Below are 144,179 nucleotides of genomic sequence, written 5' to 3'. Positions count from 1 at the left end.
GTGCTCTGTAGACTGGACAACATGTGCAAAGCACAAACACAACACACTGGCTAGACAGGCTCTCTGTGCTGCAACCTCCATGAGAGGGTGAACCATGACAATGTCATGTCATGGTCCTTTTGGGAGCTGCATTTTTCCCTGCAGTGCACAGCCCACTGAGACAAAGAAAACAACGAAATATAATCCTCATGAGTCCCTGAGGCAATATAGGGAAATAAATAAGTCTTGTTTTTCAGAAATTTCATTTTTCAACACCAAGAAACAAAAATTTCTGCAGAAAGGAGAGGCTTTTTAATGAAAAATCACATTTCATCCACAATCCAACTTTTTGTCAACAGAGTTCATATGAAAAATCTGTCTGCCTGATGAATTTGAGGCCCATTTTCTTAAGAGGCCAGATCCAGTCATGGCATAAATCATCACAGTCCTATTGAGCTCATCACTGTGTTTACACCAGCTCTGGCCTCACACTGATTTTAACTGAAAAGACACAAACATTAGCTTTAATTGTCTGTGATACAAGAGAGATCTCTGCTGCTGAAGCACAGCTCTTTAGCCATACGTTATTTCATAGGAGTTAAAAAAAAGAGTAAAAGGACTAAAATGCCAGCTTAAGATGAGTATTTCCTAATTTTATCAACAAACTTCTGAAATCTCAAAGTGTTGCTTTTCAGGTGCTTTCAAGGGACAAGAAAAAGAAAGAACAAATTAAAAGGAAATACTAAAACCACCTCAGAGACTGCAGCCTGAGGCTGTAATTCTGCTTTCAAGAAGAGACATTAAAAAGAAACCTCAGAAAAGCCTTGAAATATCAGGTAAAAGAGTATAAAAGTCATTCATGCTGCGTTTGATGTGGTGCCCTGACGTGGATCTTGGACTCGGTTTTATCAGCTGCAGTTGAACTGAGATGAAGGAGATGACTCACCTCCTCCCCATCTCAGGCTGCAGACCACGAGCACAGGGCAGCCACAGCCCATGGCTGATCTGCTGCCCATGGGGGAGAGCCTGGTGAGAGCCTCTGGCTTGTGCAGTTTTGCAGCTCTCGTAGAGTGCCCATAAACATATGTATCTTTAGAAAACTATCATGTGTTTTCAACTTCCTGAAGAATTCTTGTAAAATATAACTGAACCACATTACCCTTTGTCCTGTGCTTTTATTCCACTAATGGACAAATTGGGAGGAGGCTGAGAACAAATGTGCTATTAATTACCCAGATGGCTTTTTAATAGAACCTTGGATGATTGCACAGCCACTAAACATTGTCCAGAAATTTCTTAATAATGCTGGTGAACGAAGCATTCCTTGGGAGAGAATAAAGATGCCATTGAGTGGGAGGCTAAGTTATGTCAGGTTAGTTTAGGAGATAGCAGACAAAGGGTGTGTATTGTATGGAAGGAATGACAGGCTGTATCCTAGCTGTCCGGCTCCTCCAGCAATGACAGATTTTCTAATTCACTGCAGATTCTCATAAAAGTGGGTGGCCAGTTCTGGTGAACCAAACAGTGCACCTATTGATAGTGGGTGGGAGAGACGTAATTTCGAATTAACCTGGGTTGATTTAATACAGCAGAGAGTCTTAGTATCAGCATAAAATTAGGATTAATACATTAAATGTTAGGTCAGAATGTTAAATCCCATTGTTGAAAGACCTACATGCAGTCAGGCAAGGCTCAAAATGAGGATTTCAGTCAATCAAGGCTACAAGCTGGAGAGTGCCATGCTTCCACAGCAGGAATGATGCATGTAGGAATCAGAAACTGAAGATACTTTCCTGTTTCTCTGCAAACAGTAACTTTAAAAATTCACATTTTTAATGTATCTATGTCCATATTAGTCTTCCCTTCACCTGCCATCATAGATAAGAAAATAACCATCTCAGGCTTGTCCCAGCATTCAGGGAATGATCTCACATTAAAAAAAAGCAGTTCATCATGTTTACTGTCCATTTCTGCATTCACTTTCACAGAAGATTTTTGATACACAAAAAGCTATATAGAAAATTATTCTATCCATTATCATTATAGTTCCTCCTGCAATAGGATTTGAATTCGGGAGGAAGAGAACTGGTCTGGCTTGGAGTTTTTCCTGCCAGTAACATATTCAAACAAGCAAACAAATAGACCTAAACAAACAAAACAAAACCCAACAAAATCCCAACCTAAAAGTTGAGTAAATTGTGATAACTGCAATGAGGAACACATAGCATTAAACAAACCAGAGTTGGTACTGGGAAACAAAATACAGTACGTGAATTATCTGGAATTGAGAATAAAACAGAAGCCAGTGAGATCACATATAAGAAAAGCACTTTATAAAAACAGATAATCTGTGAGCATTTAGCAATGTTTGCTTTTTCACTTCAAAAATTAGCATTAGTGGGAGCTCCATCCATGGATATTTTACAAAGGCATGATAAGTCAGAGAAATTTCTTTTAGCAGCATTCCCACTCTTTCAGACCAGCTGACAGTCCCTGAGGTCTCAGCACTTTTCAGGGACCACCAAGGGAAGGTTAGAGACCAACAACTGCAAATCCAGCATGCTGAAGTCAATTTACTGTTGCGAAAGGTTGCATTCTCTGAGCTAGTCAAGGTCCTGCAACGGCTTTCCCACCTGAACATTTGACAGCTTGGGTTGCCTCTGCCTTGACTACACCACCCTCTGCTTACCCCTGTTAATTTTGTAGTCTCCTGTGCTTATGTTTGTGGGCAATGATTGTGTCATTTCATTCTAAGGAAGAAAGTTTTTTATTCACATAATTTCGTTGTGGGAAACTGGCAGTGAAAAGTTTGCTAATCCAGGTAGGGACAATGGACAGGGTTTTATAAGGCCATCCTATGCACAAATCATTAAAATAATGATTAAATAATTAGTTTAATGATTTGTTAAAATAATTGGCCCATAAGTAGGGTCAAAATTGTGGTTTAATTTTCACATATTTTAGCCTTTACAAATGCTTTTCTCAGTATTTTAATTTATTTGTCTTTAAGTCTTTTTGCCTCATTTTGGTATGTCACTTTCAGCACCATGAAATTAACCCAGTTCTTAGGCAGGTTTAATAGTGTAAGTTCAGGTGTCACTTGTAAAAATAGACTTTTTTTTTCTTTCTTTCTCCCCCTTTTTTCTTTTATCATGTAGTGAGTCCATCCAGTATAGCCTTTACAGGTCAGGAGAAAAATCTCCGAAATTTTATAACCATAGCAGAAAAGTTATTATTTCTTTTGCATTTAAGAGCTGATGTATCCCCACGTGCTTGCTTTATTTTCAAAGGTTTGTAAGCTTCAGTCTCAGATTTTAGCAGTGCCACTGCAGATGTCTGAAACAAACAAAACTCACCCACTGAAACTAAAGATAATTCTAATACCAATGATCCTCATTTCTCTAGAGTACATCAAGTGCAGGCTATGCTTTTACTTAAGGAACTCTCATTGAATAAAAATATTTAATGCACTTTTCTTTGTTATGTTTTTGCTCATCCTGGTTCATTATGCTATTACAAAAAATATTGCAACACACCTTTGCTTTCCATTGAGTTACAGACTTTTTGCGTCTTTTTCACTCACCACAAAAACTGCTTTCATGTCAAAATGCACTGTGCTATCCTGGTCCAATATGAACAGCATTTTCCTATCCATCTGCAATAGGCCAATCTCTGGGCATGGAAGGTGCTAACCTTCTCTCAAGGAGACACATAGCACAGTTCAATGAAGAATCTCAGACTTAATGAAAAATGAGTCTCTAAGGAATGCACTTATGCAGGTTCCCAGGTGAGTTCTCAAAATCAGTAAACCCCCATTTGTTTATGGGGAAAATGACAAAATTCAGCAATTTTACATAGATTAGACATCTAAGCTAAAATTACCATAATACTGAGGAACTGGACAGGGAAATCAAGTGCATCATGGCTAATTCCAGTCAAATCCCATCTTTTTAAGCAAGCTGTAGGATCACCCTTAAACTTTTGCAAATAGATCCAATATCATTATTAGCTGACCCACCAGTGGGGATTTTGCAGTAATCTCTACAACTTCAACAAAGCCAGATGCAAAGGCTGTGCTTGTCAAATGCTTTACCTGACAGTCACAGAGGTCTTTCCATGGGCATCTGCACTGCCCTCCCTGAGAGGATGTGTCAAGATCAGAACTTGTGGTAAAGAGTCTCAACTCTGCTGGATTTTATAGGTTAAACTCAGATTCCCTTCAAGGTTTTGCCATCAGTATTTCCATTTAATTCCAATATACTAGTGGGATAAATAGAGAACAGTCAGTCCACACTGCACTCTCATTAGAGAAACAGGAAGGTCTTTGGTTTTTAACCTCTCTAAAGACTGCAACAAGCAGTCTATCAAATGGTGAATGTTTCCTTCAGTATTTAGAGACTATTTAAGATTTAGGCAATTTTACAGATTTTTTCCATAAGTCTCTTAGTGAGTCCAAAATAGACATTATGAAAGTTTCTTCCATTAGAAAAAAAAAAAGATAGGAAAGAAAACAAGAATTGATAAGCATGAAATAGTTTCCAGAGAACTATTATATATATACTGTAACTATTATATATATATACTGTTCTCAGGCCTTAAGCATTAGCTTTGAGTACAACTACCTCTTGAAAAAGGCACTATCACAGAAATGGCAACTTAACTACAATGAAGCATCAAGGAAAATATCTGCAGAGTGTGAGTTTGTCTTGAAAAGAAAACATTGCTACTAATGTACAAAACAAAATGTGATACATGGGATCAAGACAGAAGTTGCCTTAGTTCTAAATATCCTGGCAGTGTAACAAGCTAAGCTTGCTGTCTGCCAAGAAATACCTGGCCAATACAGTCTAATATCCTTTCTTGTTTTCTTTTGGACATATTTTTGTAATTGCTTGTCCTCAGGTACAAAGATGCTTACAGGAAGTCATTAATCTTTCATTAGACTATTCTACCATTTCTTAATTCAGAACAATAAAAGCTTGGAAAGGCATGCATTCTCATGTCACTGTCTACTTCAAGGGAAAGGAAGTTTTAATGGAAGATAAATCTGATCAAATGATAGCAAGAGATAACGAAATAACTGTGTTTAAAAGAGTAGTGTAACAGAGCAAAAGAAAAAGCTCTTGAACTTCACTCTTTTTTCCTCTGGTACAAGACCAGATGGGCTTCGCAAGATATTACAGCTGAAAAAAATGTGATTAGCCCAGGATTTCTCATTCTCCTCTTCCTCATACCCCCTCCCCCAGCTCATCTCAAACACACCACCCCACCCCCTTTTCCTCCAGATAGAGGAGAAAAAACATTTTTTGTTTGCCATCTGAAGCAGGTGTGGTTGAGCTAAATGCAGAGAAGATGTCCAGCTGGAGGGACCCATCAGCCAGCTGCCCAGTGCAGGCTGCTTAGATAAATACCACCTGTTTCTAAAGAGCAGGGGGAGAGAGGGGAAGAAAGGCAAAACAAACCTAATGGTTGCAGAGATGAAACCTGCTGATCCTCTGGTTATTGTGTAGGTACTTTTGTAGCTGGTTAGCTCCTAAACTCAACATGGGATTCACAGAAATGAGCATATGCAACGTGTTTAATTTGAGTCTGGGCTACGATGAGACAGTTTCAGAAAATCAGGGGAAATAATTTAACTCATGCTCATAGCACATGTGCAGAATGACAAACACCATCCAGGAGGAACAGAAGAGGATCCACAAAATGCAGTTTCACAGGTGCTTTCCAAATCAGGACCCTGTTGGAGGAAAACTTAGCTAATAATATTAAAATCATAAGAGTACTGAGATTATTTATATTCCTCTTGTGCTAAAAATGTAGATTCTGCTTCTCTATGCATCAGTAATAAAGTACAAAAAGTTACCATCCCTAGAAATAACAGCCTGCTTTTCTAAGTCAGTCTGTACAAAATGTCCTGTTCTTTTATTTAGACCATCTTACAGATGCAGTAATCTCTTGAGTATTATTTGATCTGAAAGCAATTATTAAGCAGTGATTACAACACATCTGTACTGCTTATGGCCATATATGATTCATTTGACTATGATAGACTGTTTCCTAACACTGTGAGACATTTCTCTTTCTGCTCAAATAGCCCTGAGGCAGACAACTTTTTTTTTTCTTAGCAGCAGTGAAGCCCTGTGAATGTTCACAATCACGAGATTGTGCTCACAAAGCTAGTTTGAATAGGACTGGAGAGGAATAATTACCCTTTTGAAATGCCTTTGTCCCCTTTGTTACCAATATTGTAGATGAAATTAGCCCTAACTTAGGAGAGCAGCATGGTCCTGTGCTCAGCATTAACCTGAGCCTGAAAACGTGAACCCTCTTCCACGCCTGCTGCTCTGCATGGCCTGCGTGACCTTCAGTAATTCATTTGCTCTTTTTCTGCCTCAGTTCCCCAAGTATGAAATAGATATCCAGCTACAGCAAAGGGAACTTCATTCATATAGTCTGGATCTCGTCTTAGAAAACTGACAGAAAATAAATGAGAACAAATACAAAGTCCAAGGGTTTGAAGGTTCAAAAGGAAAGTATAGATTTTGCAGGACCGTGGTTTCAACTGCACTTCCGCAACTATTTGTGATACAGAGGTTTCATTGAAATGGTTGACAGTTTTTTTATTTTTATTGTTTAGATAGTAAAGGTTTTGTGTGTAAAAACAGCTACATATCTAGGGTGCAATTTATTTAAAGTAAACGTCTTTATTTAGTAAATTTTGCAACAGCCAAGTTTTGGAAAATTTTTACACTCTTTCAAGTATTACCTTCTGTGGAGAGTTAAAATCCATCTCCAGCTTTGCCTAAGTAAGACGCAAATGTTCTGCATCTGTGCAAGATCTTTTTGGGCACATTCCTGGGATGTGTCCCCCATAGTTTTTCTGTGCTCAGTCAACATCAGAAAATTATGGAATGAGAGGTGCCAGAGAAGAGTGAGCAGTTCTTGTAATGGGATGTCATGCATCAAAAAAACTATTACAGCATTTCAAATGAGTGCCCTAACATTTGCATAAGCAAGAGTGAATAATAGAAGCAGTAATTAGTGCTGAAATGTCATTTTCACAGCAAAGAAGGTAACCAAGGATGTTCCCAGGGCTCTGTTCAAAGACAAATGTCACTCCTAGACAGGAGTCACAAATGGTTTGCCCACGTCTTTCCCCTTCTTAGACAGGATATTATAGAATGGGAAAAGATTCAGGAAAAAGCAACAAAGATACTCAGAGGCAGAGGAGAGTGCCCAGGCAGGAATCAGTAAGGGCTTTTCTGCCTGGAAAAGGCGTCTGAAGCAGACTGTGATCAAGGTCTGCAAAACAAAGAGTGGCATGGCACAGATACAGATCAGCTGCTCCTTGTCTCTTCCTAACCACAGTCTAAAAGGCATCAAACTAAATTAGTAGGTGGCAGGTTTAAACCCAACAAAAGGTATATAGATGTACACACCCAACAAATAGCTAATATTTGGAAGTTCCTCCTACCACATGTAGTGAAAGGTAAGAGCTTACTAAGGATTTAAGTGAAGACTTTGGATCCCAGGGTCTCTCGAAAAAATCTCACAAAATATTTGCAAGTTTCTTGGTTTTCTTTTCCCTTTTTTCTAGGTTTTATGTAATTACATTAAATTATGCTTTAGCTATTAGCTGCTCTGCTGAGCCATGCCAGTTTGCCTTTTCTTCTATCTCAAAAACTGAGTTAATGGGGAAGATCTTGATTCTGCTAATTATTATTAATAATAATTATAATTATAGTGAATGGCAGGTAATTTCTGAATATAAAAGACCTATAAATTTCTTTCTGCATTGCAAATACCTTTACCTGCTAAACTGTCCATGTCAACTTTTTATAAAAATGAGCTATTCCTTTCCCCTGTCACTGTAAGAAAATATTCTGTAGGACACATTTGAAAGGGACACTATTAATGTTTTCATTTTTCTGTGAGGAGAGTCATCCATGTCCCATTATTCATTTTGTGTGTGTGTGTGTGTGTGTGTGTGTGTGTGTGTGTGTGTGTGTGTGTGTAGGCAGTAAAAATACAGCTCTTACTCTCCTAACTCCCTTTATAGTCCTTGACTTAGCCACTAATTTTGACTTTATGAAAGCTAGTGACCAAGATTCTAATCTAATTCTTAGCATCAAAATAAATAATGCACTTCCACTTGGATAGTGCATTTTCCTTTCTGCTTTACCTGTGGCATGGGATAAAGGGAATTCTTTATACACTAACAGTGGCTTCATCTTTCTGAATTGTAAAAAAAATATTTCTAGAACTATGGCCCAATAGTCTGAGGCCTTCTTGCATGTCACTTTATCTATGTAATCTGACCATGTACTTCAGTTAATGTCTGTCCCATTTCTGTGACCCACTTACTTTACTAATGTTTGTAAAATAATGACTTTAGGTAACAATCAGCAGCAGTTGCATATAAATGACTTAAAAAAAAAAGAAAGAAAAGAAAACCCTATAGAAGTTTACTATTGGCTTATTTTCTTCCTAAGGGCCAAGGGCTAGATGTTGTGATATCATATATGCTGAAGGAATTTGTTTTGTATTTGAGGGATCTTTAAATGACATCTTTTGTATTGCCATTTCAAATATATGTTTTGTTTTAATACACACAAAAAATAAATAGATCAAAAATGCACAAAAAAGGTTATTTTATTTTACTAGAAAACACAGAAATGTAAAATATCTGCTATACTACTACACTGCTTTCTAATTGCTGTTACCCTGATGTTTTTGTTGTTTTCATTCACTTTTCCGTGTGGTATCCTTGGTTCCTCTTAACCATGTGTGCCCAAAACAAAAAACTCTGAACACGATTCACTCTCTTCACCATCTCCACTGTAGTCCAGTTGTTGTCTTTCAAAGAGCTCTGGGTTTGCCCAGTATCTTATGGGTTAAACAGAAATTTAAAAAATGGTGAAATCGTGTAAATTTTTTTATTACTCTTCTTGTTATTGTTATTTATTATTGTTGTTGTTGGCGGTTTTTTGTTACTTAAGTCATAATGATAGATTCAAATTCATTGTCTTAAGTTAAGTTGGTCTGTGATATTATTTTTACACATGCCAGAGAATCTTATCAAGTACTTGCTTACTCAGACATAGTGGCTGATTTCACACCGTGGCATGTGCCAACTTCTGCTTTTGAAGTGTACATATGTATGTATCACATATCAGATTTAAACCTTTCCAGTTCAGAGACAGCTTATGACACAAGTAAAATGGATTGGTTTTTTTTTTTGGTTTTTTTTTTTTTTTGTTCCTTCAGTAGTGGAGAAAGTCCAACAGAAGGCTACAAAAGTGATGAAGGGGCTGGAGCATGTCTCCTATGAGGAGACAGAGAGCTGGGACTGTTCATCCTGGAGAAGAGAAAGGTTCAGGGAATCTCTCTGATATATTTAAAAATCTGAAAGGAAGGTGCCAAGAGGACTCTTTCCAGTCCAACAGAGGCAATGGGCACAAATGAAAACCACTCAGGAAACACATTTTAAGAGTGAGGATGACCAAGCACTGGCACAGGTTTCCCAAGGAGGTTGCCCAAGGAGGTTGTGGAGTCTCCATTCTTAGAAATATTCCAGAGCCTTGTGGGCACAGTGCTGGGCAGCTGGCTCTAAGTGGCCCTGATTGAGCAGCAGGTGGGACCAGGTGGCCTCCAGAGGCCCCTTTCCACATCAGCCATTCTGTGATTCTGTAAAGGTTGCCAGAAGTACAGACATTTGCAAAGATTTTCATCAATTCTTGGAATTTTTTTTAATTTTGTTCAGGTAAATCACTTCCTAAAATGAAGCAGTAGCTAATTATAAACAGATAGAAGCCTGTGACAGATAGCAACACCATGTAGCAGAAAAAATGTCAATTATTAGAAATTCCATTATGTTATTTGCTTCAATGCTTCTCAAGAAAATAATGCGACGCTTATGATCCATACAATGAGAAGTTCTTTGTGCTTGGTTTATGCCTTTTCATTGCTGACTTCAAGCAAAAGCTGTGTTATTAACTGGCATGTCAGCCCCTACATTTGGTACATGGCACACAGCTGGACTATTTGTTCTGAATGTTCTTTGTGAATTTAGCCTGTTTTCTTAGAAAACCATTTCTGAATTGACACTGGCTTTCCCTGAAGATGTCTTCCTGGTTTCTGAATGGATGATGAAAAAAGCCTCAGCCTAGCAAGAGATGAAGTTCAGTCAAATATAATTGAGACCCCTAAACCCAGTCTTCTCACCAGCCCTCTACCAGAACCAGATTTTTGGTGAGAACTCCTGGGCAAATGAGCCATAATTCCGGGCTGATAATTCTGCACTATAATCACTGAAAAAAATCTGTGCATGCATCCAGTAGCTTGATCCTAGCAGCTTGCTTCCATCTGATATGGAAATTTTGGCTATATTACAAGAGGGGGCAGATGGCAGCGTGGCCAGACATACCTGGTGCAGTTTGAATTTCACTAGTTTTGGTAAGCTGGAAGCCAAGCCCAAGAAAATTGTGCTGCTCTGAGATTTATGGGCTCCCCTTAAGGATCTGAACTGCTACATCTTTATTTCCGTTGGTGCTGGATTGGTTTGGTCAAAAGTGGTTGATCAGACAATTCTCTATTCTACACATCTGACCACAAAGTGTTCACAGTTTCTTTACAAATGCCGTGGTAAGCAGAAGAGATAACTCTAATTCGTGGGGGGCCTAGTTGAGGCCTGTTACTGTATTTAAGTGGTCAGGTCTGATTGAATGGCTTGCAGTCAGTACCTGATTTCTGCAGAGAAGAAGCAATAAGTTCTTGTTTAAGCCAATATGTCCTTTTTAAATCACCGTAGCAATTGAAATCTTTCACCAGGGAGAAAACAGGCAACAAATTGTCCCATTTTTTTCCAGGTTCTTATGGTAAAGTGAGTTGCCTGATCTTTAGCAGAGATGTTGCTGGAGTATATCACGGTGTGGAAAGGTGAAATGTGTCTAGCACAAGGCAGGGTAATCCATTCCAGACTCATGTGTAATGCAGGGGAAACAGGTGCAAACAATTGAGCTCGCTGTCAGTAAGCCACAGTGATCGCTTTTGATATCTTAATCGTTAGTTGATCCATGTGCAACATTGGCAACATCACTGTCATAGCTGACTGCCTTCTGCACATCTGTAAACCTTTTCTGGGTGCTTCTTGATGTGTGCGTGAGTGCATGAAGTCCTGACATCATGAGAAACTAAATTGGGCATGATTGCTGCCATTTCCGTTTTCCTGCTAGAAAACCAGAGTTGACAAATGTCAATAACTGCTAATAGCTCACTACTGTTTGTCAGATGCCACACAGGACAGGTGTGGAGAGAAAGCAGTGTGTTTCTCTGAGCACCACTCAGCAACCAAGCCATTTGTGAGACTGCTATCTAATTGCTTTTGCAGATAAAGGAGTTGCTGTTTCTTCACTTCATGACCCCCTGGTAAACATTCAGCATTAAACATGTTCCCACTGTATCTATTGACCTCCAGCAAACCATGCTGCAGATTTCCTTACAGGTAATAACAATAGTTTGAAAATAAGTTTATCCCATAGAATAGCTTTAGGTGTAATGCTATCAGCCAACAAATTAGCCACTTCCTCTCTATTTTCCTGCAGAAAACATTAACACAATTATATATACCTAATTTATGATCTTCCCACAAAACATGACACTGAAACTACTGACACAGGCTGCTGTGGTGGGAGCTCCTGTTTCTACCTCTGTGGGGTTATGCTAGCTTGAGGACAGAAGGTTTTTACAGAGTTCAATAAGATCTGTGTATTCTGCCTATTTTAAACTTCATTTTAATTTTGAAACAATAAAAGGAGCTTTGTATCTCTACACAGGGGCTTTTAATCTCTTGTTTGTGTTCACAGCAGGTTTTCACATGAAAATTGTGTTGCCTCAGAAGGAAGATTTGTTCATGCAAAAATATAATCAAAGCTTTATATTTTTCGTATATTTCATCAAGAATTATTTTGGATCCCTATTCTACATTATGAGAGTGAATATTTTGTCTGGCTATGAGATATATTTCTGTCACCATTCAGCCAATTAATTCTTAAATTATGTTGAAGCATTTCTTGAGAATAATACCATTTCAGGTCTGACATGCAATCTTTTATTTCATATTATTATATGACTTCAACATGTTTAGCTGAGCTTCTCCTACATTCACTGCATATTTCTTCTGACACACTTATTAACTCCTCCAAGAAACCAGACTAAAGTTACTTGAAGCAATTGATTTTCCCCACTGTTTGATCCTCTATGACTCACTGATTTATCTGAGGTAGGTAATCCCAGGCACCTATCTTCTAAAAAATACCATAGTGAAGGCTTCCATGAAGTTTTGGTATTTTCATAAAATGTCTAGAGAGTTTCTGTATCCTGGACAGTATAACAAGGATATGGGGAATATGGTTGGTACATTAGATCAGACTCAAAAAACAATTCCTTCTCTATCTATTCACCAGCAAAAGAAGCAGATGGGCAGATAAAATCTACAATCATTTTCCCCTGTCATCAAAAGTAATCAGAAAATACAGAGAAATGGTCCAGTCCAATTCCTTGTTAATACTGTCAAAATCAAAAAAGGACTCATTTCACATTGCCAGGCCTCTGCTCATCTCAATACCCACTGCATCCTCATTTCAAAGGTGTCAAACAAGTTGGTTCTGTTTAGAGGATATTTAATTCCAGTTATTTCAGAAGCAATGTACAGTGATAAGGAACATGTTTGCTTCACATAGGAATTAATAACAGAACAAACTTAATTCTAATAATGTTGAAGATGAGAAAGAGCCTGTGTGTGTTGGTGCCTCACCTTCTCTGTCCATGTGATACCACAGCAAAGAATGACAAAAAATTCCTATGACTATACATAACCTATCTATTGGTTATACATAACCTACCTAATCCATACTGTTGCATCAGTTTTGGGGAGAAGCAGCCAGACTTTATGGAGGAATATCCAATACAGTTGTGGTGTTCTTGTAGAGTTTGAAATCAGAGCTGAATATGATTATAAGCCATTATTTAGTCTGCCCTCCTTCTCCTGCTCTAAAGAGGATCACCTAAACAGGGCTTGAGACATGTTTCCTAGATTGTCCTAAAACCTTCCCATAAGGAAGATGTTTCCCATTTCTTTTCCTGACAGAGACTGATTAGGAAGAAATACACCTTATGATAGCACTCACATTCAAATAGAAGGTTAATTATAGCCCCTCATTAGACTATATCTCTTCCTGACTTACAAATCCAGATGGGATACATTTGAGTTTTAGATTTGATAACCCTTATAATTTTAGGTTGCAAGAGGTGAGTATTTAAATTTCCACATATGTTATAAGACACTTGTTTTTATATATATTAATATGTCAACATAACATATATATCCATTTAATATACATATGGTTACAGGTATGTATAATCAAATTAATTTACATGTGACCAGTAGGATCCAATGCCTTTCTAAAAGTCACTCGCCCTGTAAATACCTACAGTTAGTTCTTCTACTTCTTCCATCTTACCTTAAATAGATAACTTATTAGGACTGAGGAGATATGTAATGTTTATGATTGATAAGTGCCTAGCTCCTTTTATATGCCAAAAACAAGCAAATTATATCTCTGGGATAAGGAGTTGCAGCGCCTTCTTTCATCCAGCTTTCACTAGCAACAAAAGTGGGAATGTTATAGGAGAGAGCAGCTGCACCCACATTAATTCCCACAATGATCAGATAATCTCAATAACAAATTAAATTTACTACTTTCCTTCAAAAATATGCACTTCCATTTCTAGTTCTTTCCTACTTTCTATCTGGGAATTTTTGAGACATCCTCTGTCTTGACTAGGAATCTGCAAAGTGACCTCTGTGGTCCCAGGAAGCTCACAGCTTACAGTTGGAATGAAAAGCCTTAACTCTGGTTTTGTTTAACAAGTTTTCAAAGGCACAAAGCTCGACACACTCTCTCTTTGCAAGTTATATGTTTTTATGTACTGCTATTTTTTCCCATTGGAAAGATTTAACTCCTAGTGGTAACCCTTTGGAGCACCTGGCTCAGGAGAGTAAAAGAAAGGAAAGCTTGATTTATAGAGGATGCCAGTGATTTTCATTTCGCTGTGAAACTTGGCTCTGTCCATCTGATGCCTTTTAAAGCACAACCATGTGTGAAAAATAATGAACCTTTATAACTTCCTTTACCTTTTAAAACAAAAAGGTAATGTATTTCTTTCAAAAGCTGATTGCTGTTCTTAGTGTTATATTTCCTTTCAAAATATATTGCTGTATACAGTATGGATCATTTAGATTGGATGTTGATAGGTAATTCAGTAGTACATCCTTCGTGGTTCTATAATATCATAATTAAACACTAAAGCATTATAAAAACATATCTGGACAGCATGATTGACCTTTGAAAGAAAGGCCTTGTAAGACCAGAAAGGACTTATGTAATTATATGCAAAATTACAACCATATAGTAAAGGCCAGCTGTTCACAGTGACATAATGCCACGTGTGTATTCCACCTATCCGGTCACATCCGTCCTCCCCAAACCGTGCTGCAGTTTGCACCTAATCACATCTGCACTTTACATTACCCACAGTCCCCCAGCCTGAGTCTGCCAGTAGCCCACTGGCTCTCACCAGATTCAGGAGGAGCCCCAAGGTAGCAGAGCTGAGGCACCCCCAGCACAACAGGGAGTTTCTCCCTGTAGACGCCTTAATAATGGATATTAATGAGTTTCTCCCAAGGATGTGGCCAGGGAAGTGCTCCTGGAGCCTGTGCTCTCTGCCAGCCCAGGGCCTGCTGGGGCAGGGCAGGAGAGAATTTGCATCCTGCAGACAGACAGGTGCAAAGTTATGTTTGCTCATATTTTGGCTGAAAATGTGTGGCAGAGCATATGAAGAAACTGCCAGCATAATGCTTGTGACCATTAAGAGCCTGGTACAGAGGGAGCCAGCACAGGCTGCACTGCTCTACTCTACTGCTGTGAAGGGGCTGAGAGCATCGCAGGCTTGAGGACCACAGTCAGATCAACAAATCAGACAAATAAGTTTTTGGTTTGGCAGCCAGCTTTATCAGATAAAACCAGTAATTCAAACTTACAGAGTAACATTTTTTGGCACGTTCAGCTACATGTACCCGTAATGAGACATAATGTCAATATCAGAAGTTGAGATGGAAAGATACAAATGATAGATCAGATGTCTTCAACATAGATTAAAATGCTTAGTCTGGAAAAGAGGCAATCAAGGCAATAAAATCACAGTCTCCAAAATCTTGTGTGATATGACATTGAATGGAAAGCAAATGTTCACTGCTATACACAATAGTAAAATTCTGTGGCATCAATTAAAAATATCCAAAATTATACTCAAAATTAATAAAAGAAGCTTAGCCCTAACTCTAGTAAATCCCTAGAACATTATGGATGCTGAGAGGTTACACAGGCTTAAGCACTGACTGTACAACTCAGGGTAAAAAGCTCCATTGAGGGCTATGAGAAAACCAGATAGTTTGTCTGAGTAAGACCCTGAGCTGCAAACAGGCAGTGAAATATCTACTTGCCCTATTATCCTATATCTCTGTAAGCATCTGCCATTTGATGCTACTGAAAACAGAATAGTGGCATAAATTAGCCTCTGATCTCCTTGATACCTATATATTGATATACATTCTTAATTGCGCTGCAGGGAAAATGGGGCAGACAAAGCAGTTTAGCAGTTAGGTGGCATTTCCACCATTCTACAGTGATATCTGACATGTACTCAGAACAACAGATTTTTCAACACAACCAAATGTGGAGAAATTACTTCCCAATTCTCTTTCAGTCAAATCCAATCCTTTGGCTAACTTCTTGATCACAACCTCAGCATTTGGCCTATTAATTTAAAGAACTTCCTCTCTATCAGCTTGCTCAACCAGGATCACCACAACTCTCCAGAAACTCCTGTGTAGACAGAAAATGCCAAATACTTCAAAATTAAGTATGCTCCACCATCGAACCAATAGAAAGGGTACTCTTGAAAATTATCTGCAGTCCAGGTTACCATAGCCAGCTAGGCTTCATAGCAAGGCACATGAGCAATAAAAAATCATCCGAAACCTGCAAAAAGGTTGTCCTTGACTGCTATAGCCAGACTAGCCTTTGCATTTGTAACTCACATCGAGGAGACTCTGGAAAGAATTAATTACTCTGGAAGAAGCTGGATAAATCATGTTTTAAATTATTTTTGTGGGCAGGGAGTCCTTTAGTCTATTAAAAAATGGCTTGCAAACTGACCCTGTATTCTATTTATGTATTAACTGAATAGTTTAATGCACTTCAGCTTTTTGTGAGTTGTTCCAAAACAGTCTGTCAATAGTTACATGAGTCATAGGTCACTGTCTCTGAGAGCCGATTGGATGATTGTAGATTTTAATAAGAAGACAAAATGTGAAAAATAGCACCCAGAGAATAAAGCACTTGAAAAAGCACAGGAGTCTGTGCCAAAAGATTAATCAATTATGGTGAACTGCTTTAGTTTTGAGAGTTTTTATAGCCTTTCGTGCCATCTGAGCACTCAAAACACCTGGGTGACATGACCTGCAAATAACAGTTAACTGGATTCACCACTTCAGCTTGGACTGTTTCATACTCTACAGACTCATCTATTTTATGGGATTTGGGTCAAAACATAAAGCGTGTTTCTTACAAAACAAATTTTTCATTTGCTCTAAACTGTTAAAGGCAGACAGTAAATGCATGGCCTTGACCGCAGTTGATTCAAGCTGTTTATTCTTGCTTCTCATTCAATGAAGAGCAGCTGCACAAGCAGACTAAGTTAAGAAACACAGCAGTCCTGTTGCAGAACCGCACTCCTGCATCTGCTGCCATGCCTCGGATTTCCCTCTGACGAGCCCCAGAGGTACTCACACACCATACAACAGGTGACTGGCTCAGGAATCTCCCTCCCAGGGCCTGCTTTATGAAATCAGTGCAAACCAAACTACTCCTTTTCATCCCAGCAGGGACAAAATAGCTCTTCAGGGGCCTCATCTCCTTTGCATTACCACATTGAGCTTGTTGTTGCCATACTTTCCCCATCTTTGCCAGCTTTGGTGCTTCCTGCCCTTGATACAGGATACAGTTTTGCAATTTTAAAAGGGATTGAACTTGGAGCAATTGTGATGTCAGTGCAAGCAGTGAACTCCCTAGCCCATCTGCAAGCCCTGCCATGGGTTGCCCTCAGGACCACAGCCTCCCCAAACACACACACTTGCCACAGCTTGCTCCCAGGACTCCCACAAGCCATGTGCCCACCCTGGATGTTTGCAGCCCATGGTGCCCAAGTCATTCTTCCTGTCAGCCCCTTTGTCTCTTTTCCTTCAGCATCCTACCTTAACTGCTTTCTGTCCTAGTCCCAGGCCTTCAGCTTGCAGGTGGTTGTTATGAGCCTTTTCCTCTTGTACACGATGAGCACACTTTTCCAAGAGGTCTTACTCATCTTGCAGAAGGCTGCCATCACTCAGTAGTTATTCAGGTTGACAACTATAATGGGGACATCTATGTTACACATAGATATTTATCTAATCACCAAAGTCAGATGAGATGAAATCCCTCTGAGCCTCTAAACTCTGGAGAAAAACTGTGTTTCCTGAAGGCCAAAGCATGCACAGAGGATATACAGCCTCAGGGCTCAGGGCTTTGTTCAGCATGACCAAAGCAATCCTTCATAAATCATTATCTTAAAAGCAGCAGCAATGGGTTTTAAATCCTCGTTCAAATGCTAAACATTCAGTTCCTTGGCTTAAATACTTGGTTCTTTGGCTTCTAAGCCATTAAAAAGCCTCTCTTTTAATGTTTCCTTCACAATTTTTGAGGACCTATAAATTTGTTGGGGTTCAGTTTAAATTTAAAGTAACTGGATTCTCATGAAACTCTCCCTGGGACTTTTAAGGAAAACACCAAACATCGCAACAGCAATCAGTCTTGAGAAGCAGTTGCTCTACCTTTCAGAGGCATTTAACTCTCACATAAATCATGGCATTTGAACTGATTCTTTGACTCACTATTAGTGATTCCAGAACAAAAACCAGAAATGTAGTTGAAATTTAGGCCAAATCCACCACAGACTGAAGGAAATTGCTGTGAGATCACTTGCACCACAGTGAGGATCCCTGGGGCAGGCAGTGGGAAGGATGCTTGTAAGTGCAGTTAGAAACCATGTCAGTTATACTGACTGTCAAATTTATCACTTTATTTATAACCATGCCTAGACTAAATAGAGTTTTTGTCTTTTAAGTCGATTTTTAGTACCTGTGTTGTCAGGAGTTGAATTTGAACACAGGGAAAGAAAATTGTCAGCACTTTCTGAAATGAGACTATTTTTGTAAAAAAAGCATGGGTAAACAACTTCATTGACTGTTCAGACCATTCATCTTGCATAAAATCATAGAATACTAGAATCATAGAATAATAGAATCATAGAATGATTTGGGTTGGAAGGGACTTTAAATATTATCTAGTTCCAAACCCACTGCCATGGGCAGGACACCTTTCTCTAGACCAGGCTGCCCACAGTTCATTCCTCCTGGCCTTGAAGGGATGTGGCATCAATAAATTTTCTGGAAAATTTGTTCCAATGCCCCACCACCATGCCAGTAAAGAATTTTTTCCTAATTTCTAAGCTAAACCTACTCTCTTTTAGTCTGAATGCATTCCCCCTTGTCTTGTCACTACATGCTCTTGTAAAATGTCCCTCTACATATTTTCTTTCAGGCTCACTTTAGATACTAGAAGGCCACAATTAGGTCACACTTCAGCTGTCTTTTCCAGGCTGAAAAATCCAATTCTCTCAGCCCTTCCTCATGGAAGAGAGGATCCATCCCTGTAATAATTTTGGTGGCCCCGTCCTTTGGACTCCAACGGATCAATGTCCTTCCTCTGCTGGGAACCCCAAAACAGACCACAACAAGATCCTGGGCTTTTGCCTGATTCTTGCCAGTGTACGTAAAACCCTTGGGACTAACCTCACCTTTTGATGTGGAAAAGAAAACAAACACTGAGGAGGACTCTTCTCCAATCTTTTCACACTGTTCCATTCCATTTCACCATTCCATTTCACACCGAAGGACTTCTTTTTCTTTATTTTACATTATCTGGGATGTGTGTGAGACAGATAATGCTGTGTGATTTTTGTGTTCATTGCTTTCAGAATATTGAGTGAGTCTCTGAAACATGGCAGAGAAGTGGTTTTAACTTTTAAAGGGCCTTTTATTTACAGCCATTAAGTAACACAGTGTCTGAAGGAAAGAGCAGACCACCTAGCCCCTCAAACAGTTGATATTTAATTAGACAGCAGTTGTCCACATCCATTAGATTGAGGGAAAATTCGGATTTTCATTTGTCCTGAAAGCATCTGATTGTTGCAAGAGCTGAAAGTAGGGGCTGACCTGACTTCCTGCTCTTCAGATCAAGAGTTACCAAGAGGTCAAAAAGACAAAACTTCGGAGCGAATTGTTTGAAGGAATCTGTAGCTGCTCCTTGGAGCAGTTTGCCAGTGGTTTTGCATTGGCACAGAAAGATAAGGAAGCTACAGCTACCACCAGTGCAGATGCAGTACTCAGGTGAGTAGGCATAGCAGGCATGGCCAAGGATGATATCACAGGGAAGTTATACTACTCAGAGGATTCCTAGATCAAATATATCACAGATCAGTGCTCCTTGGGATGGATGGGACACAGAGAAAAAGAGCTGAGGGTTGTGTTTAACGTCGCTTTGGGCAACCAGAATGGCTTTACAAGCACTTGCAATCACATCACTGTCTACTTCAACTTTGCTCTACATTTAAGTACAAGAAATGTGTGACTGAGTTTAGTAATCTTTGTAGGAATGCTTGGAAATTTCCAAATTTTCTCCTTAAATCTATTTTCCTATTGTACCTTTGTGCTCACTTTTGCTTCGATTTTTGTTTTATTTTTTGAGTCAACAGATCATATCCCGGGAGGTAGATTGCATAATTGTGAAATCATGGAGACCAGAGAAACAATCCCATAAGTACTCCCCAGGGCATAACCAACATGGAAATGCAAAAAAATATTCTCCCAAGGCTGGTGCCTCCCAGACAGTTATACTCTTTAATGTTCTGTCAGCTTCTGTTTTGTACATAAACCATAAGACACATGGCTCTTTGCATCATTATTTTGCAGTTGCTTTTATTGCTCCATAGAAAAGCAGGTTGGAAGTAAAAACTTTCACAGTTGCTGGAAACATGATGGTTGACCTGCCTTTCTTAGGTTCATAATTTTTCTTTATTCTGTAACTGGCCTTCAACCTGTTCAAAATTATAAAGAAGTAAAAACTTCTCTGCCATGATGCAGGGAGAGCAGCAACAACTTGAACAGTGCCAAGGAGTTGGGTAATCTTTTGTTTTCATAGGGATTTCACTTTTTTTGTAGTGTGGGCCAAACACAGGCATGGAAAAGTGGAAGTGGGGGTGGCACCTGCCCAAAGAGATGGCTATACCTCACCTAGGTCTCTTCCTCCCCCTCAAGACATTCTATTTATTATAAGATTTTCCACATACACAACAGAAAATAGTGGAATGACTCTGTTGGCACTTCTTCATCCTAAGCCTCTTGGTGGTAAACATGCAGGGGGCAGTGAGAAGGCTCAGGTGATGTAGGTCAAGTCAGCAGGTGAGCCATTAGAAATAAGTCTACAGGTAAGGAGTTATTAGAAACAAGTTTATAGGTAAGGAGAGCCTCTCCAGGCCCAAACAATGCTGAGACCTGCCGGCCTTCTTCACTGCAGCATCCTTCTGCTGTGCCTTGGGCTGGGGAGGGGCATGAGGGTCAGTGCAGCAGGTGGCAGCCACCTCAGCAGGAGGCTGAGAATTGTGAGAATTGTGAGAATTGTGAGAATTGTGAGAATTACCCTGGCTGCTGTGTAAAAATCCCTGAGACATAAACTCCATTTTTCCAGGAGCAAAGCACCTTTCCAAAAGGAAAAAAAAAAAACCTGTTTGCATAATTTTTGACAAGCTAATTTTTAAAAATATTTCTACAAAGCATGATTTATTTCTTTTACTCCAGCTTTGGACTGGAATTGCACTTTTAGTTCATGTTTCTCTATGCTTCTAATGGCTTTTGGCCATGTACTCCACAGCTGAAGTTGTAATGGTGACTATAAATACTTTCACTTACAGAGAATAATTTGGCTTCTCATGCCAGAAGCCAGAGCCTGCCCCTGAGGTACCTTTGCTAAGGTAAAACCCCTGCTCCCTTCCCACCCTGGGCTGTTTGATTTCAAAACCTTCCCAAACACAAGGAGGGGGAGTTCTTTGATACATCACATCTATTTGCCACAGCGATCTGTCTTGTGACAAAGTAAACACAAGAAGATGTCAAAATGTCCTGCTTTCTCTGGTTAACATTATTCACAGTAGATATAGTGTTTATGTGAGGGGGTGAAGAGACTTTAAAGCAAAAGGTAAAGTATAATCAAGGAAGGTTGGAAGGTTATTTAGATATATATCAGTTTTAGGCTTTTGATATAACATCATGATGTCAGCTTGGGTTAAACCCTTAAGATTGGGACTGGATATAAGAGGGATAGTCCATCACGGAGAATGGGGTTTCCAGAGATCTCTAAGGTTAATCTAAATTATCCTGGAGATTAGCCCTGAGACAGCGAATGGTTCCACAAACATCACCACTGCTGTCCCAGGAAGCCATGTGATACCTTCAAACCTCAGTTAGCATTTTCAAGGAGACTAATCCTGAGCTCACTAGTGAGGAGAGGACATAATTTTATAGTTGAGGCTGTCACTCTCTCTTGGGGTGAGTTATGGGGCTGGGCTGGCAGTGGAACAGGAGCATACAAGTTACAGGTCAAGCTCTTCAAAGCCTGTCAGCTCAAGCAAATCCACTCTGCAAATTTAAAGCTCTTCATCCTGAAGCATCAAGCAATTTATTCTGTTTTAAAAGAGAAATAAGCTGTGACCCTGTTTCTTATATTTCTAGCTACTATCTTTGACTTATTATAGTCATCATTCAACTACTTTGTGAGAGGTATGTAGCATCAGTAACATGGAAAAGTTCCCAGAAAGCTTTTGAGTACTTACTCTGCATGTTAAAGATGCTAAACTACCTGCTCTTTTGACACCAGAAAATGCAGATTGCTATCTGCAGAGATCTGCTACACTGATTTAATTCCAGGAGGCTTTCTTAAAATTAACTCCACATGCAGCTGCTGAACATAGGTACCCAAATAATGACAGTGTCATGACTATAAGTGACATCTGTGTATGCCATTGCCCCCCTGGCATGTGCCTACAGTCCACCTGATACATATGGTTTTCTTAGCACAATATAAACATGGAGTTTTCACTTTTCATCCCTAACTTACTTTATAAATTACATAAGGAAAACCTGCATAGACTTCAGACTCCAGTTGTGCAAATATTTGCTTCAGTGCAATTTTAAGCGAACATGGTGGATTCCCATTGTTAAAAGTAGATTTAAATGGACACAAATAGGCTTGTAATAAATTAGGAAAACTTGGAGTATGTAGGAAGTGAAATGATATGGACAACATGAAATCATGCCATGACTACAGCAAGATTTTAATTAAACATTCAAATAATAACAGACTACCAGGTACATACAAAATCATGTTTCACTGATTATGAGCACTATCATGGTAAGAAAAATAACAGAGAGTAAGAATTGAAATAAAAATTATGTGTAGTTATGAAAGAATTATGGAAATATGGACTGATGCAGATGCTCTGATTATTTTTACTTAATTGTACAATTCGTTACAATTAATTACAATTAATTATGATTAATTACAATTAATTACAATTTAGTTAAATGTACTTTTAAGTGATGGAAGAGGAGTAAGCAATGCATTAAAATTAAGGTAATTTTAAATATAAAAACATTTAAAACTGCTCTGAAGCCAGTGGGAGTTTGTTTCACATGCCTAGAAAACTAGAGGCACATGTAACAGCTTTATGTTTCATTTAACTTTCTTGTTCAAAACTGAAATTATGTGGGAATCAAGGAGTAGGGAAGCCTGTTTCTGACTGAAGCACCTATGAGGATGTGCTGTCTTAACACTGTCCCCTCTAAAATATTTTTTCCTACAAGAACACTTCACACTATTTGTATTCTGAGTCTAGGAAAGAAGGGAGGTGACAGCCATGACCATTCAGGTGGGCTCACATTTGCACCTCTTTGTCCTTATTACCAACCAATTCTAATTGTCAGCTGAAGTACCCAAAGTTTTGAAACATTCAGACTTCATTTCCTTTTTCAGTTGAGAACTGAAATTGTCAAATACCACAAAAAAGACAGTTGGTCACATTTTCAGCTCAGTTTTCCAGATTCAAAAAACGTGGACAAGTTGGACAATCTTCAAGTAAACACACAGTCAAAGCCAGAGGTAGATCCAAACCAAACCAAGAGCCTGGATCTTAAAGCTCCTGTGTTTCATGGATGCTTGGGTCCAGGTCCAAAAATCTCAGTGGGCCCCATTGTGCACAAAGGGATGAACCAAACCCATGCCCAAATCACCTTTCTTTTCTTCTTCCTCCTCAAGCTGTGAAGGTGTTTGGCTCTGAAACCAAGCACTGAGCATCATTTCTCATGTTGCTCTCCAGCTGGGTGGATGTTAACAGTTGAAGGCAAACACAGATCCTTTGAGGCTCAGCCAGTGAAAAACCAAAGGTTTGAATAAATACTGTAAATACTGTTGACTTAGCCATGATCTCATGAGACAGCAGATCTGTGTCTGCTCCAAACGCCAAAATATTTCAGATGGCAATATGAGCTACTTTATTTTTATCAGTGAATAGAGTGGCAGTAAGAGGTTCAGCACTTATAGGCTTAGTTTTTCAGAAGTAACCAGTAATTTGGGGTTCTCAGTATGAAACAGCATATGCTTGATTTTTTCAGAAAATGCTGAATATTTTAATTCTGAAAATTGGAATGTCTTAGAATCACCAGTTTGGTTTTTGTTTGGGTTTTGGGGTGTTTTTTGGGGGTTTTTTGTTTGCTTTTTTTTTTTTTTTGCTTTTAAGTGTCAAGTCACAATTTCCAGAAATATTAAAATATTGCTGCAGCAGACATGATTTCTCTAAAAAATAGACAGTCTTCTGCTTTCTCACATCCCTGGAGTGAGTATTTTTGTAAGAGATATCTACACCTTGCTTGAAAAACTCTTTGTTGATCAGTATTGTTAGGTTCATTCTGACGGGTAAGCATTGGCACCAGCTGCTAAATATTAATAAAAATAATAATATTAATAATAATATTAATAAAAAATATTCTGCTTCATAGGATCCCAGACTTGTTTGAATCAGAAGGGACCTTAAACATCACCCCGTTCAAACCCTCTGCCGTGAGCAGGGATACTCTCCAGTAGACCAGGTTGCCCAGAGTCCATCGAACTCTGCAAGGGATGTGGCATCAGAGAATTCCCCGGACAGCTCGCTCCCGTGCCTCCCCACGCTCGGAGGGAATTCTCCTCCATCTCCGGTTTTATCCCGCCCGGGCTCCCCGGGAAGGGCCCGAAAAGGCCCCGGGAAGGCCCCGGGAAGGGGGCGGGACGGCGGCGGTTCCGCGGGGAGGCAGCGCCACCTGCCGGCCGCGCCGCCGGCTCTGAGGGGCCGCGCCGGGCCCGCGCTGTCCCCGGCCTGCCCTGGGCACAGGGCGGCACCGAGGGCACGGTGGCGCTCTGTCTGTCATTCCTGCTGCAGCCCCCCCGGCGCTTGTTCAGGGCACGGTGGCGCTCTGTCTGTCATTCCTGCTGCAGCCCCCCGGCGCTTGTTCAGGGCACGGTGGCGCTCTGTCTGTCATTCCTGCTGCAGCCCCCCGGCGCTTGTTCAGGGCACGGTGGCGCTCTGTCTGTCATTCCTGCTGCAGCCCCCCGGCGCTTGTTCAGGGCACGGTGGCGCTCTGTCTGTCATTCCTGCTGCAGCCCCCCCCGGCGCTTGTTCGGGGCCAACAAAGCCAGGGCAGGCTCTGGACTCCGGGAGCAAACGTGTGGGGACACATCGGCTGGGCCAGGAGAGGAGCTAAGATAGCGCTGCCTTATGAACTGAGGGTGCCACTGACCAACAGGGTTTAATTTACAGATTGTAACCACAGAATGAGGTCAATACCTGCGTTTGTAGGCTTTTGTTAATTATATGTTCTGCATAAAGTACTGAGGAGATCTTTAACTTCAGTCTTGGTTCATTTACAATTTTCATTTTGTTAGTTTATGCTCCTCTTGTTTCACTGCTACAAGCAGTTAGAATGTCCTTTCTTATCAGTACTCCAAGAGGCCAGACAGCACCTTCTGAAATACAGAATAACAAAAAAAAAAATTAGTGATTATTACCCAAAGAAGAAAGAAAATATAAAAAGATTCCCTATTTCTTCTGACATTATTCTCCAGCAAAAAGAATGCAGTGAGAAAGGCTTTCTGGTGTTGAACTGGTGATCAACTAATTTGGATTTCAGCATATAAGAATCATAAGCATTTTGGGTTAAAAGGGACCATAGAGATCATTGAGTTCCAAACCCCATGCCTTGGGCAGGGACACCTTCCACTAACAAGTTGCCCAGGGCCCCATCCAACCCAGTCTTGAACACTTCCAGGGATGGGGCATCCACACCTTCTCTGGGCAACCTGTTCCAGTGCCTCACCACCCCCCCAGTAAAGAATTTTTTCTAACATCTAATTTAAACCTGACCTCTTCCAGTTTGAAGCCATTCACCACTTGTCCTCTCACTACATGCTCTTGTAAATAGTCTCTCTATATTGTAGACAATACTTAGTGATGTTTAGAGCTAATGATCACTGTATATTCATCAGAAAGCAATGTTGGGTCTCAACCACATATCTGTCTGCAGTGGAGCCCTGTTGTTGTCTGTATCCATGTCATTCCTTTGGCAGCAGTGAACTACATCTTTCTTCTGAAGGTGCTATTTCAAGTGTGGGAACAAACTTGAATGCAGGGACTGACTCGGTCCTTGATGTTACATGTGAAGATTTTATAGATCTCAGTTAATCAATTAACAAAGAATCAGATATTTTTGACAGTTAACCATTGCAGCCTTCTCTCAGAATGCCTGCCTGAAGTAAAATCCTTCAGAAGAAAAAGATAAGTGAATCTAGATAAGATTTTTAAATTATTTTTACCCTTTAGTTTTGGGAGTTTTTTTGGCTCCATGTTCTTAGCCATAATTATCTGTGCTGGTTATAAACACATATGATCACCTATCCATGGACTAACCCAATCAGGAAATACTTTGTGGATTCCTTTCAGCCCCAGAAACGTACAGTATCATACCTGAAATAAATTCTGTGCAAAAAGCTTGGTTAAAAAGTTAGTTAGGGCTTTAAATACAATCTGGATTTAGCATAAAATCTAAAATTGTTTTGTTTTCTCCGGTCTTTCCACTTATTGCAGGTCTCATGGACTCTCCAGAGGAAAAGCATTCACTGGGATCTACTCTGCTACATCACAGAGGGATGAGAAAAATTATTAACATGCTCATTTGTGTTTTCACTTGAGAGGATGGAACATAGCATTAATCTTTTTTGGTACTTCATATGTTGCTGATATTGCACTGTCAGTCTATATTAAATAAGTCAGGGACAGTTTAAAGAGAGATTAATATTTTTATTGTTTGACTGGTTGATAGAATTGTCAAGTGCACCAGAGCACTGGCAGGTGACCAGACTTTCCTTTTGTTCCTTTGCTGAAGAATAGCTTTGGGACACTGATAACAGAGAATTTCAGCAATAAAGTGATATTTGTCATATTTTTCAGGTGACAAAAATTTCAGAGAAGTCCTTCTCCTTTCTTTCTTGCAGCACTTCATCACTTCTCCAGTAAATTTCTCTGCTCCCTCGGACTCCTTCCAGCCAATTTAAGCCACCACCATCACAAAAGCCTTTTTCTGTGTGGCAGCATGAGCCATGACAGCAGGTGCAGTGTCTGGGATATAATTATTCCTATTGGGCATGTTCCTCTTACCTCCTCCTTGCTGTCTCTGCTGGACAACCTCAGATGCTGGTGTAAGGCAGAAAGCTGAATTATCCTCAGTCTATTCAGTCCCAGTTTCTCTCCCCAGCCCAACTCATCCTGCTAAGGAATAACAGTGCTGTGGCAGTGATCCCAAGCATTCCCTCACAGCTCTGCACAGGGCACCTTCCAAGCCACTGTCATAAATCTGGGGTCCTGCCAGAGGGATTGCCATTTGCTGCATGTGGAAGGTTAGAAAGATGCATAACATTTTGTAAAGCAGAAGCCTAGGAAGGAATTTGAAGGAAAAGAATGTGGGCAAGGGATCAGGAATTGCTATTTGAGATATTTTACAACTTGAAAACAAAGGAGCTTAGATAATAACCAGTGACAAGCTGAATGCCCTTTCTAAATGACAAGGATACTGTAAGTCCCCACTACTAATACTGTCCTTTCAACTCTGTTCCCCTCCACTCCATGTATGCACATATACATACCTCATATAAGATCATATACATACACATAAAATCTCACCTGATTTCAACTATGGCCTCTGTTAAGAAGGATATTTCAACAAAAACGCTGAAGACCTGGTGCTCTGTATTTTTGAAAGAGTAAAATCTCCAAAACACCGTGTTACTCCAGGGCATGTCACTTTGCCCTGGAGTAATGTTATGAACTTGATAGCCCATCCAGAAATGAGACTGCAGTGAAATGAGGTGATGCTTTGTTTATGTGAAAGAATATTTGTACTAGAGACCAAATTTTTATATGTATATAATCAGTCCTAATAGATCACTATCAAACTAAAGTAAACCTCTTAAATGCTCAATTTGTGTGTGTGTAAATGAAGCTCTGCAGAAAGGCCTCAGGGTAGAATGAAGTTTATGAGATTGTAAATGATCTCTATAAAACTGTTTGGAAATGAAACAAAGAGTTGTTTATCACTTGTTGTACACAAACCATCATCCCTAGCAAGCATCCTGGGACACCATACATTTGTGATTTTTCAGTTCAGAAGATGAAAATATGCAATTCCTGTGTTTCAATACAAACAGACCCTTTTCTAGCAAATAGTTTGATTTTGAAATGTACTGGAATGGAGTATCCTGAAAATGTAAAAAACAGTGGATTAAGTTTAGTTTGTGTCAGGAAGTAAAATGTTGGTGAAAAAAATCCATATTGTGTTTTAACACTCCTCACTTGTGCCCCCTTTTTTTATGATATAAGGTTTCATGGAGATCAGAAATCACCAGGACTATTTTGCTGTGCCTTAAGATTTCTAGCCTTGACTCTGCTGTAGTTACCTGAACTAAAATATTATATATTTATTACTCCTTGTCCTTCTGTATGTATGTAATTGCTTTATAGAAAATTTATATCATAAATTAACTCTCTGAAGACCAAAGATTCATTTTAGAATCATAGTAGGTGTGTGCTATGGTCACAGTTGCCGCTGGGGTTTTTGTACAGAGTAAATCATACAATACTTAATAAAAGTAATTGTACTGGACCTTTATTTGTGGTCTTGAGGAGCAGTGTGCCAACTCTTCCAGGCATTCATCCTCCTTTTTGTGACCCATTTTTTAACCCTAGGAAATTGCTTTTTACCTACTTCATATTCAGAAGATGAGCCTCCCTAGAGCGCCTCTATTACAGCAGGATCTGTTGATGAAAACTATCATAATAAGCCAATTTGGTGATTTGTTTTTAGAGTTTGCACCTGTTGAATTGTAGGCAAAAATTCAGTTAAGATTCAAAATAGAAAAAGAAGCATGGCACAGATGTTGGTTGTTGGGGTTGGAACAAAGTATACTGATCTTTACGGTCCAGAAATCTAACCCCAGCCTAGATAAAGTACTCTTTAGTCTCCTGTTTAATTTTCACAGATCTGTTTTTATAAGAGTCATGATCTATGGAAAGATCTTTAAAATATAAGTATGCATCTATCCATATTAAAACACATGTAGGTCCGTACAACTAGGAAGAGCTTGAATCAGAGGTTACAATGGTTGAAAATTCCTATTTTTTTTTCTCCTCAATGAACATAGCACAGCTTATGGAGGGGAAATATTAATTTATCTATATTTACTACAAGGGTATCGACCAAAAATGTTCAACCAGTTTTAAATTCAGGAACTTTCTTCAAAGAAATGCAGATTTAACAGCAACTGTTCAGCAAAAGTCTTTGTAGAGGGCTGTCCCAAAGTCAGAGTTTAAAGCCTCATTTATTAACATTGCCAGTGCTCAGGACTTCCCCTTCTGCCCCAACCAAAGTCTCAGGACTTTGCACCTGGGACTTCTCCCACAAGTGCACAGTAAGTGCCTGGATCCAGAAGCAAATTGGTTTATGGCAAGATCTTGCAGGCAGGAACAATGTCCTGATAGTTTCTTGTGCATACAGTCTAAAATGTTTCCTCTGTACAAAAATGCAGACAAACTGAACATGAAGCAAGAGACTTGTTGCAGGACAAATTTAGATTCCCATATATCCTAAAAATGATAATTTTTTTCACATTGGTGAACAACTGAAAACCCTTCATTACAAGCTGAATTCATTTTTCTTTTAAAAAATTAAAAGCTTTTCAGCTGGGTTGATAAATTAGGTTGATAAATTTCATGTCTGAAAAATGCATATTCTGGCTTAGGAAAGTAGGTTTTTTTCCTTTCAATAGCTGGCATGTTCTGACAAGCAAACAGCTTAAGCTAACATTTAATTAGGTAAACAGAACATTAGTGTTGGAGCAAGAGAGGCTGGTCAAGCATTCCTGACTCAAGACAACCTCTTAGACACTGACCAGAAATTAAAAAAATATTCTAAATGTGGATAAATGCAATATGAGATGTTACAGATGCAATATTATTTATTGTTCTATTTGAAGTTTGGTAACAATTGTAAAATGTGTGTGTGTACATATGTACTTAAAATGAACATTTAATGAAATCAGGATACAAATGTTGCTGCTGATCTCCATATATATATAAATATATATAATGGGACAAGCCAAAGCACAGTCCTCAGGTTTTCCAGACCTGGATCAAGATCCAAATGCTGTGGCTCGTGCCCACCCCTACTTCTTTTCAAGGAACTCATTCATCAGTGGTGTGGACATTTCCCTGGACTTTATTTTAGCTGCCAGAGATTTTTTGGCATTTTGTAATAAGACTAATTGCAGTGCATGTGAGCCCCAAGGAATGAAGACACTTCTCTGATTTAAAATTAGTAGCTGTGTCTGCCAAAGTGACATGCAGAAATATTCTGGAGGGCAGATAGAAAACTCAGAGTTTTCTTGGAAACTCTCAGAGAGAAAACTGAGAGTTTCCAAGGCCACACAACAGAGTCCTGACTTTTTCAACGTAGTAAATACTGTCTTCCAAAACACTTGCCTTCTTTTTATTCCTATGGGGTGCTGCAGTAAAACGAATTAGAGTGAGCAATTCTTGGATGTAGCCACTTGATTTCCTAGGATTCTGATGAGCTTTCATCTCTCTCTCACTGAACAGCACGTCTTTTCTTCATTGTTTTGAATATTGGCTCCTTGGCTAATAAAATTTACAAGTGATTTTTGAAAACAAACAATACTATATTTTTCCTTTTTTCCAACTCATGAAATAAATATTCCATCAAAGAGACTTTTATGTTTCACAGTGGCAGTTCTCAAATGACCAGCATGGTATCATGTTCAAAACAGGGCACGGTCCATTTTTACAGTAGATTTACTCAATCACAGTTACTAATCGGATTAGTACTGCTTTTATGTCTGACAAATTTTTAAAAGTTGGGGGTCATTAAAGCCCTTGCACATATAGAGAGCCTGTGGTGCTTGGCTGTGTTTTTCCAGTTAACTATTTCTGCTTTGAAAAAAATCAAACTTGTTTTTTTTATGCATATAGAAGCTAGGTTACTCTTTTAGACTGCAATGCCACTGAGCATTTAAATCTATTGCTCAACTTAGCAAAGTACATGCTTATGTATGAAGTTGAGAAAGAACATCAGTTTGAAAGGTAGAAGAGGCTGAGTGCTAGGGAGGGACTCACCCCACCATGCTACTACCCAAAAGAAAACTTTTCCTTGTGCTTTGCTCTTCCAACTCAACCACACACAAGAATGAACCCTTACCATCTGAATTGCAGCTTTTGATATTACTTCGTCACAGTTCCTGTCAAAAACTCTAATAAAAAATATTAAGGCTAGAATTTGCTGTCATGAGCTTGAAAGTGAATTCTCTAAGAAGTTAAGAAGAAACTACATGTACCATCAAAGGGCTAACTTGGCCACCAAATGACTAGGTTTTGCTCAAGAGGCTGAACTCCAGTGACGTCAGAGGGCTATTCCAGTTCTTGCACAAGGAATAATACAAGCCTTGTTTGGGTGCTAGGTGTGCATCTCCCACTCACTCCAGCTAGTCCTACATGTTGCATAGGAAAACAGCTGCAAAACTTTTACTCATAAAACTATAGGAAAGTCTAATATCCTCTATCAGACAGCTGGCATAAAGCTCGAGTAGGATTAGACCTGTGTCAAAAAAGGAAGCAGAGAAAGCAGACAAAACCAGGTAGAAAATGAAGCCATTTCTTCTAGAAATTCCTCCCTGGAGCTCAAGACAGGAGCAGAGAGCATGCAATACCCTTTCCAATAGTGCAGCATTAAAATTTTTGTAGTAGTTCTGACTGGCTCATTTCTGTGCAGGCAGAAATGGAATGCAAAATTGGTAAAACACATACTAAATATTCCAGGTGTCAGACAGGCACCAACAGCAATGAACAGTGCCTGTCTTTACTTGGAAGTCAAATCAATTTCAGTTTTAAAGACTACCAAAAGGCTACCACAGGAGCTGATATCTGCAAATACTTCCATTGCTGCCTCCCCCAAATGCCTGCAAACAAGCACCTTTCATACAGTTATTTGAATAACTTAGCAAGACTTCAGGGTACAACCAAAGATTAGATTTCTTAATGGAATTTTTTTCTTAAATAAAATAAGGTATTTAATTTTTTTAACATTAATCAATTATGACAGAATTTTTCTAGTAGAAAGAGATGCACTAGAATAGAAAATAACTAAAACAAAAAATAAATGAAATATAGTCTATGTTTACACATGCTCTCTATAAATATTAACATCATGAGAAAGTGAATTAGTTAGCATCAGCCAAGTCAGGAAATGATCAAATTAAGTTTACACACCATAGCTTAGACTCTGTCCCCTGGGTACATGTATTGCTGTGAGATCTTTGATATGATATCATATTTCATTTTCCAAAGCATGAAGTGCAGTAGCATGCATTTTTTTAAAAAATATAGAATTCTCATATCAAATATGTATGCAATGGTGCCTTGCTCCCTGTATGTCAACTGTTCTTTTTAAGGGAAAAACAAAATAAAAATAAAAACCTAAAAGCTGATATCTCCTTTGCAAGATTGCAAAGCTCTGTTTATCTGTGGAGTAACAACAGCATATAAATATAAATCTAGTTTGCTATTCACTAACTGAGCTATTAGGTAATCTATGGAAGAGATTACTAATGTAATTTTGTGTCCCTTTTATGGTCGTGTTTCATGTCTTCTCAGTGGAAAGCAGGAGAAGAATTTTTTCATTTGTTCTATCCCAAATTGTTAATTCCTCAAGAGTTCAGAGCTGAGCACCAGATGATACCTACAGAGGTTCTACAACTATTATTAATTCCTCAGCACTTCATAAATTAGTACAAATAAACTATACAGGGCAACACACTGACAGAGTTATACCTTCACAAGAATAATAATATCTATTAACATGAGGTTGCTACTATGCAGACACTGCAAAATACTGTATAAATGTTGAACAATATATGTCATAAGGTCATATCATAAGGCTTTTCAGCATAATTAAGGCTCAAAGACATTTTGCCATTTATAAGCAAAGGTAATGATTGAATTTACAGATAATCCCAATTAGAAAAAAAATACTAACTTCTGGCAGTGCCACAACAGGTCTTTCAAAGGCTACTATTGAGCAAGTTGCCAAACACATGAACAATACCTCCTGGATAAGTAAGTTTGTTTTAAAGGAAAAGTCACAAAATATTAAATTGATCTCTGTTGTGTTTTGTTGGTACAAGCTCTTCCACATCTTAAATCCTCTTTAAGGCCTCCTGTGAGAATACCAGCACCATTACATGCTGTGATTAAAGGGCAACTTGATCCAAATAAATAATAATTCCTTAAACCAGGGTATGTTGAGAAATACTAATTGTAATCCTGAAGACTCAGGAGCTTTTATTTAGGGGCACAAGGAGTAGGTTTCAGACAGAAAGTCACCAGAATTTAACTGTCTACTTTGAGCCAAGGTCATCTTAAACTTTCAGAGAAATTAGTGGAGACCTAGTCAATACAGTCAATGAAGACAGGAGAGAATTTCACTTTATTTTAAAATAAATAATCAAAAGTGGCATTCACTCTCCTAAAGACAGATGTTGAGAGCTGTTTGAGATGCTCTAGGATACTTGGGACAGACCCAAAGGACACTGGGCCCAAGACCTACAGAAAATCTTTGCCCTTCAAGAGCAGCAAATGGTAGCCAGGTGAAATATCCTGGAGCATCAAAAATGTCAGTAGACATACATGATTAGGCAAGGAAATCCCATCTGTACTGGACAATGAGTTGAAGAGCTCCCTGTGGAGTTATAATTTTGTGGACTAGACAGCTAGTGTGCATATGCTAGTGTACTGGTAAATTTAGGTAGACACTTAAATCCCATGCATTGTGTCATTTCCATAGCTCCTAGCTAAAAGATGGGTGTCCACATACTTCTGACTGCCTTAGCAAACTCACTGAGAGCAGAGAAGAATATCGTCTTAGGAAAAGTTATTTGCCAAACACTGAACAATGAGGATCCTCAGAGAAGAAAAACACTGAAAGCATTAACTTAAGCATTTCATGTGTTTAAACTCTTGGCATGTTACTAGTCACACTGACCCAGTTTATTTATTCTTCTCAAGCAAAAGTAAACAAAAGAAATCCCTGGGTCTATGACAAGAAGACACTTACAGTATTCATCCATTTCCAGAAACATGTGGGGTAAAAGTATTGCCAGTAAAAATTTACTATGAAAATGGTCAAACAATTTGGGCATAAAGAATTACCCTTGGAAGACTTCACTTCTGATTCATCTGTTAGGTTGTCTCTAGCTCAGAGCAGCAAGCCCTACAGTAGCACAACACTTCTCCATCAGCAGGTCAGGAGGAAAGACATATTTCATGCACACATCACTGACCCAGATCTCTGGCCAAAAGGGAGTGATATTGATGTACTCTGGAACAGGTTTATCTGACTCTTAATCAGAAAGGCATTAGCCTGACACAAGGGTCAAAGTAGGGACTATAAAATGCACTCATATAGGAGGGATGTCCGTGATTTCCAGAAAAGGCTTGGAAAAAGAGAGTCTGTGGCATTTCCTCTAATTATTTTTATTACCATGTTGGACTTCAAAACAGCAGCTCAGGAAAAGAAACAGTGAGGTAAAGTCTTGACCCAACTGAAATCAATTGGAATTTTATTACTGACCTCAAAACTTGAGGTCAGGAGGACAGGACAAAACTTGACCCTTTTTTAAGTTTAAAAGAGTGCCTGCTTGTTTTGAGCATATAAATATTATAAGATGAGCAGGGATTAGTCAGTGAGACTAGGAAATCTCCCTCTGACTTCCTGTACAAAGCAGAGATTGTCAAACCAAACACATTGGCTTAGCTCGCTCCTGCTGGATGTTTTCCTAGGCTCTGTCAGGGCCCGGTCTGCACAACCTGGCTTCCATTGCCCTGAGCAGCCCCACCTGGGACACACACACACACACCCCTTCTGCCCATGGCCTCAGGAGCCCATTTCAGTTTGGCTGTGTGTTTTTCTGAATAGACACCAGGTCTGTGTCGTAGGAATCTTTCTCTCCAACTCTATTTCTAAGTGGAGCTCCTGCATGGACATCAGACCTGGGCAATAGCCTAGGTTTTGCTCCTGACTGTTGTCGCTGGCTGGACTTTGGCCCTAAATCATCATTCCAGCTTGTCAGAGACTCTCAGTTGAAACCCAGAAGCACGATCCTGTTCATGGCCTGTTTTCTAAGGAGAGCAAGAGTATGCATCATTTTTCATCTGCTGCTCTCTTTAATTTCTGTCTCCCTAGTAAGATACCAAGAAAGTTAGATTCCGTGATTGGAACTGAAACATTCAAATTGCTGTGTTTCCCATTTGGTTTATGTTTTGTCATTTTCACACTGGTGGGTGGTTACTCATCTGTCTTTAATGTAGTTAATGGATGTACCCTTAATGGATGCTTATTAAAATGTGGATCTCTGAATATGCAGTTTCCTGTCACTCTGCAATACTGACAAAATTCCAAAGATTCTGAGGAACTGCCTGAATGGCAGATGCCAGGGGTTAATAATCAGTGTCACAACATCTAGTTGAAGGCCTGTCACTATTGGTGTGCTCCAAAGTTAAATACTGGGCCCAGTATTGTTTCACTTATTCATCAATGACTTGGATGAAGGGGCAGATACCTCCTCAGCAAGTTACCTGACCACACAAAGCTGGGAGGAGTGGCCAACACCCCAGAGAGCTGTGCAGCCCTTCAGAAGGACCTGGATAGGGTGGAGAGATGGGCAAAGAACCATCTGAAATTCGACAACAGCAAATGCAGCACCCTGAACCCAGGGAATAGCAACCTGGGAATAACACCCTGCACCAGCACAGGCTGATCTGCTGGGAAGCAGCTCTGCAGAGAAGAACCTGGGGGTCCTGGTGAAAAACAAGCTGGTGTGCTGGCAGACAGCCAGCTGTCCAAGAGTCAGCAGTGAGTGTACCTTTTTGGCCAAAAAGGCCAACAGAATCGTGCTGTATGTTAGGAAGAGCATTCCCAGCAGATGGAGGGAGAAGATTCTGCTCCTCTACTCAGCCCTGGTGAGGGCTGTGTGAGGAGTGCTGTTTCCAGTTCTGGGCTTCCCAGTACTAGAGGGACATGGAGCTCCTGGAGCTGGTCCCATGAAGGGCTACAAAGATGATGAAGGGACTGGAGCATCTCTCTTATGAAGGATGCTGCAAGGGATGGGCCTGTTCAGTCTCAAGAAGAGAAGACTGAGAGGGAACTTCGTCAATATACACGAGTGTCTGAAGGGGAGGTGTCGAGAAGCTGGATCCAGGCTCTTCTTGGTGGTGCCAAGCAATAGGACAAGAGGTAATGGAAAGGAATTGATACATAGGAAGTTCACTGCAACAGATTACCCAGAGTGGTTGTGGAGTCTCCCTCACTGGAGATACTCAAGAAACACCTGGACAATCCCATATCTTGTGTTGTAGGATGACCCTGCTTGAGCAGGGAGGAAGGTTGGACCAGACAACCAACTGTGGTCCCTTCCAGTATTATGCATTCTGTGATTCTGTAGTGAATTTGAGTTGCCTCATTATGTGGAATACTCACTACCAGTGCTAGAGCTTCACCTTCAGGTCCTGTTACTGCATGTTCAGTCCTTGCAGTGGACTGCAGGTAAGCATCTTTTAGACTTGTGGTGAAGAGTTGGGACAAGCCTGTGATAAAAATGTGCCTACATTTAATAGCCCTCAAATAATTTTTGTTCTCTAGGTTTTTGTTTGTTTGTCCCCTACCCCTCATCCCCGCCCCTACAGTGGCTGAGTAAACCCACATAATCTCTTAACATCTGCTATATCTGTGGCAAGAGCTTTCACTGCATATGTGTATTTCCTTTTGTTTTAGAAGTGGCACATCTCTTTAATGTGATGCTCCATTCTTATATGACTACAGGTAAGTAAATAGTGAACGATTAGTTCCTTTTCTTTTCTAATTTTGTAGACCTGTATTATACCACCTTTAGTTCCCTCTAGTTGGAAGAATTTTGATACAACTTTTTCTTTTCTGTGAAAGTTGTGAAATAGCTTTGATCATCCTTGTCTGTCTATAGAATCTTTTGTAATCATTCTTTTCCTGAGATGGGGAAATAAGAACTGCATTTAGTATTTGAGGTCAGCGCATTGTGAAATTGTAGAATGGTATGTTACTGCTGCAAAAACAAGGCCTTCACAAAAGCGTTGAAAAACAAAATTTTATCTCAGTTTGGAGTTCAACTGCAGCTTTTCCAGCTCAAAGAGAGGTCAGGCCTACTTAAATTATTATCCCATTCAATCAAACATCTGTTCAACCCTTGATCTGTTAGACCAAGTCTTGGGTAATAGGGGATTGAAAGATTTCTCTAATAATCCAGAGACTGCTGAATAATCCTAGGATAATTATAATTCTTCAGGTAAATCCAAACCCTCAACCCCTGTTTATGTAGCTAACCTTCACTGCTTAGCTGCAGATGTGTTTAAGCCCATGAGTTAAATACCTCACTAGAACTTCTCTGGTAGTTTGCAAGGTCCACTGAAGTTCTTGTCTAGGGGAACTGAAACAAGTTAACTAAAATAAGAAAGCTAATAATTCCTTATTCCACACACTAACTGACATAAATGACACTGATGCCACCTTTTCCACAAGGCAACTTTTCTTTAAAAATTTAATGTCTAAATTTCTGCTACCTGACCTTTTTTGGCAGACACCACTTAAAAGAGCAGCCTGACTTGATAGGACAGGGTGGGTTGAAAACATGCCATTACCTGTGGTGTAAATTTCTGTGGATAAAAAGAGAAATTCTACTGCTGGCACTGTTAACCTCCCATTTTTGTAAGCCAAGAGAACAAGAAAACTCTGACAGTTAGAGGGGGAGTAGACAAAGAATGGAGTCATACAAAAAGATGATTAAAAAAAAAATTAGTGTCCGAAATTATTTTTGTCCCTGTGTTACGTTCCTTTCTTTATTAAACACTTAGAGAATTAAATCTCAGAAATGGAGAATAAACCTAAGTTCTGACATTATTACCGTGCAAGGAAATCACTATACCAATGCCCTGATGCCTATTTGAAAAACTATGAAGTCTTTTTTAGCAATTCTGCTAAGAATGTGTTTCTAATGTAAACTGTTTTCAGATGAAAATAGTGCCTAGATAAAGACAATCAACTGCATGATTAATGCTGAACTGCTGGTTAATAGTTTATGCATGAGGGAGATTAGTTGGCAGGCAACACACCAAGGATGTCAAGGAAGGATTAGGAGAATGAAAAGCAGCCCCCACACTTTCGGTGGCTTATACAATACTGCCCCTCCCAGCACAGCAACAACCATCTGTTTTCATTACATAGATATGAATATTTTGTGTTGCTTGTGTGCTATTTTTGTCAGTGTCATGCTTGCTCCGTTTGTTACACCAGAAGACAACATTGGCCCAGGTACTCTTTTTGCAGTCAACTACATTGCCTAGAGTACAAAAGGTAAAACACTTAGGACAAAATAAATGCAGGTTGTACAGACATATATAAACCAGGCTATAGGAACACAGAGTTAAGTCAGAAAGAAGAGAGGTCAGTGGCTCTGGAGTCCTGGACTAGCTGACCAAAACCAGATCAGTTTTGGATCAGTGAAACACTGTGGGAATACTTTGGCTGAAACCCAGAGGCCTTTATTCACTCTTAGACAGCACCACATCCACAGTAAAACTCCCTGGGTCCAAGGTGCCCACTAAGCAGCTCATCCATATAGTACACTAATGCCTCCCTTCAGAGGGCTTTAGAGGTGGTTCCCAGGTTCCTGCCCTTGCAGCATGGTCATTCTGCAGCTCCTGTGGACACCAGCAAACATGGAAGCTGTGACTATTCAACCTCACTCTGTGAGAATTTAGGGGAATAGCAGTATCAGGAAAAGTTGTGTGAGAGAGCAGCAACATGTGGGCTGAGATTTCTCACAAACCATTTAAATGAGGAAGACTACATCAGGCTTTTCTATTAACACTTAGGTGTTGAAAGCCTTGTAAAAGCTATAGGTCTTTCTGGCAATTGGGTTCCTTTTATGTTTCTCAGTTTTACCTGGAAATGCTAAATACTGTGGCCTGCTCAAGAGTAACAGTGCTACTTCAGGATCTGGAAGATTTTCTTGGTGTCTTTGTTTTTTCAGGTTCTCACAGCCCAAAAATTCCAAGCCAGGAACAGTGCTGAATGCTGTAACTGTAACATGACTGCATTTAGGGAATTTTCACAACCACCCAGGTGCCTCCAGGTTTCCCTGCTTCAGCAGGAGGGTTGGACTGTATGATTTTCAGAGATCCAACCTCAGCTGTTCCATGATTGTGACAGAGCTGAATAGAAAGAAAAGAAGTAATAAGTAAGTAACAAAATTATGTCAGGGCAGAAGTGCAGCAGTGGCTTTGGCATCGGCACCAGAGGATTGAGAAATCAGATAAAAACATTAAGGGGTAGGAAAAGACCTGGAAAAATGAACATGAGTGCACAGAAGCAGCAAAGTGGATGAAATGGGAGATAAACAGACAACTGACATAGTCTTTCTCTCTTTCTCCTACACCTCAGTTCCACTCAGGTGATACATAAAATCCCATTGCCATATTGTCCTACCTATGCATAGATTGCCTGTTCCTCAATGAAAAGCAGCAGGAGAGATAACTCCTGAAAAGCACCAGGTGAGCCTTCACAGAAAATGAAGGAGTGAGAGGGACAAGGTACAGACAAGTCTTATCTGAAACTATTTCTTAATGGCTTGGAATGTTTTACATTTTGACTTCTCGGGCTGTGCTATGACTACACAGAGGATTAAGTGATGGTGAATTGCACTTGCTGAAAACTTGCTTCTGGAGCTCAGTAGGCAGTAGGAGAATCCAGTCTTCTAAAATTCAGGAAACAGGGTTTATTGATTTTTTTTTTTTTTGTATGGCACTATATTAAATGGATCAATTTATTCCCCAGGCAACACTCATCAATTTTCCGAGATTACCTGCAGCAAACTGTATCAGACTACAAAGTCTCTCCAATCTACTGCTGAGAAAGCCCTGTTTTAAAACAAAAATTCAGATGGAGGTCCTAAATCGTGTAGAATTCTTGGCTTTGTGTATGGCTGTCTGACACATACATAAGACACCACCAACACAATATTGTTGGGACTTTTCTAAGCAGCAGATTTTTCATAGCTTTGACACTCACCCATTTGAAAATTGTATTGATACACAAAAGCTGGAAGACCTAGTATTTTAGTGGGATTCAGTTGCTTTCTTCCCAAGTGGTTGAGCTGAGTGCCTTCCTCAAAGCATGAGGGCCACCAACCTTGCATGTGTACTTTGGTGACTGCTGAGCCTCAGAGGTCCAGCCCACTTTGGTGAGGGAAAAACAATTATTGCCCATAACAAGGCCTGCAAGTTATTAGTTTCTATTCTCCATGAACAATCCCTCATTGTCAAGAAAAACCCAAACCAAAAAAAAAAAAAAACTTGTAGATTTGGGTTTTGTTTTTCTTTCTGATTGAGGAAGGCCACACCCAGCTGCTTTAATTACACTTCTAAATGCATACATGTAAACATTATTCTTCTGGCTGAGAGAACATAAGTGAGAAAAGTCTTTTTAGGGTTTCATTTCTCTCTTAAAAGAAAGAAATAAATTAGCTACTGATAGCTATTGTTGTCAATGTCTGATTATAATTATAGATGTCAAATCACTAATAATAATTTTATATTCATTTCTTCTATATAATAATAGTCATTCTTGTTTGAAACCACCATGCTTATTTCTTTTATGAAAATCCTCTCTTTAACACATCACAGTAGAAATGGACATTGAACTTGAAATATAACTTTGCTTATATTATGCTTTCTTAAAATGCTCTTGATTACTCTAAAATTAGGCCATATTGTGTGTCCTAGCCTCTTTTCCTTGTGTTTATGTAACTGCCATTCAGCTCTGCAAACTATGAGTTAAGACCATGTAGTAAAAGTCACGGTAGAGAACTCAGGGAGAACTCACCAAGAGTAAATTGCTTCCTCTTTTCTTCTCAGGTGAGAAAATAGGGTCATATCAGCAATTTGCAGCAAAGCAATACCTAAGACATAATATTATACAAAAGGTCGTAACTTGGGAACCAAGTGAACAAAGTTTTACCTAACTAAACTTCACCCTGTCAACATTCTTGCTATAGTCAATGGGAAAGGGCACCTGAAAAGGAACATTTACCACATCCTAAACAGGTGGCAGGGCAGACAGGACACCAGTACCTTGGGTGTGACTTTTTTCTCCATTGATTGTAGAGAACCCTATAAACCTAACATACAATTTGATTTATTAAGTTTGAGGTAAATAACAACCTACAAGTAACCTACAATACCACTCAGATAACTCTGCCACACACTAGTGCATGTGGCAAAGCAGCACAGAACTATGTGAGGTACAGTTTTCTGCTTTGGAGAGGTGACAAAAGCAACTACAGGTGACTACGACCATTTCTCCAAAATCTAAGTTTACGAATGTCTATAGCCCAGCAAAATATAGCCCAAAACAGATGGAAGAGATCTGTAGTATGTAATCTTTCCATGTCATTGTACCTTTTCCATTTTTCAGAGTCCAAATTACAAAAATACTCTCTTCTCACTCTGCTTTTTCATCCAATTAAACAGTATGAAAAAGACCCTGTGGCTTACAAAACAGTCAACAGCATGCAGTCTCCATCATGGCAGTGCTGGGTATCTCCACACAGCATAACTTCAACTGTACAAATGCATTTCTTCTCTCAGTTAAATAATTCAATGTTCACTAATGATGCACATCTTCATGTCAGATGTAGGTTTTTGAAAACCCAAATATAAGCACAGAAGAATTATAAAAAGCTAATGGTATTTTTCTGAAGTGCCTCAAACTTTTATGTGAACACCCAAACAAATTTAGTTGAATAAATACTTGCCATTGAAGAGGAGATGTTTTCTATTCCTGAAAACAAATCTCTGAAGGAAGCTAGGCCTTAAAGAAGGCAGGAGCTGAACTTGGTCTTACATTTGAAACCAAATGCCCAAAGAGTGAAGAACAGATAAGACAATGCTTCTGCACAGAAATATTTGTTCTACAGTGCACTGAACATGAGTCATTAAAAGTCAAGACATTGTAAAATATTAAAACTTTATTTATGATACAAAAATACAAACTTTATTTACAAAACAAAAATAGGATTATAGCCTGTGGACACAAGAAATAACCAATTGGATACATTCAGCAGTAGCTAGACTACTGCATAACAATTTTGACCCTGAACTTTCTCTCTGTACCTTTTTGCAAGTGACCCACAAATGTGTAGCTTTGTCATTTACTTTCGCATAGCAGCCAGGAAGCATCCAGTAACATTTAGCACTTTATTTTCAGCAGTTTACCTACTGCCCACAGACCAAAATATTTAACCGTGTCTTTTCTAGGCTCCCATTAAGAAATACCTGTGCTAAATCAGGGAGCCTTAAGATCACTTGTCAGTGCTGAGAAGACAAAGCTGAGAAGACAAAGCTTTTTGTTGCATTCCAGTTGAAACAGAGATACTCTTTTAAGCATTGTCATCCTCTTCACCTTGACAAAATGGCACAAGTAGTAATGATAATGGTAATGATATTGACATATTTGTACTGAGATTAGCAAAAGAGTTTGCACTTGAGCATGCACTTGGAAATCTTCCTATTCTTTCTCATTCTGTTCTGTTATTAACATCTGTGTTCACTGTCACAAATAAAAAGTATGATAAAAATATGGAAACTGAAATACAGTCATAGGAAGGCTAGTGCAGTTTGTATTTTCAACAGGTGTTAGCAAGCTACATTAATTTTGAACCAACACTCCTATCCTATCACACCAAGGTCTACATTTTACTATGCCAATAAACATAAGACTTGCATAGTGGGAGCCTTCAGTGACTTGTATTTTTTATGTGTTAGCCAACTGGAGGTAAAAGAAGAGCAATTTTTGTTGAAGGTGGACTCCAAAGGGTTAGCTGCACTCCATTCAAATATCAATTGTACAGCCGATAGTCTAGTTTTTGCTATTTTTTGCTGTTATTCTACTAAAATTCTGTAAAATTAAACTACAGTGCAAAGGAAATAGAGAAGAGTGCAAAGAGGTAGAACAGGAAAATTCTTTGGTTGGAATGAATGATAAGTACACATAATACCTCAGGTTCAGGCGAGATATGTTGTTTAACATCTCAAAGCTTACAATTTTTTTGGAAGAATCTACACATGGTGAAACCTGTGGGCAGAGTGTAGGTAAGCCTAAAGAACTTTGAGCTGTGTGCATGCTTCTAGACTGTATAATATAAATAAGATATGTTAGTTTTGAAACAGGCTTTGAGATGTAAGACTCAATGGTAGAAAAAAGAGATGGTACTTTCATGTGTAAATATACAAATCTTAATGTTTGGGCTTGAGGCTTTTAGTGAGAAATACATGCAATACCAGTACCAAGCAAGAGGTGGAACTCAGCTCTTCAAAGGGTTAAAGTGAACTTCAGTCTTCCACCATCACCCTCTGGTACTGTATCTTCATAAATTTCCCCCGTTTATGGAGTGTTTTTGATGGCAGGCAATTCTTTGTTGAAAGTTAAGTGCTCTTTTATATGAATAAATAAAGAAGGCTTTGGTTTGAATGAATACATTATTTTGACAAATGTTTATTGGAAACCCAATTATGGCTTAATAAATCAGTGCTATCTGTGGTACATCAGGTGAGCTCACCCATGCCATCAAATGGCACGTTGAATATTAGTAGGATAATTAAAACAATTCTGTTGGATGTTGTTCTTTTTACCCAGGTCTGACAGTAGTCAAAACAGAAAGAAATTGTTTATTAATTTTATTTAACTTATTAAAATACTTTTTGTAAGATGTAATGGGCATACTTAACACAAAAAAAAGGAGAAAAAAACCCATTTGTTTTCAATTTGCTGTTAGATTAAAATGACAAGGTCAAGCGCAATGCATGAACTGAGTGGCAGCTGAATTTTAAGGGTAGTTGGGAAGCAGAAAGGATATATATGAAGTCTATTGTTTGAACTTTACACCCAGGTGAAGTGGAGCTTTGTTTGTTTTGTCTGAAGTGGTCACTGGTGATATGAAATGTGTCTGGAGTCAATTCATGTGCTTCCTTATCCTCCCTCCTACAATGATTCTGAGTTAGAACAATCAGATGAATGAGAAGCCATTTTCATAGCTGTGAAAATGAAGGGAATCAAGTGAAAATCTTAAACTCAAGGTCAAGAAGAAAGGGAGGAGTTTAAAGTTAATTTTTTTTTATTCTCATAATATTCCCCTCTAGATAAAAATTCACTGGAAGCAAACCACTAGGAATTCCCATCTCTTGAGGTCCCCTGACTGATGACAAAAAAAATGGAGATGTATTCATGGAAGGACACTGAAGATCTTTAAGATTTATGAAAAGAATCTAAATGATTTCCCAAAGGACCATTTCCAGGCTTAGGATATGGCTAAATTTATATCAACTAGGATTTACAAGCCTAAAATAAAGATTGAAACTGAAGTAATTGGGTTTGGTGTGCATTTGAATTAGAATTATATAAATAGCCACCTAGATGTCTTTCTTACCAACTCAACTTCAGTGTAATATTCTTCTTAAGGACACAGAAGAGGGAGTGAGAAGACATAAGGAGAACAACAGAAGGCAGCACTATGTTCAGCTTTTCTCCCCTGAGAGAAAATGAGTGTTAGAAGCTGGCCAAAGAGATGGCAATGAAAGACTTCTCTTTGGAATTTGACAGTTCATTGAAAGGAGAAAAAAAAAATCACCAAGACAAATTATTTTGTTACACCAGAAATTAATTTTCCTCAGGAGCAACTCACGCTCCAGATTTTGGGCAGTAGGCAGAGAACTTGGAGGCCTCAGGGGTGAATTGCCCACACTAGGACTTCTTAGGATCTCATATTTCCCCAGAGATCTGCTTCTCAGATCATGTATAAAGTTTGAGGTTATCTTCTAAAAAATAGCTAGGCAACATTTCATCATTTTCTGCAAGATAGAGATAATATTCTCTATTTTCCACCGTCCCTTAGCCTAGTCCCTTCTCAGGATTTTAGATTGAGAAACAGTAAAAGTGTGGAAAGCCATATAGGGATTGTCTTCACTATTTAGGATTCTATTTTTTCCATAGCAAAATAAGAATACATTCAGCCTAAAAGCAGGCATGCACTTTGCTGCCGAGGACACTATCACCAGTAATAAATATTCTGCAATAAAGATAGAACTTAGGACAATCATGGTGCATGAAAGCCTTGGACTTTTTCTCCTTACCTAAGAAGATGTTCCAGGGCTAGAAAATCTGGATATCTCTCTTCCAAAGTAAAAGTGAAGGTACTGGGTTTTATACCAATTATAGTAAAACTCAATTAGTATTGCTTTGTCTAATGGATTATGCTTTTCTGTCTACATTTTGTTACCCCTAAGCAGGAATGAGGGATTTTAGAAGTAAGCTCTTCCTCACTACACCAATTTCTCATGTGCAGCCTCGGAAAGACAGACTGTTCAGTCCAAGCTATGCACATAGAAATTAATTTCCTTGAACAGGATCAAGGAGATGTACATGGTTGGCCTGGTAAAGAAAAGTGTGGACATTGAACAGGAAAGAAACATGAAACTTTCCCTGAGCTCTGGTAAGGCTGAAAGAGTAACAAGAAAAAAGCAGTCTGCAGTCTATGAACTTAACAAAAAAGACACAGGACATAGCTCTAAAGAACCCTAATTATCAACCAAAGCTTCAGCCCTTTGCCCAGGGTTTCACAGAAGTTTGTTGTCAATAAAGAATATTAACAGATTTGATTCCTGGCAAAGTTTATCAGTTTTTCTTATCTCTAGCCTCTTTTCTCAAACCTAGTTCCCATCCTTTGCCTGTGGCCAATCTAACTGCAAATGTGACTTAATGGAAGGAGAAAGGAGGGAAGAAAAAGAACCCCAGGTTTTCATAATACAGATTAAAAACACAACAGCTCTGAAATACTCCCCCTTGGCTTTTATTTCTGAACAAACTGTGGCTATCAACCTTATTTCATTGTTGTTGATTTAGCATTTGAACAGAGCTGAAATGTCTGGTTTCATTCTGCCTCAGCCAAAAATTCTTGATGGACAAGGTAGCTTTATCTTTTGCCAGCCCCTCCGAGTGCAAGTCATCAGAATAGTTGCTGCTCTTTTTTCCAGTGATAGACAGAAGATGCTGCACCACTGCCTACTCTGCATAGCCTCATATTTTAGTGGAAATCAGCATTTAAAGTGTTACATCTTAGAGCCCAAAGGAGAAGAAAGTTTCATGGAAGATGGCTCTTCATTTTCATGCAAGGCTCCTGTTGCCATCCATAAATCACTCAGGCTGCTATTATAACCCAGAACAAGCTGGCATCACCCCTAAATACAGAAGATTGTGTGAAAGATTACCAGAACAAAAACAACAAAGAAGTCATTAGAACACCTAGATGATAAAATGCTTGAAAACATCTCCCCAAATTTCCTTGTGGCAAGACAATGATTGAGCCATAAATCAAAGCTATTCTTCTTCAGGGAGAAGGCAGTACAGTGTGCTAACATGAAGGACTGCAGCTCTTACAGTAATGGGGAGAAGCAGAAGACTGATCACTGCCCTCAGTTATTTTAAATGCACTCTTCTTTCCTTCCAGCAAGAAGAAAAAAAAAAAAAGAAAAGAAAAAGAGCCTTGTTTTTAACAGAATCAACATAAGTTAATAGAATACGGGTTTAATGCTATATTTCATTTAATTAACTCTTAGTTTTTCCTATGTTACATTTGCATTGCTAAAAAACTGTGAATTGTGTTGGATGAATAGATTAAATCATTTCTTTGACAAACTAACTTTCACCAGCACGTGTTCATGTTACAGAGTCTTTGTATTGTGGAAAACAAATAGTTATTCAAAGTCACTATGTACTCCTCAGTGATGATACATATGTAACAATGACAGAGAAACACACTGTCCAGCAAGAATTTGCTATTAAGGACACAAAAATAACCAAACCAAAAAAAACCAACCAACCAACCAACCAAACAAACAAAAAACTAAAAACAAACCTGTAATTTTCATTGCATTAAGAAATTCTGAAATCTACCAGTTTTCACTCTAACTTTTTGCCCTGCCACTCCATCCATTTCATCTGAATATGCCTGTGGTGTGCAATAAGAAGTGGGATGAAAATGGCTGTAATAAACAACAAGAAAAATAATACCTAACACCAGACACAAAATAGTTAATATGCTTACAATTGTAAAACATATTTCTTTGATAATGGAAGGTTTCCAGAACATGTATACAAACAAAATACATAGAGTCACTACAGTGTGAGTAGCATAATAAATATAAAGGCAAACTTTTGTTCTTCTCCCCTTTATGTTAAAAAATGAAAAAATTAGGATGATTCCAACTACAGTTCTGTACAGATATTCCATCTTCTTAGACTTGCAAAATGTTGTATGCTGTTTCAAAGTCCAAGTGAAGCCACAGATCCAAAGAAATATCAGCAAAATTACTGAAATTCTGACACTGAGTAGAGTAATCAATGAAATACTGAGTATCCAAGAAGTGATGGTAAGCAATTTATAGAAGAGATACACGAACTTGGAAAGCACATGAAATTCATCTTTGTCAGGCAGAGATTTTCGTAGTGATATCTGATAATCAACCATTGATAAGGAGATACCACAAAAAGACATCATAATGGCAGCATCTAAACAAAACACAAGGAAAAATGTTACATCAGAGAAAAAGGTACACTATTTTACACTATGATTGCTGGATGAAGTTTTAGAAAATGTCATGCTTTCCTAACACTATCTTTAACCCAGTTTTATATTTACTCTCTGCTCAAAAGCAAGTCACCCTAATTTTAAGGCTCACTTTAGTTACTTAAATCTAGGTATCTGATGCTGTTTGGTACACTTATGTTATCCTGCCCAGCCCCTGGTCCTTAATGGCCTTGTCTAAGTTGCATGTCATATCTGCCATCTCCATACACAGTGACTTAGAAATTCCCAAAGTATTGCAAATAGACCCTAACAATTTAAGTTTCAGCAACCAATATATGTGAGTCTGCTGTGTCTAAAATGTAGAAATCTATAACTAAGACTTGATCCTTCACATGTTCATATCCAAGATGAGATTTGCCTGATCTTTTTCCATGAGTAAATTTTGACTCCATGGACTTTGAAGGATCACTAGACATTAATGCAAGTATCCCATTTGATTAGATCAGTTCCAACCCTGAAAAAGTCAATGTCCTGCCAATAATTCTGCTAGTCTTAGAGCTGGAAATGGTACAGCTGCTGTCTTGCTTCTGAGAGCTGAACCAGTATCTCTTCACCATGTTGCCTTCTACAATACTGACATATCCTCAGATTTAATTTTGACTCTGTCCCTCACCTGTAACATGGGTAATGGTAGTGACAGCTTGCAGGGCTGCTTTAATTACATTACTGACTTTCAAATGCCTAGGTAGCAGTTTTAAAAGAATCTGTAATTAAAATCACACGTATCAAACTGCTCTGCAAATTACATGCTAATTGCATTTAAGAGCTTATTTTCAAGAGATGCATCATTATGGTTTTATTAGATATTATGACTTTTATATTTATGATGCATAGTATTTATATATGACTTTTCATTTTTATAGTGAAATCTTCCTTCTCATTGATTCAGCAGAATAGACCATCTACTAGACAGAAATTCTAACTAAATGCAGAGTAATAATACAGTGGAATACATGTTTTCCAAGGTATGTTAAAAATGTTATCCAGTCATGAGTTATATTTTTAGGTAAGATACTCAACTTGTAACAGAAGTAAAAAGACAGACTTACATTGATAGAAATGAGTTTTGCCATGTTCCATGAGAATGTAAATCTGAAGAAAAAGTTGTGGTGTGGTCTCAAGAAAAGCCTTGAACACCCTGAGCATGTTAATATCAGTCACTGCATCAATAGCTTGTTTTTGAATGAAGTTGGAAGGGTCTGTTTCTGATGCACCTCTGCTACTTGTTTGTTTAAATGCAGCTTGACAGCCATATTTCAAAGCAAACCAATACCTATTTTAAAAAGGACACTTGATTAGACAGCACTTTTTAGAAGACCAACTCAACAAAATTTTACAGCCTGACAGCTTTTTCCATCTTCTACTCAGATAAAATTTTGTCTGATATCTGTCTGGTCTCAGGGATATCAGAGAATCATTTAAGCCCAGCAATATCATGCAATAAGAAAACTAATAAAACAGAATGAGACTTTTCTAAATAAAGAATACAAGTTCAATTTTGTTAGGTTCTTATTTCTTTAAATTACTGCCTTTCTGAAAATTCACTTGGCATCTCTCCTCAGTCTCTCTTTGAGATACTCATTCACTTTCTTTATATTCTTTGCAGGGTATTAATGAATATCCAGCTGTGAACTTCCACATCTATGTAAGTAGAATATAGATCCAAAGCCCCAAGGATAATACCTGATGAATTGCAAACATAAAACAGACTTTTAAGAAAATCTACTACATGGTTACTTTCTAAATAACCAGGAAGACTTCTATTTCAGTAAACACTGAAATCAAGTTTTACCTTTTTTTTTTTTTTATCTTTGTGTCATAGTCATAGTTTTATATAGGTAACAGTAACAGGCAGATACACTGCCTGTTGATACACTATCAAATGAGATATTTATTACATACATGATGATGTAGGATAGAGAAATCTAGTCTTGCTATGACAGCAGAGGTCCTGAGATATGGAGAGATAGGATACAGTGTAGAAAAGCACATGCCTAGGATGATAAGGGATGGCTTGAAAAAAGGGATAAGAATGAAAAAATATGTGTGTAACAATTTTAACTGTATCATTATTATTATCATTATTACTATTATTATTACAGAAGATTTTTTATGTACAGAAGAATTCTTTCTTTTTCTGTAATAAATAGATCTAGACTATTAATGATTCTTGGAATCAACTGTTAGAATTCCATTTATACTAAGTTCTTGGCTTTATAGGTATATAAATCTATGTGTTTGTCCATAAACAGGATTTTTATCATAGCAGCCTTCAGACATCACTTCCAAGCCTATTTCTGTCTATTTAGTTCCCAGATGTTTTCAGCTTCTAAGATTCTTCTCCAATGAACTCATTTTGACTATAACCAGCAGGCAAGGACAGCCTAAGGAGTCCCTTTTGAAGAAAACTCACTGTTATTCAGACAATTTTTCTAGCCTTGCAAAGACTACTAGAGTCTTTCCTCATCAAAAGAGAAGCTTATTCAGTAAATAAATTATGACAGCTGCATCGTTCATTTGGATCTATTTTCTTGAGAAACTAAGCAGAACACCACAGGCCAACACCTGCTTATCTTAGACAGTTATACAAGACCGCTAATACACAAGCTGAGGAAGGCAAGGTCCTGTGCCTTAACTTGCCTCCTACTTACATCCCCTAAGACAGCATCTGAGATAACTTAAGGATTCCTGCTGAAGTGCAGCTTTCTAATTCCCTGGCCATCCACAGGATCGCACACACCACGAGCCTGATGAAAGCCGTGCCTTGCATTTACCGTACACAGAGAACAGAGGGCAGCAGATCACCAGCCAGCCAGATCTCACAGGATCGTCTCCTCGCAATGTAACACTGGAGCCCAGGACTCGTCTCCTTACTAAGGGAGCTAGAAAGAATCCCTGGCTCTTTCAGAGGTTAAAAGTTTGACACCTTTATCACCTTTAAAGACCAAATCCTTTGACCACAGGGAAGGCAGTGTAGGGCCCTCTTCCACAACCACAAGCAAGACAGCCAGGATTGTCAGTTCCTGGGTTAAGGGCATGCTAGAGGATTCATGACTTATTCCCTGGTATGTTAAGGTATATTGACCATACAAGTGAGAATTGCAACAATAGGAGTAGGTGTGGAACAGCTTTGTTACTACTCAAGAGCCTTTCCTTTTCTCCTTGCAGAGATTCATAGACTGCACTCCTGCCACTCAGTCCATGAGCTGGCTCTGGATCCATTATTTACTCCCAAAGGAAACTAATTTTTATTTTCATGGTTTTGTGTATTTACCTTACTGTTCCCTGAATAATCACTCATAAGCAAAGAACTGAACTGTTTTGCAAGGCATCTAAAGCTTTTTTTCTGTTTATAAAACAATTAGTATTCTAAAACATCTGGTTCTTGCATCTGAGATGCAAAAGGAAGGTTGGCAATGTTTTCAAGAAAAAACAATTGGGTAGACTGCTAGTCTACTGCTGCTAGTTGTCCATGGACTCACCCACCAGAGCAGCAGGAAGTGGAAACCAGCTGCACAAATTTTGAGCTGCAAAGCTCATAGCCAAGATGGCAGGTGATGTGCAAGGCAAGAAATATCCTAAAAGGAATATTTCAGCTGGATGCATACCTGAAATCACTTGTCAGATTTCAAAGTACATTCCTTCTGAGCACTGTATATTAGGTTTATATTGTTACAAGATGGTATGCTATGTATTTGTCACTAGTTGTAGCAGTTTTGGTTCGGCCACTCCTGACTTTGAACACTTTATAGAATACTTTTTTTTTCCTAGTAAACTCCAAATACCTCTACTGCTCTTTGATTATGTATTAAGCAGGGTGGCCTTCTCTGAGCTCCACATGCTTATGTCACTTACTGTAAGTTCACGGCAACAACTTTTCATATTTTAAGAGTATTTTGTACTTATACTGTCATTCTCATCTGTCCCTTTGGCATGTAATATGACCTTTTAGGAAGGGCTCATAGCCAGCTTTTAGACCTGGTGTTGATGTACTTTCCTAGCCTAGGGCAAAGTTCAGTCCATACTAAAGGATAGGTCAAGTTTAAATTTTCTCCTTTATCATGACCACAGCTAAACCCTGTGCCTGCTCTGAAACTATTATAGCTATAGTTCCTCTAATCTATTTTCCTATAATATATCTATTGCTATAGAAGTTCTGGGCTTCAATATTCATTGAAGCAAAAAGTCTTTTAAAAAGGTACTACAACTGTAACAAAAATACATTAATAAAAAGTATTGGATTAGTTATGTATTTTAGATAGAGGTACATCCTAAATGGAATGTGAAATGGTTATGTCAATAATACAGACAAATGCAGGTTTACCATTTACTTTTTCTCCCTATAAATTCATCAAAGAGAATATGTTTTTTGTTATTTCAAGGTATATAAGCTACTTAGAAGCCAACAGAGTAAAAAACCTACAATTTCTTTACAACTGGAATTGTCATATGGTAAAGACAATGGTAAAGAATTAACAGTGTTTCTAAATATCATTCACTTTGACAGGAGGAAAAAAAAGGGTTTCTGCCTTTGTAGTGTTGCTTTGTAGAGAACACAGATGACAGGGCTCCTACTTGTTATTAACACTCATGGAAACACAGCTCCACTGTCTCTCTGTTCTTGAGATGTTCCTAGATATTCAACATCATTTCACAAGTGAAGAAGTTTGATGCTGTAAAATTAGGAAGGCTTTGTCTCTGGCTGGGAATTCACAGGGGTGACAGCTATTTTGTTTGTTGCTTCACAGCCTTCACATGTGACAAGCAAGCGACCTTGCCAATGTTTCCATATCACATGCTTCCCCTCCAATTTCCACTGACTTTGTAACACAATCCCAGCATTATACTACACATCCCATCTCATCAAACTACACTGATAAATATTTGGATGCCATTTAGAAATTCGTATAGGCAGGGTGTGAGTGGCCTGGCAATAATGATTGTCCTGTCAAAATTCTGGTCATGTAGTCACAGCTTTCAGCATTGTACAAATCCTTATCAAAGGAAGATTACTCTCTGCTGCATGTTAAATTTCACCTTCTAAGTATCAAAATACTTGGATTAAACCCATGAAATTAATGCAACTAAGTCAATACATAGGTCAGTAAATTTATATCAAGAAAATGTGATCAAACACAGAGCAGAATCACAGAATCCTTTCGTTTGGAAAAGATCTTTAATATCATTAAGAACAACTACCGCTCTAGCACTATCAAGTCCACCACTAAACCATGTGCCAAAGTGCCACATCTACCTTTTAAATATCTCCAGAGATGGAGACTCACCCACTTCCTTGGGCACCTGTCCCAATGCAATGAAGAAAATTTCCCTAATATCCAATCCAAACTTTCCCAGTGCAAGTTGGGGCCATTTCCTCTCATCCTGTCACTTGTTCTTTAAAAGGAATGACTCACCCCCACCTGACGACAGCCTGCTTTCACTTGTAGAGAGCAGTAAGAATTTGACACAAGGTGTTGGGTAACTTAACCTCAGTGACATCTCCTAGCCAGATGACTCAACATCCTTGTTATTGTTCAGCTCCACCTGCAGAGCCTCATACCAGTTATGCCAGGGCTCCTGTGAAGGTGGGGTAGTCACAGAGGAGACGCCCCTGCTGCACTCGGGCAGGAACTTGTTGCCATTGCCCCCTAGCCTTAAGTCACTGTGCTCAGCCAGGTAAAGAGTGGATAGGGAATCATCCATCTCATGCATCCTGCCTGCCTGCCTGCCTGCCTGCCTGGGGGCAGTCTGAGGAAAGGCAAAGTGTCATTCTAGCAGTCTGCATGGGTGTCTCTCTCCTCAGCCTACTCACCTCCTCCTAGAGCTCTGTCACTAAGCAGAGGGGTTCCTTTTCCAGAGTGCATCTCCCACAGGTGTGCTCACTGCTGCCAGCTGGTACTGCTTCAGAACAGGGCCCACCCTGCAGCCCATCTCACTGCATTTTAGAAATAGTAATGAAATAACCCCAGGTTCAGCAAAGCACTTGCATTTACTCTGATGTCACATGGATCTAGAATTAATTTTTACAAATAAGCAAAAAAATCTTTTTCTTCTGCTTCTATTCAAAGTTGCAGGGCATTCTGAGCTGGGCATTTAAGCATCAAGAAGTGCAACAGCAGATGCCAGTATCAGAGTGGCTGCTGCCTATGTAACCTATTCTGACAGCAAAGGTTATGAATTGCTGATGTTTAGTCTCCCACAGGTGTGTCCTAGGCTGACAAAGCACACTGCTACACATCAGACAGCTCCAGAATTCACATGGTGCCCTAAGGAAATGTCCCATTTCCCCACATTCCATGGCAGTGTTATTGTCTTAATGTTGTCTGCTATGTCACAACTGTTCTCAATTCTACAAACATCTGTGTGAGCCATTTAAATGGGTCAGCCTGAATATAATTTTAATCAACATAGTTAAAGTCTACACTTTTAACTTAATTTTGTCTCCTTATGAAAGCATACTCTTTCATATGAAATATAATTGCAGGTATGCACTCTTTCCAACAAAAGAAACTAAAGCCTTCTTAGAAAAGAAATATTTTTAATTTTGTTTGCCTCTGATTTTATATATATTGTATATATGTATTTACATCTATATATAGCAATATTATTTTCATATTTATTACTTAGCATTGTCAGTGTTAGCAAAACCAAATTGATTCCCATTGTTCTTTGCACAGTACAAACCTCCAGTTTCCAAAGGGTACTAGTTTGTAAGTCACCAGTTCCAGTATCTAAAGGGAGCCTAGAAAAAAGCTGAAGAAGGACTTTGTACAAGAGCATGGAGTGATACGACAAGAGGGAATGGCTTCAAACTGAAGGACAGTAGCCTAAGACAAGCTATCAGGATGAAACTCTCTCCTGTTAGGGTGGTGATGCACAGGTTTCCCAGAAAAGCTGTGGATGCCCCATCCCTGGAAGTGCTCAAGGCCATGTTGAATGGGGCTTTGATCAACCTGGTCAAGTAGAAGGTATCTCAAGAAGAGATACCTTCTTGATCTTCAACCCCCCCCCCATGGCAGGGGGGTTGGAATGAGTTGATTTTTGAGGTCCCTTCCAAACCAAACCATTCTAGGAATCTAAGGTCAAAGATGGAGCAGGAAGTGTAAAAGGAGATGAAAGGAGGAAGAAGGAAAGAAAAGAAAGAAAGAAAGAAAGAAAGAAAGAAAAGAAAGAAAGAAAGAAAGAAAGAAAGAAAGAAAGAAAGAAAGAAAGAAAGAAAGAAAGAAAGAAAGAAAGAAAGAAAGAAAGAAAGAAAGAAAGAAAGAAAGAAAGAAAGAAAGAAAGAAAGAAAGAAAGAAAGAAAGAAAGGAAAGAAAGAAAGAAAGAAAGAAAGAAAGAAAGAAAGAAAGAAAGAAAGAAAGAAAGAAAGAAAGAAAGAAAGAAAGAAAGAAAGAAAGAAAGAAAGAAAGAAAGAAAGAAAGAAAGAAAGAAAGAAAGAAAGGAAAAAAGATAATTTGATAAGGTTTATTCACATCTTATAATTTCAAGCCTGCAGAGTTCACTGACCAAATCTTATTTAAAGGCTAAGCCTTCATTTTCCTCTTTGAATGAAGAATATGGGTTTCTGCCCCAAAGGACCTTCTGGAGAATCTCACCTTAACAAGTGTCACCTGACTTGACAGAATCTATTTTTATCCATTTACTGCACAGATAAACCTGAGAGAATCATTGTCTGAATTAACTACATAAATTAGATGACTAAGAGGGAGGACAGGACGAAGTTGTACCTTGATACACCTAAGGAAAATACATATAATAAAAGTATGTAATAGTTAATCACAAAGGTACAAGCCCAGATGCCAGCTTGCTGTTACCAGCTTATACTTTACAGTATGCATTACCACACTGCTGAATTGTGAGGGGTGGCTGAAAGAACTTTGTAACTTATGCATAACATCTTGGAAATTTTCCAAGCATAAGTAGCAGCACTGCAGAAAATATCATTTGTGCAATAGAGAACAAGCAACCAAGTTGACAACACTGTCAAAGGACAAAATAATGTTTACTAGATAATAAGGCACTCAGAAAATATGGAGCTAATTCTGGGAAAGAAGATTCAGAATTATAGAAATTCATGGTAAGAGATATTCATTGGAAAGGGTATGAGTTCAGGTAAATCCAAGAGTTTTGTGGATTGCATTAGAGTCAAGATAATCCACTAAGCAAACAAAGTTTCCTATCACCATTAAGTCAGTCCCTGAGGGAATACTGCTGCAAATATCCTTACTAACTATTCAGCTATTCATTTCTCTTCTGAATCTTGGTGAGTTTTCCACATATGGTTAGACACTCAGGTTGAAACATTACTTCTTCAGCTGTCTCAGATGCTTACTGTGCATAACATCACTTTGAAAACTCGTATTTATCAGTTATGACAGTAGTACATTTCAAAGCAATAATTTTTATTATTGCTCATCAAATGTCTGATTAATCAAACCAAGTAGGGTTGTGACTGATAAAAATCATTACTTACAGGTATATGGAAGAAGAACTACATGTCCATCAAAACCTGATAAAATTTACCACAAAAAGCCATTTGTTCTCATGGAGCAGTAATTGTTAAGGCCAGAATTACTCTTGTCCCTGAAGCCATACTAAGCACTTCTTAATAACTGTCCTAAAGCACCATGATTTCTCAATTTAAAATAAATGTTTAAATGTGCTTACCTTATAAAAATTCCACAATGAAAGAGATGAAGTAGAAAAACCAGTTTCAGCTTCCCAGTATCAGTACCTTCCCAGTCGTTTTTAAACCACTTATAACTAAATACCTGAGTTATTATTGATGAAAGACCTCTAAAACACATAATCAATATACTCCAGGAATACTGTCCTTGACAGAAATATCTACTAGCTACCCAGAAATCCACTACAATATCAACTACATAAATTATCATTCCACCAACTAAAAAAAAGAAATTCTGCTTAGTAAATTTCATCATGTGTGAAACTGCCACTGTTGTCATTCTCTCCTCACTTAATGTAAAGGAATCTAAATGCTTTCCTACAATGGAGTCTTTTTCCTGACAATACCACCTTCTCATATTGCTTCATACAAAGGAAAGCTGGGTTATCCATTTTTATTATAGCAAAGAGACTTGCATTTTTCCATGCTCTTGATTTAAATATTAATTTAACTTCTAAAATACACATCTATTCTGGAAAAGATAAATGTAAATTGTCTTTTTAATTGATGGAGTCATTCTTCAATTACTGATTCCTAAAAAGAAGAAGAAAAAAAAGAAGATTAGCAGTAACAATATCTTCATCATTTAAAGTATCCTACAGCAATTCTCATGACCATTTGAACAGGCAAGTACAAAATGGAGAATGTGCTGAGATACTGGTGAACAATCAGCCCAAGAGAGCTGCATTTCTGAACCTGCTGAGGTCACCCATTCTCCCAAACAGTGACTCTCCACTCAAACAGCGGTTGAGATAATTCCTAAGAGTTGTAAAACACTAAGAAACAAGTGTTTAAAAGCAGCTTATGGAAAAAAGATTGATTCCTTCCCAGAACTTTCTAAATTTCTGAACTCTTCTCCTTTATTGTGCACAGCACAAAGTGTTGAGAAAACTTTGTCTTGAGCACACACCATGGTATCAGAATAAACATCATTTGGCAGCTTCCAACTGTGTCACTGCATTTGTGCACATATGTCCAGTGCTTTTATCATTCCTGCTTGGTTTTCTACATGCAGTAGGAAAGTGCTAAATAAGATTGCAGCTCTCCTGTAAAGAGGCTTGTAAGGAGCCAGACCTGGACCAGTGTATACCTCTTTGAAAAATGTCTTCTGAGCTGCGTGTAGCCACATATAGATGATTTAACCACACAGCTCACTGCAAATATAATTAATTTGTAGTCAGAACTACATTTTACATTGCTCAACACGGAAAGGGTTCTTGTGACCTCTTGGGTAGTCCCTATATGTCTTTCTTCTGTAGATCTGTGGTATTTGACAGGTGAAACAGAAAAGCTACAAGGCCATACATTCTTTTTCTCATTCACCGCTGCAAAGCTATGAACTTAGAGTTACAAAGTCCCTTTACTTCATTTACATATCTTAGGAAAAAGCTGCTGGCAGCAAATGCAAAGGATGGGATGCAGGACATGCCAAGGCTGGGCTGGTGCCAGTGCCAAACAGCTGCAGACAATACATGGGGAACAGCTGCACCAGGGAACTTGGAGCAGGGAAAGGGCATGTGGAGGCAGGTCCCTTTGGATTTTGTGAATTCAGGCACACTGCCACAGAGGAATGAAATGAGATAATTGGTTAATAACTCATAAACAGAGGTAATGACTGTTCTTTCCTTGGGTTGACAGGGCTCATCTTCACTGTGACCTAGGTACAAACCTAAAAAAGAGAACTTAAGTTCTTCATTTCCTAATGAAGACAAGTGGGAACATAACAGCCTGAAAAGGTGATGAGTATATGGATTACTTTCTTGGATCTAGGCCTTAGCTATTTCTAGCCTCTCATTCTATCTCCTACTTAGGTTTCATGTCCTGGTCCAGAAGAGGTCAGAAAGCTCAGGCGATCTTGCAGCTGGGATAGCTGGAATCCTTTCACTGTTCTTTCCTATTCTCTCCAGTAAAATCCCACTAATCTCCTGCAAATCACTAATGCAATTTATATCCAATTCACAGTTAGATTCTGGGAAGTGGACTTCAGTACAAAGTCCATTATAAATTGAACTCTGTGTTTACAAACACAAAAAAACAAGTTAACCATGAGCCAGCAATGTCTCTGTATGGCCAAGAAGGCAAATGGCATTGGGGAGTGCACTATGACCAGTGTGGCCAGCAGGTCAAGAGTGGCTATTCTCTCCCTCTACTCTGCCCTGGTCAGGCTGCATCTGGGATACTGTGTCCAGTTCTGAGATCCCCAGTTCAACAAAGACAAGGAATTACTGGAGAGGGTCCAGCAGAGGGTTACAAAGATATTTGGGAGACTGGAACATCTCTCTCGTGAGGACAGGCTGAGGGAGCTGGTTCTGCTCAAGATGGAGAAGAGACTACTGAGAGGAGATCATATCAATGAACACAAAATCTTAAGGCCAGGTGTCAAGAAGATGGGGCCAGACTCTTTGCAGTGATGCCCAGCAACGGGACACTGGGCAATGGGCACAAACCTAAACACAGGGAGCTGCATCTGAACATGAGAAAAAACTTCACTTTGAGGGTGACACAGCACTGGAACAGGCTGCCCAGTTGTGGAGTCTCCTTCTCTGGAGATATTCAAAACCTGTCTGGATGCAATCCTGTGCAACCTGTTACAGGTGCACCTGCTTTAGCAAGGGGTTTAGATTAGACAATCTTCAGAGGTCCCTTCCAACTCCAGCTGGTTTGTGACTGAATTTCTTATGTCTGAAAATTTGTGTATGAACCAACTTAAAAGTTTATTACTAGGGTTCATTCAAGAAAATTCCAAAGGAAACAGTATTTACTCTATATGACAACAAGTCATTCTGCAACTTGAGTACCACCTTTGTCAAGCTGTATCTATGGTTTTTAGAACAGATTAAAAACAAAACCAAACATTAAACAAAACAAAACAAGTTCCCTGTTTGACTGTTACAGGAAGCACAACAGTAACAGGTTAGTCAATACCTGGATTCAAACAGAAAGTTCTTTGGAAGACAATTTATGGCCAAATCAGGCAAGATACCAAGGTTCACATTTAATGACTAATACTGTATGAGACGTTCAAGTGGCAAGGAGTAGCCTCTGCTCTTGCACCTGAAATGAGTAAGAAAGATAACAGGATTCCTCCCTCTAATTGCAGCCTCCCTATCCTTTTTTATATAAGCACTTCACAAAGAGGAATATGAGAAAGGAAGTTTTACAGGCAGACTCCTCTGAAATAACAGCATGAAGAGAAGCTGTGAGCCAGGGGATTTCTACTCCTGACAAGCCTACTGTCCAAACTACTGTCATGTCAGCAGTCTGCAGACCTGTCTGGACATCTTGGTGCTATTTGAAGCCATCAGGTTAACTGAGATAAATGAAGAGCCACACATTATCAAGCATGTCAGCTTGCTCACTGTCTCACAATTATTTTGAATAAGGATTCCAGTCCTTAAAGAGCCTTGGAACAGCTGAGAAGACAGAAGGCATATATTTTGCTCATGGCAACCTAAAAAATAATTCTACCCAAGACTCACAAATCTGTATGTGACTCACAAATCACAAATGTCCATTGTCTTAATTCCAAATCCAAGCACCAACACCTGCTCACAGGTGCACATGAAATCACTGTTGAAGATCCCAGCCTTTAATAGCCCTACATTTTATGCATGATAGTACTCCAAAGAGCACCATGGTCTCAGTACCAGGTGGGGTTCAATTAAGTGCCACAGGAGAGAGTGTCTTGTATCAATCAGAATCAAATTGTCCCCAGTGTTATTAAACACATGATATCTAACATGACAGGGTCAGGAAGATTAACTGTCAGTCAACATAAATATAAGTCCCCTCTAAAAACTAACATACTGAATCAATTTGTGATACAGAATCTTTTTGTGATAAAACAGAAACAATAAAATTGGATTAGAAAGGCTTCAGGTCTCACTACATATTTAAAATTCTATTTTAAAATGCAGTTACCTTAAAAATGGCCATGGATAGAGGTCTTTTTCACTTCAAAAACTGTAGATTTCCATATTCATGGCTTTCCCATCCATACCTTTACAAGACTTGCAATCTAAGGAAATGAAAAGGCTTGCTGATATAACACAAAGTGAAACTCAAATCATATGGAAACCATGTGACACAGTTAATGATTTGCTATCTGTCCTTCTAATGATTGTGCTATAAAAATTGTATTCTAAAAGTTTTATATAGAAGTCCCTGTTAATAATAAATACTAACTTTAACAGATTATAAATTTCTCTTCAATAAAATAATTTAACAATTTACTTCCTCAAAGTGAAAAACAAAAGTACCACTTTGCCCCTGTATGTTTCTGCATGTGTGTATTCATTTTCAAATTTAGACTTTAGTTCATTGGACCTGTTGAGCAAAAGTCAATAGATATTTCTAGAAACACAAATGTGTGTGTGTGTGATTATCTTGTGATTATCTTATGCATATGTTTGCTTATATATATATATTCATTCATTTATTTGTACATACATGCATATATCCCAAAGATCTATACAAAAAGTACAATTTTTTTGGCTATAATTAAAAACTGTTGTACAATGTACTTAAAAAAAAATCCCTTCCATGCAATGATGCATGAAGAGACTGAATGTGAATAAGGACAGGTGATTAAATTTATTTTCCTCTGTAAAACTACAAGTGTTTGCAAGAGTCTGCTCCAGCTGAGCTGTTGTTACTCAACGTGAAATTTTTTTATGCAGGTTTAAAACAGCTGCAGAGTACAAGGCACAGGTGTGATCCTGCCTCTGTGACTGTGCTGCATAGGATGATGCTTACCTTCAGTGTGTAGCTTTTCTACCTCTTAGGACAGGAGGTACAATCCTCAGTGTCTTCATAAGAAACATGATATCAACCTTTGTAATTTTTGTGTGCCTTCCTGCTTCTCCCTTCTTACACTTTAGAAATATCCTAGTCCTAAACAGGCCTTGCACTGCTTGAAAGACCATTAAGTCAGCCAAATCTCAAACTCACTGCTACGACCTGTGTTATAATAAAAAAATTACAAAACTCTATGGCACAGAGGGAGGGGCAAAGTTTGCGTGCTGGATTCCTGGAGTGTAAATCAAGCAACCTACAAGATAAATTACTGGCTGGATGATTTATTTGTTTTCTGGTTAGACTTGGCATCAAAGCAAGCACAATTCTAAATCGTGACAAATCTCCTATGGTATTTGGTATATATCCTTTTATTTGCTTCCAAATGTAGTAGGAAGGACCCTTAAAGTATTTATAGGCATTGATGAGGCTTCTTTTCTCCAGACTGGACAGTACCAGCTCTTTCAGCCTTTCCTTATTATGGAAATGTCCCAGGCCCTTCATCATACCCCCAAATCATATCCCACAAACCTGCTGATGTGACTATTTTACATTCTCTACACAGTGTTGCCCCTCCATGCAGGAATCTTGCAGCCCATGGCCTTTCTCTCTGCAAAATCTGCTTCACTTCTTTTTAGTTTAAGGTCTTTTTACTTATCTCTGTACCAGATAAAAAGAATAAAAATATAATGAAACAGAAAGGAAAATTCTGCAAGTAAAAAATCATCTCTAGATATTCATGCACCAATGGCTATGAAGATAAGTCTCTCAAGACATTTTCTATCTGCTATTCACTTAATTATGACTAATTATTGCAGAATTACATGCTTGTGCTATTCTATTAAGCTATTACACAGCCACAGTGGAGAGGCATTTATCCTCAACATTTACACTTAAAATATGGAAAAAAAGCCAAGTGCCAATACTCAAAGACTCCTTGAGTGCTACAAATTTGAAGCTTGCTAGATTTTCAGAAATAACAGTCTGTGTCTTGTGTATCTCATAGTTGTTACAAAATTAATCATTGTATATCACCAACAATCTAATTTTAGGTTTATTTATTATTATTTAGGAAACTCAGCTGGTTTTGGTTTTTTTACTGGTAGCTTACCTGCTTCAGAACATTTTTCCCCTCAAAAATTTAACAATGCAAAACAGAGAACCAAAGGAACTTCGGGGGTATACATTCATCTTTCCTGTACCACATCAGAGCATAATAGCAGGACTTTCACTACATGCCTATTAACCTCCGTATTATAAGAGAAACAACAGATTTTTTAAACAATGGGCTTGTGCAGGAAATGGAGATGATCAAAGAACCTGTACTTCGTTCTCCAAAGGTACCATTGCTGCCACCTACAGATAAAACAAATTCACAGCTCCTGCATGACACCAGAAAATGCTTTACTACAGGACAGCAAGATTAGTAACAAGTATTCCCTGGAGAACAAGTCTACAGCTCCCCAAACATTTCTTAATTTAAGGGGGGGGAAACAAAAAAGGTCTTGTCATGTTAAAAATAATGCTACCTAACTGAATTATCAATAACATATAAAATAATATAATTTTGGAAACCCTCTCTAAACATTCAAAATTTTCTTAAAAATAGAAAACCATTTAAATATACAAATTGGCTTAGGTAGTAGCTTTTTCTAATGACCAAACTAAACTTTACCTGAAGACTGAAAATAGGTTGAATGTACTAATAGCCATACAAATATGCTACAAAAATAGCATAAGAGGGTACCTCAGGATTAGGTAAATTCAGGTCTAGTCACAGTGTCTTACAAAAGAGCATACAGGCAAATTATATGGGGAGAGACTAGAATATTGTGTGTAGAGTTTTCTTGATTATTTCAACAACATCTGTGCATGCATAGAAGCATCTTTCCTTCGACCTGAAACATCCCTTCTGTTGTCTGTAGTTCATGCTTTAATAAGCATGAAAATAAAAAACTAAATGTAATGGGTTTATATCTCAAATAAGTAAATGGTATCTCAAATAAGTAAAGATTTTTCAGATAAATCAAGGAAATTGCTTGGAGGCCTAAATATACTGATTATCAGCATCAGTGGTACAGTTCCTAACTGTGGTTTTATATTGCTATGATCACCTTATAACAGGTACCATATGAGATTCTATGTAAGTATAAAACCATCAGATAATATTTGAAGTTCTAATATTAGCAAACTTATGTCACCTGCAGTAATATCACCTGGTTTTATTTCAGGTTTATTCTTCATTTATATGTGGTTTAAGGAGAGAACAAGTCTGCCCTATTTTCTTTAACAATGTCACTTGAAAGGCAATTAAACAGGGGTTTCAGAGGAGACCCTGCAAAGTCAAGCAGGTAAATCTCAGCACCTTGCAGGATCTACAATGAATGCTGCTTACAAACACTTGGATTTCTACTTGGATGACAGTGACACAATTTCATAACATCACAGAAAGGCTGAGCTGGGGAGGGACCACTACTCCCTCATGTTTGAAGGTTGAAGTTCATGTTTGAAGCCCCCAGCTCAAGCAGGGCCACCTACAGCCAAATGTCCAGGACCATGTCCAGATGAGTTTTGAGCATCACCAAGGATGCAAACTCCACAACCTCCCTAGGGCCCCTGTGCCAGCTCTTGGTCACCCATACAGTGAAAAGTGAACATCCTGTGTTCCCATTTGTGCCCATCACTCAGAGTGAACATCCTGTGTTCCCATTTGTGCCCATCACTCAGAGTGAACATCCTGTGTTCCCGTTTGTGCCCATCACTGAGTGAGCATCCTGTGTTCCCGTTTGTGCCCAATGCCTCTGGTGCTGGCACTGGGCACCATGACAGGACCTGAGGCAATTGCCCTGTGACAGAGCCTGGTTCTACCTACTACACACCCTCTCTTCAGGAATTTAGAGATTGGGTTTTTAGCTTTTAGAGATGGTTTTTATGTTTGAGAGATGGGGGTTTTTTGGGGGGATTTTTGTTTTTTTGTTGTTATTGTTTTGTTTTGGGGGGGGTTTGTTTGGGGTTTTTTTTTTGTTTGTTTGTTTTTGGGGTTTTATTTTGGTGGTTTTTGGTTTTTTGGTTTGTTTTTTTTTTTTTTTTTTTTTTAAATGAGATTTTCCTGAGCCTGTTCTTCTCCAGGCTGGACAGCCCCAGCTCTTTCAGCTTTTCCTCACAAAAAAGATGCTCCAGTCACTTAGAGGTCCTTTACTGGACACTCTCCAGCAGCTCTCCAATTTTATTAAAAATGCTGAATCCTAGATAACTCCTATGTGCCGTGCGGGAGCATACGCAGTTCCTACAGATACAGAGAAGGTGCATCTGTCTCTTACGACAAATTTCTCCGGAAAAACCCGGCAGGGCATGGACAGGCCTCTCACTGGGGAGCAGAGAGGTACCGAGCCGGCACCGAGAACTGAATTCCACCGAGAAATGGCCTCCTCCACACGGGAGAACTTTATCCGACGGCATCACCACAGCGTCTACCGTTAGCAGCCGGGCTCCAGCGCACACCCGTCCCGCCCCGCCGGGGAACGGAAGGAGCCGCCCACAGGCGGGCGGGAGGCGCCGCGGCCGGGCCCCGGGAGGCGGAGCACGGCCTCAGAGGCTTCCGCCCTGCCGTACAGGCTTCCGTCCTGCGGCGTCGTGAGGGAAGCGGAGCCGGGGGTTCGGAGCTGTTCCCTGCAGAGATGGTGTCGCTGCTGCCGCGCATCGAGCGGCTCTCGTCGCGGGTGGTGCGGGTGCTGGGCTGCAACCCGGGGCCCATGACCCTGCAGGGCACCAACACCTACCTCGTGGGCTCCGGGCACAGGTACCGAGCCGGCTAGGTACCTGCGCTGCCCCGGGGCCCTGTGCTGCCTCCAGCTCGAGAGGCCGCTAGCGGCGTGTTCCCAAATCCCTTAGTCAGCGCTAAAAAGAGGAAAGAAACCGTACAGCGTTACAGTGGAGGAGCTAGCGCTGGGAGGCGGCTTGGGCGGGTGGGATATGGAGTCTGGTCCGGGCGGCCCTTGGGCCGAGGCCGGGCATTCGGTGAGGGAAGCGGGTGTGTACCTCAGGTACTAAACGGTGGCTTCTGCCACTTGTCGCGGAGTTGGAAAGGTGTGGCCTACATTTATTACTTATTCTACTTTTTAAGTTGTTATGCTGCGAGGGTGGAATGCCAGGAGGCAAAAGGTGTTGTCTGGATATGGAGACATCCATTATTGCTAAATTTCTATCTGTTGGCTTATTTTATTAATGTTACTTGGCTGTTACATGAATACTCTTTATTCTCTGGTGTGTCTCTCCCTCCCTTTTTTGTGATCCATGTGTAGAAGAGTCCTTATTGACACTGGAGAGCCAGCTATTCCTGAATATATCAGCTGTTTAAAGCAAGCACTGTCAGAGTTCAACATCACCATTCAAGAAATTTTAGTGACACACTGGCATCGTGATCATACTGGTGGAATACCTGATATCTGCAAAAACATTCCAAGTGGTAGGCCAGAGGTTTCAGATATTGCTGAAAATGTTTAATACATGGCCGAAAACATTAACCGAATGCTTTTGTGCAAATCAACTAGATTATTATTCTGGAATTGCTGTATAAACTATATGCAATTTCATGATTCTGCTGCAGTGTGTAGATTGAGAGCAATGAATAATCTGAATGTAATAGTTGTAGTACTACAGGTTTCCTTCAATACTTGAGCATACATTCATAGTGAATTTTTCTTATGTGCAAATAATGAAAACCTAGATTACTATCAGCATGGTACTAAGAGATGTGAGAAAAACTTGATACTGCTTCTGTTTTACTTGGACAGCAATGATAAATTTATTGTTATTTTCACTTTTGTAAAAACAAATAGCTTGAATTGTTAAAAGAAGCATACATAACTTTGGGATTCCTTAGAGGAGCCTGTTAGTAGTTGCTGACAAATTCATAGGCCTCAGAGCATGAGGGGAAAGCAGCCGGGCAGTGTGCAAGTAAAGTCTGACCTAAAAATTTGTATTCCATGTTGATAAACAGTAAGAGACATTTCTGTGTTGTTATCTGAGAAGAGAACAAGCAGTAGGGATAATGTGGTAATTCTTAACATTGTTGGACTTTGTCACGAGCTTTGTCACAGGCTTAATTTTGTAAAATTGCCAGGTGCTTATCTGCAGTGAAGCCTGGGCACTACTGAAAACAATTGGTGTCTTGGTGAGGATTTTTGGACTTGCCAGCCTATCAGTGTGGTTGTAAAGACTAGCAAAGGATATGAATGCCTTTCTGTGTTGCTGTCTGTAGCTGTTCCAGCCAAGGTGTTTCCATTTTATGCACTATTTGGAATTATAAAAGCTGAGAGAAGTTGCAGGTCAAAAAGTCTTCATCCAATTTTAGACAAATGTTGAGTGATGCTTCTGTGATTCCTAAAGCAAAATTTAAGGGCCAAAATCTTAGTGGCATTGTAAAAACTTAGGAGAATTGGCTCATGGGTCAAGAAGGAATATTTGTGAAATATAATAATTACTGATCTTTATTAATTTCATTTGTGATTTTTATCCAACTTCAAATCTGTAACTGGTACAGAGTGCTGTATTCAGGATCAGTGGCTTTCACTGTTTAGTGGTTTTGGCTCTGGAATAAGGCTGCTCTACAAATATAAAGTTACTTTATGGGATTTGTTTTTTTTTTAGTTTTGTAATCAAACTCTATGATAATTAATAGTACTTATTCAAAAAGTAACCTGTCTGTGGAATTACCTTTGTTAGTGACAAACTCAACATCATTTTTCTTGCTTTCCTTAAATATTAGACTCAGAATACCGCATATGTAAGCTCCCTCGTGTCCCTCACCTTGAAGAAACAATAGAAGGAGGACATAAATATTCTTATCTTAAAGATGGAGATGTGGTAGAGACAGAGGGAGCCACACTCAGGTAACCATGAATTTCTTCAAGTTCTTTTTTCTTCAGAATTCTGACATGTACATGTATCCTAATTTCTAATGATTGCCAATCTATGCATCTAATCTTTTCAGGACTTATGCATGTAGACTTCCTATCATGATCCAGCAGGATATGTTAATACAAAGACATTGTTTTTATGAATGAGAATTATCAGAAATTAGCCTTTGAATTTTGCCTTTAGACTCAGCAGAGAAATTAAAAATATTTCCCTAGCAAAACACTTTCTGCAGGAAAATCGAATAGGATTTTACATATTTTCTCATCACTCTTACATAATTACCTGCTTTTAAAATTGTGGAAGTCTGTAGTAGTCTGGCTGGATTATTTAGCATGCCTTTCTTTTTACTTTAAAAATACATCTCTAGGAGACTCTAAAACATTTAATACTTAAAATGTTACATTTTAGACCTTAAACCTGTGAGGTTCTTGTAGGGTGCCGGTTTTGGAGGACTTCTTTGCATGGCGTGTACTGTCTGTAATGTTAGTCTGAATGAGTGGGAAACAGAAAGCTACTGTGCCTCATGGAAGCACACACACAATAAAAAGGTCTGACCATTCTGTTTTCAGACTCCTTTCACTAACAAGGCATTATTCTTATAAGAACAAAGTTTCCTTGTTTTCCTCATTTTAGATGGGAACTATATCCCACTTGTAGACTATGTCACTTGGTTGATTGCAAGGAAAAAACATTTAAAAAGAAAAGGAGTATGTTTTGTGCAAAAGCATTTTATTTTATAAGTGTAAAAATAGAAGTGAAAACATTTTACATTGCATACTGAAGACCTTTCACTGCCCTAAGTGGCCCATGTTTGGACAAAAATTTGGAGATGGAAAATAATTTTTTTTAATTTCAATCCAAGTGAGTCAAGGATTAGCACATTTTGAAGTTTGGGATTGTGGAGGACCAGGCATAGGCATGTTTTGTCTCAGACATTCTGACATGTGACAGGGAAGTTGTGATTGGCAGGGAGAGTCCCCTGGAGGGGGAACAGCATGGTCCTGAGCCAGCTGCCTTTTCTGCCTTCAGATTCACAGTGCCTCCACGAGTCCCTCACCCCAGCTTGGAGCCTGGAGGGCTCAAACAGCCTGGCTGTGCTGGTGTGGGAGTTGGGAACTTGTTGAGGGGTGTTGTAAAATACAGGGCTTGTAGCCAGCACCTGTGAGAAGTCTCACAGGTTGCGACATTTGGGAGCTTGTTGAAGTGTGTCCTCGAAGTGAAGGGCTTCTTAGCCAACACTTCTGAGACCAAATAGTGGGCTAGTGTATACCAGAAAGCATGGGAGTTCCCACACACATAGGCTGGTGTTCTTGTTGATCCTGAAGAGAATTTATAACATCACAGCCTCTATGGGTGGGTTGTAACAGGGCTAATGCAGCCAAACTTTATGGTTGATTAAAGCAGGTATTCTCACCTGGACTAATCAGTAACCACTTCAAGGATACTCCTAGACCCACCACTGGTTCCAAAACTGCAGTATCTGCATGTTAAATTTTAGTTAACAACTGTCAGGTTTTCAAGGTGTGTCACAGCAAGGGGGCAAGACATGCTGGCAGCACCTCTCCACACACTGTCTGGTGTTCTCTTTCTGCTATTTTTTTATGTTAGTGGTTTGGCTTCCTGGTGAAATTTCATCAAGAACTGAAGGATACCATGTCCCAAAGGTGAGCCCATCAACTTGATTTTGGTGTTGCCTCCACAGGGCGATGGCTCACCTGCTTTCTCCTGAGCTCAGTATTCAGTAGGAGCTGGAAGTCATTGCAGCAGATGATGCTGCACTTGTGGTCTCCCAGCCCTGCATCAGCTTGGCTGGGAGCTGTTTAGCCTTGCCCTGTACACCACACTTGGCACCAGCTCTGTCAGTTCCTGATCACTGCTTTGATGCATCTGCCATTAACGAGAAGGTTCTAATGAATATCAGCAGTGATGCTGATTGGAGTTGTGTTATTTTCAGTCTTCATCAGCCTCAGCATAAGGCCCTTCTGCTTTTCAGAAATCATCGTGAAAGGCCACCCCGGTGCAGCTCGTTGGCAGCTCAGGTTACCATATACTATATACATACCCACTGTCCCTTTGCTGCATGCTATACACTGCTTGTCCAGGCTGTGGGTCCTTAATCCTTACCATGCAGGTGTTTAATGAACTGCACATAGAACAGCTGAGAGACCATGGTTCTCTGTATTTGACAGCTGTGCTCCACTGTGCTATGGGGCTTTCAAGGAAAAATACATTTTTGGAGGCTGAACTTTATCTGGGTCAGGTTCAGAAGTTTGTGGTTAATTCCTAAAGGAAAGATATCATCCTTACCCTCCTTCCAAAGTACAACGTGTATGTCAAGAACTTCAAGTGTTTCAATCTGGAAAAAAAAGTCAATTTGATTTTTTTAAAGCTTCAGAATAATGCCCTCTATAACAGAAATAATGCATGTCTAGTCAGCTCCTTTAATGCACTTGTATTATGGTGTGTCATGTAAGTAAAAGCATGCTAGAGATGACTGGTGTTCTTCAGATGGTATAAGAAAATTGATTGGCATTAGGCAAAGTGATACTTGTTTACATCAACTTTTCAGCCTTTTTTTGGTCAGTTTTTTCTTGTTCTTGTTATGGGCTGCTTTAGTGTATTATTTTACCATAATTTGTTCTGGCTTCAAAAATGAAATATATATGCTGTATGAAAAACATATGCTTTTTTGGTTCTTTGAACAGAGTTTTATATACACCAGGACACACTGATGATCATATGGTTTTACATCTAGAAGAAGAAAATGCTGTATTTTCGGGTGACTGTATTTTAGGGGAAGGAACAACAGTAATAGAAGATCTGTCTGATTACATGAAAACTTTGAAAAAGTTGTTAGAAATGAAACCAGATTTGATTTATCCAGGTGAGTGGTTTTGGTTTTAACTGCTCTCTTTTACTGTGTAATTTTTAAATATCTCCTCTAAGATTTGAGAACTGTTATTACAATCAAACATCACTCCTGATGTAACAATTCAATTTAAGAAGCAGTAAGCTAAGCTGACTTTGTCATGGTGGTTTGCAAAACTTGAAAATTTTCAGTGATAGGAAATTTCTTAAATTTCTCTATTTCAGGGTGGGTCTTGTCTTTCTGTGCCCAAAGACTCCAGGAGCCGTAATTTTTCTCTGTTGGAATTGTACAGCAGATTTAATTTTCTTATATTGCTCTATCCCTGTGCTTGAACGTTATCCTGGAGGAAAAAATAATAGTTGTTTTATTCCCCACATACACTGTCGATGTGAGTAACCTACTAATGTTTTTTGAGAGTTGTGTGTTCCTTGCAGTACAGATTAATCACAAATTCATTGGAAAGCTGCAGAACTGTAAAATGGTAATCTTAGTAAATGATTTAGGTTCAATTTGAACAAGAACCAGGAGGCCAAAAATGTTCTAGAAATAAGTTGCCTGTTCATTCAGTCTATGGATTTCCTTTAATTCTTTTCCTCTCTCTCCCTCAGACATTGGGAATGCATTTACTTTTCATATATACCACATGTCTGTTTGACAAGACTACATTTTAAGAATTCATTATGTAACTACACTTTAAGCTCCTCATTTGCTTTTTCAGAGCTACATCTCAGCATTTTTTTCTGACTTTTTCTGTTTCATCTTCAACTTGTCATTCCAAGCCACTGTATCTATGTTCTCAGTTGTGCCTTTTTCCATTACCCATCTACGTTTAGCCTACTCTCTTGTGTTCACTCTTAAAATAGCCTTCTTTTGAAGTATGTGTCCTTTAAGATCTCAGAAAAAAATGCTCTTTAAGGAAAGCATTCTTACATATTCCATAGATGTGGAGGTTGATGTAGACAGAATAGTGTCTTGGTCATATTTATTAACTTAACTAACCAACTTAACTGATTTAACTAACAATTTTTTAGCCTCCAGAATCTCAACCAAATGTTTTACTTTTTTTCTTTCTTAATACCTGCAAAATGCAGTCTGTTCCTCTAACTGAATTTCTGCCCTCCAAAACCCCATATATGTCAAATTCTGTTTGGTTTATCAATTTTATCTGTTGTATTTCACTCTGTTCATAATGGTTTCCTATCTAGATTACACATTCACCATGGCTGAACATCGGTGCTCTTTATTTGTTTTTGCTACTGTTTTATCTGTGTTCTTACTGGACTTGCAGTTAGGAAGCCAGTCTGACATCGTGCATTTTCAGTGATGATAGCTAAATATTGGGATGGTTTGGAACTAACTTTCTTTTTTCATCCATGCACCACAAAATGTACGTGCAGTTGTGCAAAAAGTGCTATTGCACAATCAAACAATTGGTGATACTGTTGGGTATAACTGCAGCAGAAGTAGTTTCCTTTATCAATATATTCTATATAAGTCTATCACTCTGTGCTGCAGTATTAGGTCTTCATAATTCTTGGACTGTTTCCTCCACCAATGCTTCAGCACTCACGTGGTAGCCTCAGAACTGCACGAATTTTTGTAACAAACTGACTGCTGGCTACCTGAGAGTAGGTGAATTTTGTCAATCCTTCCCCTTCTATGTTTCTTTTTTAATTTAATGTGGGAATGACTTAGACACAACACACATGATATCTAATTACAGATAATATTTGATGAGAATCCGTGGAACAAGAAAAGGGCATTTTAGTCAGCAGAGGACTCCCCATCCTGTAATAATAAACAATTTTCCTTGGTAATACAGAAAAAAAATGGTGCCAGAATTAGGAATTTTTGGAAGATGTAATGAGCCAATTGTTTTCTTCATTTCTGTCCTTTGTGCTGTAATTTAAAGTACGAGAATCTCACACTTCACAATGTTATGAGGAAATAATATGAATCTGTCTGAAATTAAAGCTGAATTCATGGAAAGACAGTCATATTTTGAGAGTGCTTTTCATATGCTCAGAAACATTTTACTTTTATTCAGCTATTAATCCATTTATTTGTTAATAAATAAATAAATAACTAACTGTACTGCTGTCCCTGAAAAATGATGGATGGGAAAGTCCCATATCTGGTTTTAGTTCCAAGCTTTCTGAGATCATTTGCATGTACAGATATGCATACACAACAGCTACAGATCAGATGATGTAATGGAGATGAAGTCCCTTTAACTTTGCAAAATGTGGGTTCCATTTCAGGTTCTGGCATTGGTCTTGTAGTCTAAGTCAATTAAATCACTTGGAAGAGTAGGACCAGGTTTTAAGAATGCCTTGTGATTCCATGTGCAACCCTCAATTTTAATTACTCCAGTGAGACTTCTGTCATTAGAGAATGCAGGAGAATGGACAGTTAACATTACAGTCTCTGCTTTGTATATCTTACTATGTTTTTTTCTAAAAAAAAATTTAAGTTTTGGATGTATAAATGTAACAGTAGAGATACTGTTATACTTGTAATTTATTTTGTAAGGAAAAATAGCTTCATATTAAATATGTTTGAAATCATTAAATATAAACGCATATGCCAGTATAGCTTTATGTTTACACATTACATATCTTGTATTTATAATACTTAAACAAGATAAGTTTCAATGTATACTTAATAATTTCAAACATGCTGAAGTAAGTTGAAATGTATAAATATTTTGACTGACAGAAGGATAGATTCCTTTGACACTTTAGTTCAAAACATGAAAAATCAGTTGCTCTTTTTCTATAAGTTGCCTGTCATCAGGCAAAATAAAGCTTTGATTTTAAAAGCTTAAAAATTAAAAGCCCATTTAATCAGTAAACACAAAACTACAAGTAAAGAATACAGTGATTTTTTTTAATAGTTAGAGAACCTCAAAAGAAACTGATTTTGATGATACCAAGTAACTTCTAAAATAATGGTTTTTCACAGTAGTTTCTTTTCTGCTCATTTTATAAAATACTTTGAGTTTGCACTCAGAGGGCAGAGCTGAAAGTTGCTGCTGCTACTTCAGGTGAGTTGTACAAGCAAAGAAATAGGAAACCTTGCTATAAAAAGCATGTGATGAATGTTTGTGCAAGTCAATTCCTCTATAAGTAACACAATAACTTTTAATTCCTATGCATGTAGCTCTCATGGCTGAACAATATTTTCTCTGTCATTTTAATGTACTGTGAGACAGCATTTGATTTTTCATAAATGTTAGTTATTTACCAATTAAGCCTTTTCATAATGTGATTCAAAGACCTTTAAGTCAGTTGAACATTTCTGATCTGCCACAGTCAGTCCAAGAAAAATATGTTTTGCTTATTAACCAGCCAAACATAAAATGATCCACCTATAACTTACCCTGTGCTTTCCATTTTTCTTGCCCTGACACATTTCAACTGCCTCACTTATTTGTTTTCTATTCATTTTCTAATCAAACTCACGACAGTGTTTTTAAAGACATAAAATACAGTGTGTGAATCAGTTTTGAAGATTTGTTTGGGAAAAGTACCTGTCACAATTAAAGATGTTACCTTGGTGTTTGCCCCAACAGGACCTGAGGTACAGTAGTACCTGAGTCCTTTGCATCAGCCATTATTGTTCAAAGGCCAGTATCAGTGTAAATCATTAGTGTCAATATCCTTTGGGGAGAGGAAGACAGACAAACAGAGATAATACAGTATCTAAATCTCATCTTTTAAATCTGTTCAGCAGTGAACTCCTCTCCTTTTTTCTAATGGCCTAAAGTAGTCTTCCCTTGCTTTCTTTATTCCATCTGAAGTATTCCCTTTTCCCCGTTCAGACTCTAATATCCTAATTTTTCCTTGCCATCTTAATTCTTTGCAGATGCAGACTGCAATGCAGACATTCAGATCTTTTTCTCATGGCTTTTAAATCTACTAGAGTTTACATAAGAATGTTTCAATTATTCAATAGCATACTTAATTACAAATGTAAGTAATAGTGCTCTGGTACATATGTTTTGATTTTTAGGTCATGGCCCAGTAGTACGTGATGCAAATACTAGAATCCAAAACTACATTTCTCACCGCCTTGCACGTGAACAGCAAATTCTGAATGTTTTCCAGAAGAATACTGGGAAATCATATACATCCTCAGAGCTTGTAAAGATGGTATACAAGGTAATTGTTGATCAAAAGTTTTTAGATCAAACTAAAGAAAATTGAGGTTAGGTTCATAAAACTTGGATGTAACAGTAATGGTCTTTGAGTGAAAATCATGGTGGCTCTTTGAAAGGGATAAAAAATATTTCTGCCTGTTCAGGGTTCAATTATGACTGTGCCTTTAAGCACTTGTTTAAGCACTTAATTGGAGTGAGGCCCACATGATTCTTAGAAACTTGTTTAACTATCCAGGTCTTAGGCACAGTTTCATAAGACTAAGTAAAAATTAAATTGTAGTGCTTGGTTCAAAGTGAAAAGTGACCGTTAGTTGTGGATTTCCCAAAGTGTGTTTGGGGTCTCCTGAAGAATGGTTGAAAACTTGGTGTTCTTGATTTATCAGTCTGCAGGCGATTACAGGTGAACTGCAGTTCCACAGCACAGAGAAGGTTATTGCAGCTCAGATGTTGGATATCTTGTATGTGTCTTTAGACTGGTGTAACAGTACTTTGTTGCTACTTCATCATCCTTCATGTAACCTCTGCAATTTTTCCCTTGGTGTGAGGTTACCCTCCTAACCAGCAGAAATAAGAGATACAGTATTTCTGCTTTGGAGGAAGATGTCAAAGTTGCCAATTGCTGTGGCTTGGCAACAGGTCTGTAACAGCTTCACAGCTCATTTTTATGATTCTGCTGATACCCAGTTTCCAAAAGAATGCCTACATCACTGTGAACATTTTGCAGTGCTGATGTACCATTACCTATGGCCATTCAGCTTCTGCAGTTCTCCTGCCTGATGAACTAGGTTTTAAATACAGAGCCATATTTCTGTTTGTGTAAATCACAAACCACTTGTTCTGCCTATGTAAGATCTTTTTTCAGTACTATTACAGCTTTATAGTACAAAAAAATGTATATGCTTTCAAAGTATTCTCAAGGTTTACAATTTTTTTAATTAGTTTTCTAGTGACTTTTCCTGCCCATACCTATTATTTGAAGAACTTTTTAATTTTCAAAAAGGAAAAAAAGAGCTTTACTTTATGATGGTGGAGCTGGAGAGGAGGATTTTGAGCAGTTGTCATGCAGTCATAGAAAGGTTTGGGATTGAAGGGACTTTAAAGGTCCATCCCCCCTGCCATGGCCAGAGACACCTTCCACAAGACCAGGTTGCCTAAAGCCCCATCCACCTTGTCCTTGAACCCTTCTAGGGATGGGGCATCCACAGAGGGATGGGGCATCCACAGCTTTTCTGGGCAACAGGTGTTACTGCTTTTTACATAATGAGCATTGAAGAATTGTAAGAGATATTTTGTCCTCCTGAAGCTGTTACATTTTTTTATTATTTACTCACAGATACTAATTGCTACAGGATATTTAAAGCTCTGCAAATGTTGTCATGGAATAGAAGGGATAGTTATCTGAGGAGAAATGCATTATAAATTGGTCTTTAAAAATACTCACCTACACCAACAACCCAGGGCAAACCAAGCTCAGAAGAGGTGTCCTAGCCAAAGTTTTCATCACACAAATGTATAATGCAAAAACCGAGCAAAGTAAACAAAAATGTGTTGTTAGATTGCCCATTTAAGTGGTGTAAAATTGATTTACTCATCTTAGTTTCCTGTTGTTACATAACTAACTGAATGTTCCCATACTGATTCAGAAGAGGAAAATCTGTGGTAATAAACCATTAGTTCCATATATCAAAAAAATAGTTGATGAGTATTTAAATAAATATAAAATGCATATTTTTTGTTCCCATTAGGAAATCCCTGAAAATTTACTTCCAGCAGCAGAACATAACCTCCTAGTCCACTTGAAGAAGCTGGAAAAAGAGGGGAAAGTGTGTAAGTTGTGGATGAAGGGTGGAAGGAGGGTCATTTTTATTTTGATGTTCTATGCATTATTTCTCATGTTATTTTAGTGTGTTATTTTTTAGGGGAAAAAAATTCAATTTTTTGCAGCAGCTGTCCATTAGACAAATTGAAGTAGAGTGATGCACAGAATGGTTGTACAGTGTTAACAAACTTTTAGAAAATATTTAACTAAGTATTTGACTGCTTAGAGCTCAGATTACTGCAATGCATATACCTTTAAATTAGACATACCATAGAATGCATTCCTAATGCTAGCATTTATACCTTCCTGTATTTTCTGAAATTCATACCTAAATATGCATGTACATAGCATTTTATGGGTTTATGGTTTTCCCCATACTAAATATTTTGTGTATTTTTGTGCATATGTGTTACAGAGATGGTTAAAATCATGCAGTGTAAATTTTTATAATTTCTGATTAGTGCAGTACCTAAGTAGAGCTGCTGTATTTAGTGTTTTTACGTTGTGCCTTTACTCTTAGTGAGCATATTGTTTCTGTAATGGCATGTGCATGTGGAAACATTACTCAGCCAAAGCTTAGGAAAATATTTCTTCCTGTATGTACAATACATAACTGCACAATACAATACATAATATTTCTTCTTTCTTATGTACAATACATAACTGCACTCAGGACTGTCTATTTATAAGTAAATAATTACATGAATTTACAGCTGTTGCAGATTTTCACCATTTACCAACCTGAATAACAACATGAAATTAGTGTATTTTTTTCAGCTTAGAGCCTCTGTTTGTCTTACTGATAGAATGTCTACTAGGTACTAACTGAATAATTGAGACTGAATTTTTGTAATAATAATAACAACCTGTTTTCTATTCAAGGAAAATAGACTAGAGTTAAGTGAATACAGTCATCACAGAAGTTCAGAAAATGTTCTCTTTGGGCTTATTTTGTGCAGAATGCCATAGAAACTTTACCAGCATGGTACTTACTGCACCAGCTTTTAAATATTGTCTCAATTCTTTGTTATTAACATACATCATTGATCTGTACATTTCTCCAGTTTTGTACCACCAGATTCATCAAGGGCATGGGATGCTGTTGGCTGTTTATCCCTTTTTTTCACTCTCAAAGTAGTTCAAGCAACAGCATTTTCTGTTGAGATCAAATAGTGGATAAATTAACTTTTTCTTTAAAGGTAGTCTTCCCTATAACAATGTCTTCATTTTGAATGCCCAGGAAATAATTTCGTTCAGTGAGCTACTGACTTAAGGGTTTGTTTTCTCAAAACCACTCTCTTCATATTTACCAAACAAAAATAACTCAGTTTTTCTCAGAAATCACATTTCAGTTTTGAAAAGATAGTAGATACAGTCATCCATCTGTTCACAAAGTATCAACCACTTGAAATTATTAGAAAGCTTAAATAACTAGAGGAGATGCTCATCAGAATAATTATTGGGACTCTCCTACTCCAGATGGAGGCCCTTGATTCAGATGTGTCTTGCTTTCCTAGAAGCACGAGATGTGCTCTTTGACATTTGTTTTGTTTTTTAAACTTGAATTTTGGGGCACAGAGAAAGTGAGAATCAATCTCATCAGAACACTTGGGGTTGCTGAATTTTTAAATACAAGCTTAGGCCCAGACCTATGGTAAATGCTTAACATCACGTGACCTTTACCCATTTTTCAGTTCAAATTAAGGGCATCTGTTAAGGAAGACTGATTCTGTTGAGTCTGAGCATGTAGCATACAAATGCTTGTGTACTCACAGTATTGCTCATTTGATTTTAATATCCTTTGATGCCCTTTCCACATATTCCAAGACCTTGCAGCATCTCAAGTTTTGTTCTCATTATGGAGGACTTGAGCTGTAGACATAACACTGTCTTGCTTAATTTTCTCCAAACGTTTTTCCAAAGGAACATCTTGTCAGTATCAATAATGAATGTGACAGGCATATTACAACCTTACAAGTGAGTTACTCACTGTAAATGATGGCCATATGCTGCCTGCTGCAGTCATTAATTACCCACTCAGTACTAGGGATTGTGGATTTTGTGGGTACATAACTTTTATAACTGCAATTGGGAGCAACACTGCCTCTTAATTCAAACAAAAATGTTGCTCTTCTTACTTAAAACAAAAATAATGTCCTGTAAGCAGGAGTGTGGCACAATGCACACGTGTAAGCTTTATCCCATGGTTGGATATAAATAATTTGATCATTGTTTCACATCATAGCTGATGAAGAGATAAAAATAATTTATCTTTCCTTAATTTAAGAGCACAGATTTTTTCTGTCTAAAGGTTATAAATTTCAGAAAATTCAACAAGCACTCTACTAGCTCAGATTTTTTAATACCTAGAAATTTTAATATACCAAACTTTAAATAACTAGAGGATTATTAAGAGCTTTTTATTAATCACTCTTTATGCTGCTAGGTTGTGACATATTTAATGTTTATCACCTTCAATTAAAACTGAACACTGGCATGAAGGAAAGTATTTCATTAGTTTTAATAATAAATATCATGTGTAGACATACATATTTATGTATGTCTACACATGATATTCTGCATCATGTATATCTACACAGATAATTTGATGTTTATAAATAAAATCTAAGTATTGGTTTCTAACTAATTTGGTTTCTTTTTCTTAACAGTACGTGATGAAACTCCCAGCTTCAGATGGAAAAACAATTTATAAGTTAGGCAAGATTGCCCAGGAATATATTTAATCTGCATGGTTGCTGTATGAAAAATCATAACAGTGAGCTGCAACTGTATGTAAAATAAAAACTAATTTTATTTGTTTTTTTAAAAAGTGGTAACAATTTTAAAGCAATGTTGCAGTAAATTAACTGATGTTTTTCACATTCTACTTCATTAGAATTTTAAAATACCCTGGGGGGTACTGAGTTAGTAAAATTGAATGAATGTGAAGAATTGAATCCTACCTTTGTTATGAAGTGCTGAGTTTTATCATTGGTGGCAAAAGACAAATAGCAAGGTCTTATAAACTTAATATTATAGTATCTTAAAGCAATATTATAAACCAAACAGATCACATCTATAAAAGAAATCTCTAGTAAAAAAACAGAAAATATGTTATTCTAAACCTGGTTTCACCTGCTTGTGCTTCTCAAAAAGTGATTTTCTAATAAGTTACCTGTACATTCTAAAAACAAGTTATTTTTGCTAACAGCTGTAATACCAGGATTTATGTTCCTTTTCTAATTCAGCTGACTGTGCTTGTCTTTGCTGGTTGCTCAGTGCAGAAGTTTTAACAAACACTGAAAGTAATTATAGACTTTTGGGTTTTTTTGGTGGAAACACCATTTCTATGGAATTCATTCAAAGGATTCATTAATTTTAACTAACGAGTGTCAAGAATGCACAGAGTTGGAGCAGACTCTTAAATTCTTTGTAAGATTCTGCAAGAATGTGATTAAAAAGCTGTATAAATTGAGATATGTATTACATGCCATATGAAATTTTGCTGTTAATCTACTTAAAGTAGAAATATTTTAACTAAAAGGTTGTATTTGGTTGAAAAATACTGTACAGTGTATTAATATATGTTTGGAGATTAATTTAAACTGCAAGTTCAGTTCTCTGTGAACCTTCCACTTGCAGAATAGTACATAAATATTTGCATTACTTTGTCTATTCAAAGTGTGTGACATTTGATGATATATACATTTCTTATAGGATTACTCAGCCTTAAAAAACAAAAGCAGATCTGAGATGTTTGAAAATAACAAGGACAAATATGTCCTTGAAAACCTTTGACCATTCAATCCTGTACCCTCATTTGTGAAACATGCATAGGTGTTTGGGTACTGAAGGCATGTCTTAAGAATTTACATTATTTTATGAAGCTGATGGCATTTGTTCTGATCAGCTGAGACAAATCCAAAGCAAAAATACTCACAGGAATAGCAACCCAAAATTGAAATCATATTCTGAGGTAGTAGGCAGACCCCTGAAGAAGAGAAATAATTACTTTCTGTAAAAATGATGCTTCTTGCAAACGTTATTGATCTGAAATTTGGCCAGATCATGACACATGCTCACTTTTAACTTTTTCTGCAGTGTCATTTTGAGGTCTTCCTGAGGTCTGCTAGGTTTCCTTCCTATTGTATTTTCTATTTACTTATATTTTTCCAGACACTTTTTATCTGTTCCTCCCACAATTTTTTTTTCTTCAATTCCTTTTGAAAAAATTACTCAATTTTCAAATGGACTTCTTTCCATTAATAATTAGTTTTCCTGTAGCTATTCCATGAATTTATAGTTACCTTTTCCATTGTTAGGCATAAAAACATAATTATCACTGCTTTTTTGACAAAGATAAAATGATAATTCACATGCTCTGGATGACGTTATTGTGGTTCAAGTGAAATGACAGTTTCCTGTCATGAGGTCTGAGAACCTAAGACAGCAGGAAACTGGTATGAAGAGGGAGTATCTCACTACCTTTCTGAGCTAAAGAACAAATCTAATGTCTCTTAATGATTTTCTTCTGTTTTACTATAAATTTTGAAATACATGGAAATGGCTTTAGAATGCACTTGAAGAATTGTTGGGACTTGCAGGCAGTGAAGAAAGCAAGAGGACACAAACAGAAAACTCCATGTTCTGTGCTGTGCTGCAGCAAATGCCTGACATCTTCAAAAACAAAACAAGGAAAAAGGCTGTTTAACCAGACAAGTCATTAATGATTGTATATGGTGTCTTTGGAATATTAATAGCAGAAATTGCACTGTTACTAAGATGTATGTATAATAAAGGATACTTGGCTGTGACATCTTGAAAAAGTCTCAAGGCTCCTTGTTATGTCAAATGGAATGTTTATTCATAAAAGGTAACAATGTAAGATTGGCCATGTATGTATAAAAAGGAGGATTAGCTTTCTCACAAAAATGTGTTCATCTGTTGAGAATGCATTAAAAGTTACAAATGAAAAGAGGAAAGGGGGCTACCTCTGTCTTAACAGGTTAGAAGGGCTAATACCAGTTGCTGGGATAACTTTCTAAACAGCTGGGGACAGAAGGAAGCACAAACTATGTTTCCAGCCTTCCTGCCAGCTAATTTCAAGATCCTGTCCTGGGAAGCAACATCATTTATTACATTTAAGGCCTAGACGGTTGGTGGTGGGTATCATCTTTTTGAAGTTTTCCATTCTGTTCCTTGCTGATTTGCTTATTTATATTTGTTTTAAAATATTGTTCTTGGTTCTCTCTCCAAGCATGGTTAAATTCAGGAAGGGTTCCCAAATAGGGAGCTGTTTGTATCTTGTTATTGCAGGTCATAATATGCTTACTGCTGAAGTCTCCACAGTCTTGCCACCTGAAACGCTGTATTTGATTTGGTTGGGAAGGTTTTGGGATACATATGCACGTGATGGTGGCTTCTGTGATGAGATGCTAGAAACTCCCTCTGACTCAGATTGTATAGGGCTTCCTTCCTAAATAATGTGATTAGTTTGGAGCCTAGTGTTGGAAAATATGGATGTCTGAAAAGAAACATGGCAAACAGACCAGCTATCCATGGCAAGCAGCAGACTGAGGGCTGACCATCCCACTTTGGCTGAAGTGCCATACAAAACTTCATGTGGCAGAAAAGGAGACTCCTGATAAAAGGAAGGTGTGGAAACCTCAGGTGAGGCAACAGGTTGCCTTGTTTTCTATTTAGAGTGTACCATCAGGACAAACACAGAGCAAAGCTGAAACTGAGGGCCTGTATGACTGGATATCTAGCCAGGCACTTGCTGATTAAAGCTTGAGGAAAGCATGTCTTGTCCCACTTAAGTCCTGTTTGTTATGTTCTTTGCAGATGAGATGACCTGATTTCTTTTAAGCCTGAGGTGGGAAATAGATGCAAACTTACATTGCAAAATGGAGTCCAATTTTTATTCCAATCCAGTGTATTTCACAGGTACAGTATGTCTGATCCATGACTATACTGTATGCAGTCAGGGATATACTTTCACATTGATATTGTTGAAATCATGTCCTACTTACTTTGCATTTGCACAATACTCTTACACTTGGGATTAAGGCATTTCTAGAATACAAAACAACTTGAGACTAAAATATGAATGCTCCTTCTGTTTAAACTTTAAAAAAATCCAGCTGTGAAAGGAAATTTTTCTATAGCTTTTTCTGTATTTTTAAGTGTCCTAGATCATCTCCAGACACCAAATATAGCTGTCTCATTATAAATTAATAGAAAATCTGTGAGCATCTAATCTACACAGCTGATGAAGGTGTTTCATTGTTGAAAACCTGGTCTTACACTGATGAATCTGTTCCATGAGTCACTGCTCCATACAACGGGAAGAAATCAACCTTTTTAAAAAGGGTCACACAATTAATTTGGTGCACACTCTCAATTCTGGCAAAGCAAAGCAATACCAAATAGCTATGCCTTAATTTCTTGCCCTGTATTCATTCATAAGCTGCCGGCAGCAAAAGCCATTCTGACAACACTAAATTTCAGCTATACATTAGTCAGTTGCTTTATATTTCTTTTCCATAGATCCGCTGGGACTATCTGCCTAACAGAAGCTTTAAAAAATAAAGACAGCACGAAGTTGCGAGGGTTGAAGGACCTCTGATTCAGCCTGGATCACCGTTCATTTCTCAGACCTCTTCCTTCATCGTTTTGACCTGACAAGACCCTTCTTTTACTGGGTTGGGTTTTTTTGCTGGGCCGGTGCACAGCGCGGGCTTCGGGCTACCGCCAGCAAGTATCGGCCGTCACTGCCAGCTTTAAAATAGAAAAGTAGATCTGCCAGCACTGCTGCCCGGGTGCTACGACACGGCTCGGCTCAGCTCGGCTCGGCTCGCCCGTGCTGCCGAGCGCCGGCCCGGCCTGCGCCGCGGGTTGGCGGGTTTGAATTGGCGGGCGCCGGCTCCGCCGCCCAGGGGGCGGAGCGCGGGCGGAGGCGCCGCCGGCCGGCAGGGGCGCTGCTGGCGGCGGGGCGGGGGAAGCGGAGCGGCGGCGCTGCCGTTCCCCGGCTGCGCGGCCGCCTCCTCCCCTCCGCCTCTTCCTGGCCGCGGCCAGAGGAGCTGTGCTGGCAGCGGGGAGGCGGCGGCGGCGGCGCCCAGCTCCCGGCCCGCCATGGCGATCCGCAAGAAGAGCAACAAGAACCCGCCTGTGCTGAGCCACGAATTCATCGTGCAGAACCATGCGGACATCGTGTCCTGCATGGCCATGATCTTCCTGCTGGGGCTTATGTTCGAGGTGAGGCGGCACCGACGCCCCCGCCGGGGGTCCTCTTCCCGCTTCCTCCCACTCCACCGGAGGCTCTCGGTGCTGGAGGGGAGGGAGGGCGCGGGAGCGCCGCGGGCAGCGGGCGAGGCTGTGCGGGCTGCGGCGGAACCCTGCGGCTGCTCCGGGTCAGCGCCGCCGCCCCCGGCGCACCTGCCCGCCGGCCCACGCCCGAGCCGCTGTACGCGGGGACAGGAGCCGACCCCCGCCCCGCCGCACCGCCCGAGAGCCACCGCGGGCGCCCGCCCTCCCCGCGGCGCATCCCCGCTTCCCCGGGCGGAACGCCCTTCTCCCCGCCTCGGCTTGGGCAGGCGCAGCCGTGGCTACCGCCAGGACCCGGGTCCCGCTCCCCCGCCGCCGCGGGCGGGAGGCCGTGCGGGGCCGGGAGCGGGCGGCGCGCTGCCCGCCGCGGCGGCGGAGTTCCTGCGGGCGGCGGGGTTACGTGGCAGCCGGGGAGGGAGGGAGGAGTGCGCGGCACGGCGGGGAGGGGGCGGGGGGCGAGGCCCGGCCGCCACAGCCGATCCCCCGCTCTTTGTGTGCGCGGCCCCGCCGGCACTACGGCTCCCGGCGGGCGGCGCGGCGGGGAGGGAAGGGACAGCAGCGGTGACGTGTCCTTAGGGCCGCCGCTCCGGTCCCCCTGCCCGCGGAGCATCCCGGGGCTCCAGGCCGCTCCGGGCGCCGTGCGGCTGGGCTGGGCACCCCCGCCGTTCTCCCGCCTCGGAGATGCGCCGAGGTTTGGCAGCGGCGGAGGGGAGCGCTCCCTCCGGCCTGAGAGCCGGCCCTGCTGCAGGCCCTCCGCTCTCTGGGCCCCCATGTTGAATGCAGATGCTTCAAACCGCGCCTTTTTGGCGCTGGAAAGGTAACTCACCTGTGTGGCCGCCAAAACGTTATCAGTGATCTCAGATCCCTGATCATCAAATTAAGATGGTGTTGACTAAATGTTTCTGGTATTCTAGGCATTTGTTCAGACATTTCAGACATTTGTTAAGGGTTGTAGACCTTTCTGTCATGGTTTTCAGGATGGTTTAATCCAGCTGTTGGTACAGCTCAGCACTAAAAAGCAGTGGATTTAGGAAGAAGATTAGATAGATAGATAGATAGATAGATAGATAGATAGATAGATAGATAGATAGATAGATAGATAGATAGAACAGGGCAGACCAGCTACACTGTTGGTTTTGGGTTTGCTATCAAAAATCACCAAGACAACTGTTATATGGTGATTTCCTGGGGAATGAAGTTAAAGAGGTAAACCTAAACTGTTTCTTTTCATGCCTACATCAGGCTTACTGTATTAACAGTATTACTGGTAGGGTTAGAGGTTTTGAGGGATTGAATGTGCTGAATTCTTTTGTTTCCGGATTTTTTAACCCACTGTGTTTTCTAACCCAGTGTAAAAAGGCCATGTGTCACTGTTGGTACAGATGTGGTATGTTGCAATTTTTTAAATGCTTTGATACAGTACAGGAAAACACTTGCTGTGGTTAATGTTGGTATGGTAAGGTGTTTACACTGCCTGACTTGTACAATTCTAGTATTGAGAATAGCTGATAGAGCCTTCAAAGGGCAGTTCAGAATTGAGTACTGCTTCAAATTGTCCTCTGAGGGCTCCCTTGATGAATAGGGAGCCCGAAGCAACTTCACTAATTTGAGCAAACTAGTTGGGTTCCCTGAAGTTACATGGTCTGAACAGTCTGCCACGTATTCAGGGTTTCATAGAAAATCTAGGGCTTGTTGACAAAGCAATGGTTTTGAAAATCTCACTTCCTATGAATAATTAATAGTAGTAGTAACCTAGTCATTATCTTCAGAAGCTCAGTATATCCTTCCAGGATTACTCAAGGAGCTTGGGTTTTTTGTCAGCCCTATTAATTACCGCATAGATGCTGGGTTTTTACAGCAATGAGAAACTCTCTGATCTGTGTGATAGATCAGATCTACTAGGTGATCTGCAAAGGTATCAATCTGAACTATGGTGAAGCACAGTTACTTTTCCCTCTCATTTAGAGCATGTTGATTAATGTTTGGATTCAATGAAGGTGTGTTATAGTAAAAAATAAGTTTCTGCTTTTTGTCAAAAAAGAACTTATACTCCATCTTATATATTGGGGATTTTAGAATATCCTCACCCCACTTCTCAAAGAAAGCCATTAGGACATCTTCTCTTCAAACTGTTTTTATTCATTCTGGTTTTTCTTACAGCTCATCATAAAGGGGTAGTACCACTACTGCTAAATTTAATTTAATTTGTTTTATGCTTCTTGCCAAAGGATCCCCAGGGTCAAAAGAATGGTAATTGTACTGAGTTGGTATCCCACTGGCCTGAAATTGTTTTCTGTTGTTTATGCCTTTTTTCCTTCCCTGTCCACATTTTTCAGATCACCCAGAGATTTATGAATATGATAACTGACTTCTGAATTTTGTCAAATAAGAAAAGTACTTTTAAATAAAGTTTATTCTCAGCCACTGCTGAGTGCATCTTGGTCTAGGGGACTCCATGATATTGTACATTCTGTTAATGTAATAATACAGTATGGACTAAAGACAGAATTGTAGCATGTGTTTTCACTTTAGTGTTGTAGGAGAGGCTGTATGTAAGTAACATTTTCAAGGATCTTACATTTGGCAGGTTGAGCATTCTGTAAACAAACCCATAGAGACCACGCCGTGTGTGCTGTCCTTGGAAAGTCAGGTGCAGTGGTGAGATAATGGGAGGTCAGTCAGGTTTTTGGGAGGAGACAAACGTGCTGGGCAAGGGTGCCAAAACTATGGGCAAATGTTTTCAGTTTAATGTAGTTTATTTCCATAAAAATTTACAGCACTTTTGTTTTTTTCTCTTTTAGATTACAGCGAAAGCAGCCGTCATTTTTGTTACACTTCAGTATAATGTTACCATTCCTGCCACAGGTATGTATCTTGCAGGAGGTTGGTTAGGAGACAGTGTATCAGACACTATCAGTGTGCCCTGCTTCCTAGGCTTGTCAGGAAGGGAACTTGTCAATATCAAAAGATAATTAGCAGCTTTCAAGGGTTTCACTTTATTTGTATTAAAACACTGTTTTAACTAATTAAGTTAGAGACAATGTTTCTGTTCTGCTGGATTTGTCATTAGTGCTGAAACACCATCTGACTAGTAGATAAGTTCACATGAATTTTTACTCTTGTTTTGCAGGTGATAATTTTTAATAGTCAAAGGGGGTGGTGGTTTAGCATATTTTTATTGTCCACTTTCAGTATATTTGGTTAAGTTTCCTAAGTGCACTTAAGTTTTTAGTTTTATAGCATCTTTCCAGAGTCAACTTGAGTTTGTGATGTGATGGTGAAGATAACTATAAACAGTTTAGTGACCTAGCTCATGGTGGCAGTTTAATTTGACTTTTATTTGTTCAGCTGATGACAAGCTACTTCTGTCTGAAAGGCTTCACTCTGACAAATAAACTTATGAACCATTAAACTGTATGGTGCCTAACAGTTAATTCTCTTTGTCTTTTAGAAGAACAATCTGCAGAAACAATCTCTCTCTATTACTATGGCATCAAAGACTTGGCTACAATTTTCTTTTACATGCTTGTAGCAATAATCATACATGCTATAATTCAGGAGTATGTACTGGATGTAAGTACAAAATATTCATTCCTTTCATCAAGATAATTGTTGGGTTTTAATTAGACTTTAAGACTATTCACTTTAAAGTAAATTTCTGCATTAAAAATTTTAACTGTAAAAACATGCATTAAATCTTCAAGGTACTCTAATGTAGTTACTAAATAAATATGAAGTGCTGCAGCATATAAATAACAGTGGACTTTCTTTTCAGAAAATTAACAGGAAAATGCACTTTTCAAAAACAAAGCATAGCAAGTTCAATGAGTCTGGGCAACTTAGTGCATTCTACCTTTTCTCCTGTGTTTGGGGAACGAGTATTCTTGTCTCTGTAAGTATGCTTTCTCTTCTGTTTCATTATGAGATTTCAAAAAATTCACTTATGTTGATGATAAATATGATTTTGGTTTCTTTTTCTAGTTTTAGCTGGTTTTAAAAGTGGGACAAGTTTAAGGATTCTGTGTGAGTTTAGTCATAACTGAGTATAAAGTCAGTAGTGTTACTGTTGCTCAGTCTTGAGTAGATTTACTGTCAAACTGAATAAGATAAAGCCATTTAACTTTATTATGCTATTTAATTCTCTGTAGCTTTTTATGTTGTTTTATTAATATAAAATAAATGTTTAGGAACCATACATATCATTCTGGAGCCTAGAGAATGGGTATATGACAGATTGTTGTAACCTCAGGTCACTGTGTGCTTTTAGGTGACATACTCTTTGCTAGTGGCTGGATGTGTATGAGCTTAGCTCATAGAAAGGGAAGGCTGTGCCTTTTTTTATTATTTTCTTTATTTTAACATAAAAACTCCTGGCAAACCTTTCTTTGTCTTAGTCCTAAGTTCAAAGTTTGTCAGCAGTTTACAAGAGAAGACTTGTGGCTGTAGTAATCCTGGAATAACTTCCATCTCATAAGGACAATCTGTCTTGAATAATCACTTGATTTGTTTGGTTGCTTTTTACTTTCTTAAGCCAGTGCAGCTGTCTTTTGTTTTGGGGATTTGTTTTCTGGTTGGTTGGGTTTTGTTTATTTGTGATTTCTTGGGGATTTTTTTAAAAAGAAAATTTATGGATCTGCAGCTTTTACTTGTGTATGTATATATGAGTATTTTTTGTGTGTACACTTGTGCATATACATAAATGCATATATTTACGTCCAGTCATTATTTCTGAGTAGAAAGTAACACCTTAGAGTGTTTATTGGGGTTTTTTGTTTGTTCTTTTCTTTTTGTAGGAGAACTATATATCAGATCCAACCTCTCTGTGGAGGGACTATCCGCACACTCTGATTCCGTAAGGCCTCTTCCTTCAAGGATTGCTGGGGGAGAGGAGGGACTGTTTTAAGCCCAGGGTGTGTCATGTACAATCTGTGTAGGATAAGCAGTTTGTAAAATTATATTAGTCACTAATGTGTTTTTGGTTGTAGGTATGTGGGCTCAATTCTTTGACAACTTGTAGCATACAAAGTTCTTTTTATGTAGGCTGTTACTTAAAGAATTCATTTTTGCAAGCTTCATCTGAGTGGTTTTATTATTAAAGATATTTAGACTTGGCTGGCATGAAGGATCTCTATTTTTTCTCTTTTTAAGAGACTGATAAAATGAGTTCATTAGAAGCTTCTGAAATGTTTTTAAGTTCATTCATAATAAATAATATTCTTCAATTCTTGCTGTATTGTACAGGTTTCAAATGAAGTTTTTCTACATCTTACAGTTAGCATACTGGTTTCATGCTTTTCCAGAACTCTACTTTCAGAAAACTAAAAAAGTAAGTTCAAAACGTAAATGGGAGGAACTCCAGAGCAAGGTGGCTTTTTTTCTTTACAGTTAAATTCTAATTGCAGTAAAATTGCTAAATATCTGTTGTGTAAATAAAAATTACTGGTGTTTCTCATCCACTGAAAGAGTTTTCCCTCAAGCAAGTGATATTGTGTTATTTTCTTTTCAACTCTTGGGGTTTTTTTCCCTTTGTTTCTCAGAATTGATAGTCTGAATAGGCTCACTGAAATCACAGCTGCTTCATGAATCATGATATAGGTGTAGAATATAAACTGTGAATAATTCTATACATCAAAGGAGTATGAAAGTCTGGGATTTTATTTAAATAGCATTTAAATGGATGGATGAAAATGGGACATGAGCCGGCAATGTACTTTGCACCCCATAAAAACACCTGGGCTGCATAACAAGCAGCAGCCAGCTGGTTGAGGGAGGGTGAGACTCCCCCTGGAGTGCTGCATCCAGCTCTGGGGTCCCCAGCCCAAGAAAGGTATGGATCAGTTTGAGTAGGTCCAGAGGAGGGCCATGAAGATGAGCAGAGGGCTGGAGCACCCCTTCTATGAAGGCAGGCTGAGAGAGCTGGGGTTGTTCAACCTGGAGAAGAGAAGGCTTGTGGCCTCTCACTCTTTGATAGGGGCTTGTAAGAAAGATGGAGAGAGACTTTTTATTGGGGTCTGTAATGACAAGGAACAATCATTTTGAAAGAGTAGGTTTAGAGTAGATTTGAAGAAATTCCTTGTGATGAAGATGGTGAGACACTGGAACACAATGCCCAACAATGACACTTCTCAACAATGCAGAGAAGTTGTGAATTTGCTTTCATTTGAAGTGTTCAAGGTCAGACTGGATGGGGCTTTGATCAGCCTGGTCAAGTGACAGATGCCCCTGTCCATGGTAAGAGGTTGGTCTAGGTGGTCTACAAAGGTATCTTTGAGCCCAAGCCATTCTCTGACTGTTGTTGCCCTGTGAGCAGGCTGCATCTCTGTTGCCAGTTCTGCTTCATTCAAGAAAATGGAACATAGGTGTTACATAATCACAGGTCTTTGTACAGGAGCCTAGAAGAGGCTAAGTAAAATAGTAACAAAATGCACTGGTTTTAGGCTGCTCATATGCAGTATGAGTACTGTTTTGCAGATGCACTGCAGCTGATGTTCTCTTATTGTGATAGTGATACCTTCCAAATTTGACTTCACAGCCAAGTGTGGAGATCTTTCTTAAAATAACTTCAAGAAAGCTGTCATAAGTGGCCTAAGTGCTGTGTGTTGAATAGTAGTGTTTTACTTGGTCACTGCTTGAAATTGTGTCCTCTGACTTTTGCATTAAGTTTAAAGAGTGATAGTTCATTTGTTTTAGCATAGTTGGTATTTCTTCAACCATATCTTAACCTCTGCTATCTTGGCTTACTTACCTTATTCCTTCTCTTGAAAAAACTGACTGCTTTTACTCAGGTCTAGTTATCTGTCTTGCTGACATAAACAAGAAAATAACTTCTCAGCTCTGGTTCCTCTATAGTCATGTATACCTTGTGCATTCTTCCACAAGGCCTGCAGTCTCTGACAGTTTGTCTAAGCAGGCAGCATGGGCTGTTTAAGTCTTATCTCAGTTCTAAAGTTAAAGTGTTGTAGGCTGGTCCTGGTTGTGCTTGGAGAAACTGACCATTTGTACTTACTGTGTCTTTATCTGAAATAACCAATTTTTCACTTTCTTTGAGATAATTTAGGGTAGGTCTTTCTCCACCTGTTTTCTTGCTCTCTGTGTATTATGAGTGTGATGTTTGCTGTTGTCATAATTGTTTGATTCTGTGGGTTTGTTGGATGTGATACTGAGTATTGAATAACATAGTATAGGCTCTTGTAAGATTAAAATTTTTAGGCCCTTTTCTGAAGATAAAGCTAAAGATCCTTGCTTGAAATTTAGAGAAACTTGCTTGAAATTTAGAGAATCTCTCCAAATGAGAGATGAATGAATATGATACTGAGTATTGAATAACATAGTATAGCTCTTGTAAGATTAAAATTTTAGGCCCTTTTTACAAGATAAAGCTAAAGATCCTTGCTTGAAATTTAGAGAATCTCTCCAAATAGGACTTTCTTAAGCACAACTGAATGTACTCTGCTACCACTCCAAAAGAGATTTTTATTGTGATCTGGCATAGTTCAGTGGTCCCTCTGTTCATAGATGGCACAATCTGCTTTCCATGTGCTCTGTGCCTTCCTCTTTATTATTTCATCTCCATGAAGTGTTCAGTTCAAGAGGGCTCACTAAAGCCTGACTTTAAGTGGGACCATGTGCTTTAGCATGACTAGTTAATAACAATATTCTCTGTATTTGCCAGAAACAGTGTGCCAGAATTTTGGATGGCCTTGAATTTTTAAAATTGATGTCAACACTTGGAAAACCTTTTATTTTGAATTGTAGACTGTTATTTTATTCTGTAGCAATCTGACAATTTGATGGGCAGCAAACATGTGGAACTGTAGGATCTCATGTACAGTAATACATGCAAAATAAGAAATGTAATAACTTGTATATATTCACAGTGGTCACAACAAATAAAAGTGTATCCTTTTTAAAAGCATCTTTCCATGTTTGATGCCTTTTCTCACAGTAGCATATGTAGGACACTGAATATGACTGGTAAGCGAGCACTAAGTTATGTGTGGAATTAGATGATCCAGGCTGAGTGATGCAGTGCCAAACCAGGCCATGTTAAGGTAGCTGATACACCTGATACAAGACTAGGGAATAGTTTGTAATAACAGATAACACAGTTCAGTACTGTGTAACATTGTGTATAACACCTGGTCACTTTTTTCTTCCAAATAGGAAGATATCTTTCGCCAGATTGTCTACATTGGACTTTACCTCTTTCATATTGCTGGAGCCTATCTCCTGAAGTAAGTCAATTGTAAACTTTTGCTGACTCCATTCTTTGCCTTAAATATCTAACAAAAGGTCTGAATGTTTGTTTTATTTGTTTTGATAGTCTGACCCACCTTGGACTTGTTCTTCTGGTATTGCATTACTTCGTTGAATTTCTTTTCCACATATCCCGTCTTTTCTACTTCAGTGATGAAAAATACCAGAAAGGGTAAATAGTCTTTATCTTTAAAATGCTTGTGATTTCTGTCTTAGAGCCTTTTGCATTTAACTAACCAGAAACCAAAAGGGAGTTCAAACTGTTTCTTAAGCAACAACAGTTGTCCAGACTAGTGCTAGTACTTATATTTCTAAACCATCACTATAATTTCTACCTTGTTTTAGCCTATTTAAGTAAATATTAGTAGCAGTACTAAATGAAATAAAATCTCTCAATGTATACTAATGTGGGGTTTTTTTAAGTTTTGTAGAGAAAGAAACAGGATAGATTGCTAATATAGCCAGCTCTGTAAGAACTAAAAATGTGCTTTTGTTCTAATTGTGCTGGAAAGCACGTTCCATTGAGTTGAAATCAGTTCTCATAACATAATACAAGATGCATTTAAGATAGGTGCAAAATCATGTATTTAGGTAAGTTCTTAGATTTCAAACAAATTTGCATGGTGAAAGGTAAGCATTTGGATTGTTAGTGCATGTGTTTTGAATGGAAAATTGATTTAGTGTTTGTGGTGTTTTTATTTCTAGATTTTCACTGTGGGCAGTTCTTTTTGTTTTGGGAAGGCTTCTCACCTTGATTCTCTCAGTCCTCACTTTTGGCTTTGGACTGGCAAGAGCAGAAGATCAGCAGCTGAATTTCAGTACTGGGAACTTTAATATCCTGGCTGTTAGGTACAGTAAACCTGCAACAGTTCTTAAGCATGTGCTGTAAACCGTGTTAAATACACAGTGTAAGTGGTATGGTACTAATGCCAGTAATTCTGAATGATTGAGTGTTTTCATGCAGCCAATGGGATCAGTAGGAATAGCTCATGTAAGAAACTTGTAAGGCACAGTGAAATGAATTGACTGAATTTAGTATTTAGTCTATAGCTAAGAAATCTGTAACTGGTTACTCTTCTTGTCTTTGTTAAAAAATCCCCAAGCAACCAAAAAAAAAAAATCAAACCAGCAGAATTAATAGGAATATCCAATTACAGACATTACTTTCAAATGTTTTAAAGTCAGTAAGTTGAATTCTAAATACAATTCCTGTCAGTGTATCTTAGAGGTCAAGGTGTTTGTGCCCAGAGCAGCTTTGGTCTCATTTGAAGATTACTGCCTCTTTCTCTGCCTTTTTTTATGGCCCCTATTGCTGCTGCATGATCCAACTGCCTGGCCTTCTTATAAATGCAGAAAAAGAATTTATTGAAACTTTGACAATGTCAGTATTACCTTGCAAAATTGATACTCTGAGCTGCAAGACACTCTTGAGCCATTTTCAGCTGTTACTACCTGGTGCCCTGAGAGTAATTCTGAGAAAGAAAGCAGGAAAGAAACCCAGTACTTGCCAGTTTTGATGGGCAAAGATTTCACCACCACTCTATATCTAGTTTTGCTCATCTGTGCTTAAGCCCAGTGTCATCCTATGCAAGTGAACTCAACTCTTGCCTTAGAAAATGGAGGTTACCAGGAGGAGGGGGTGGAAGCTGCCCAAAATCCTGAGGTGTTCTACTTTGCTTTTCTCTTTGAATAATGAGGCAAACTTTACTGATTATTTGTTTCTAGAATCAGTGTGCTGGCCTCCATCTGCATGACCCAAGCATTTATGATGTGGAAGTTCATTAATTTCCAGCTTCGGAGGTGGAGAGAGCATTCTTCTTCTCAGCCTCAGTCAGTGAAAAAGAAGTTTGTATCAGCTAAAGGAAAGACCTCCAGAAAAGAAAGAGGTTTGTAGTTTCAATTTTTCTGTTCCCTTGACTTCTCCAAACCAACTTTAGGTCGCTAAAGAAGCATTTTGTGTTTAACTTGTGAATGAAATGACTCACCTAGAGAAGCAGTACTGGGGAATAGTACTGTGGGAAGAATAAATCTTTTTTTTTAAGAAAAAACACTATATATTGTTGGGTTTTCTAACTGCCCAAATAAAGGAATTACTGGGGTGTTTTTTGTTAATGCAGCATGATATTTTTTATTCTCTTTAATTTCATGATTTGAACAAAATGTGTCGTGCTTGTGTTTTGTTCTCTTACATAAAGGGGACAGATGCAGTTTTAGATCTCTTCTCTTAGACATTCATTTGTAAAATTTTCTTGCTGTGGATTTCAAGCTTCTTTTTCATTGCCCCAAAATTCTGAAGGTTTAGAGCAAAGAGAGAGTTTGATGATCCACCCAGTAAAAAGTCTTGTGTTGAACTGTTTTTACAAAAAAGAGAAATTGGTAATTTTTTAAGGAAAGATAATAACACCTTACTACTCTAAACCTGTGTCGAAGCATTTGAAAATGAACTAAAGAGTCCAGGCTTGACCTTTATTATGTCACACCTTTTTTGTGGAAAGGGTATGAAAGATGAAGAGAATGCTCTTTCCTCCAAGAAAAAATTATGTGCTCTTTTAAAAAAAAATTTAAATCTCTGTACTTCAGTATATCTGTTGCACCAACAGTTCAACTCCTCCCTATGTATTTAACTGCTAGTTTGAATAACTTCTGCACCCTTTTGAAATGGCAGAAGTTGTTTCAAAAGCTTTCTTCAGCATGTTCCTTTGCTCCCAATCTTTGTGTTACCAACCTGTTCCACTTTTTGATATGTTGAAAGTAGTGTGTGTCAAGACCATTTGCAGTGAGTACTGAGATTTGTAGTGAGAGAAAAGAATTTTTTTTTATTTCTCCCGAGTTTCTGTTTTTATTAAAATCATGTGTTTTAGAGTACTACTGCATTCCCTTTAGAATGATTTGCAATTATCACAACTTGGCTTTTCCATGGTGTCAGGGCTTTTTTTTCATCTGAAAATTCAGTTGGAATTTTTTTTTTAATTGAGTGAAGGTAGTTTCCTATGTAAGTGTCCTGTTTAATCAGAGCTTCATGGTCGTGGCCTTCTCAATATGGAGATTTTTTTTTAATTTAACTATTTTATCTCAAATAATTTTAAAATATATGCCTCGGATTAGGAGCTTTTTAAAAAAAGCTTTTTAAAATCTCCTAATCTATTTAATTCATGTAGTTTAGTGAATCTGCTGCGTTTTACCCTACTTCAATGGAGACTTGCAAGTGGTAAACAAATAATGAAAATGTCAGTTGATTCACAAAATAATTGAACTATGTCTGTCTTGATTGTATTCCTCATTTTAAATTAACATAATAGAACTCAGTTCATTCAAATTCCTCTGCTTTGAATACTCCTGTTATGTTGTCTGTTCAGAACACTTGTATAGGATGCAGCAAAGCAGTGATTTTGAAGGAGTAATATATGCAATTGAACTCTTTAAAACACTTCTTTTTGATGTGTGTGTGTATGGTTGAATGTTTTTTTGAGAGCCAGGGGCACAATAAAATGTGTTACTTTTAGTCTATGCCAAAAGCAAGAAATGACAGTAAAAAATCCTGCTGGTGATGTAGGTGGGATATATAGCCCTGTGCTGATTCATGTTCTTTGTTTTACCTAAACTGTTTAAGAGAATATGATTTCAGTTAACTGGCTTGGGTCTAATTAATTGTTTGTAAGTTTCTTTATTTAAAAACAATTCAAACATTTTCAGAAATATCCAAAGACCACATTATGTGGGCTTAAAATGGTGGTGTCGTTTCAGCCAGATATGTGCTCAAACAGACTTTGACTCTTTGGGTCTGTGTCTGGTCTCCTGCTCATCTTGTTTTGGGGTTTTTTTGTTGCTTGTTTGCATAAATGGGAGCATTTAGGTGTCATGGGAGAAAGAGGGAGGCCAACAGTTGTTTTTGTAGACTGTCCACACTCTAGTGACCTTCAGCACATCTGTGGATGGAAAAAATAAGTTTAACCAGTCCTTTGTAAAGATATATAAAAATATATATAAAATAATTGTTTAAAAGCACCCAAAAAACAGCAGCTGTTGCTTGAAGTCAGAATTATCTGGATCAGAGCAGAGATGTTAGGTATTGTAGCTGGCTATGCACTGTGCTCTTTAGATCTGTTTTATAAATATAGTTACTGTCAGGTAACGTCTGTTTCCTTGGTTGAGGTGAAACTGAATTAAGGGGCTGTTGGACTTGTGAATGCTGAGGATTTTAGATTTTCTGTGCTGACACACTCTTAACTCCCAGGAGAGCACTACATTTGACCTGAAGCTGTGGAGAAGGCTTCCAAAATTAATTGATAACACTAGGATTACTGTGTAGTTAATTAGAAGTGTGTAATGTCACAAGGTGATATTTTGAAGTTTTAAAACAGAGAATTTGAAGTTTTAAAATATAATAATATGTATAGAACAAAATAGAAGTTTTAAAGCAAAAACTAGTCCACCTTCTTTACCTTCTTCTTCCTCCTTCTTCTTCTTAATTTTAAATAGTATTTTGTAATTAGACAAAAAAGTCTGCATTTCAGACTTCAAGTATTAGTTATTAGATTAAAAGCAAAAATAATTTGTATAATTTCTTAATGAAATAGTTTAACCTTAAAAAACCTTATAACAAAAAATTGTTAACCATTTTATACCTTATTAGTAAAAAACTAAAAACTCACTACCTATGAGACTATAACATAAATAAGAAATAGTAAACTCCTAAATGTAAGCACAAACTATGATCTCAAGTACCTAGGTGCCTGATCTTGAGCTCTTTCCACCTACACATACTCATTGCAAATCTGAAATAGTGTTTTACTTCTGTCTTATCTATGTAAATATCTTCATCATAATGTAAGTGAGTTATATATGTCAATGTGCTTTAAAAATTGTGAGAATATATGTGTATAGAAGATTTCCTCTATGTATCAAATGCTTGTAAAGGTAAGCAAAGGAGTGTAATTTTAACAAGCATTATGACATAGGTGAGGTAAATAACTAAGACCTGTGGCAGAGAACTCTGTATATAGTCTGCCTCCAAAATTTCATAGAACCATCTCATCTCATCTTCAAGGTGTACTTTACTTCTTCACAGAATGTCTTCTAAAATATCATAACTGGTGTTGATTTTCAGTCTAGATGTATATAATGGACACATTTCAGTGTCTGGCCATATCAGGAAACTGGAATTTATTGTAGTAAACTTTAAATATTTCACTTTGTAAAAACTTCATTATGCTGCTGCGCACTGAATGATAATTAAGAGGTTTAACAAAGAAGGTACATCAGAAAATAAGTTAAAGGCTGTGTGTGTAGAACCCACAAAATGTAATAAAATATAAAGTGTCCCACTGTATTTAAAAAGTGTTTTCTTCCTTTTTTCTAGAAAATGGAATAAATGGAACAGTGACCTCAAACGGAGCAGACTCGCCTCGCAGCAGGAAGGATAAATCCTCGTAAAACTGGGTTTTATTAAGTTAATTGACTAATGTCCCCAAAGAATCTGCTTTTTACATGGATGGCCCTTCAGCACTAGAGATATTATGGATTAAAGAAAATACAATTCATGTTTTTTGATTATTGCTGTTGTTTTGAGAAACTTTTTTTAAAAAACCATTTTGACTAAGGAAAAAGTTTATCTCTCTTCAAATACTTGGGGGGAGGATTCAACACTTTTTAAAACACATTGATGCTTTTTTAAATATTTACTGTGATGAAATAACTTACTTAATGAGGATCACTGTTGCAGTGTATTATTTCCTTCCAGTTTTTGTAATCTTGGTGATACTGTTCTACCAACTTCACTTTTTCCAAGTTCCTCAAAAAGTATTGCAAAATTGAAGTAAAAACATTGTATGCATATTCAGATACTCTGGGTTTTCAGCTAATTACCTTGACTCAAATTTACATTTCAATTTGGGATTCCAAGACCACACCAATAGACTTCTTTATTTAGTAGTTACTATAGCTGCACAATGTCTGCTCTAAGAATTGCCCCATATCATTAAAACAAAACTGAACTAATTGGAAACGTTGCAGAGTCTTATTGTTTGTTGGTTAGAAATCTCTTACAAGGAACACAACACCTTTTTGAGATATAGCTTTTAGCACCTGAAAATTAGAAGGACTGTGTATGGCCATAGAAAGAGTTGATTTGAGTAGCACTATCCACTTCTGTCTGTGCTTTTGAGGTGTATGTATCTTGGAGAATTGGTGTGCGTTGGACCTTCTTTGAAAACTTGTCTGTCTGATTTTACGGGTGGAGGTTATTACAATGTGCTGTGTTTGTTTTGGGAGGCAATCAATGCTCCATGAAGAGGGAGTTAGATAAATGGATCAAGTGATGAGAAACATTCCTTTATTCTAACTGCTTTGCTTTGTTTCACCTCTGTTAGGAAATAGTTTGATTTCTCCTATATATATTTTTATGAAAAAATATTTAAAAGCTACAGCTTCTTAAAACTGATTTATTGTGACCTCTGCTGCAACTGGAAAAATCTAAATTTGAGAATTTTTCCATTATCTTTCATAATTGTATTCAATGTGAAACCTTGTCCAGTTAGTTTTCCAGTTTATTATGCAGATAATGTTTCCTCTGTACACATTTGTAATGGGTGCAATTCAGCCTGTTTCACTTGAGAATGAGTGAGACAGTTATTGCAGTCCTAAGAAGAAGTTGCTAAATTAGTCTATCAAGTTAACCCAAGTATTGAACTGCTTATTGATTAAGGAGTAATTATGAGCAATCAAGCTGATAAATAAAATAATTTTAATTAAAAACTGTTATTATAATGGAGTCTATACCCAAGAAAATGATAAATCTGCATTCTCATTCTGTATTTTTACAGTTCAATTGCTTACTCTTCAGAATAAACATTCTAGTACAAAATCCTCACTACAAGCAACTATCCATTCTTAGTTGTTTAGTGCTGTTTAGAGTTATTCCAGTATAATTTATTACATGTTTCAGCTGATTACAGCCACAATTCCTGAGTATTTGGTTCACAGCTCCTGAAGTGGACTTGGCAGACTTGTACTTGCTTAGCTTGAGAGCTCTGGGGTAGGGTGCCCTCTAGTATGCCCAGTCTGCTTCAGTAGAAGTAGGTATCCCATGTCCTGGGACATCCCATGTAGAACTGTGAATCTGTCCAACCTGACCACAAAACTGGAAAACTGGAACTCGGAAATTTTGAGACTCGTGTACATTATATACTTGTTGTTCAAAATCATGTTTTGTGTCTGATGTTCCCAGAAGAACCTTCAAAGATTCTGTGTGCCTTGCTCTCAACTTGTACCTTAAGCCAAAGGGGGTAAATTTTAAGTGTCTAGTCTGGTGCTTGGACTCTACATCAGTTTGCTTGTGATATCTGGTTGTACTGGGGCTGAAAGAATCATAAAGGGTGGAGGAACAAATTATGAAGCAGTCATTTAAGGTACTTCTTGAGATCTTCAAGACTTATAGGAGTCTGAGGGTTGTAATAGTTGTTTCCCTAAGGCAAACTATTTCTTGTTAACCTCATTCTTTGACACAGTAGTCTTGAAATGTAAACTTCAGGTTAATTTCCAAAAACTTCAGAAGTATTCTTGACTGTTAATACTGACGTTGCTTTTTGTCTCCTTTTGGCCTTATGGACGAACATTCTTGTCCTTTGGACATTTACAGAAGCACTTTTGTTTCCACAATGGCTTAATATTCATCATTGCCTTATAGGAGTTGTTGGTATCTGCCAAGTAATAGAAAGTAACAACAGGTGTTCTAGAAATTGGTTAGAGTATGGGAAGCAAGTATTTTCTGTCTCTTCTCTCATAACTAAAAATACATATTTATCATGTTTGATGAGGCAAGACCAGTAGTGTTTAATTATCTGCCTTGGGATAGAAACACTCAAACTTAGAAGATATTGAGACTTCTAATTTGCTATTATTTGTTTTAGCATTAGAGTATTGTTTGGCTGGATAACTTCTTTTGAATTGCTTAAAATTGGTTTTCAAATGTTATTGCAGTTTTGGCTCTTTGCTTGTAATCTGGGTTTCAGTAAGATGGAAGAATATTAGTTGTCTAATCATGTTTTCTTAATTATGGCATCAAGAAAATTAGAAATGGAAATGACTGAGGAGTTCATTATTATATCCTACGCCAAATAAAATAGGCAGTAGTTAATTTATCCTCATCAATTACCAGGTCCCACAAAGAGAAAGCTTTGTCCATTTAGATGGATTTGAAGTGAATAATTACACAGACAGTGGATAGGGTTTGTTTGGTTTGGTTTTTTTTCTTCAACCTCCTTCTCTTTGCTCCATCTTGTCAAAACTTTTCAAATTTTAACAACAGATGATTTCAAGCCTTTTTTTGAGCTCCAAATGTGTGTTTGTTTTATGTGCCAGAATATTCTCTCAAAACCATCATTTTACTTTTAAAGTGGTTATATTTAATTTCAAAGTACAAACAAGGAATGCAGAGCAGCTGAAATTAATTTTCAGAGTTTTAGTTTTCATCTGGGCACTTTCTCCTTTGCTGGTTGCAAAGACTTATTTCTCCTGTGTGAATCATTCATGAATGTGAAAATACTCTTTGGAAATACTGTTCTTCTGGTGATCCCATGCCCAAACTTAGGAATGGTTAAGGAATTTGCTGAGCAGAGAAAATGCATAGGCTATTTCTTCTAAGTTTAGGTTATGCTACAGGTAAATTATGTATGTTGGGATAATGCATTTAGAAAATCAGCAGTTATTTGTAAGCATTTGGTATTTTTTCTAAATACTCTTTTTCTTTGAAAATTTTAGTTGTGTTTATGGAGTTATAGTACCCAGAATCATAAAAAGCAGTGTGGTCCTTGGGTATAGGTAATTGGACTTCTGTAAAAAGGGTCAATACATATCTGCAGTCCTTTGTTCTTTGAAGATTTCTGACTGACTGCACCTGAGTTGATTTTACTGGGGGCAAAACTTGATATGAAAGGGAAGGGAGAATTTCCATAACCATGCTAGCCTGAAAGTAATATAGGTTCTACCAGAATTGTTGTTCTGTCCCTTGCCTTAGCTAGCACAAGCCTTTCTGGTTGCATGGTGAGCTAGACCAGGGAGCTGGTGCACCCGAAAACAAGCATGTTTGGGTTTTTTCCATTTGGTTAGTTGCCTGATAGTAACTCCAGAGTACTACAAGTAATTATGTATAAGCAAGAAGAAAAGTTGCAGGGTAAAGATCAATCAGGTTCTAAAGCATCTGTCCCTTTCAACAGCATGTTGCTTAAAAATTGCACTAGATTGCAGTGTAGGAGATCTTTAAAGGCTTCCAGTCACCAGTACAGAAGGGACCTGGCCTCTCTGGTAGTTCCTACATACCAAATCCATGAAGTATTAATGGATTTTTTTCAGATCTTGTGGGGGAAGGGGAAATACTCATTGTGGTTTGCTGTACTGAGATACCTTTTATCTGTCATCAGGGTTTCCAAGCAGTGCAAGAGGATACTGGCAGAGTAGAAATAGGGATTTTGAAATTGTAGATTGTCCTGGATCAAACAAACAATATTACTTTCCTTAACAGCCAGGAAATTATGGGTTGTTTTTTTTCTTTTTTGGTGTGAGATTTTTTTTCCTACATCAACCCTTTATGTACTGGAGGAGGTTTTCCAGAGAGCTTCGCAAGAATTGCACTGTATGCGAGTCTTGGTACAGGGAGGGGAAGACTGTTTGGTTTCTCTTAGTTTGTTTTCCTGTTTTCAGGAAGTTCACCAGCTGATTCCTAGGTCATACTTGGGTTTGGTTCCATTTGTGACTCAGCCCTTTGGGCCTGTGTTGTAAATGTTGGAGATTGGCAGTTTCAATAGGCTCCCTGTGCAGTGGTGATCATCGCTGTCCTAATTGTTCTGTCTGGAAAATGTCAGTATTGAAGGGACTTGAACACAAAGTAGAGACAGTGGTGATGTTTGTAACATTTACAGGCCTGTGGGAGCCTGCATACAGAGATGGTATCTGGAGGGGGGGCTGTGGTTTAGTGCCTGAATCTTGTTATGCAAATATTTAGGTTATTTCTGGTGCAGGGTATAAGAATGTCCTACAAAATGAAAGCTTGGAGAATATTTAGAAAATCCTTTAAAAAGAAAAAGACTTGAAAGGACTGACGTCAATTATCATCTGTTCATCATATTTGAATTTCTTACATTGCGAGCTGTGGATTATCTTTAGAGCACTGGATTAGCCCATGCTTGTAGGTTTGTCGGTGGGGTTGTTTTATATACTGTAAGTTGTTGTGGTGGATGTCTGGTGAGTACCCCCCCTTCACACTGCTCCCTGAACTACTCAGTTTTGGATCTGATAACCCTAAATCTGTGCACAATAAGGAATTTTGCTCTTCAGAGCTAAAATAGGATCAGTGCTGGTGTGTTTCTGGATCAGACGTGCAAAAGAAACATGCACATCAATATGTTGAGTGTCATCAGAACCTCCTTAATGGGAACTGAAACTCTTTAGGATGAATAAATTGCAATACAACTTGGATATAGCTCACATCCACATAGCAAGTGCTGTTGTGAGTGAAATGGGACTGCTGTTGGCATCTGCCCCTGTCCATTCCCTTTGGTGAGCAATGTGTAAGGAGTGCTGGGCTGCAGCAGCAGTAGGCTGACTGCTTTCTGCTTTTTAGAGAAGCTCGTTTGATGTTGCCAATTCAAAAGGCAACAACTTTTATTTCTGGTTAAAAAAAAAAGCGTACGGCCTAGTTTTGAATCCAATGCACTTGCTCTTGATCTCTTTCTATGTGTCCTGTCACTTTTATTTTAGGTTTCTGCAGATACTTTAGTTTTATCCAGCTCAAGGATGGCAAGTCTATGATGTGAGTGCCAGAAATGACAACTCCTTTTTCTTCTTTTTGTGTTTGAAACTTTTTGCAGAATCAGAGCAGCTAAAGTGTAGCTTTATAATTCAGTAGTGTTTCAGTATTCATTCTTCGTCTGTGTTTATTGTGGTTAACATTAAAGGTCAGGCATTATCATTCAGCACGACACAGTTGTTACTTCTTCATGCCACACACAAGAGCATTAGGCAATTTGATATACTGAATTGAAAAAAGAATATGTTAGTCAGTCTGGTTTAACAGAAGTTGATATTCCTGGATGGTCTTGCTTTGCTTATTGCAGTTTACTCTCACTGCCTTTCTCATTTAGGAAACGGGGCACTTAAGATCTCTGAATCTCTAGACTGCAGTTTTGCTGTATACCACATGAAAAATTATGGTCTAGAGCTTTGTGTCTCCTTATATTTGTTTTTAAATGTTGAAGACTGTATCTTGCACTGTAATCAACAGATAAGTATTCAGCCCATGGTAATAAGAATACTGTAACAGGGTAGGAATTTCAACTCTTGAACTCCGGACTAGAAACCAAGCCAAAACTTAACTCATGTTCTCACGCAGGTGATTCCTCCTCTTTGTTTCTCGATTAATCATTATCTTTGTTTTGTTTATGTAGATTGTAAGTTCTTGTGGCAAGGGTTGTCTTTCGTGCGTGTGTGTGCGTGCGCGTGTGTGTACCCAGGACAAGGAGGTCTGGAGCCCCAGTCCCTGGAAGCTGTAATAAGCAATCACCTTGTTATTGTTTTCCTGGATATCATAATAAAGAGTATCGAATTAAAACTGTGCTTGAATAGTCTGTTACAAAAATGGAAGCATGTCAATTGCTCCTGGCCTTGCTTACAGTGCAGAAGCATCAGGGAGATACTGCTCAAAGGCAAATATGGTGTTTTGTTTGGGGATATTCACTAGAACCAGGGAGCACCAGAGACAGGAAATCTGCTTAGGCTAAAGAGGAATGGCTTGTAACTTGGGCTGGAGCTGGGACTTGCACAAAATTATCACGAGTTCAGGACTGACTTTCAAACCTTTTGTCAGCTTGAGAAACTGCACTGGCCCTCCCTCTTGGGAAGGAGGGGCTTGTTTGCTGTAATGTTTGTGCAGCATTTTGTGTCCTTTGAGTAGAACTTTCCAGCTTGAGAGAGTAACATGAACTTGGAGAACACCAAGAGCTGTGCTGGGCAGTGTCTGGTGCTGCCTGGGAACTTGCTATTCTGGTCTGTCCACTCCTTTCAGCTGAACAACTTTTAAAGCCTTTGTAGACTTCAGCTTCCCTGATGCAGAAGAGCAAAATTTCATCCAATCTGAATCGGAGCCTCCACACTGCTCTGTTGGTGATTTGGCAATGTGGTGGGATCTGAGAACTGTACCCAACTTAGGGAAAGCTAGACTGCTTTTAGAAAACTTTGACTCTGAATGTTCCTTTCCATTAGGTTTGATTTGGTACATTGTAGAGGGGATGTCTACAGATCCCATGATCTCTGTATTCACTTCAGTACGAGACACATCAGATTGTTGCTTTTGAAGAACTGTTGAACTACCTAAATATTTCATCCTTAAAAACCTGAATTTGTAACTTTTAAATCCTCAAACTAATTGAAAGACTGTTAAGTGAAGATTAGTCTTTCATGAAGACACGTCTTGTTCTTGACTTTGTTGTTAGACATCATAGCTTAAACTGTGGCTTAAAAAGAAATTGTGTCAGAAAATCAATAGAAAACACATAATTAAAAGAAGCAGAGCTACTTGCCACTGTTTATACCTGTCAGGTGACAGGAAACCTACTGTAAGTGTTGAGGACAGGTCTAGCTGGGTACATGGCATCTAAGATGAGTGTAACAACTGCTACTCTATCTTTCCCCTTCTGCACCTCTCAATATCATCGTCTCGCTCTGATGCCAGGTTTGGAGTGATCCAGCAAATACAGATGGGAGGTGGAGCAGATGGAATCTTAGGAGTCAAATCATGTGATGAGTTTGGGATGTGGACAAAACAGCCACTAGAGGCCACCAAAGTCTGCGACAGCTGCGTTTGACTGGAGGTGACTGGTAGCCAGCAAGAATATCTCCAAAAGCCCACTTTTTTACTGCTCTTTCAGCGAAATTTACTTGTTGTCTTTTAAGAAGCATTTGTGCTGTAACTCAGAAAACAGAGCATTGTTTTGACCAATGACCAATCTCCTTGTAGTTTTGACATAGTAATAAAACCTGGGTTGTATTGTGCAGGGCTTGGACGGTGTCCTAATTTGGCAAGAATCTACTTCCTCACTTCTGGTTGAGAGAATGAACGTAGGCATCCAGTATTAAAGCTTTAAACTTTCATATTAGCCCAAAAGAGCAACACCTTAGACGAAAAGCAGCATTGAGAGTGCAAAGTAAGTCTCAGATTGCCTCTGCTGAGATCAGTTTTGTAGGCAAGTACACAATGCTGTGGCAGATGCTGCTTTCTTTGCTGAATACTTGGGGTGGGAGAAAATACAGAAAACCTGCTCTCTCTATTTCCATCAAATTTTAGTGCTGTCAAAATGAAGTTATTTGTTAGAAAGGCTTATGAAATTGTTTCCTGCACTGAAATTTCAGCTTTTATCTGCCAATGGGAGACGCTTGTTCAGTGGGAGCTTTACTTTTGGACATCTCCCTTTAGATGCTATGGGAGCTGTATGAAAACTTAGCCTGCAATAGTTAAAACAACTTCTCAGAAAATACAAGTTAAAAGTTGCATCCTACAGAATTTTTTTTATGGTAATAAGGAAGTTTTTTGTTCTTTAACACATTCCCTCTTATATAGAGGAAAAAAGTGTTTTGGTGTGACACTGGAAAACAGTGTAGTCCATTAATTTTTGTAGTTGTCTTTGGGGTAATTTTACCTTTCTCTGCCCAGAAAAAAAAGAAAAAAAAATCCTGCATTAGCTCTAGCTGTTTTGGGTCCTGATAGGATTGCTTTTGCTGCTGGAAAGCAGCACAGGGAAATCTATCTTTGGAAAAATACTAAGAACTATGGCTCTCCTTCAGGGATTTCCTGGGACTTTGGTGGAATCTGGGTAAAATTTTCCTGAACATCTGGATTTGGGTAGCCCTGTTAAGAAATGGCAAACTATCCGAATCATGTTATGATCTCTGAATGTGCTTTGTTTTGTAATTCATTAAACTGATGGCGATGGGTTGAGCGTCTGACTGGCCCAATCATTGGCTTGGCAGAGCCCCACAGTGTGTGAAACCTCAGTTTGTATGGCTCCACATCTCTGGAAATGCAGTTGAAAACAGGTCCAAAGACTTGCAATGCTCACACTGAGAAGGTACAATATCAAGCATTCTCCTCTTACCCTGGCTATCACTTTGGAGATGAATGGCTGCACTGAGACCTGCAGGAATGCAGCAGGAGCCAGGAGCTGAGATTGTGCTGGAAGCAGCTGATTCCCTCAGGCCTTGAATACAAGCCCCCTGTTCCCCACCACCAAGCCTGCTCTGCTTCAAAAGCTTCAGAGATTTTAAATGGAAACCTTCTAATTTATAGTGACAAACCGAGCTTAGCAGCATGGGGAACATTAGGAGCCTCTGAGTAGAGAATAGAGTATGCCCCACCCTGGAGAGAATGATGTAAATCATTCTAATTCTTGGCACTGGTATTTAAATTTTGTTCATTGCATGCCAAAAAAAAAAAACATTCAGACATTGTAAACTGTCTGCTTTGTCAAGAAAACTCTCAGAAGCTTTCTGGAGTAAAATTTTTTAGAAGGTAGAGGAAATGGTATAGTTTCTAGAGGCAACACAAATGGTGCCATAGTTCTCTTGACACTCTCCTTCTGCTCTCTCACTCTTCCCGCTTCCCCTTCTATGCTCCACAAGTCAGTGAAGTCATGAGAATGAGCTGTATGAAGGCCAGAGAAACTCTGGATTAACCCTGGAGGTTCCTCTTACAGGGAAGCCCGGCAGACTTCTTGTCTCCACAGCTGTAAGGCTTCTCTGCAAAGAGCTGCTATGCTGGACAAACCCAGAAGACCACGTGCTCCAGTGTCTGGCACTCATAGCCCTTTAGGGAAGGGATGCAAAACTGTGAGAAATGTCCTCATGTTTCATCCCCCCAGTTTCTGGCAGTTATCACTTCACAGGCTTCTGAAGCATCTGGTACATCAAAACTGTAGGGGTTTTTTTTTCTTTTAATTTTTTATAGTCGCCAATAGAAGTATTCTACATGCATTTGTGTAATCCCTCTTGAACCCATTTAAATACTTGGCATCCACAATACTCAATAAGTTACACAATTTAACTATGCCTTGTTTGGAAAAAATATTTCCTGCGGCTTGTGCTTTAAACCTGATGATTTCCTTGTGTGAGTCTCAAATAGTGAATAATTGTTCCCTCTTCATCACTCTCATATTATGCTTGATTTTATAGACCACTCTTTTTAAAGCCTAAGGGTTCCCTCTCTGTTTAGTATTTTCTTGTGCAGAAATTGTTCTGGACATGTGATTATCTGTGCTTTTATGTACCTTCTCTAGTTCACCTAAATGCTTAATTTTTGAACTTATAAGTTAAGTTTATTGGAAAGTATATCCTAACAGTTCATACATCTCTAGATTTAATTTTTTTCTATCTTGAACCACTTTTTTCTGATACATATTTCACATCCTAGTTTGGTTTGGGCTGGAAGGGACCTAAAGATCAGACCCTCATGCCATGGGCAGAGACACCTTCTACTAGACCAGGTTGCTCAGAGCCCCATCTAGCCTACCCTTGAACACCTCCAGAGATGGGGCATCCACAACTTATCTGGGTAACTTGTTCTGGTGCCTCACCACCCTCACAGTAAAGAAATTGTTTCTAATATCTAATTTAAACCTACTGTCTTTCTGTTTGAATCCATCTCTACTTGTCCTGTCACCACATGTTCTTGTTAAAAATCCCTCTCCAGCTTTCTTATAGGCTCCTTTCAGGTACTGGAAAGCCCCAGTTAGGTCACCCCTAAGCTGCCTGTTTTCCAGGCTGAACAAGCCCAATTCTCTCAGCCTTTCCCCCTTAGGGATTCCCTCTAATCATCTTGGTGGCCTCCTCTGGACTCACTGCAACAGGTTGATAGCCTGTCTGTGCTGAGGCCCTCAGAGCTGGACGTGGCACTGCAGGTGGGATCTCACCAGAGCAGAGCAGAGGGGCAGGATTCCCTCTCTCAACCTGCTGGCCATGCTGCTTTGGATGCAGCCCAGGACATTTTTGGTTTTCTGGGCTTCAAGTGCACATTGCGGGGTCACGTCCAGCCTCTCATCCACCAGCACCTACGAGTTCTTCTCAGCAGGACTGCTCTTGATCTGTATTGAGACCAGCTGTTGCCCCCACCCATGTGCAGCACTTTGCATTTCGTCTTGTTAAACCTCTTGCTAAACTCCTGTGGGCCCTCTTCTCAAACTTGTCCAGGTGCCTCTGGATGGCATCCAATCTTAGCTGCAGGTGTTTACATGTCAGTTGAGCTGCATAACTCTATTCCTAGAATGCTGGGATATCAATTGATTAGGGAAACAATAGCTCCTCACAAGGAAAATAAACAGTGACTTGCCAACACAGAAGTGAAAGACCTTATTTCGAATGCAGCCTGGTCTTCCTTGGACATGCTCACTTTTGTGGTCTGTTGGCTTTGCTTGTAGTGTAGAGCCTGTGAAGTGGTTGTTCTCTGTTACTGCTCTGGTTGATTCTATCAAAACATTTTTCATATGATTTGGGAAAATTCTCTTTGACAGTACCATTTATTTGCGAGTGAAGCTGGCTTTAATACCTTAGTTCTGCAATATTTCAGTAGCAAGCACTGGATGTTTTGACATGAGGTCTTTAAAGAAGGCAGCATAACCAATTAACCCGTTTTGGCAAGAGCACTGCTGGCCCACCTTCATTGCTGGGAGTAGCTTGGATTTCTTTGGTGATCAGCTAGTTCTTAAGGGTCATAACTAATCTACACAACATAATTTTTAGAAGCAAAAATCTTCAAGACAGAGCTACCTTATCATACTGGTTTGTTTTGTCCTTTTCCCATTTCACTAATCACTCATTGTTGTCCATGGCAATTTCATAAACTGCAAAGTTGTTTTCTTTGAGTGAGGAACTATCTTTCGGAGTCCCAAGCAGTACAGTTTGATCACACCAAGAGCAGCTGGCTAATATTTCCAAAAGCAGATTTAGATCTGAGAGCAAAGATCCCAGTCTTTTTATGAGCCTTGGAACAGTGATTTTAAACTTACTACCTGCTTCTTTTTAAATAGTGGATCATATTTAGCTCACATAGATACTAGGACACTGACTTGAGGATCTGTGACCTACAAATGTACTTTATTTGCTGTGCCTTGCAGTGGCTGCTCTATAGGAAAACAGTAAGACCTTGGGTTCTGTACTGCCAGATCCATAGAGAAGGTTGTCAAAAATCACCAATAATTTCAATAGTAGATTTTGCTACTCAAGACACACCATGATGAAAACAAGATGTTGTGCTGTAGTGCTTTGAATTGTCCATATTTTCACGTGGGAGTCTTTTGACCTGGATATCTGGATGACACTGTGAGTTAAAATAGCACATCTGCTCTAGAACAGCTAGAGGCCCCAGGACTTGCATCTAGATATGATGAAAGATGATCTGTGTATCAGACAAGGCAAACTGGAGAAGAAGTATGTTCTGATCCAAGGAGCTGATGGTCCCAAGGCTTTTGTGACACCATCGAGCATGAATTACACTTCAACCACTGGATATGGGCGTTGGAAATGTTGCCTTAATGTGTTGTTAAAATTCATCAGAACCTAGAAGATACGTTGGTTTTCTTCATTGTGTTTTTTTGTTTTTTAAAGATGAGCTAAAAAGAAGAACTGAAGAAGTAGAGGAGGTGTTTGAGAAGTGCTTGAGAGGTGTTCTTATAACCAAGACCTAGAGACTGTGGAGTGCCAGTGTTCAGATGAACTTGCAAAAAGAACTTTGTTCTGGAAGTCACATGCCTTTGAGGGAGATGCTGACTCCAACACTCAGGCTCTGAGGTACAGTATAGCCATTTATTCTACTCCAAATATGTCCCCAGAGGACTAAAACCTTTTTTGAGGCTTTTTCCCCCCGCTCTGGCACGCAGTCCCTTTTCTATGCCTGCAGCTATGAGCAGCACTTGTCTCTGGGCCTGTAATTTGGTGCAGTTTGGGACTTGCAAGTCTCCAGTGCCCCTACAGTTCTTGGCAGCAGCAGTGCTGCTAAGCAGCCAGAACTTCTGATCTCCGTTCAGCCTGCAAATGAACATTTCATCCAACACCTCTATACCTGTGTTCCCCAGAACAATCAGACTCTTGATTGCATCCTCCACCCCTCCCTCCCTTCCTCCCTCCCAAACTGGAGCACTGCAGAATAGCTGCACAATGGATGACTATACTTCCAGCAGCGTCTGGAGCACTATAAATAGCCTTAAATAAATGCGCGCAAGGATCCAGCGTATTGTCTGAATGATCTAAAATTAGATTGCTCTAATGTTTGTGCATCAGTCTTTCTATGCTGTAGGAAAATGAATTTCTTTCCAAAGTATTTAAGCTTGAATTATGGTTCCTTAAGGATGGGGGAGGGTGGGGAGGCTGCTTGAAGGGAAACTCCTGCAGGGATGGGTCTAGTTTTCTTTTAAGGCAGAGACCAGCCACAGTCACTACAGAGGGAAAAATAGCAGCTGCAAGTTCCTGGAAAGCACAGACATATGTAGATTCAGTTTGTTCCTAAAATATCATCTTTATGCTCTCTTTATTTTTGTCTTTCAGGGACATTTGCACCTTGAATGCAACAAACATTTTGAATGAGAAGGTGGGGTGGAAAAGTCTCAGAGAGCACATTTCCTTTTTTTGACTGGGATTAAATGACATTGTTGTCCTGTGTTCAAGGTATTTTAATTCTTGATCTCCAGCCATTCTTTGCAACACATAACAGTAGCTGTGTATTTTAGATAAATTTGAACATTTCCTGGTATCAGCTGGAAATACCTGAGTTGGCTGTTACTCCTAAATAAGCATAATTGCTCATACTGTACAATGCTTTCTTATTCAAATACCTTGCTATTGAGTTAAGAGAACACAAATTTCCACAAGATCAGTCTCTTATTCCCATTTTCACTCCCCAGTGTTTTTGGGGAGGAATTTATTGCAAAATTATATTTTATATAAACCTTCTAATATACTTGGCTTTTTAAACAAATTGTGATTTGTTAGCAATGAAAGCACAGAAAATTATTCATTGTTCTCTTGATTAAATTGCAGCTTGGCTAGAAGTAGTACTGACTTTTTGGGGTTTTTTCTATAGGGACCTGTTTATGCAAGCATATTGTGCTAAGCTGCATAAGAAGGGTCCACTGCATTGAGACAAAATGAGAGGCATTCTCTGTTGTGCTCTGAAGCTGGAAACCAGGGCAAGGGAGGGGGCTCTGAGGCATTAGGGTGCCTTGGTACAGCTCTGTTGAACAGCATTAATAACACATCTCTTGTCTACTTACATGCAATAAAGGACTCTGTCATTACACTGTGTGTTGAACTCATAAATGCCATTCAGGTCTGAATTAACAGGTAAATTGATGAGGTCTGTGGACTCTCTGAATGCTCACAGAAAGTCCTATCTAGGACTCTGCACAGTCTGAGAAGATATTCAAGGGTGTGTGTCAATCCTGTGTAGGGATCCAGTAGTTTCACATCTTCAATTTTCAAGCTAATCTGTGGGTTTAACTATTGGTTATCTAGAGGGCAACAATTCAATCAGTGTTTGCATATGAAAAACTATATTCCTTACAGCCTCTTTTGTGAGGAGCTGTAGATTTCTCCATATCAGATCCCAGTTTTCTTTGCTGTTTTTATCAGCCTTTTGAGGGAGATTATTTTTTTAGCCTTTCAACACAGATACAAGGTGAAATTGTCTGTTCAGAGTGAACTCTGTGCAAGGTGTATTATTGTACTCATACTTTTGCATGCATGAACGCGTATGTGACTGTGCATTGAGATGCAAATCCCGGCAAATAATCCTTTCTTCTCTGAATTTTCATGCAAAGATCTGCAGTGCCGCTAAATTAGCAATAGTGAGTTTTAACCACACGAGGGAGCGATGCTTATCTGCGCTGGGAACGCTGCAGTCCCTAGCAAGGCTTAGCACCTATTTACAAGATTAAAAGTCTGTATTTCCCGTTCTTGGCACCGTTCTTTCTGGTTTTTCTGTGTCTCTTGGTGATGTATATGATAAAAAGAATGTAAGTAGAAAGGATAAAGTAGATCATGGTTGATTATAAACCTCCAACTACATCAACTTTCACCTGAAAATGGCAGAGTGGTTTTGAGCAGAGTGAATCCACCAAAGCGTGGGTACGTAATGCTGAGCCCACAGCCTGCCTGAGACACCGCTTCTGACAGAGGATTTCTCCAGCAGAACTGAGAACTGCAGCTACATCTGCTGATTCTCCAGAGCTCTGCTTTCCTCTCTGATTCCCTTCTGCTCCCTTGGAGGCAGCAATTGGAAATATAATTTTATTTCATTTTATTTCATAATTTACCCAACAGCAAATGAGTTCAGAAAGCAAATGTCTGTCTTTTGCTCCTACAGGCTGCTGGTGTACTTTTTCCATAATTTTTTTTTGGCGGGGGGGGGGGGGGGCAGTTCGCCCTTCCCTGCCCCCATCAAAATATTCCAGTTAATCTATTTAAGAGTTTGTCCTGGATGCTGGCCACTTTCTTAGATGATTCCTGAGCTGGGATACAAGCACCTGCAGAGGGGAAGCCAAAAGGACAAAGAAGGAGGTCTGGTTACCTCCACCAGCTGCAGGCTAATGAACATTACATCTGATCATGCAAGAGCAGTCATAAAACAAGGAGAAATGGGAGCAGCAGATTGTAAGTGGCTGGTCATTCTGGGGGACTGTGGGATACAAAAAGCTTGAAAGTCAAAAAGTGAGAGCAGTATGGAAAGGAGGGGTGAGGAGCAAGGAGGATTGACTGCTGGTGGGGAAAGTGCTATGGATGAGATTTGTTCTGCTGTTCACCTTGAGGTGCTGGGGTGAGAACCTGCTGGGGAGGGCTGGTGTCCTGGTCTCCTGCAGGCAAGGAAGTGGCTCTTTAGAGGAAAAGAGTTCTAATTGCCAAGGGTGTGAGACTGGGAAGCAGCCTCAAGTCACTGCTAAGAATTGTCAGATTTGTAGGTATTTGTAGGCTGCTGTGTGTACCCACACCGTGGATACAGATCAGGGTTAGAAGACTATCTGCTGCCTCCTTATCTAGTCACTTAGCTAAAAAAAGATCTCAGTGATCTGTCATTAGTTAGTGACATGGCTCTACAGAAAACCCTTACTATCAATATGCACTCATCCCAGCTCCACCTGGAGTCCATGTAAGCTTTCTTGTTTTACCAAAAAGTATAAGGCTAAAATAAAGTATAAAGGTGGTGTTATAAATGAAAGACACTGCCATTCTTGTTTTATTTTTCCGTACGTGCCATTTTGCATTTTGTTTTCATGCAATAGATCTCGCTTGGTGGGGTTTTTTTCCATATCTTCCTTTTCATGGAAGACTAGAGAGCTGGTCTGTAATGCAGAGACATCACACTCTTAATGGCAGCCTTGTCACTGTTCATGGGCTCTCTTCTCTGGCAAAAATGAGAAATGACATGCATTTTGCAGTAGCATAGCTGCAGCAGCCCCTGCTAGCCTGGTGTAACCTCTGGACAACCAGCAGTGCCCTTTCCCTCTGGACGAATCCATGCTTTTATTGGAGGGGGGAAAAGGGAAGGACCATAGGCAGCTTGGTCTGGGGGGTTATACCTTGGGTTTCATAAACAAGCATGTAGTAGTAATCCACACTCCTTCCAAGCTTTCATAGGGGTTATCAAAAAAACCCCATGAGGATCTGTTATTATAAAACCCAGTTTTCATATAATATCAACAAATTTGTTTCTTCTGAGCTTGTTATGTTAAGGCACTTCTTTTCCTGCTATGAGATGAATACAACTGAACTTTACATTGTGTCCATGCCTAGAATATGAAATGATGAGGAACAAATGTGCTTCTGGCAATGTTCTTGGGGTAAGTAAGGCTGTAGATGGTCGATTAGGCTGGGGGATTCAGTAGAAGTTTAAGTATTTGCATATGATAGAACTGATGGTTGTTAAAGTGTTTTATTACAGGGTTTGATCTAAGCTATAATGAGAGTCTGAGCCTGGAAACAGAATATTGCCCTTCCCACCAACAAAGCTCCATGCATTTTTGACAGCCAACATGACCAAAAAGCTGGAACTTCCCAATGGGTGTATCCCAAAGAAGAAATTTTTGTAATGCAACCAGAAATGTGCTTTAGATCAGAAAGACTGGGTAGTTTTGATCTGCTTTTCTTTACATAGAACAACTTGGCCTCAGTCAGAAAACCCTTTGTATAAAAAGCTAGTTTTTTATCTGTTCTAGATGTTTGGATGATTAATTGTTTTTCTCTGTCTCATTTCTGAAGGATGCTTGGATCCTTAAGAGATAGATGTTTAATTCAATAACAGATACCTAGAAACATTCAAGTTAGGAAAGAGTTTTAAGACTGAGTCTAACCACTAACCCAACACTGCCAAGCCCAGCACTAAACCATGTCTCTAAGTGCCTCCTCTATACCCCCAGGGATGGTGCCTCCACCACTTCCCTGGGCAGCCCGTTCCACTGCTTGACAGCCCTCCAGGGGAAGAAACTTTTCCTGATACTAATTCTAAACATCCCTTGGCACAGCTTTGAGGCATGCTTAGTTCAGTTGCCATTCTCCCTTCTATAATTTATTTGCAGAAAATGAAATTATCATGGTAGCTTGTGTGCCTCAAAGATCTTTCTGAAAGCACAGGTTCCCTCCAGCACTGCTGGACCAGGGGAACTGTGTCCTTGGGCACTTTGATATTGCTGCAGATGTGATAGTGTGGCTTTCATTCTTGTAGCATGGCAGTGGTGAGGAGAAAAAGAGAATAGGGCCACATGTCCTGTTACAGTCATCTTGGCTGTATGAATATGGTAGTTTTAAGAAAGTTAGAGGCAAAGTTGACCTTTCCTGTTTTTTTTCTCCATAAAACACTAGTTTTGATTCACAAACACACTGCTTGAACATTCCTGAGAGCATCACTTGGAGAACATGGAAAGGAATAATGCTTGGAAATGCTTTAGCAAATCAAGAATTATTATGTAGGGGAAACGGAATCATCTGTAGGACAGCCAGAAGAAGTCCGTGCTAAGATACAAGTGCTGGTAAACAGAAGTTTGAATTTGGTGTGGAAAACAAAACATTTTATATGTGAAGCTTTGATCTTCCCAAAAAATAAACACACAAAAAAAAAAACAAACCAAAACCTCACACAAACAAAAAACCAACCAAATAAAAATACACCAACAACACCAAACCAACCGAGATTTTAAATAAAAAAACAAAACAAAACCCCCCAAAAAAACACATCCCAAAACAAACAAAAAACATACTCTATCTTGCTGATAGGCAAGATAGAGTTAGTTAATATCAGTACTCGAAGACCATTCTGGTTCACTTTTGGGCATGCTGAAGAAATGTTAGCATTATGGGAGCAGTGCTTCCATGGGACAAGGAGGGATTATTCAAGTTTGCCTTTGCCAATATCATGATTTTAAGTGCTTCTGTTGAGCTCAGACATCGTCTCTTCTTTTGCTTTACTGAGATGACACAATGAAGGAATAAAGCCATTTTTCAAAATATTCTCATGCTCCTAAAATGTAGCTGTGAAGTGAGCAACCTTATTCCTGTTTGTAGTGAAAGATTTCCGGCATTACGTGGTCAGTCGTTACTGATGAAAGATCACAAAAGTAAACACAATAACAAACTAGTATTCACCAAAAAGCCTAACAAAACAAAACCATTGCATTTATAATTATGTTCTTAATTCCAGAGCTGCTCTGGGAGTTGTAGCAGGGAGGGTTATTTCACTGATGACTGAATCACAGCACTTCTGCTTGAAAGAACGGTATCAGTTTGACAACTCAGAGCTTTATTGCTCAACAGCTTTGAGCAGGAAGAGGAGCCGATAGTCATCTCGGAGGAGTCTGAGGACAGCTTCCAAAGCTGGAGCCTGGCCAGGACTCTGGGCTAGGCTGTCTTGCTGAGAAACCTGTGCCAAAGTCTTTTCCTTCACCCACAGTCATCCAGCACTTCACATTTTGGTCTTGTTCTGTAAATTCTGTCTGTTTTTTTAAAAAACACTCTTCTTGAAAACCTTATTTTAAAATACCAGTGATCTAAAAATAGGACTTGTAATGCAAAAGTGGGGAATTTTTTTCCTCAGCCACTAGGTGCTTCTGGATATGCTCATTTTAGACATGTTGTTCAAGTGTCAGCTGGATGCTTTAATGCTGTGACTATCCTAGCTCATCTCCAGTTGCTGTTCAAAAACAGGCTGAACAGAGTTGCTCTCTGCTGCTCTCTAGTCCTAGGCAAGCAAAAGCTTATAGAAATTGTATGACTGTTAGACAGTTTTGCTTGTTTTCTTCTTGTTCCAGTCTTCCATGTTCCCACTTTGTACATTTACACCAATGGAACAGTCAGCATTAAACTTCATAATGCCCCACTGGCTTGGAGATTACACCTCTGCCATCCTCAAGGAACCTATAGTACCTCAAAATACAGCTAGCCCAGAGAACTTCTGGGAATTTAACAAAGGCCTATGTTTTATCACTGCATTAAAACTTACTTCTTTCCCTTGTTTTTCTTTTACTTTTCTTTTTTTCCCTACTGGGTCCTAGTTTGGGTCCCCAAAAAAGATCTTGGATTTGATGGGTTGTATTACCCAGGATTCCAAGTGAATCAGCATTGCTCTACTGCTTTAGATGATTTGGGTTTGCATTTTGGGTTGGGGGTTTTTTTGTTTGTTTTCCAGTTGTCTAAAGTTTCCAAGGTCTTTAGTGCTTTAATGCTGAAAAGTTTATTCTGTACAGGGTAGAAAAGCTACAAAAATGTAGCAGCTAAAAAAAAGGTCTTCAAATTCCTATACCTGTTCTTATGTTGCTGTATTCTTTCTGAGAATCTGGCTTTTTAAATCTCCACCTCTTTGCTGCATCCTTCATCACTGCAGAGACACCCTACTTAAGTAACTTTCCACTTATAGCAAAACAGCCCAGATTCCTGTGCAGTGCATCAGCCTCATGCAAGACAAGATGTTAATACAATAGTGCTACAATGCTAAAGCATTATTCTCCACCTCTCTCTTTTCAGAATCCTCTTAATTTGTTTTGATATTGTGTTTATGTTCCAGCTTATGTCAAGAATATTCATAAAAGCAGACTTACATGACCTTTCAAACTCTAGTAAACTGAAAGCAAAAATTAAATGTTCACTTTTGTTACAGCAAGGAAATTCTGAGTTAAGGGGGGGTTTTCACTTTTGGTAGCGAGAAAGATGAGTGCTTTGCATCTGTTGTGTATCTAATTGTCAGCAAGGTGATGGAAATGCAGCTCTCCTCTACACTGTAACTGACTTAAAGAATGACCTAGGGATAAAATTATTTGACTCCAGGTTTTTACACCTGGCAAAGCAGTGGTTGGTGTCAGTGCTGGGTATCGCTCCCAGCTGCAGACGGATGCTCTCTGATGCAGAACAATGACATGTTATGTCTTAAAGATGCAGGAAACAGAACTCACAGACCGCAGATTTCTGAAACTCACAGAGGACTTTTGAATGCCCTGATTTTTGTTACTCTTCTTGATGCCAGCTGCTTTTGAGTTGCCTGTTTGTTGCACTCACCACCAGGCCATCTTCTTAAACGTTCCTTTCAGGATTTCAGCTTGGCTTCAAAGCAAAATACACTGAAAAACATTAATGATTTTTTGAAATGTCTGAGTCTTTGAAAAGCATTTGGAACTGATTAGCCATAAAGCATTACAAGCAACTGTGAAAGTATTAGGAAACAATACTGTGTAACACACAGAGCATTTGGCTAGGACAGGCTCAGGATATGCTGTTCACTTCATATATGCTGTCAATCACTTTTATTTGTTGCCTACTATACAAAAGAAATTTTTCCACCTTCAAAGTACATGAATTGTATTTGAGACCAATAACAGGGTCACCTAAAGGAATTTAGAGGCGTTGGACTTGCAAATTCTTGTCCACAGTCCAGGGATGGTTAAATGGCACATTCACTATGCATGGATCAGGCTGTCTTTATCGTGCTGAAAATGAAGGTGTCAGATTTGTAGCACATGGATAGATCCATTTAGTGATATGATTCCCTTACATGTATGCAGCTCTATCCCCAGTAAAACAACTTGCCCTGACAGAAAAGCTCTGTCCCCTGTGCTTTTTCTGGAGCATGGTGAAGTGTCTTTGGTCATATACTAGGAAATCACATAGTATTTACCATGTCTTGCAACTCTATTTCAAATAATGGGGGCTCCCCAAATCAGTACTCAGGCTCTATAATTCAAGCCCTTGCCTTAAGATGACACCACTTAGCTAAAGAGCTCCCACAGCCATGTGAGGACTGCTTTTCACAACAGGAATTTTTCATGGCCCTTACCTTAGGTTACTGAGAAGAGCCTTAGGTCTTTACAGTCTTTTGCTATGCTCCCTTTACAAAATGGAAATATTTTCAGTTATATATGTATTTATATATAATTTCAAATTGTATATATTTTTATATATATAAATGTAAAAACCATTCACATAGCAAAGGAAAGGCAAAATGAAAAATCAAAATATAGGAGAAAAGCCTATGAAAGGACTCTGTGTGCAGAGTGTATGTGTATGTATAGATGCATATACATATGCACACACAACTTTCTGGATGCTTTCTGATTACATCCCAGTAAGAGCTATGATGTATCCAGGGTGTTTAGGTGACTGGTTTCCCTATGGTGCTTTTTGCACCATATAAAAGTAATACTATTTGAAATAGACAGCTGCTATGGATCAGGAAAAAACTTGTACGGAATACCACAGATAATTTCTTGGAAATCTGTCTCACTTAATTTTTTGTGAAGGAGGGGTTTTTTTTTTCTTTTTGAAAACTACCTGTCAGCATAAGAACAGCATTTTTTGTCAGTGATTTTTATATCAGAGTTTGTGTAACATAGACTTATTTTCCTCTAGAAGAAGCTTTCTTGTAAACAACAATTATATATATCTATATTTATATAAAATACATTTCAACTTTGTTTTCCTTTTAGCAAATTATTCTGTATTTCATGAGGTTAGGGATTGTTTTTGCCAAGAGACTGGTTTTTGCCACTTGTAAAACTCATTACGCTACTGGCTTCAGTCAAGATGGCCAAGTGTAACATACGGAATTGCTGTTCTGTGGAAATGTGTTTATTTTTCCAAGAGGTGATTGTGGCTCCCAAAATAGCTTCTGTATGACTGTGTAGTAAATTTTAGATTTGCCAGTCTTGGCACTGTCCTTTCAAGCAATTTATTTCCTCCTCCATATTACTTCAACAGTATCTTTAATGAGTATATGTCTCAAGCAGTCACAAGGGCAATTTGAGTCCATCTCATTTCCTGGTAAACATGCAGCCTTCAGTGAAATAAGCTCTTCTGCATTTTAAGTTGTGTGCAAACTTTCACTTGCATTTATTAGCACTTCCTCAGATCAGCCAGTGCATATTATAGCAGAAAGTGAAAAAGAAGACTTTTATTTTATTTTATTCTTAGGTGAGAAGAGTAAGAGGAAATAAAAGCTTAATGTCTATTTTTCCTTCTCTTTTAATATTAATATTCCTAAAGTGGGTAGTGCAAATCAAGCTCAATTGCTTGTATTCTAATAAGACCCTTGAATATTTGTCATGGTTTAACCTCAGCTGATAACTAAGCCCCACACAGCCTTTCACTCACTCACCTCAGTGAGATCAGGGAAAGAATCAGAAAGGTAAAAGCGAGAAAACTCAAGGGTTCAGATAGAGAAATGTAATGGGTAAAGCAAAAGCAGCGCACACAAGCAAAGAGAAACAAGGAATTAATTCACCATTTCCCACAGGAAGGCAGGTGTTCAGCCATCCCTAGGAAAGCAGAGCTCCATCACACACAGTGGTGACTTGGGAAGGCAAACACCATTACTCTGAATGTCCCCACCTTGCTCCTTCTTCCCCACACTTTGTATACTGAGCCTGATGCCATATGGTATGAAATATCCCTTTGGTCAGTTGTGGTCAGCTGTCCCAGCTGTGTCCCCTCCCAACTCCTTGGCACCCCCAGCTGCTCACTGGTGGGATAGGGTGAGGAGCAGAAAAGGCCTTGACTCTGTGCAAGCCCTGATAAGCAACAGCTAAAACATTTCTGTGTTATCAACAGTTTGCAGCACAAATCCAAAACACAGCCCTACACCAGCTATGAAGAAAACTGATCCTACCCCAGCCAAAACCATTGCAATCTTTTTATCCAAAAAGACACTGACAGGTATTGGCAGAAGTTTTGTCTGAAAAACGGGGAGAAATCTCAAAGCATTCCTCAGTGATTAGGAGAAACAACATATTACAGGGGTGTTGCAACATGAATAAGGCATCAGAAATGCAAAGAAGGCAGAAGAAAGTCTAGTGAAGCAGAAGAAGGCTACCTAAGGAGCCCAGCAAACAGAGGACTGCTCCTCCTTGCAATTTAATTAAGCAAATCCTGTCAACGGCAATGATTAGGTCTGTGAATCCTGACAAATTCATTAAAAATGCCTTGTATGGTATTTTCACTTCCTGCAGAGCAGTCTCATTAAGCATTTCCCTCCATGGGACCCTTGTGTAGGCTCAGTTGCTAAACTTCCACAAGTTACAACATCCTTCATGCCTCTTGGGACAGAAGCCAAGGTGCCTTCTGAAGAGGATATATCCCTTTTCCTGCTAGGGGCTGGAAAGGGACAGTGCAAAATAGATTAAAAGAAGCAGTGATTGTCTCTGGGAAGGGTGGCCGGTGGTCTGGGACCACATTGCTGAGAGCAGTGGGAGGTGACATCTGTGTGGTGAGGGGATGTTCCTCAGTAGAGTTCCATCCACAGCTCCATTTATCAGGGCTTTGCCAAGGACAAATGTTTGGGGCTGGAGAGCAAAGGGCTGTGGGGCAAGGGGAACTTTCTGTTTGTGAGCTCTCTGCACTTTTCAGCTCTGTAGGGAAGATCTGAACTGCTTGGCTGTAACTGCTTGGGATGGGGCAAGTGTGGTGCTGTCTTCTACAAGGTCTCATTTTAGAAACAAGCTTTATCTCACAGTCTGTCCTTGTCAGAAATAAATTAACAGGCCTGTTCTTATTCTCAGAAAATTATTTCTGTCACAAACAATTATTTTCTTCATTTTGGGAAAGAGATTTACAACTGAAATACCACAAAAATTGAGTTGCTGCTTTACTGATAAGGTGATGTTTACATTTACTTGTGGACTGTCTCTGTAACACCAGCTAAAGACAGATAGTAAATCTTCCAGTCTACCTAAACCCAACTGCTTTCCACCTTCCTTTCTTTTTGGCTTTAATGCCGTGTTGTCCTATATACTGAGTTATGATAATTAGTAATAGAAAAATCCTGTTAAAAATACTGAAGGCCTGATTTATTTTTATATCAATAAAGCTTTTGTAATTTCTCAGCTGTCTTGTAGCTTCAGAGAAAATTCAGAGTACCAGCAGAGTAAGTGTAGTGTGGGAGGAGTTCAGCTGAAGCATAAATTAACTGTATTTCATTTCCCCTTAATAAAGAACTTCAGTTTTTCCACAGCTAACTGTATAATCAATTTGATCCCCTGCTGGCTTGCTAACTTGCTGTTGGCTTTGCTTCAATAATATCAAGCCTGTAATGAGGGAAATGGGAGGCTCTAATCACACAGAGGAGAAATAAGCAGCTGCAACTGAACGTGTAGTTTAACTGTGCAGAATTTTGCTGCAGCTTTTATCCTGAAGAGCTCCAATACATTTCCCCCCATGTCTGCCTTGCTTTGGAGACTAAAAAGCAGTGTACTCCTCCAGACTCATTAATCATATTTCACTGATTGGGTGACACTAAATACTTAAATCCTATTCAGTTTTCGGCAGCCTTGAGCTCACTCCTTCATCTCTGTAAAGTTTTAGCTGTAAGCTGTACTTGCATAGCTAAGGGTGCATTGCAGCTCTGCTTTGCTGTATTAGTAATGTCACATAATTCGTTCCATTCTGCTGTGAAATTGTTGGTCAAAGTATGCTTTAATTGTAACATTATTGTGCCACAAGTCTGGGAGTGCTTATAAAGAAAAAAAGAGAATAAATACAGTATAATAACTGCTGAGTTTGTTTTTCCTGCCTTCACCATGCCTAGAAATTATACCCTGTGTTATGGGTTTGTTCAGTTACTCACTTGTAATTCCACATTTTTTTTCCAACACTTTGGGTATACAAGACACAAGTTAAACATACAAGATAAACAAAGATTATCTTTAGTCACAGTATCGCCAGACAAAAGACTCTTCTGAGCTAGCAGTCTCCACGCCTACATTTCTATTTCTGCTCTTCATTCTAAATGCTCCACTTCTCGTTGCAGATAATCTGCCTGGCAGAACTCTGCAAAAAGGAAAGTCTTTATGTCAATTTAAACATTTTAGCTGTTTGTCTGGGGTTTTTATTTCGGTTTGGATTGGGTTTTGTTTGACTTCACTGTTTGTGTGAGAGTGACTTCTGCTTCATATTTGGGGTTTTTTTTCTTGCCAGTGCATGGGGGAAATAGCTGGTGAGAAGAAGTGGGGGTTAAAGTTCAATTTTAGTTTTCTGCGTCATTTGATCTCATTTTGACTCGTAGCCATGTGATCAGGCAGAATTCAGTGCAAGGAGAGGCAGAGTGGGGGAGGCTGAGCAAGTGTCAGAAAAGCTTAGAACAAAAGTAAAGATCATTAACTAAAATTTGTTTTTGTTTACTTTTTGCCCTACCCCCCTCCCAATTATTAATGTAAAAGTATACTTCATAAACAATTTCTTGTTGTTTCATGTCTTGTTTCGGAGTTGCCTATATGCAGATCCCTGACGAGAAAAGCTTTTTTTTTTATTGCACACAAGCATCACAAGTCAATATTGCTGCAAAGTTATCTGCCTATTTTCTGTGTCATTAGAAAGTCCTTGATGTCATTCCAGACTATGTGTCCTGTTTATGATGAAAATTTAAAAACCAAAGTGATGTAAATGTAATTAGGAGAACAATCTTGGTTTGATTTATAAATGGGATGATGCTTACCATTGATTCTGCCAATGCAGTGCATATTACAGTGCATGAAATGGCCCTCTTCTTGAGAGGAAAGAGATGAGAACTCATGCATCACCCTTTTTTCCCCAGCTTTGAATGGCTGTCCCCTGTGTGTGCATGCAGGCAGGTATGTGAACACGTGGGTGCCTGCTCAGCTATCAGGAAGCTGACAGGAGGTGGGATGGCTCCTTGCCCTTGCACTCTCAGTCTCAGAGGACCACAGTGTTGCCAACAGTGCCAGGGCTCTGTTTTTTTCTTCTCCTATGTTTGGGCAGAACTCATTAAATACATCCCAAAACCAGAGCACACAAGAAATCCTGTGGGCCACAGCCTGGTAGGGTGGAGTCCTGGGGATGCTCTCTGGGGCCAAGCAGCAGCTGGAGGTGCTGTGGAGGAGGCAGTCTGGCTGCAAATCAGGGATAAGCCAAGTTCATGTGCTCATTTCAAACATCATGGGTAACAGCCAGAGGAAGAGTTTTTGAGGAGTGAGGGATCCTAGATATGTGATGGTGAGCATTCTCTGATACTGTTTTTTTTGCTGGCTGGACTGAGTAGTTCCACTTTTATCTTGTTTTCTAGTAGGATCCCAAGATTTATGCAGCAGATGAGTCTTTCTATCTTGGCTCAAAAGACAGAGTTGCATTGCCTTTTAATTCTCATGAGTCACCATTTTCAAGACTGAGTGCATAAAATTAAGGATGAGAAGTATGTTGTTTTGGTTTTAGCCCTTAAGAAAGGAAAAAAAATATTATTAATGAGGTTTTACAGTTCTCCCTCTGCATAAGGAAGCGTGCTTTTTTACTACAACATGACTACTCCAAAGTTTCAGAGAATAACAGCAGCACTGAGGTAGAAGTGCACACAAACACTACTGGGTCTGTAGCAGCAGTTATATTTATTAGAAACTAGGCCAGGAATTGCCCATCCTCAAGGCATTTGCCACTAGCAGCCATTGCCTGCAGTACTGGTTGAGAGAGAAGAGCTGAAAAGTCTTGAAATAGAGTCAGGGGCAACACAATCAAAGGAAGCTTTGGCAGGATGAGGGAGTACCAAAATCTAATGGCAGTGATGCTCTTTGCTAAACAGCAAAGTTTGTGGCTTTATACTTAAAATGATTCAATATGATTTGAGTGTCAGCTTTCAGAATGACACATTATTAAAATGTTGGTCAGAATTCCTGTGAAAAATGCAGATAATGAGCCTCTGGTCCTCATGATGAATATTGTTCATGAAATAATTTAAGAGTTATTGAGAGCATATACATCTGAAAAGAAGCTGCTTGTCTTCTCCTTTCAGATCTTGACTCTTTTGTTGTGACTGATGGAGATGTCATTTGGCACAAGGCCTTTGCAAAATGAAGCCTTTCTCCGTGGGACTAGCAGAGAGAATGACAACCCATTTCTAATTTGCCACCATTCATCTGCAAGAGACTTTGAATGGTTTCTGGCTGGAACGATTTGACTCAATCAAAAAATATAACCATTGCCAACCCCCTTCTTCATTTCCCTCCATCATGTTTTATCTAATGTTTCCAAACTCTGCCTCCTGTAAAATTTGTGAAGGGGAGATTTCAAAACCTCTGAAGAGTTAATGTTCTCTTTGCAACCTTTAAGACCTTTTCTCTCTTTCTACCCTTCATTTCAGCTCGTTTCAATCTATGCCAGTGTGCTGCCTGTCTTCTGGGAGTGAAAACTGAGCCAGATTTAGCTAGAAGGAGTATCTTTCTCTGCTCTATTAGAAGAGAAATGCCAGAGTAGCAGCCTGAGTTTTGCATCCTCTTTGTGCTACAGCATCACAGTTGTGAAACTGCCTCCAAATCGCTGTCTAGTGTCACCTGCAGGGCTGCCTGGGCACGCCTGCTTCCGCTGCTCCACCTTCCCTCCACTGGCTTTGCCTATACTCTCCCTAGAATAATTCTCAAAGCTTGTTATTATATTTTCTTACAGTGTTTTCATTGTCTCTGGTTTTTGTTTTGGTTTGGTTTTTTAATACTATCTCCATTCTCATTAATGCCATCAGACCCTCTCATTTTAGCATTATGTGATGTGATTAGCATGTTGTTTACAACATGCTCTGCCATTGTATTAATGAAGCTGGTAAATGAGATGAAACCAGTTTATGAACTTCCTTAAGCTCATAGAAAGCTAAATAAACTCATATTCTCACTGCTTACCTTTCTGGTTTTTAAAGATGTCTTTAAATGGCTTTCAAGCCATATAAGTCAGCTTGAAGTCACCCTTTACGCAAGATTAACAAGACACATCACCAACTGTCACACAAACCTGTGAAACAGGCCCTGCTATTATTTCATGAGGACAATCAGGTTGGGGATTGCAGGTATTACCTCCATTTTCAAAGCATTTTAAACAAAATTGTATCACAAATTTTTTAAAGCAATTGGTATTTCTTTCAGGTATATTTGGATCCTTACTGAATCTTACTTGGAGCTATCATTTTCTCTTCTGATCTGCTGACTTGCAATAAAAATCAAAGCATTCGAGCCCTTCCTTTATGAGGTTACTCATTATGAGTCTGGAAAATGTATGTAGAGAGATAAATGTTCTCCAGAATACTCTCAAGTATTTTCTGACTTTTAATTTAGAAAATAGGCACCCATATGGCTACAAGTCCAGACCATGGGCTGTGTAAGACACTTGATGTTAGGATAAGGGAAAATGAAGATTTTGAGTAGATTGAAATATAGGGCCTTATATACTTTCTTTCTGGTCTTAACTTCCTCTAGAACATATTCAAATACCTTTGAACAGTTGTATCTTACTTTTTCTGGACAGTCTTGATTGTTGTGGATATCCTATACACAGGTATGTTAAAAAGATTTACCTGCAGCTTTCTGGCTGAAAAATAAAAAAGCATTGTAAGAGTAGTAATAAAAATACAGCATGTAGCACTTTATTATAGTTTTATAATGCTCTACAGAAATTAAGGCACCACTGCATCCTGTGTTATTAGTATTAATTGCACCAACTTATCATGGTAATATGGTCAGAGAGGAATTTGTCAGCATCACACAGCCCTGTGGTTAGGTTGTCTCACTGAAAGATATTCCTGGCTTTTAGTTTGGTACTTTCCCAAAACAGTCAATACATCTGATACGAGTTTGCTTGTTAGTGATTATTCTGACATTCTAGGACGTTGTTTCTCCATCTCATAAATAAGCTGTAATTTTTTTCTTCATAGTTTTATCAGATAGGATGCTGCATTTTAGTTTTTCTTTTGAGAAGGTGTGACTTACATGGTACTACTCATTGTTGGACAGTCCACTGTACTCTGCCTCTGCCCAAAATTTTCACAGGAGTCAGTCAAAATATTCATCAAAGTTTGTGCAGTTGTCTATTTCCTGAAGGTATTTTCAGGCCACAGTTTTAACAAATTGCTAGTTATTCTGTGTGCCCCATTTTCTGAGAAAACATCAGAGGGGACCTGATTTTCAGAAAGCGCTGAGGACAGGAGAACAAACCACATTAAAGTTTCAACTACCCTGAAATTACCAACTGTTAAATCTTGACAATCATTGCATTAATTTCCCCAGATTGTACCCTGTACTTTGCTTATCATCTAGTATTAGAAGTAACAAGTGTTTTCTCTTGCTATATATTTGCTGTAAAAAGAATCGAATTGAAGAAATTTCAATAAATGTAAAATTTTTGTGCTATGCTGGACTTATAATAATTATTTTGATTGTGTTAAAACCACATAAGTACCGGTTTTAAATCCCTCTCTCAACTGATTTTATCTTGCCTATTTATTATGATTTAATTTAGTATTTTTCACTTAGTTTTTACTGTTTGCTTGGACCCTGAGTTATGATGTCCCTCCCACTATGTTTCCCTTTACTTTATTTATTCATAAATAATAAAATTCATACCAATTTTCAAATTTTTTTCCTTAGGATATCAATTTCTTTCACCAATCTCATAAAGATACCTTGCTCTCCTGTCCTGTATTCTCTTTTCTGCAGAGTGACTGGTTTTTTTTCTTTTGAAATTTAATGCAGCTATAATTCTTTCTTTGACTTTCATCCTCATCTTCTAATGAAATTAAACATTCATGTCACAAAAATTGTGCTCAGTAAAACACAAAGATCTGTTTAGTGTCTCAAGTTATATTGTAGTATTTCAGTGAAGGGCTTGGACAACTGTTCTTCATTTCTTAATGGAACTCTAAGCAAAACCATGTTAAACAAGGATTTTTTTTGCTCTCCATTATTTTGTTCATTTTGAAAGATGATATCTCAGTTTTCCATGTGAAGTTTCTAAGTTCATTCTCCAGCTAACCTAAAAAAATATGTTGTTTACTTTAAAAGATTTCAAAGTCTGGGCAAGCTAAGATAGGGAGACTCAAATCCACTTGCATGACAATATTATACTACAGGTCGTATATTCTTTTTTTCTACAGAAATGGCATTATGGCACGAATATACAGGATTTCTTATCCATATAATTTGATGGCAGGAAATATTAAAATAAACTATAAACTCAATTTGCAGCTTGTCTTAGGGAGGAAATTGGGATATTACTGAGTAAAATACAGATTGCAGACCAGCAACTAAAAAACATGGATTTGCAGAAATAGAACGATTACATAACGTTCTCTGTCATTTTCTTTCAGCAACATTGAATATAATTACCTTACCATTTATCTCAGTAAATGTTAGGTTCCCAAACAAAGCTACATAAACAGAAATTTTTGTATTCCTTAAAAAGAAGACCTTGAAGAGACTTCAACTACCTATATTTTTGATGAGGCCTCTACATCTTAATTCATGCAATCAAATTAAATAAGGAATTAAAGTCCAAAGAAAACAGTTATTACTTTGTGAGAAATTCACTTCTACAAACAGAATTAGTATACTTTATTAATTTTTTACAACAAGGAGGGCCTAAGTTTTAAAGGTGTTGTACATCTAATTAGTTCATAAGCGAATTAATTGCTTATGGAAATTGTTCTATGGAGACACAAGGAAATTGCAAATTAAGCTTTGCTGCTGTGAGCTCCATCTCTGTGCATCAGGCCCATTGGCATCAGATGTGTTTTTCTCATGCTCATTTCAGGCCTGTTCACATATGAGAAGTCAAAATGGGTGCCTGTTGGTACTGAGTGCTGAGGTTGCTCCTCTCTGGCGTGCTGCTGTCTGGTACCCAATGTCTGGGGGCTCCTGATGAAATGCATCACCTACAGCAGGCAAGGGGGTTTGTTTGTTACCATTAGATAGAGACTTTTTTTTCCAACCTTCCCCCCATCAAACTGGTGTCCAGGTTTCAAGAAAAGAAGTGTCACAAAACAAACAAACAAACAAACAACAACAATATTTGTTTTCTTTTTAAAAAGCAAGAAAAAAGTAAACATCAGAATGTTTATTATTTTTGTGTTGTTTCCTCTCATAACTATTGCTTCAAATTGACAGCAGTGCAATTTTTTTCACTGCTGAGGCTGGGCATTGGCTCTGGAGAGCTGGGGAACCACATTACACTTCCCAACACCTACCAAGGCAGGTGTCCCAAGCTCCAGGCACCCCTGAGATCATGCCCTTCCCCCTTGTGGCCTCCTATCTTGGTCAGGATGGAAAAGAAAGAGGTTTCTCAGTTGAAAAGGGAGCCTGCGGATTTTTTAACGGTCTCGGTGAAAGAGGAAGTGAAGACCAAGAGAAGATATGAAAAAGATAAGGATTGATTTAAAGGAGTGCAGCTGGGGCAAGAGTACCCTACTAGAAACCTTGCAGGTTATAATCCAAGAGGTGCATATTTGTGCCTCAGTCCTGGTTTGAACTAAAATGGACAGCTTGACCCAAATGTTATGTAACATCTCATTATTTTGGCTAAGATGTCCAAAACAGTGGTTTTGTTTTCTAAAGGTTGAATGGTTGTATTGCTTTTTCCACAATTAAAACCATGCTGGGATGGCTAGTTTTTGTCAGCTTTGAAACTTTGGCTTCCATAGTTTGGTTCAGAAGTTTTACAAGGACCTAAGTATTTAGAAGCACCTTCAGTGCCTTAAGCCTTGCCTGACTTACAATACCTCAGCACCTATTGCATCTGGAGCCCCCAAACACAGATGAATTTGGATGTGACAGTAGGGCTTGATAACTGGTGTATAAAACACAGCAATTGACTGTGAAAGAGTACAGCTGTTCTGTGCTTTTTAATAAAAACCTAGGATGTTTAGGGAATTAGTTAGTTTTGGAGCTTGGATATCCAGTTTGGAGCTGATACACTGCAAGCTGTTTGGCTTCCATTGCCTTGCTCGTTGCAGCGTTTCCTCCTTAGAACAGGCAGTAAGGAGCAGTGTCAATAGGAAGAGCCTGCAGTACAGTGAGATGATTGCTGCTGGCTGGAAAAAAGCACAGGGTATAGCCAAAGAAAAGCTGGCTGTAGTATGCTTTTAGTGCTTTTTTTTCTGAAGTAAGACTTAGTTTGCTCTGTGTAAGTGATGTCAGCCCTGCAGTTCCACCCCATTTCATGGGGCAAGGAAAGGGTAACACACAGCACTCCTAGGAAAAAGAGCTGACGCAGGGGTTTGATGCAGATTTCTACCTACCTGTGTGTGAACCAGTTACACAAGAACTACAAAGTGTTCTTGTCCTCTTTTTATTTTTTTCCAGTAAGTGGTAGTTGCAGACACTGTGATTTGAGTTAGGGCGAGGTTCCTTTCTGCTTGTATTTAGAATAATACTTGCATTTACAAAACACAGTGTAGGGTTGAACCTTCACATTGTGCCTTTTGGCAGCTTTTTTTTTCAATAAAATGAACCCGTATTTCAGTGTAGATTCTATCTTCATTGCAATCTGTACAGGATTTTCTCATGTGTTTCTATCTGGATTATAGGTAGGTAGGTAGGTCTTAGAGAAACATATGAAGTTTGAGATTGCTGCAGGTATAAAGAGATATTTACATACCTTGACTATTCAGGAACTTTTTTTTTCTTTTTTTTTGCAATAAACCTTTCTACTTGCTCTGAAGTAGCAATTCAGTCATGATTTAGTAATGGATTATGGGATATCTAAAATGTATGCACATTTCCTTGTGTAAGAAACAACTTGATTTTCATTTTCACTTTAATTTGCATTTCATTTCCAGAATTTCTGACTCCAGTCAGCAAACTGGCAGAGTGCATGAAGAGAAATTATCTCTTGAAAGTGGTCTTGTTTATTAGAATTTTATCTACTCAGAAATTCACATTTTTATCTTTTCTTCTCTTTATTTCTATTACTTTGTCTTTTTGTCCTGACTTCAGCATGTTTACTTACAATGGCTATGAATAATTACAGCTGGTGATTTTATAGATGTCATTTTATATCTATAGGCACATTTCTAGATATAATGCATTGTATTAGAAGTTATGTTTTAAAAGCAATATATTTGAATGGTGGTGTTCAGATGAAATTCCAGATGTTTAAATACTCTGCTTCTACAAAATAAACAGCATTAATTAGAAATTACTCTTGCGTTACTTCTTCATTCCATTGTTTGGGGTTTGCCAGCTCACTTGATTTTCTCGTTTGAGTTATGTGAATTAGGAAGACTTATTAGACATAGGCAAGGCTACTACTCCCTGCTCATGCTCTCCCTGATCTCCATGATTATAATTTACTTATTCTAGTTTTTGTCAGAATAGTGAGAAAACATAAGGAAAATAAGCTCACACAATGAGAAAATTGCAATTTATTGCTACATAGCTGCAGAGGCCTTCTGATGTTTAAACAGAAATACAATACATGACTTCTCTAACAAATGCATTTTCTTGCTCCTCTAAAATTTGCAAGTATTCACAAACAATGTGTCAGTGAAGGGGATGCTAAGTAAGACACTGTGGAACTGAGCACCCTTTAAAGTAATCAATCAAATAGAATTCCTGAATAATATCACAAGTAGTTCCTCCATAGAAGAGGCATGTAACCAATTTAATAGAGATGTGTAATATTTTACACACTCAGTTTTCATGGGTCGATTATAAACTAAAAATTGCATGTAAGATATCCAGTATGGAAAACCAAACCATGTGTATAAAAAGTTAATACATTCAAAATTATACACAAGTTATACACAACTATACATTGTTTTCCTTGAATAGAGCTTGTTCCACATGTCACAATTCAGGTTCCTCCTCTCTGACTATTAATGAAAGAAAAGGAAAGACTTTATCAAAGTAGTAGGGGATGAAATTTAAGTAATATCAAAAAAAAGCTTTTTTTTGCTAACAGACAGGCTTTGTCTCAAAATTATAAGTGTTTAATGAATAGTGAATTGTTGGATTTATTTTTTAGTTGTATCATTTTAACAGAAAAAAAAGAAATACGTGGATCTACAATAATGAGCATGAAAAATAATCTTTAAAAATACGTCGGTAGCAAATAAATTCAACTAAATGCATGTTTGGAAGGCATATTTTATTATGCATGATAGCCTTCCAAGAACCAGCTAAAACCAGGCCCACTAGCTTCAAACAAACACATTTCAGTTTCTGACTCCAAATAGCTTAAATAGCCTCCTGATTAGCAAGGTGCTTAGGCATGTAAGTAGTCTCAGTGAGTATCCCCAGCAAAGCTAAATATATTTGCCAAATCACTTAACTAAGGGTGTCTCCTGAATTTTTTGAATTGTTGCATTGTTTACCCTGCTCTAGTTTCTACCAAGTGACTCAACGACAGTTTAGCAGCTGGAGTAGGACAGCTCTCTATCATACCAAACCCTGTACTTGGCCGGTTTCATTGTTCCCTTTAACTCCACTCTCTAGGTGGAGGGTGAGGATGCGACTTGTAGGTTGGGTTGGCGTGGTGGGGTTTTTTTTGTTTGTTTGTTTGGGGTTTTTTCGGTTTTTTTTTTCCCCCACAGTCCACCCACTCCTTATCTGGTATTTAGCTTGCAATGTTTGGCCAGGGAAAATCTTTTTGCAATAAACTTGTACAGTCCTTAGCAAAATGGGATTGTGTTCAAGAGGTAATCACTGCTACAGCAGAAGTGTAGTGCCCTGTGTTTAAACCTAGAGTTGTGTGACCTGTTTAGAAAAATACATAGCTGTGAACAGAATACCTAAGCAACTGTGACCATCTCAGTTTTATAAACATAAGTAGTATCCTTCTCCATCCTCGAAGGTTTGGATTTTTTCCCTACATATTGGACTGTTTGTCTTAAGAATGTAATGAGGTGTTACTGAGCCTTTTCTGTAGTTTCCTGGTGGTTCTCTGATCTTCTTGATCCTGATTTGTAGAAAAACAGACAGCACAGAAAATAACGCTTGTGCCATTGTGTTTGAAAAATTCAGGCAGATCTGCTCACAAGCACTAGTGGTGCTATTTGTTTATTATGCTTTGATTTAGAATCTCGATTTTGCCAATATCTACAAATATTTGTGCACTAAATAGCTGTGTAAGATGTCTTTCTTCAATTTTTGTTTAAGTAATGGCTGGGAAAGGTCTTCATCTGAAGTGGTGTATGTCTTTACATCAATGCAATGCATGTAATAATGTACTAGACTGCGTTTTAAAATTTGGAGAATCCTAAAGTTAGGATGGTAGATCTGATCTCTGAATAACAGTGAGCAATGCCACATTGATGTAGGGGTGGGGGAGAAATAAAACAATTCTTGGGATGTGGAAAGTGATGTACAGCTTGCATAGCAAATTATAGCAATGGCAAAGTAATGCTTCCAGCATCAGTAAGGCCTCAAACTAAGCAGTATGCTCCGTGTCCAAAATGAATTCCTTTCTCTGTACCAACAGCAGAAAGTCCACAGAGTGAGCAGGGACTGGCAAAACGTGCCCTGGAAGGAGAGCAGGAAGGAATAGGATTTGCTCAGGATAGCAACAGACTGAAGAGAAAGAGAAACACCGCTGCAACTCTGCTTAAGGGCGAGACCAGCAAAGAGAAAGGGGAAAAAAAAAATCTCCATATCTGTGGTAGATTTAAGGAGAAGATAAAGAGCTAAACTGCAGCAAAAGAAACCCTGTTTAAGCACTAGAAAAACTTACTGGGAGATGTTTAAAGCAATACAGTTACCTGGGAGGCTGAGATGTCTTCATTACAGGTCATTAAGAACAGGTTAGACCGATCCATTAGGAATGAGACAGGTGTTGATCATCCTGTCTTAAAGGAGGGGGTGGACACAGATGGCCTCCTGACCTCTTTCAGCCTCATGATCTTGTTGTTACATTTTTTTTTCTGGATTCATGTTATATATTTAACCAACCCAGCTGTATTTAAACTATGAGGGAAGGTGATAGTTTTCTATAAAGAAATTAAATTCTTAATACTTTGGTTCTCTCTCATGGACGTCTTTGTCTCAGCTTGCTTGCTCTGTCCTTCATAGGACTTTTTTTTTTTTCCATTTGCTAAACATATGGCTGAGACTTAGCAGAGGAGAGCACAAAGGACAATTTGTTCTGGAAGCCTGCATCTCAGCAAGCACAGTATTAATAAGAATCTCATCAAATATACTTGAGTTGTCTAACGCAGGATCTTTCCTAAGTGTAAGCACCAAAACGAGTAAGGGAAAGCTTAGGCTGTAACGAGTAAGGGAAAGCTCTGCCTTCAGAGAGGGACAGAGCAGAAAGGACTGCGAGGGTGGGGGAGGAGGAATAGCTTTACATCGCTTCTCTTCGAAACCTTGCAGCTACAGTGGCTCTTGCAAAACACTTGTTGATTTAAAGAGTGCAAGCAGAGCTATTGACATAGCCCATTACCTTCGCTGTCAGGTTGGACTCACCAGACAATGGTAAGGCTGAGTTGGTTAAGTTGTGTGTAAGTACACACATGATTACAAATTGTGCTTTTCCAAACCATTCAGTACATTTGCATCATGTTTCAAGCACCTAGTCAAGCATGTTTTTGTCTTACTGCAAAGAGGAGCCTCCAGTTAGTGCATCCATTTCGCTTTTATTCCCTTTCCTCTTTAATTGTTTAAATGAAACAGCTTTACTGTCTAATATTTTTAAACACTGCTATAATTATTACAAATGTATTTGAAGACTTAAAAGTGGAATGGCTGCATTGTGACAGCACAAGGAAAAATATCAAAATAAACACAATTGTAGCCTCTCTCTTCTTCAGCCCTGGCTTTTGCTAACTTCACTATTTCCTGATGAGCCAATGGATAACAGGCATGTGTAGTAAAACCAAAACCTCTGTCTAGAAAAAATAGAGGTGAGAATGTATTATGGTATAATTACAACTTCAGAAATGTGAACCATCTTTTACTGATATAGGGCTGTCTCCTTGAGTGTGCACGGAGGCTGGAGCACAGACTCATTTCGGTAAGGTTAGAATTTTGATGACCAGTCATTATTTAAATTGCTGTTATCTTTTCTGCCCTGTTGAAGAAAGGAGAAAGAAACCACAGAATTTTGTATTGTGAACAATGTGTCATCTCGGCCATATGGAGGTTCATGTGGCAACATTATTTACTCCAAAGGTAGGGAAGGCAGTTCCAGGAGACCGCTGGAGTCTGCAAATCCAAGGAGCTGCGCAGGGAAGTAGGACAGATGTCCAAAACTGATTAGGGAAATCTTCAACAGTTCTTCTGGTCGTTTTGCACTCTCTGCCTCAGTCTTCAAGAATGACTGCTCCTCATTCCTGATGCCTCTGGTGAGTCAGATGAAACCGATGTCAAGGCGTTTTCAGAGGCCATGTCATTAGGGTGAAATGGAGGTAGTCTCAGGGGATGGAAAACCTCTGCCCTACCACATAGTCCAAAAAGCTCAGGGACAATTTTTATTTCTAATTTTGTTAGATTAAAATAATTCCAGACAAAAATTTTGTTATTCTAGGGTTTAGGGTTGTAAGTCAAACAACAACAAAAAAAAAGAGTTTGAGAAGCTCTAATGAAAATATAATTGTTTTAATAATAAAAACAAAATTTAAAAAATCTTAATGATTAAAAAATTAGAGCAATAAGATTGATTGTCTGAATTTACAGAAGTATAACTTGAAACTCAACTCTCTCTTGAAGTGAAGCCAGGCTCTCTAAATTTACTTCATGCTTTCTGGACTTTATTTACTTCAGTAAAAAGTTTCTAAGATCAAGCTTCTGTGCTATCTGTAAATCAAAAAGCTATCTGTGGCCTCCAGTTTGGAAAGTCATTTAACTGGTTCTGTGACTAAATCACTGTCATCCTTCCCCCTTAATTTCATTTCTTTCACAATGGTATTAGGCAGGAACTGCAAAAGAGGGAGGCAGATTTTAAGTCTGCTGCATGAAATGTGTTGCTTGTACAGACATGCTTAGTTTTTGACAGTTAAAAACATGCTTCACTACTGTTCTGATTTTTTTTTATCTTCTGGATTCTAATTACATGAGCTGGTAAATTTACATGTGTACATAACTCTAGATTTACATAGTAAGTGGACAGTGGTGAGCAGATGTTGAGCAGACTCAAGGTGCAATCATCTTAACAGTAAGTTTAGAAAGTACTTTCAACATAGAAGATGTAGAGTCACTTAGGGTTGCACGCTCATGATTGAGGAGGAAGGTTTTCTAATGTATATGGTCAACAATGAGAAGTAATTGTTAATTGTGAATTAATGAATCTGCCTTACAATCAATTTTCAGAGTACATCCCAAAGAGAGCAGCACAAAGGGAGCTTGTAAACGTGTACATCTGCACTTGGTGATGGTGGGATGGCCTTTAATTATGCCATCTTTAAATCTTGTGAAGGTACAAAAATTTGTATATTCAAGAGCAGGAAATCAAGGGAAGAAGACAGTGTTGCACTATTCTAAACAAAAGGTAAGTTAACATATTCAACCACGTAATTACAAGGGGAAGACAACACTGCTCTTTAACCAGCAAAACCATAATGAAACACTTCTACCTCTATTTCTTATAAGTAGCTCAGTTCTGCCCCTTAATATGTCTGCTTGGAGGCTGCTTACCATTTTGGTTAAAGGCAGAGTACAGGGGTGAGCTGGGCTTTTTTAATCCTCAGTAGGAGGGATGGCAATGTCTTTTTTAATAGACGGCATGAATACACAGAATATGTCACAGCACAACTATTGTTGAACACATGCTGCAGGATGAGAACATGGGAGAGACCGAGAATAAAGACTAGCAAAAAAAAGCTAAAAGAGAAAATAAGGGCAAAAGGGGGAAAAAAAAAAGGTGATTAAAGAAAATAACAATTGAAGTAGGAGAGCAGTGCAAAATAAAGCAGAATAGCATAAAGAATTTTTTCCTACAAAAATATCACAGAGGCACAAAACTCCTGAGGCTGGGAAGGACCTCTGGAGATCACCAGGCACTGGGTCCAGGACTCCAGGGGTATCCAGCAGGCACTATCCCTCTTCTCAGGGTTGGAATTTGATGTCACCTGCTCAGAAGTTCCCTCACAGTGTTCAAGAAGAGTTTTAGAGGCAGGTTTTGCTTGTCTGATCCAGCACTTCATGTGATCACAATTATACATAGGTGAAGGAAAGTAAAGAAACAACAGGTCTAGGTAAATGGAGGTGCATGCAGCCAGGTAAAAGGTAAGGGTTTTGGTATGACATTACAGTATGAGACAAATAAATACACTTCTGATAAAATTACATCAGTTGTGCTTTGGTTCTACAGGTGTATTTCCTTCAGCTGAACATTATTTTTCCTTAGCATGAATTGTTTACTAAAGCAGCATGAGTAAAATGAGTCTTTTATTCCAGTATAAAAGTATTTGAACAACTATTGATTAAAATTCTTATTCTTAGTGTATACATTTCAAAACATTTTATTTGGCAAAATTTATCCTTATTGGTTTTTTTGTATTAAAAATGTATTAAGCTTTTCAAGATTATTTTATTAAAAAAATACAGTGAAGCAGATTATTGAATTAATAAGGCATAAACAGGCAACAAGATGTTTAAGTGATCACTTTTTTACTTAGGAGCTTGTTATTTGAGGTGCAAAAAATATATATATTTATCTCTAAAGTTTATCTAGGAAAAAAAAATTCTAACCATATACACACTATATGCATATGATATTCTCTTCACTGCAAGTTCTTAATGAGGTTGTTGTAGCACTGTATCAAATAATGATAAAGCCAAAGTGTCCTTGAAGAACCTGAGCCAGATCCCAAATGCTTTAAAGGAAGTAATGTAAGTCAATGTGTTATTTTGAAAGGGAGATTGTGGTAAAGGGCCAATGGAAGCAGGATACTCAGCAGTAGTTTGGAGATGTGAATGGAGGTCAGAGGGTCACTGTAGTTGTAGGAACTATAGGGTGGGTGTGTCATGCCAGGGGGTGGTGTGGTGGTGTAGTGAGTAAAGGTAGGGGTGACTGGGGAAGGTGGAAAAAGGCAAATGTCAAGCCCATCTTCTAGGAGGGAGATCCAAGGAACTACAGGCCAGCCAGGCTGACCTCAGACTGTGGAAGGATTAAGTAGCAAATCCTCCTGGACACCTTCTCCAGGTGTGTGAAAGGCAATAAGGTGCCTGGGGGCAGGCAGAAAGTTAGTGTATCCATTTCTCTCTTTGCAAGGGTTTACAAAGGGCAAATTCTGCCTGAGCAACGTGACTGGTTTGTATAATGAGGTAAGTGAATCTGTGGAGGAGCGGAGAGCAGCTGATGTCGTTTACCTTGACTACAACAAAGCTTTAGACACAAACGACTACAGACCTCCTCTAACCACACTGGAGAGGTAGGACCAAGGCTAAGTAGAAGATAAGGTGGAACACTGGCTGCACCATTGGTCTCAAGGGCTGCCATCAGCAGGAGCAGGTCCTGCTGGTGGCCAATGTACTTCAGGGGTGGGTACTGTGAAACATGGTCAGTGACTTCAGGGATGAGATGAAGAGCAGATCACAGCAAAGTGGGAGATAGCGGCCAGTGCTCTGGACAACCTTAGCAGACTGCAAAAATGGGCTGGCAGGAACCTCACAAAGTCCAATGAGTGGCAGAGCAGCATCCTGCATCTGGTACAGAACAGCCATTTAGAGGCTAAAGCAATAGGAAAGGATTTTCAAAAAGAAATTTGGAAGTCCTAGTGAGCAACAAGTAAGTCAGCAGTGACCTTGCAACAAAGAAGGTCAAGAGCATCCGGGGCTGCCATAGGAAAAGAATAGCCAGCAGGTTGAGGAAAGTGGCTATTCCCATCCATAGAGTGAGAGCACATCTGGAAAATTGGGTCCAGTTTTGAGCTACCGAGTGTGGGAAAGATGCAGACATAAGAAAGAAACTCCAGAGGAGAGCCACCATGATGGTGAGGGTGCTGGAGCACATGATGTACAAGAAGAGACCAAGAAGGTCAGTCCATTATTCTGAAGAAGAAAAGGCTGGTATAAATTTTAATGTTCTCCAACTTCTTAATGGGCCAATATAGAGAAGATGGAGCCTTCTAGGAAGTCCACAGTAGCCTTTTCATTGTGAGAAGCAACAGGCATAAGCTGAAACAGACCAATTAGACATCATGGAAAAAATCCAAAACAGCTCACAAATGTGTTCGAACTGTGGAATGGGTAGTACAAAGAGGCTGTAGAGACAGTAAAAATCATCTGGTAATGACTCTGGAAAACCTTGCATAACTTCAAAATTGGCCCTACTTTGAGATGAGGCTTCAACCAGAAGACTTTAACAGGTCCTCTAAATCCTGAAATGGTTAAGATAGTGGAGTATTTTTACAATTGAATTTTTTTTTTTTTGTGGGTTTGAGTTAGGTATATACTGTGTCAACAAAAATCTTATTGGTTTCATAAAGACCATATTTAAATCCACTTAGGAAGGTTAATGAATAAGTGGGGATTCAATTCCCCATAAAGGTGGGCAAAGTGATTCTACAGAGTAAATGCAGCTGCTCATGAAAAAGGCTTTGTGCACCAACAGCTGTGTTATATATTGCCCTGATGTCAGCAGGTGCACATAAACCATTCTTCCTTATGCATATAAGCTGCAGGTAGAGCTTTATGAGACAGCAGCCATACCTGAATGGCCTACCAAGTTCATAAACTACCAACAATTTGTTCATAACCTTTCACCTTATGGAAAAATAACTTTACTTATTTGAAAACCAGTTAGAAACACATTGGCAAGTGCTAGTTTTACTCTGTGTACCAATTTTTAAAGAAATATGGTACGTAGAAAAGGCAAGAAAAATAACATTGACAATATATGACTGGGAAAACATGGTTGCATTCAGATTTTGAATTTTTTCCTCTTAATTTATGGGGGCAAAAAAGTTATATGAAAGGAAATTCAACCAAATTTCTCTGAAAACTCAAAATAATTAAAAACTTCTCTCAATGCTAATTTTCACACTAGGAAAGGCTTGAAAATCACAGTGAATAATCAAATGAATGCATAAAGTGATGTTGTGAACAAAATAGCAAGCAGAAGAATGAAGGGGAGGAAAGTGAATACAGGAGAATGACAGGAAACTTGTATTACTCTTGTTTAGAATGGATGAAGTTTTTGCTGAAAAATTAAGCCCAGCTCTAGTCAACATAATGCAGCAAGGGTGACACTGGAGAAGTTTCAGAGAAGAGCTGTAATGCTGAATAAAGTCTGTACTGAAGTGTGTTTATGAAATCTATTTCCCATCTGGAAGATGGTCCCTTCTCTTTAAAGAATAGCAGTTAGGAATAACATAATTACTGGTCTTTGCATACAATGACACTTGTAACCAGGGCTTTGGGTTTTGGCCTTGGATGACAAAATGTATTTGCTTATGAGTTAGAAGCTTGTAACAAATTTCAGTGGATCTGAGCATATGTGTGTAGTTAAATCTCCTCTCCCACACAGTTTGACTAGGAAACTCAGCCACATAGGAGCCAGGGCTTTTGTTAATGTTGAGGCTAAAAACTCCATGTTATATGAGCTGTCTTTTATGCTCCTACCACAGCAAGTTAAAGATCTTCCTTGCTTTTCCTGGTGGATTTAGGTATTAGTTTAATAAAGATTTTTGGTTATGTTTAAGAAAGTTAGATGTCAGAAAAAAAAAAAAATCAAGCTTTCCTAAATAAGAAAGACTGGAATTGAAATTAACTGTGCAATTCTAAATTGGACTGTTTATGGTCACAAAATTAAAGACATACTTTTTTCTTTCTTTTCTTCTGCCCCAGTGAACCACTGTTTCACTTTGCATCAGAGAATGAATCACAACTGTGAGGTAAATGAGATTATTGCCTATCTAACTGTTCGCTTATTTGCTACAGAGATTTGCAGAGATATGACAAATGAGGTCAGAGGAAAAGTTTTGTCTCTCCAGGACTCTTTACCCCCCACTTCCTTTTTTTATTTTTTGCTGGGTGAGTGTTTTTGGTTTTTTTTTTTTTAATTTTTCTCCCCCTCAAATACAAGCTACTCTTACTTGCTATGTTATTTCAAGGTAATATTCTGTTTTGTATGTTTTACAGACAGAATTAATCCTCAATCTCTTTTTTGCCTGCCTGTGTATGGGCAAGGTGGAAGAGCTTCCTGAAGACTAAGTAATTTCTCTGCCAAATACAACTGATGGGGAGAGACGTTCAGAAAGGTTGTCCTCTCCAGTTGCTGCAGTATTGTCTTCTGAAGATGATGTCAAAAGTACTCCAGCTAAAACAGTGGCATTAAGGTGGATTGGATCTTTGGTTACTATCACATCAAAGCTCCAATTGAGCATGCAAGAACGACAATCCTTCCATCCCCATCTCTAATGGGACTAAATTCAAATAGATTTCTGATGGCCATCCCTCCCGTTTCTGAGTTCTCTCAGTAGAAGAAGAAGAAAATATTGCAAGTTTTCAGCTAGTTTATTGCAAAGGCTTCTTTCTTTAACATGGGGGAGGAGTGTGGGAAAGAGTTTTCCTTTAATTTGTTTGGAGAAACAATTGAACTATTTTTGCCCAATGCAAGAAAACAGCTTAAAAAAATGAAGTCAGGCAAGTATGGGAAATTTTATGCAGCACAGTAGGGCAAAATGTAACCATCTGAAAAACAGGGATTATGATCAGAAAAATATAGGACAAGCCTAATTGCAAGCAGAGTTAGCTATACCACCAGGAACAATATACAATCTGCAGATAGCTACAGAACAACTTGGGGCTGCACATCCAGGCTACAAAATGTCAAAAATAACGAGTGTTGCAGGGTAAAGTACAACTCGCCATTATCAAAACGTGTGAAAACGTAAAGGTTTTCTTCTAAGATAGGATTTCTGCATCACGGATTGCTTCTTGAACTAAAGGGCAATGTTTAACAATCGCCCTCCCGCCCTTAACAAATTTTAACTCATGTATTTACTCCTCCAATCTAGGGAAATCCTGCATCTCAATCCCCTTGCTCCCATGAGTGAGATACAGCTGACACGATTTTCAGCTTGCGTCTTTTTTTTTTTTTTTTTTTTTTTTTTTTTTTTTTTTTTTTTTTTTTTTTTTTTTTTTTCCGGAGGCAAAGAAAGGAAATAAGACTGTATCCCCCCGCCTCGCTTCCCTGTTTTCGTGAATATGGGCCACTGAAAGCCGTAAGAGGGCTGACTGCTCCGGTCCCGCCTGGGAGCGGGGCTCCTCCAAGGACGGACGGCGAAGGGCCACAGCCAAAGTCTCTCCCTCCGAGGGCGAAGGACTTTGTTTTTCCCTTCCCCTTTCTCGCCGGTTCGGGTGCCGAGGAGGAGGCTCCCGCGAGCGCTGCGCAGGGCTGCGAGCGGGGCGCTGCCATTGTCCCTGCGGGCGGGGCGCCGAGCGGCCCCGCGCTCCGCCGGCGGCAGCGGCGAGGGGCGGTGGCGGCCCCCGGAGCGCGCCGCGCTGCCGCCCGCCCGCCCGCCCGGCCCGGCCTCCCCCCGCCCGCGGCCCGGCCGCTGCCGCCGTGCCCGGGGGCAGGGGGGAGTGACTTGTGCCTCCCCCTGCCTCCTCCCCGTCCAGCCCTCTTCTGGGGAGAAGGGGAGGAGGAGGAGGAGGAGGGCGAGCGGTGGGAGGGTCTCCATTGAAATAAACAAGCAGGCAGTTATTAAAAAGGAACATGGCGGCCGCAGCCCCAGCTTCAGCTTCATCTTACAAAGCGAAGGTCAGCGCCGGCGGCAGCGGCGGGAGACGGCACTGACCCCGGTAACGGCTCCCGCACGGCCCCGGCGCGGCGGGGGGTGTGCCCGGGCCCCCCGCGCCTGCCCGGCCGCCCCGTGTAGCGCCGGGGGGACGCCCGGGGCCGCGCCGGTGCGCGGAGGGGCGGCGTTGGCGGGCGGCACCGCGGCCGCGGCGAGGCGGCTTCCCCCGCGCCGGCGGCGGGGGGAGCGGGGCGGGGGCTGCGGCCCCTCCGTGGGGAGCGGAGGGACCGCGGGGCCGCCCCTTGCCGGGGCATCGTGCTCGCACCCCCGCGCCCGGCGGTGGGGGGGTGGGAGCGCGGGGTTACTTCTCCGGGACGTCCCCGTGTTTGGGCGAGGGAAGGAGGGGGGGATAGGGCACCCCACCCTGCCGGGCCGAGGGGGCCGGTTTCCTGCTCCCAGGCCAGGCGGAGGTCGGGTGCCGCCTCTCCGCGCCCCTGGCTGGGGGGGAAAGTGCGAGGAACCGGGAAGGCGAGGGGCTGATCTGGGGGTCAGGGACTGCCCTGGCCCGGCTGGGGGAGGATGGGGCAGCGGGGTGCGATTTGGAAGGGACTGTTCGGGACGTTCCCCCTCACCCCCACCACGTAGCGATAGCGAAACTTGAGGGAGGGTCTCTCCCCGATGACAAAAGGGGTGATTTGGGGAGCAGAGCGACGCCGCCTCCCCTTCCCCAGCTGACAACGACTCGGTGCGCAGCGGCGCGGGCCGCTCCGCGCTCCGTCCGTGGGGCCGAGCCGGCCGCCCCCCTTTCCGCGCCGGGCAGGGACCGCGCCGCCCGGCGCCCTCTCCCCTTCCCCCTGCGCAGGGCGCCTCGCCGCCGCTCCGCGCTCTCCGGGGACGCGAGGGGAAGGAGGGGGCGAAGCGGGCAACTTCTCTAACTTTCTGCGCGGGGGTTGTGCCTGCCCGTGCGCGCCGCGCCGGGCCGAGCCGCGGGGGCGGGCGGCGGGGCGTCGCAGCTGCGTGCGAGCGCAGCCCGGGGCGCCCGGCCGCCGCCTCCCCGCGGCCCGGGGAGGGGTGGGGGCCCGGCCGCCGCAGTGCCGTGTGTCTGCGTGTGTGCGCGGGGCGGGGAGCGGCGGCAGGAGGAGGGGGAAGAGCAGAGCAGCCGGCCGGGCGCGGGGCCGGGGTCCCTGGGCGGGTGCCGCTCCGCTCCCTCCCGCTTCCCCGCAGCGGGCGGCGGATGCAGGCGGGCCCTCCGCGGCGAGCGGAGCCCCACGCGTGAGGGCGGGGGAGGGGTGCGGAGGTGCCGCCGCCTCCGCGGAGGGCGGGTGCGCGGCCCCTCCCCTGCTCCGCGGGGGGCGGTGTGTGCGCCGCCGCGGGCACCGCGCGGCTCCGAGGCTGCGGGCCGAGGCGTAACAGGAGCCGCGTCCCTCGCCTGCCTCGCTGCCCCTCGCTCCTGCGGCGCCGCTTGGGCCTGAGCGCTCCCCCCAGCTCGGGGACCGCACTCTGCTCTTGCCGGAGAGGGGCATTCAGGCCGTGTAGTTTGTGGGAAACCTGCCCGAGAGCCTGGCAGAAAAAGGTGGGGGGGGAGGGAAATAAAAAAATAAAAAAAAAGGCCAGGAGGTTGCTGGTAGTCACTGGGAAGTCGTGATATCTGTGTATCATGATACATACTTAGTTTGAGTTAGCCTGTATACTTTGGTCTGAAATGTGTGTATGTGGGACACTATAAATATACTTGTAATTTAGCTTGGCGAGTCTCCTTGTGAAAGGAGAACAGCCTGCTTGTTCGATAATAATCAATTGTTGTTGTGTTTTTATATTTCTTTTTTTGTTGTTGTTGTTTCAGAGTAGTAAGAAGCAGGTGAATAGGCTTTAGAACTCAACCCATAATGTTTAGGTATAATTTGAGCTAAGCATATAGTGCCTGGCTATGGCAGTTACAGCAGAGCTCTATTGCCACTGTAAATAAGTAAGCATTTAAGACTGCCAGTCTTTGTACTTAAAGCATTTTTTTTTTGTTTTTGTTCTGCCATTGTGGGTGAAGGCAGTCATTTGGATTTTATCCCTTTGGGTTTTTTATGTACTGAACTATAAAAACAGCCCTAGTCAGTTAATTTCCTGGCTCCATATAACCCAGTGGCAGTGTTGGGCCACCTGGTGGGCTCCTCTCACGGCGGAATCCTCTGGCATTGCCCAAAGGGATGAAGCTGCCGGTCCACTGTGTTGGATGCTCTCTGAGAAATGCCCATGTTGTATATAATTTTTAATGTCATACCGAAACTATTACACCCCAAAGCAGAGATCTTGTTTGCTTAAACACAGCTTAGTGTGGATGGAAACTGGTTGTTTTATCGCACTTGGTGTAGGTACTTGATGCCTCCTACTTTTTTCCAGAAGACTTGTTTGTTTACGTCACCAATGGTGTCACAGATAGGATATACCAGGTTTGCACATAGTTCCACGTACAGACACGTATGCAAGCGCATATGGACAGTGATACATTTGTATCCCTTACTTTCGCATTTGTGGTAACAGCTCTTTTGGGGACTGCACATAGAAGTTGGCTCTGTTGTGTCATATGAGATAAGGAAAGTTGTATATTGCCCCCAAAAGGTTAATCCGTAAGTGTGAGAAGCTTAATGTTCATAGGAAATCTTGGTTATCTACAATCTTGAAGAAAATACTTTGTCATGGACTCAACCTTCAAGAATATTGAGTACAACTTTAAGAAGAAAGATTCATC

The 144,179-nt window shown here is 39.3% G+C and overlaps 4 protein-coding genes across 9 annotated transcripts in view; 3 read left to right on the top strand and 1 right to left on the bottom strand.

Moving 5' to 3' along the window:
* Positions 1-46,955: 46,955 nt before the first annotated feature.
* XKR9 (XK related 9) lies at positions 46,956-56,620 on the bottom strand. Its single transcript, XM_036379004.2, has 3 exons — positions 56,346-56,620; positions 48,728-48,951; positions 46,956-47,599 (listed from the first exon to the last, which is right to left on the bottom strand). The coding sequence occupies exons 1-3, from the start codon at positions 56,618-56,620 to the stop codon at positions 46,956-46,958; spliced, it is 1,143 nt and encodes a 380-aa protein (XP_036234897.2).
* An 8,157-nt stretch (positions 56,621-64,777) lies between these two features.
* Positions 64,778-80,753, top strand: LACTB2 (lactamase beta 2). Of its 2 annotated transcripts, none has more exons than XM_036406380.2 (7): positions 64,778-64,957; positions 65,460-65,623; positions 66,926-67,049; positions 69,783-69,961; positions 73,961-74,109; positions 75,854-75,931; positions 78,597-80,753. In XM_036406380.2, exons 1-7 carry the CDS (start codon positions 64,836-64,838, stop codon positions 78,669-78,671), a joined length of 891 nt encoding a protein of 296 aa, XP_036262273.1. In that variant the 5' UTR covers positions 64,778-64,835; the 3' UTR covers positions 78,672-80,753. The 2 variants fall into 2 exon arrangements, with proteins under 2 accessions (XP_036262273.1, XP_036262272.1); XM_036406379.2 differs by having other exon boundaries at positions 64,779-64,957; positions 75,854-75,935.
* Positions 80,754-82,980: 2,227 nt separating this feature from the next.
* TRAM1 (translocation associated membrane protein 1) lies at positions 82,981-103,111 on the top strand. Of its 2 annotated transcripts, none has more exons than XM_036400951.2 (11): positions 82,981-83,184; positions 86,055-86,118; positions 86,705-86,826; positions 87,029-87,145; positions 88,047-88,105; positions 88,495-88,579; positions 91,417-91,487; positions 91,577-91,681; positions 92,215-92,358; positions 93,235-93,395; positions 96,869-103,111. In XM_036400951.2, the coding sequence occupies exons 1-11, from the start codon at positions 83,062-83,064 to the stop codon at positions 96,940-96,942; spliced, it is 1,125 nt and encodes a 374-aa protein (XP_036256844.1). In that variant the 5' UTR covers positions 82,981-83,061; the 3' UTR covers positions 96,943-103,111. The 2 variants fall into 2 exon arrangements, with proteins under 2 accessions (XP_036256844.1, XP_036256854.1); XM_036400961.2 differs by lacking the exon at positions 82,981-83,184 and adding an exon at positions 83,906-84,070.
* Positions 103,112-141,283: 38,172 nt separating this feature from the next.
* The window catches only part of NCOA2 (nuclear receptor coactivator 2), a 188,588-nt gene continuing 185,692 nt past the window's right edge, over positions 141,284-144,179 (top strand). For 3 of the 4 annotated variants that reach the window (XM_054514161.1, XM_036398928.1, XM_036398938.2), the window contains exon 1: positions 141,284-141,503. The gene's annotated coding sequence lies outside the window, so the exon portion shown is untranslated. The remainder of the gene's footprint in view (positions 141,504-144,179) is intronic. The other variant, XM_036398948.2, reaches the window with a different exon arrangement.

The sequence above is a fragment of the Molothrus ater genome, chromosome 1 (assembly GCF_012460135.2).
Source record: "Molothrus ater isolate BHLD 08-10-18 breed brown headed cowbird chromosome 1, BPBGC_Mater_1.1, whole genome shotgun sequence".
Lineage (NCBI taxonomy): Eukaryota > Metazoa > Chordata > Aves > Passeriformes > Icteridae > Molothrus > Molothrus ater.
Note: the sequence above shows the minus strand (reverse complement) of the source record. Positions and strands in the feature narration are given on the sequence as shown.

Coding starts and splice junctions, on each gene's coding strand:
- XKR9 (XM_036379004.2), bottom strand. CDS start 56,620: ATGATGAAATTTACTAAGCAGAATTTCTTTTTTTTAGTTGGTGGAATG. Junction 48,952..56,345: donor CATTGTGGAATTTTTATAAG/GTAAGCACATTT, acceptor TTTTTAAAATAG/GTATTGGTTTGCTTTGAAAT. Junction 47,600..48,727: donor CAAAACTCATTTCTATCAAT/GTAAGTCTGTCT, acceptor TGTTTTGTTTAG/ATGCTGCCATTATGATGTCT.
- LACTB2 (XM_036406380.2), top strand. CDS start 64,836: ATGGTGTCGCTGCTGCCGCGCATCGAGCGGCTCTCGTCGCGGGTGGTG. Junction 65,624..66,925: donor CTGCAAAAACATTCCAAGTG/GTAGGCCAGAGG, acceptor CTTAAATATTAG/ACTCAGAATACCGCATATGT. Junction 69,962..73,960: donor ACCAGATTTGATTTATCCAG/GTGAGTGGTTTT, acceptor TTTGATTTTTAG/GTCATGGCCCAGTAGTACGT.
- TRAM1 (XM_036400951.2), top strand. CDS start 83,062: ATGGCGATCCGCAAGAAGAGCAACAAGAACCCGCCTGTGCTGAGCCAC. Junction 88,580..91,416: donor ACTTTCAGAAAACTAAAAAA/GTAAGTTCAAAA, acceptor TCTTCCAAATAG/GAAGATATCTTTCGCCAGAT. Junction 93,396..96,868: donor GACCTCCAGAAAAGAAAGAG/GTTTGTAGTTTC, acceptor CCTTTTTTCTAG/AAAATGGAATAAATGGAACA.